Here is a 144,179-nt window from a genome sequence, read left to right as displayed (position 1 = left end):
TGAGGTAATATGTACATGTGGGTAGAGTTAAAGTGACTATGCATAAATACTTAACAGAGTAGCAGCAGCGTAAAAAGGATGGGGTGGGGGGGCAGTGCAAATAGTCTGGGTAGCCATGATTAGCTGTTCAGGAGTCTTATGGCTTGGGGGTAGAAGCTGTTGAGAAGTCTTTTGGACCTAGACTTGGCACTCCGGTACCGCTTGCCGTGCGGTAGCAGAGAGAACAGTCTATGACTAGGGTGGCTGGAGTCTTTGACAATTTTGAGGGCCTTCCTCTGACACCGCCTGGTATAGAGGTCCTGGATGGCAGGGAGCTTTGCCCCAGTGATGTACTGGGCCGTACGCACTACCCTCTGTAGTGCCTTGCGGTCAGAGGCCAAGCAGTTGCCATACCAGGCGGTGATGCAACCAGTCAGGATGCTCTCGATGGTGCAGCTGTAGAATTTTTTGAGGATCTGAGGACCCATGCCAAATCTTTTTAGTCTCCTGAGGGGGAATAGGCTTTGTCGTGCCCTCTTCACGACTGTCTTGGTGTGTTTGGACCATGATAGTTCGTTGGTGATGTGGACACCAAGGAACTTGAAGCTCTCAACCTGTTCCACTACAGCCCCGTCGATGAGAATGGGGGCGTGCTCAGTCCTCTTTTTTTTCCTGTAGTCCACAATCATCTCCTTTGTCTTGGTCACGTTGAGGGAGAGGTTGTTGTCCTGGCACCACACGGCCAGATCTCTGACCTCCTCCCTATAGGCTGTCTCATCGTTGTCGGTGATCAGGCCTACCACTGTTGTGTCGTCGGCAAACTTAATGATGGTGTTGGAGTCGTGCCTGGCCATGCAGTCATGGGTGAACAGAGAGTACAGGAGGGGACTGAGCACGCACCCCTGAGGGGCCCCCGTGTTGAGGATCAGTGTGGCAGATGTGTTGTTACCTACCCTTACCACCTGGGAGCGGCCCGTCAGGAAGTCCAGGATCCAGTTGCAGAGGGAGGTGTTTAGTCCCAGGATCCTTAGCTTAGTGATGAGCTTAGAGGGCACTATGGTGTTGAATGCTGAGCTTCACGGTTGGGATGGTGTTCTTGGGGTTGTACTCATCCTTCTTCTTCCTCCAAACACGGCGAGTGGAGTTTAGACCAAAAAGCTCTATTTTTGTCTCATCAGACCACATTACCTTCTCCCATTCCTCCTCTGGATCATCCAGATGGTCATTGGCAAACTTCAGACGGGCCTGAACATGCGCTGGCTTGAGCAGGGGGACCTTGCGTGTGCTGCAGGATTTTAATCCATGATGGCATAGTGTGTTACTAATGGTTTTCTTTGAGACTGTGGTCCCAGCTCTCTTCAGGTCATTGACCAGGTCCTGACGTGTAGTTCTGGGCTGATCCCTCACCTTCCTCATGATCATTGATGCCCCACGAGGTGAGATCTTGCATGGACCCCCAGACCGAGGTTGATTGACCGTCATCTTGAACTTCTTCCATTTTCGAATAATTGCGCCAACAGTTGTTGCCTTCTCACCAAGTAGACCTGCACAGGTCTACAATTTTATCCCTGATGTCCTTACACAGCTCTCTGTTCTTGGCCATTGTGGAGAGGTTGGAGTCTGTTTGATTGATTGAGTGTGTGGACAGGTGGACAGGTGTCTTTTATACAGGTAACGAGTTCAAACAGGTGCAGTTAATACAGGTAATGAGTGGAGAACAGGAGGGCTTCTTAAAGAAAAACGAACAGGTCTGTGAGAGACGGAATTCTTACTGGTTGGTAGGTGATGAAATACTTATGTCATGCAATAAAATGCAAATTAATTACTTTAAAATCATACAATGTGATTTTCTGGATTTTTGTTTTAGATTCCGTCTCTCACAGTTGAAGTGTACCTATGATAAAAATGACAGACCTCTACATGCTTTGTAAGTAGGAAAACCTGCAAAATCGGCAGTGTATCAAATACTTGTTCTCCCCACTGTATATAGTGTATGTGGAAACCCCTTAAATTAGCGCATTCGGCTATTTCAGCCAAACCCATCACTGACAGTTGTATAAAATTGAGCACATAGCCATGCAATCTCCATAGACAAACATTGGCAGTAGAATGGCCTTACTGAAGAGCTCAGTAACTTTCAACATGGCACCGTCATAGGATGCCACCTTTCAAATCAAATCAAATCGAATTTTATTTGCCACATGCGCTGAATACAACAGGTGTAGACATTACAGTGAAATGCTTACTTACAACAAGTCAGTTCGTAAAATTTCTGCCCTGCTAGAGCTGCCCCGGTCAACTGTAAGCACGGCCGGCCCGCTCATTAGGCAGGATTAGGAGGCCGTCTATGGCGGGAGATTAATGAGGGCGGCATGTTCTGAGCTAAACTGGCCAAGACGCACCTCCAACAACAACACATAAAACCTCACATAATTCTGCCCAAAAATTATGACAATTTCTCTCAACCAGTAGCATATGGACTTTTTAGGTGAGCGCTGATGCCGCCCTGTGATAAGCAGTGCCCACTTTGTCAAAGGCAGGGGCGCAAAATATTTTGTTTGTTCATTCCCAGTGCGCCTCTCCAGGGTGCTGTTGGAGAGACGCATCGCTGGCGCGCTCCACCAACGTTCCGTAAAAAAATAATCTAACTTAAATCATGTAGCAGATATAGGATATGGTAGAAAGAGTATATGGCCTTTTCTGTAGCCTACAGGCTGGAAATAAAATGTATGACAATGTAATGAGATGGACACTTTTTACATCATGCAGGTTTCTCCGATCAAAGAGCCTAACCTAAATGGCACTCAATTGAATCAAATAAAAAATGTGAACAAACAACATATCCTAAAAACAGGACAGGTCAAAGTAAAATTGACAATATGGAATGGACAATCACAACTACTGTCCAGGAGTTTCACCCCATAGTCAAGATCAGTGGTTTCAAGTTTTTATCCGTACATTTTTGACAAGCTGATCATAGCAAAAAAATAAAATACTTAGGCATTTCCCACTGTGTAAACACATTGCAAATAGGCTCACGATAACTCCTGATTTAAATAGGGTAGCTGAGATTCAGAACTTAAATAGCCAAAATGATTAGTCACAGGAATCAGTGGCCTGTTTTACAAACGGTGGGCCTACCACAAGGATGAGCATTCATACAATTCCATTGCAGGCCGACATGGTAGGCTACACCCCCAACGTCTTTTTTCCTGTCTTTTTTTGTATTTTACAAATGATAGGCTTACCACATAAATGAGCATTCATAAAATGCAGGCTACACCTCAGTAGGCATGGGCTGACGCCTTCTGGACGTATTTTCTGCTGCAGTCCGGATCGGCCTTGATTTTCACATCCATGGACATTGGTTTTTGGTCTGGTCCGGACCAAATCTCAAACAATCATAGACATCTATGTTTGGTTCAGATTTTGTCCGGTCTGGACCAGTCTTGATTTTGCCCAAACATAGACGTCTATAAATAACTTATTTTAAACTTTCATTAAGAACCAAAAATGAGCGTAATTTCAACATCCGGAAAATACATATTTTCAATGTCTGGAAAATCAATATTTTCAACATGACACACTGCCCGCTTAAACCGGAAGCCAGCCACACCATTGTGTCAGAGGAAACACCATACAACTGGTGACCGAAGTCAGCGTGCATGTGCCTGGCCCGCCACAGGAGTCACTAGCGCACGATGGGTCAAGGACATCCCAGCCAGCCACACCCTCCCCTAATCCGGACGACGCTGGGCCAATTGTGCGCCGTCTCATTGGTCTCCCCGGTCGCGGCCAGCTGCGACACAGCCTGGGATCGAACCCAGGTCTGTAGTGATGCCTCTATCACTGCGATGCAGTGCCTTAGACCGCTGCGCCACACAAGCTCACAGAACTGGACCGCTGAGTAATGAAGCACGTAAAAATCTGTCTGTCCTCAGTTGCAACACTCATTACCAAGTTCCAAACTTCCTCTGGAAGCAACGTCAGCACAAGAACTGTTCGTGGGGAGCTTCATGAAATGGGTTTCCATGGCCGAGCAGCCGCACACAAGCCTAAGATCACCATGCGCAATGCCAAGCGTCGGCTGGAGTGGTGTAAAGCTCGCAGCCATTGGACTCTAGAGCAGTGGAAACGCGTTCTCTGCAGTGATGAATCACGCTTCACCATCTGGCAGTCCGACGGACGAATCTGGGTTTAGCAGATGCCAGGAGAACGCTACATGCCCCAATACATAGTGCCAACTGTAAAGTTTGGTGGAGGAGGAATAATGGTCTGGGGCTGTTTTTCATGAATCGGGCTAGGCCCCTTAGTTCCAGTGAAGGGAAATCTTAACGCTACAGCATACAATGACATTCTAGACGATACTGTGCTTCCAACTTTGTGGCAACAGTTTGGGGAAGGACCTTTCCTGTTTCAGCATGACAATGCCCCTGTGCACAAAGCGAAGTCCATACAGAAATGGTTTGTCGAGATCGGTGTGGAAGAACTTGACTCGCCTGCACAGAGCCCTGATCTCAACCCCATTGAACACCGTTGGGATGAATTGGAATGCTGACTGCGAGCCAGGCCTAATCGCCCAACATCAGTGCCCGACCTCACTAATGCTCTTGTGGCTGAATGAGATGTTCGACAAGCAGGTGTCCACATACTTTTGGTCATGTAGTATTAGTCTTTCCCTACAAGCTACCCATTACCCCTTACTCTCACCCTTGCCCCTTACTCTTAAACCACTAACCCCTACGTTTCCAACTTGACCTGACGTGTGTGTGTATGTTACAGGAGGAGTTGAAGGCGGAGCATGCCTCGTACCTGCAGCAGCACCCGGTGCTCCGCGCCATGATGAGTGACTTCTTGCAGTTCCTGTTACTACAAAAACCAAGCAACGTCATCATGTTCGCCCGTGAGGATTTCTCTTTCTCTGCTCCCGCCGACCCCCGGGGGGCCCCTTCAACACCTCTTCACCTTGAGGACACACTGTGGTTGCATCTTGATAGTCTAGTAGCTTCCGCTCACAGGCACTTTAGTGAGGACAATACTATTCTGGTTAGCAGTTGTCACTAGTATGTACAGCGGCCCTCGAGATCTAGAGTATTGATCAAATATGAATGCTTTTATGGACGTTTTGTGATACTGTTTTTACTGCCTACTGCTTTTGTTTGAGCTGTATTGAAACAAATTGCAATCAACTCTGTTGATATAGCAATCGCAAGAGTTAGTTATGTCGGTTGGGATGAATGAAAGAAAATCTATTATTTCATGTCTTGTAGGTTTCCCATGCTTAACATCTGTTAACCACTTGATCCTCTAGTGAGAATTCCAGTAACTGCTACTTTGCTTTGGCTCTGATGTGATCAACCCATACATTTGTAAGAATAAAGTTATAAATGAAATTATGCTCATGCTCATCTGACTCAACAAGTAATGCTATTGCTTGTATAACTTTGCTGCCCAGATTTCCTAGGAATGTAACAGCCTTTTGAATAACACAAATTATGTGTGTATAAAATAGCAGAAAGACAAAATGGTATTTGAGAGTTATATTTGGAAGGAAACATCTCAAACTATTTGAGTTAAAATGAAAAGCAAAATGTCATCCATGTACATGTATCTACTGATGCACTGGCACTTCAATGCACTTAAGAGGCAGGGAAGGTCAACTCAGTTAGTGGGGACAGGTCAGGATGGTGAGCACACACCAGATACAGCATCATTACACTTGCACTCTACATTTTCTACATGCTTAGTTTCAGTTTAAGAGAATGTATTATGACCTAAAAAACACTAACTTGAGCCACCGGGAAGGGGACTACACCAAAGTCTGATGAACCGTTGTCTTTTTGACTTGGTGTGATCAGTCTTTAACAACAAAAAATTAAACAAAATCTAGAGGACTACAGTTCCCAGAATACACCTGATACTACCAAGGTACGGCTGCGTCAAGTCGTGGTTGTGTGATTGCGTTGTGTTAAACAGAAAATATCATACAACTGTCTCCTGAGGTGCACATATAGAGCAAGCTAAAGCACAGTCCTCTTAGTCCTAAATAATTTACTTGCAGACAACATTTTCTTCATGTTTCCAGTGGTTGTGTCAGGGTTGTGCTTCCCACCTGCAGATTTTCCCCTTCCCCACTAATCAAATTCCATGCCCCTGCTCTAGCTCGCGCTGGAATGCACGTCCCCGTTCCTGCACGCACTGGGCTCGGCTGTGCTCCAGTGCTAGTGCACATGTACTACTGGGCTCCTGACACTGGAACTAGCAAGATGTCAGCCCCCACGAATCGGCGTATGGTTCCGTGAGTAGATTACGTTGTAAACAACGGTCGGCCATCTTGGAGGCTTTCTCTAGTTATGCAGTGTTCATGTGCTAGTCGGAACTAGGAAACTCTGACATTTTCGACTTGCTAACTGGTTGTAGTTATACGTGTGCTGCTTCAACGAATCAACAAGTCGGAAATGTACTAGTTTCCTAGTTTCGACTAGCATGTGAACGCGGCATTATTATAGCTCAATGGTTGTCACCACTGAGGTATAGGTCATCATAGAGACAAGAGGTGAAGCGAGAGGGATAACCGTTCTTATTATAGCTCAGTGGGGATAATTTATAAATATAATTAATAAATTGGCAACATATCTTTAAATGGACAATTCTGTGAACTGTCTTGTGCATGTTTTAAATTGACACCTGTTAGCAAAGGCGTCAGCTAGAGATGACGTGCAGGAGCTAGCAGGGATTTGTAGTCTTGCATGATGTCTACATTGATGTTAATTGGCATTTTCGAATCTGAGAGTAAATAGAGCAGACTATATTGATAAAAGTCACCTTGTCCGAGTGAGATTTACATGGTTATCAAAACATCACACCAGGGTAAGCCTACATGAAACACAGCCCTTATTTTAAATCGTTCTAAAATTCGCAATGGGAAAAATGAATGGAACCATTTCCCTGTTTGACCGCTAGGTTTATGGGTATTATGACACCACCACTGTGGGGCTCTATGGGGTGCACACTGCCTGCCCTCCAGGACACCTACAACACCAGGTGTCCCAGGAAGGCCAAAAAGATAATCAGGGACCTCAGCCACCCGAGCCACAGCCTGTTCTCCCCGCTCAGAAGCGGGTGTCATGTAGAAATCTTCCCAGTGTGAAATAGTTCCCAATCGTTCTGATCGTGACGTCATGCTGTATAATGTCTCCCAGCGTGAAAATGTTCCCAGTTCAATAATTTCACGTGCATCTCTTTATGTGGATGGCTGAGCTCGTGTGGATGTTTCACTCACACCCTCCCTTGACCTCGGAAAACTGTTCTATGGGCATGTGCATTTGCTTCACACATCTGCCAATCAATGGTAGCCAGGAGTATTGACTCTGACCAATCTTGTTGGGGCGTGAGGTCAGCATATAAATACCCGGACACGCGCGTCAAAGTGCTGAAGGTTGATGTGAGGAGAGATGTTTTGCGATTGCAAAGACTTGGGCACTACGTTTTCGATTGACAGTGCATATATATGTTTGTTTGTCTGTTTGTTTGTTTGTTTGTTTGTTAGCTATCTATACAAACAAGTTAAAACTGTACACCTCTGGGGGGGGGGGGGGGGGGGGTCCTGCAGGGACCAATGGTATGCTCAAGGGGGGCGTTCCAGCAGGAAAACCAACGGGGTGCTCGAGGGGGGCGTTCTTGCAGAAACCAATGGTATGCTTGAGGGGGGTGTTCCTGCAAGAACCAATGGGGTGCTCGAGGGGGGCGTTCCTGCATGAACCAATGGGATGCTCGAGGGGAGGTGTTCATGAAGGAACCACTTGGATGCTCGAGGGTGGGTGTCAGGAATGCCTACATGCAGGAACGCCCCGAATTGTGGGCTGCAGTTGCACACTGTTGATTTTAGTATTAAATCTAGCTCTCTATGCCCCTAGCGGTTCAACTCTACCATTGAAATCGTGATGTAGAGTGCCTCTACGTCATCTCAAGGGAGTGGTTCAGTACGAAATACACTCCATTCTAGATGTGCTGGGTGGTACCACCTCAAGGCTTACTATAAAAGCAGGTGACAGCGTGCCTAATTTGGCAATGGTCTTGCTAAGTGGAGGCCTCCTGTAGCTCAGTTGGTAGAGCATGGCGCTTGCAACGCCAGGGTTGTGGGTTCGATTCCCACAGGGGGCCAGTATGAAAAATGTATGCACTCACTAACTGTAAGTTGCTCTGGATAAGAGCGTCTGCTAAATGACTAAAATGTAAAATGTGGAGCAGGTCCGGCGTTATGGGCGGGCCTTAGTGTGCCTGGCCCGCCCTACTTGCCCGTCCAAATAAAATATTGAAATATTGATCATTTATTTGACCAAGACGCACGCCGACAGAAAAACTCATAAATCTCAGTTAAAGCATCCGAGCTAGCAAAACAGCGCCCCTCTGTCTCAGTATGTGTAGACCATGTATCTGATGCCGTCTGGACCAAAAGAGTATGGCATATGTATAAAACGTTTCTCAAATGTCAACCAAAGCTTAACAAACTTTGCCTCATGGGTTTCACTGAAGTGTAGGGCATCAGGGCTTCAGTGGTCGACTGTCCAACTGCTTCAACTGGAGAAGATTGTTGGCTTCCATCAAGGTAGCCCTAGGAAGACAAAGAGAAAATTATCAGTGTTAGGGAAACTAAAACTAGCTTCCGGTTATTTTGTGTGCAAATGCTGATGGTGACCCCAGCAAGGAGCAATAGAGCAGGGAGGTTTCCCAGGTCTCGCCTTCCTTTCGTCCTTCTTCCAAACCAAGTCATTCGCACGGATGTCGAAGCACTTGGTCCCCTTCTTGATTCTCCTCTGGTAGCCCTCCTGTTTCTCCTGCGCCTTGTCGATGTTTAATAAATAAATGCAATTATATTTCATATTATTACAAATACATCTCTTACATATCTCTTGGAGGGACAGAAAATTAATTAACAGCAGACAATAATTTTTACCTGGTCAAAAACCTCCATATCCTTCTCAGCCCATGCCTGAATGTCACAACTTCCTCCGAGGCTGCCTCCTCTCCTTGTTTGGGCAGGCTTCGGCGTTCGTCATCACTGGCCTTCTAGCCACTGCCGCTCCTCATCTCATCATTCCATTTGTTTTGTCTTGTTTATTACACACACCTGGTTCATATCCCGTCATCAGTACTAGGGTTGCACGATATTGGAAATAACTGACATTGCGATATTTTGTTTTTCTGCGATATATATTGCGATATGAAAAAATACAGGATGTCTTCACCAGAAGACTTGAAAAGCTCTATTTGAGAATAATTAATTATTCTAGAATGATTGGGGTGATTTTGTAGGGAACTGCATCTTCATGGAAAATTTAAATTAAAAAATGAAACTGAAAATGACTTTTTATCTTTTGACTTATTTTGGGTAGTTTAATTTATTATATTAATTAATACACTGTTTAATTCACCATGGTTCTATTGTATTCATGTAATACTCTTCTATCAATTCAGGCTAAAGTCAATGATCTAACATGTTATGATATTAATAATGCGGCAGGTAGCTTAGTGGTTAAGAGCAGTTGTGCCAGTAACTGAAAGGTCGCTGGTTCTAATCCCCGAGCCGACTAGGTGAAAAATCTGTAGATGTGCCCTTGAGCAAGGCACTTAACCCTAATTGCTCATGTAAATCGCTCTGGATAAGAGCGTCTGCTAAATGACTAAAATGTAATTGTAATGCATTTTGCTTACCCTAAAATAAAAGGGGCTCATTTGTGAATGAAGAGGTGTGGCGTCTATAAGGGATCCAGGAGATTACAGGAGGCTTTATCTCATTACTCCAACCAGGTTAAAACAGAGCATTCTCTACGGAGGAAGTTTCATTATCACAATAGGGAATTAATGTGAATGAAAAAGTAATTTTACATTTTATTACATTACAAATTACTCTCATCTAGGCCCCAATCAGCTGAAGCTTCTCTCTTCCCTGTTGTGATGTTCTCGCTTGTATGATCCTCTGGGAAAAATGCAGTTTGCAAACAGCGACTTTTCAGGTGGAAGTCCTCATTAATAAAGTGTAGAGTCAGATTTATGTAGGGCTCCGTTGTCCGGCTGGACCACAAGTCCGTTGTTGCTGTATAATATTCCACTTGTGACAGCTCTGTTTCAACTTGTGCCTTGCATTTCTCGTACAACTATGGGATGGCAACTTGAGAAAAATAGTTGCGTGATGGCATTACATACCGCTTGTCAAGCGACCGGATCATGTTTTTAAAACCCTCTTTGGTAACCGTGTTAATTGGTACCATGTCTTTGGCGACGTGAAATGTTATTGAATCTGTGATTTCTCTCTGCCGTTTGGATCCTTTCTCGTATGGTGTAATACTGGCAAAGGCATCCGAAATAGATTTTTGCTTTGGAGGGCATTGAGATGCTTTGCACTCATCAAACGAAGATTTGTGGTGCCGCCTTAAATGATCGAACAAATTGGTCGTGTTGCCTCGTGTTGTGGCAACAATTGCAAGGCACTCTCGACAAAGTACCTGTTTTTGGTCAACATCATCCTGTCTGTAGCCGAAATATTTCCATTTAATTGACTATGCATTTCTTTTTGCAACCAAATTCTCAATTTCGGTCTTTTTTGCCTGTTCCTCGCTCATCATTTCGTCACGCGCAAGCATAGCCTGCATGTCAACCACGTGCAGCAAAGAACTCCCGTGTTTAAAATAATAATGATAATAATAAACTGTGTATCCAATAACCCATAAATCGGAGTAAATTACGTTATATCAGACAGATATAATGCTAGTTTAACATTTAAAATATATATATGTATTGTAGACTGATATACGTTTACCTTACTAAATCGCACGTTCTGCGATGTGACAATTGCGGATGCATACATTGCAATGTCGATGCTGAAACGATATATCGTGCAGCCCTAATCAGTACCTGTATAAGTGTTCCCTCCGCGCCCTTGTCTTTGTGTGTGATTGTATATTGTGAGATTAGTGAAACTAATATAATAATAATAATAATAATAATAATAATAATAATAATATAATATAAGGAATACCTGGAATAGTATAAAGCAATCCTTCTGTTTTACACCATCCCAGCAGGGCAAAAGACTCAGGGCTGAGACAAAATCATTCGGCGCTAATGACCCGAAAGCTCGGGTCTGGTGACGTCAATGATACCAGTAATTCTATGCATGTAAAGTCTGTTGGTGAATTATGAAACAATTACTGTATGCAGATGTAGGAAAAATGTTGATGTAGATTTCTTTTTGCCATTGCTTGATCTATTTTAAATGTAACAATATGTTGCAGATTAACTTTAATTGGTGACTATGGAAACAAATACAACTGTAATGGACAATGTTTTCAATATCCAACTTTATCCTCTGCAATACTTTGTACAGTACACTCTTAGAAAAAAAGGTGCAATCTAGAACCTAAAAAGGTTATTTGGCTGTTCCCATAGGAGAACCCTTTGAAGAAATCCCTTTTTGGTTCCACGTAGAACCATTTTAGGTTCTAACCCTTTCCACAGAGGGTTCTTCATGGTAACCAAAAGGGTTCTACGTGGAACCAAAAAGGCTTCTCCCTGGAACCAAAAAGGCTTCTCCTATGGGGACAGCCGAATAACCCTTTTGGCAGCCTTTTTTCTAAGAGTGTCGGTAATAAGCTGTAGACAGGTGGTCATTACCAGGTTATGATGTGGTCTTAACTATGACCAGTAGGCTACATAATATAGTGGTCAGAATTATGACCAGCTGGTATGGTGGTCAGGAAAATACCTCATATTCTGGCCAGTAAAAAGACGTTAAAAAACCTGTCCTTTTTCAACTAGTTTGCGGACGTCTTTTCAACCAGGTTTTGACCACTGGTCAGAAAAAGATGAATTTATTGATTTGGTTCAGTCGTCCTGATGAGCCCTTCCCAGCTAGCTAGTTTATATGCTGGGCGAAATAACTTATAGTATTGGTCACCATCTGGATGTCACCGTGACATGCCAATTAGCTAACGTAACAAGCCGGTGTGAATGACCAGTGCAACGTTGTTGTATCAAGGTGCTTTGCCAATGTGAGTTGCATCCCACTGCGCAGCAGTTGCTTCCCACTGGGCTGCTTTACGCTATCACATGTCGCGGTAGCTAACGTGGCCAATGTGTTCCCTCACACTTTATTTAATTTAGAGTAGGATTGCAGCCTAATGGCGAGAGTTTGCGCTGCAAGCCGGCAACACAACAGCATAGCCACGGGAAGTAGGGGTGCTGAAGATGCTGCAGCACCCTCTGGTAAATCAGAATTTTAAAAAAGCCAGTGTGACAGCTAAAGCACATTTATTGTAGGCAAGTGATTTTCACCGAAAATGTACAACTACGCCGTACATTAACGTCTACATTTTTGTTAAAAAAAAGAAAGAACAATTACACCGATAATATAACTGAATGATACTGAACACTCTCCCAAGTCCCAACTTTGGCAGATACGTTTCAAATTCTCGCTGGAGTTTCTAGCCACAAGCACAAACTAACTAGCGAGAAGAGCTCATCAGGACAACTGACTGAATCTAATTTGTTCCTCTCCACACTCGCTGCGTGACATACGTAATCAATTTCGCGGCCAGGTGTGTCCATATACAGTGGGGGAAAAAAGTATTTAGTCAGCCACCAATTGTGCAAGTTCTCCCACTTAAAAAGATGAGAGAGGCCTGTAATTTTCATCATAGGTACACGTCAACTATGACAGACAAAATGAAAAAAAAAAATCCAGAAAATCACATTGTAGGATTTTTTATGAATTTATTTGCAAATTATGGTGGAAAATAAGTATTTGGTCAATAACAAAAGTTTCTCAATACTTTGTTATATTCCCTTTGTTGGCAATGACACAGGTCAAACGTTTTCTGTAAGTCTTCACAAGGTTTTCACACACTGTTGCTGGTATTTTGGCCCATTCCTCCATGCAGATCTCCTCTAGAGCAGTGATGCTTTGGGGCTGTCGCTGGGCAACACAAACTTTCAACTCCCTCCAAAGATTTTCTATGGGGTTGAGATCTGGAGACTGGCTAGGCCACTCCAGGACCTTGAAATGCTTCTTACGAAGCCACTCCTTCGTTGCCCGGGCAGTGTGTTTGGGATCATTCTCATGCTGAAAGACCCAGCCACGTTTCATCTTCAATGCCCTTGCTGATGGAAGGAGGTTTTCACTCAAAATCTCACGATACATGGCCCCATTCATTCTTTCCTTTACACGGATCAGTCGTCCTGGTCCCTTTGCAGAAAAACAGCCCCAAAGCATGCAGCGTCGCTGCACAGCTATTTTCAGGTCTCTCCAGAGGTGTTAGATCGAGTTCAAGTCTGGGCTCTGGATGGGTCACTCAAGGACATTCAGAGACTTGTCGCGAAGCCACTCCTGCGTTGTCTTGGCTGTGTGCTTAGGGTTGTTGTCCTGTTGGAAGGTGAACCTTAGGTCTGAGGTCCTGAGCGCTCTGGAGCAGGTTTTCATCAAATATCTCTCTGTGCTCCGTTCATCTTTCCCTTACACCTGACTAGTCTCCCAGTCCCTGCCGCTGTAAAACATCCCCACAGCATGATGCTGCCACCACCATACTTCACCGTAGGGATGGTGTCATGTTTCCTCCAGTTGTGACGCTTGGCATTCAGGCCAAAGAGTTCAATCTTGGTTTCATCAGACCAGAGAATCTTGTTTCTCATGGAATGAGAGTCCTTTAAGTGCCTTTTGGCAAACTCCAAGTGGGCTGTCATGTGCCTTTTACTGAGGAGTGGCTTCCGTCTGGCCACTCTACCGTAAAGGCCTGATTGCTGGAATGCTCCAGAGATGTTGTCCTTCTGGAAGGTTCTCCCAGCACCACAGAGGAACTCTGGAGCTCTGTCAGAGTGACCATCAGGTTCTTGGTCACCTCCCTGACCAAGGCCCTTCTCCCCTGATTGCTCAGTTTGGCCGGGCGGCCAGCTCTAGGAAGAGTCTTGGTGGTTCCAAACTTCTTCCATTTAGGAATAATGGAGGCCACTGTGTTCTTAAGGTATCTTCAATGCTGCAGACATTTTTTGGTACCCTTCCCCAGGTCTGTGCCTCAATACAATCCTGTCTTGGAGCTCTACGGACAATTCCTTCGACCTCATGGCTTGATTTTTGCTCTGACATGCACTGTCAACTGTGGGACCTTTATATAGACAGGTGTGTGACTTTCCAAATCATGTCCAATCAATTGAGTTTACCACAGGTGGACTCCAATCAAGTTGTAGAAACATCTCAAGGATGATCAATGGAAACAGGATTCACCTGAGCTTAAATTCTTATAGCAAAGGGTCTGAATACTTAAGTAAATAAGTAAAAAAAAAAAATATATATATATATAAATATAAAATATAAATATAATATAAATATATAAATATATATATATAAAATTGCAAAAAATTCTTAAAACCTGTTTTCGCTTTGTCATTATGGGGTATTGTGTGTAGATTGATGAGGGGAAAAAATATTTCATCCATTTTAGAATAAGGCTGTAATGTAACAAAATGTAGAACAAGTAAAGGGGTCTGAATACTTTCTGAATGCACTGTATAGTGGGAGGTGACAATACAATCATGTTGTTTACACAACAGTTATTTTATACAAGCAACAGTTCTGGAACACAATGGCCCTGTGTTAGGGTGCAAATATACCAGGAGTATATGAAAGGCATAACATCACACCAACCCATAACATATCCCTTGAGAAGGTACAACAGCTCACCCCAAATTCTGATTCCCCACACAAGGCAATTCAGAGAAACCGATTGTAATTTTGGTGCGCATAGAAAGGAGCCATGAGTTCATTCAGTGCGTGTGCTCCGGCAAATGTTCTTCCCAATAAACAAACAGCCTCATTCTGTTCAGATCAACCCAGTGTATGGCACTATGTCATCTTGTAACTGTACATCAAACATAGTGATCATAAACGTTGACACTGTATATGACATGAGTTTTATGATTTGGAGATGTGAAGTGTACATTTGGACTCACTGGTGTTTGGCTTGCTTGTATGACATCAAAGCGGTATTTAATCCTCAATGTCTTATCTTTCAAAATACATCATTTTAACTTGCAGCATTTCCCTCACTCGGACAACAAAAATGTGCTAAAGTTGCCCAATTGCTGGGAGGGATGGGGGCAACTTCTTGTTGTGCGCGGTGCTCAAGTTCAGAACGTCTATCGGTCAAAACACATACAGCACTGTGAAGCGAGGAGCCAGAGCTCTGAAGTCATGAATAGCATGTTACTGTACAGCCACTAGGTTCCAATTTAGAACTTATTAGCAGTGGCGTGTCCAGAACATTTTGAATGGAGTGGCCAAGGTGGGGCACAGACCCAGTATAATTATGATGGTTCAATGCATAAAATGCTTAAGTTTAGGTTTGGTACATTTCCCTGTTCAAATAAATCATAAATAAATTCCAAAAGTCTTGTTTGTGTTTGCATTCAAGGTCAGGATTTTAAATAAGGGTATTAGCATACAGCAGTAAATTCACTTGAAAGTGCCATCCAGACTGCAAATTATACCGTGACATTTATACCGCAACATTTTTTTTCACAGGACATTGCTTGCGCCTGCATAAACATTTTTGATGGGCTTTATAGTAAAGACATTTAATTTCAGTGTAGAAATGTATTACCTGGTCCGGCACCGGTCAGCTGCTCCACACCGGAGCCAGAGCAATCCGCTCCACCGATGTCCAGTCCAGCTCCGGCCAGCGGGGCCAGACCAGACCAGGGGCGCTACGGGGGGGTAGAGAGAGAGTGGTGGTCACGCCCGGAGCCGGATCCGCCTCCGAGGCGGAATGCCCACCCGGCCCCTACCCTCTTGTGTTTGGTTGGCGCGGTCACAGTCCGCGCCTTTGGGGGGGGGGGGGGGGGGGGGGTACTGTCACGCCCTGGCTCTGGGGACTCTTAAATGTTGAGCCAGGGTGTGTAGTGTCTATGTTGTATTTTCTATGTTCATGATCTAGATCGTGTAGATCTATGTTGGCCAGGGTGGTTCCCAATCAGAGGCAGCTGATTCTCGTTGTCTCTGATTGGGGACCATACTTAGGCAGCCTGTTGGCACATGTTTATTGTGGGATCTTGTTCCGGAAGGTTTGTGTTCAACCCAGGACTTCACGTATCGTTTGTTTTGTTGTTTTGGTTCGTGTTGTGTACTGAAATAAAAGAATGTACGCATATCACGCTGCGCCTTGGTCCGCTTCATCATGTAACGATCGTGACAGGCGTACCTAAAAGTCTTTACAAATTCATGAGGTTCTTTGATTGTAATGACACTTTTGAAATGCAGTATATGTGCCCGACATGCCAGTTTTTTGGGGGCAATCAGTGTTCATGACATTGTCAATCAAAAAACAACTAGAGGAAAAGTTATTAGACCCCAAATTTTGCAAAGCATTAGATTAGAAGTATACCGGGTGAAAGAGCTGCCCAGATAGTCTGAATTACATTTATGATGGTGCCATGTACAAGTCAATAGACCCCCTTAATGATCCTGATTTGCTGAACCTTTCACTTGCATGGAATGTTGGTGTTCCTATATTTAAATCTTCTCCCTTTCACATTTGGCCCTTACAAGTTACAGTTAATGAACTGCCCCCCAACCTAAGAGCGAAGCACATCATTCTCGGAGGGCTGTGGTTTGGACCAACAAGACCAGAGATTAATTATTTCCTTCAGCCCTTTGTGGATGAGCGTGCATCACTTGAGAGTGAGGGCTTGACATGCCAGTGGAGAGGGAGACCCACAGTTGCACATGTATACAGTTTACTGTGCATGTGTGACTCTGTTGCTCATTGCACAGTGCAGAATATCAATCAATTCAATGGAAAGCATGGGTGCAATTGGTGCTACCAGAAAGGAGAAATTATAGAAAAGGGAAATGGGTTCACTAGGGCTGTGCCGGTCATGAAATTTTGTCAACTGATGATTGTCAAGCAAACAACTACCGGTCTCATGGTAATTGACCGTTAATTAACATGAACACATTTAGCATCTCCTGTCTTCCACACAGCCCACAAGCCACTGATGCAGACATTTGGAACATCTACATTTTAAAAAGTCTAAAAATCCATGTAATATAGCCTACACCATCACAATAAATCCATGATTTATTTTAGACAGGTCTAAAGAAACATGATATGAAGAAAATGTAGTCTATTTCAGAAGAACAGAGTAGCATACTCTGCATTGTCCTTATGTTAGGCCCTGATCTGGCTATGCCATATTGCTGTGGGCTACACTAGTTAATTTAGCAGACAAGATCTGTGAGGGAGTGCGCACATGAGGCTATTCTGTGTTGAGCGGTTAACAAAGAAACAAGTACACCTACAGTACCAGTCAAAAGTTTGGACACACCTACTCATTCAAGGGTTTTAATTTATTTTTACTATTTTCAACATTGTAGAATAATAGTGAAGACATCAAAACTATGAAATAACACATATGGAATCATGTAGTAACCAAAAATGTGTTAAACATATCAAAATATATTTTATATTTGAGATTCTTCAAATAGCCACCCTTTGCCTTGATGACAGCTTTGCACACTCTTGGCATTCTCTCAACCAGCTTCACCTGGAATGCTTTTCCAACAGTCTTGAAGGAGTTCCCACATATGCTTAGCACTTGTTGGCTGCTTTTCCTTCTCTGTCGTCCGACTCATCCCAAAACATCTGAATTGGGTTGAGGTCGGGGGATTGTGGAGGCCAGGTCATCTGATGCAGCACTCCATCACTCTCCTTCTTGGTAAAATAGCCCTTACACAGCCTGGAGGTGTGTTGGGTCATTGTCCTGTTGAAAAACAAATGATAGTCCCACTAAGCCCAAACCAGATGAGATGGCGTATCGCTGCAGAATGCTGTGGTAGCCATGCTGGTTAAGTGTGCCTTGAATTCTAAATAAATCACAGACAGTGTCACCAGCAAAGCACCCCCATACCACAACACATCCTCCTCCATGCTTTACGGTGGGAACTACACATGCGGAGATCATCTGTTCATCCACTCCGCGTCTCACAAAGACATGGCGGTTGTAACCAAAAATCTCCAATTTGGATTCCAGACCACCGGTCTATTGTCCATTGCTTGTGCTTCTTGGCCCAAGCAGGTCTCTTCTTCTTATTGGTGTCCTTTTTTTATTTTATATATTTTTTTAGGGGGAAGATCAGCTTTAATATTGCAGGTACAGTTGAAGTCGGAAGTTTAGGTTGGAGTCATTAAAACTCATTTTTCAACCACTCCACACATTTCTTGTTAACAAACTATAGTTTTGGCAAGTCGGTTAGGACATCTACTTTGTGCATGACACAAGTAATTATTCCAACAATTGTTTACAGACAGATTATTTCACTTATAATTAACTGTATCACACTTCCAGTGGGTCAGAAGTTTACATATGCTACGTTGACTGTACCTTTAAACAGCTTGGAAAATTCCAGAAAATGATGTCATGGCTTTAGAAGCTTCTAATAGGCTAATTGACATAATTTGAGTCAATTGGAGGTTTACCTGTGTATGTATTTCAAGGCCTACCTTCAAATTCAGTGCCTCTTTGCTTGACATCATGGGAAAATCAAAAGGAATCAGCCAAGACCTCAGAAAAAAAATTGTAGACCTCCACAAGTCTGGTTCATCCTTGGGAGCAATTTCCAAACGCCTGAAGGTACCACGTTCATCTGTACAAACAATAGTACGCAAGTATAAACACCATGGGACCACGCAGCCGCCATACCGCTCAGGAAGGAGACACGTTCTGTCTCCTAGAGATGAACGTACTTTGGTGCGAGAAGTGCAAATCAGTCCCAGAACAACAGCAAAGGACCTTGTGAAGATGATGGAGGAAACAGGTACAAAAGTATCTATATCCACAGTTAAACGAGTCCTATATCGACATAACCTGAAAGGCCGCTCAGCAAGGAAGAAGCCACTGCTCCAAAACCGCCATAAAAAAGCCAGACTACGGTTTGCAACTGCACATGGTGGCAAAGATCATACTTTTTGGAGAAATGTCCTCTGGTCTGATGAAACAAAAATAGAACTGTTTGGCCATAATGACCATCGTTATGTTTGGAGGAAAAAGGGGAAGGTTTGCAAGAATACCATCCCAACCGTGAAGCACGGGGGTGGCAGCATCATGCTGTGGGGGTGCTTTGCTGCAGGAGGGACTGGTGCACTTCACAAAACAAATGGCATCATGAGGAAGGAAAATTATGTGGATATATTGAAGCAACATCTCAAGACATCAGTCAGGAAGTTAAAGCTTGGTCACAAATGGGTCTTCCAAATGGACAACGACCCCAAGCATACTTCCAAAGTTGTGGAAAAATGGCTTAAGGACAACAAAGTCAAGGTATTGGAATGGCCATCAAACTGGGTGAAGAATAGGGCCCACCTGGCCTGGTGAGTGTTCAACCTCCTCACTGCCCCGGATGTACTCCAGGTTCCACGAGGAAAGGGTGTTTCGCCCCCTCGAGCCAGTGCCTCCACGCGGTCAGGGCTTGGACAACAGCCAACAGCTCCCGATCACCAACGTCGTAGTTCTGCTCCGCCGGGCTGAGCTTCTTGGAGAAGAAGGCACAGGAGCGGAGCTTGGGTGGCGTGCCCGAGCGTTGAGACAGGACAGCGCCTATCCCAACCTCAGACGCATCCACCTCCACTACGAACGGTAGTGATGGATTGGGGTGGGCCAGTACCGGGGCTGAGGTGAACAGGACCCTCAGGTTACCAAAGGCCCTGTCAGCCTCAGCAGACCAGCGGAGCTGGGACGGCCCACCCTTCAACAGTGATGTGATGGGAGCTGTGACCTTGCCAAAGCCCCTGATAAACCTCCAATAGTAGTTGGAAAAGCCAATAAAGTGCTGCACCTCCTTAACCGTGGTTGGAGTCGGCCAATTACGCACGGCTGAAATCTCCCTCCATCTCCACACCTGAGGTGGTAATGCGGTATCCAAGGAAGGAGACAGACTGTTGGAAAAACAGACACTTTTCTGCCTTGGCATAAAGGTCATGTTCCAACAGTCGGGCCAGCACTTTGCGAACCAGGGACACATGCTCGGCGCGCATAGCGGAATACACCAGAATGTCATCGATGTAGACCACTACACCGCGACCAAGCATGTCCCAAAACACCTCGTTCACAAAGGACTGGAAGACGGATGGAGCATTCATCAAACCGTAAGGCATCACCAGGTATTCATAATACCCCGTGGTTGTGCTGAATGCTGTCTTCCACTCATCCCCCTCTCGGACACACACCAGGTTGTACGCACTCCGGAGATCTAATTTTGTGAAGAAGCGCTCCCCATGCATTGACTCGATCACAGATGGAATGAGGGGTAGAGGATAACTATAACGTATAGTCCCCTTATTCATTGATCGGTAATCAATGCAAGGGTGCAGACCTCCGTCTTTCTTCTTCACAAAAAAATAACTTGAAGAGGCGGGTGAAGTGGAGGGACGTATGAACCCTTGGCGCAGGGACTCAGAGACGTATGTTTCCATAGCCTTTGTTTCAGCCTGCGACAGGGGATACACATGACTCCTGGGAGGCACAGTGTCTACCCTGAGGTTTATCGCGCAATCCCCCGCCAGATGAGGTGGTAATTTGGTCGCCTGCATTTTGGAAAATGCGTGCGCCAAATCGAGGTATTCGGGGGGAATACGCACGGTGGAGGTACTGTCTGGACTTTCCACCATGGTTGCACCAACGGAAACACCTAGACAATCTCGCGACCACCCCGTGAGAACCCTCTGCGGCCATGAAAAGGTGGGGTTGTGTAGTGCTAACCAGGGAAGACCTAACACAACAGGGAAATCAGGAGACTTGCTCTCGATGAGTCTCTTGCATAACCATAGTGACTGGTGCTGTAACCTCCCTAACGAACCCGGACCCTAATGGTCGACTGTCAAGTGCTCTGATGGGAAGTGGAATGGATAGGAGAACCAATGTAATGCCTAGGCTATGTAAAAATGACCTGTCCATAAAGGTGCCAGCTGCGGCTGAATCGACCAGTGCCTTACACTGGGGAACTACAATGTAATAAGGAAAGTGGATGGGTAGGGTACAGTGCGCAGCAGAGGGCTCTGAACGAGTGTGGGTGTTCGATACCTGAGGTGACGCGAGAATGCCCTGCCTGCCGCCTCCAGACCCAAATGAACGCTGAAGACATCGTGAAGGAGAGTGACACTGGCGCTGTCGTCCTCTGCTCTCCCGGATCGCCGCTCCACCGAGCTCCATCATCTCGTGATCCCGGTTGGGGGGTGGAATGGGCAGACCTCTAGAAGCCAGCAGGTTGTCCATCCGGATGGCCATGTCCACCAGTTGGTTGAAGGACAACATGGTGTCCCGGCAGGCTAGCTCCCTTCACCGGAAGTGGTCGATGAGGACCAGCTCATTCCACCCGGACCCAGCCGCTAGAGTCCGAAACTCCAGGGTGAAGTCCTGTGCGGTTCTCCTCCCCTGTCTCAGGTGGACCAGCCGCTCTCCCGCCTCTCTACCCTCGGACGGGTGGTCGAAGACTGCCCGTAAGAGGCGAGCGAACTCCCCGTAGTTGTCCAATGCAGCTCCTCCTTCACTCCAAACCGCATTGGCCCACTCCAGTGCTTTCCCCGAGACTTGGTATAATAATGACATAGTATTTGCCTCTAGGATCGATGACTTCACCATGATGGATCATATGGCATTTTGGCCTGCTGAACCAATTTCCGTGAAACTTAGTCTTCAGCATCTATAGACTATAATACTTTCCAAAAACGAAGTTGATATTAAACGTCTTGGCTGCTGTGAGCCAATGAAAATGGTTGAGAATTTTCACAACATGGTAAAACAATGATATATACAGTGGCAAGAAAAAGTATGTGAACCCTTTGGAATTACCGGGATTTCTGCATAAATTGGTCATAAAATTTGATCTGATCTTCATCTCAACAATAGACAAACACAGTCTGCTTAAACTAATAACACACAAACAATTATATGTTTTCATGTCTTTATTGAACACACCGTGTAAACATTCACAGTGCAGGCTGGGAAAAGTATGTGAACCCTTGGATTTAATAACTGGTCGACCCTCCTTTGGCAGCAATAACCTCAACCAAACATGTTCTATAGTTGTGGATCAGACCTGCACAACGGTCAGGAGGAATTTTGGACCATTCCTATTTACAAAACTGTTTAAGTTCAGCAATATTCTTGGGATGTCTGGTGTGAACCGCTCTCTTGAGGTCATGCCACAGCATCTCAATCGGGTTGAGGTCAGGACTCTGACAGGGCCAGTCCAGAAGGCATATTTTCATCTGTTGAAGCCATTCTGTTGTTGATTTACTTCTGTGTTTTGGGTCGTTGTCCTGTTTCATCACCTAACTTCTGTTGAGCTTCAATTGGCGGACAAATAGCCTTACATTCTCCTGCATAAACTTGGGAATTCATTTTTCCGTCGATGACAGCAAGCTGTCCAGGCCCTGAGGCAGCAAAGCAGCCCCAAACCATGATGCTCCCTCCACCATAGTTTACAGTTGGGATGAGGTTTTGATGTTGGTGTGCTGTGCCTTTTTTCTCCACACATAGTGTTGTGTGTTCCTTCCAAACAACTCCACTTTAGTTTCATCTGTCCACAGAATATTTTACCAGTAGCGCTGTAGAACATCCAGGTGCTCTTTTGCGAACTTCAGAGGTGCAGCAATGTTTTTCTTGGACAGCAGTGGCTTATTCCGTGGTGTCCTCCCATGAACACCATTCTTGTTTAGTGTTTTACGTATCGTAGACTCGTCAGAGATGTTAGCATGTTCCAGAGATTTCTATAAGTCTTTAGCTGACACTCTAGGATTCTTCTTAACCTCATTGAGCATTCTGCACTGTGCTCATGCAGTCATCTTTGCAGGAAGGCCACTCCTAGGGAGAGTAGCAACAGTGCTGAACTTTCTCAATTTATAGACAATTTGTCTTACCGGGGACTGATGAACATCAAGGCTTTTAGAGATACTTTTGTAACCCTTTCCAGCTGTATGCAAGTCAACAATTCTTAATCTTAGGACTTCTGAGAGGTTCACATCACGCAATGCTTCTTGTGAATAGCAAACTCAAATTTTGTGAGTGTTTTTTTATAGGGCAGGGCAGCTCTAACCAACATCTCCAATCTCGTCTCATTGATTGGACTCCAGGTTAGCTGTCTCCTGACTCCAATTAGCTTTTGGAGAAGTCATTAGCCTAGGGGTTCACATATTTTTTTCCAACCTACACTGTGAATGTTTAAATTATGTATTCTATATAGACAAGAAAAATACAATAATTTGTGTGTTATTAGTTTAAGCACACTGTTTTTGTCTATTGTTGTGACTTAGTGGCTCCCGAGTGGCGCAGCGGTCTAAGGCACTGCATCTCAGTGCTTGAGGCGTCACTACAGATCCCCTGGTTCGATTACAGGCTGTATCACATGATACAGAGTCCCATAGGGCAGTGCACAATTGGCCCAGCGTTGTCTGGGTTTGGCCGGTGTAGGCCGTCATTGTAAATAGAAATGTGTTCTAAACTGGCTTGCCTAGTTAAATAAATAAAAGATGAAGATCAGATTACATTTTATGACTAATTTTAAATTAGTCATAAAAAAAAAAAAAAATTATGACTAATTTTAAAAGTATGTGAACCCTTTGTAATTATCTGGATTTCTGCATAAATTAGTAATTTATGCAGAAATCCAGATAATTACAAAGGGTTCACATACTTTTTCTTGCCACTGTAGGAGCCTAAATGCAAAAATTCATATGATGGTAAAATAGGAGGCATATATTCTGTTGTTCATACATACGTGTCGTCGTCCATGGTTTCTGAACACTATATGTTCTATAAGGCATGCATTGTACATAGGGTTAGTGTCCTTTTCTGGTTATACATGCTGAGTTCAAATCCTGCTTTTTTCAGATTTTCACAAAACATTGTATAACAATTACATAGAGGTCACAACTGAGCCCAAATGCTAAATATTAATAAGATGGCAATATAGGAAGTATATTCTGCAATTCATACATGCATGCTCTTCCATGGTTTTTGAGCCTCAGACTTGCCTGAGGCGCTCATCTAGTAATACATACAGACCCATGGTGGGCCAGGTTTGAATCCTGCCACTGCTGCTTTCAGAAAGGGATCCTGTGACAGTGAGGGATTGTTGATGTTTTGCCTAAACCAAATTTGATGACAAAATAATAAATGGCTTAAAATAACAACGCAAAAAGGGCAAAAGGACCCTGGGTCATCACTGCTTGTAGCTTTATTTATTGTTTTTTATGTTGTTGGTAACTTTTAAATTTTTTCACAAACACTTAATTGCCTACACATAAATACGGTCACTCACTTCACGGTGGTGGGTTTGGGTGAGGGAGCTGAACTACGCAGCGACCCAGACCCTCCACAGTCGGAGACAACACACTCCTATTAATATGTTTTGTATTGTATGTTTTGTATGTGTAATTAATTTTGAGTATTTGGAAAATATATACTGTATATAATAATGTTGTTCTATAAATTGTAATGCTGTTAAAATGAAAACGAATCAACTGAAATTGCTAATCACATGGATTCTAACTGTCTATTTTGAATATATTCATTTTTTGAATATGAAGGACTGAAATCCTGCAGCGCCCGCAAGGTCCCCCTGCTCAAGAAAGCACATATACATGCCTGTCTGAAGTTTGCCAATGAACATCTGAATGATTCAGAGGAGAACTGGGTGAAAGTGTTGTGGTCAGATGAGACCAAAATGGAGCTCTTTGGCATCAACTCAACTCGCCGTGTTTGGAGGAGGAGGAATGCTGCCTATGACCCCAAGAACACCATCCCCACCGTCAAACATGGAGGTGGAAACATTATGCTTTGGGGGTGTTTTTCTGCTAAGGGGACAGGACAACTTCACCGCATCAAAGGGACGATGGACGGGGCCATGTACCGTCAAATCTTTGGTGAGAACCTCCTTTCCTCAGCCAGGGCATTGAAAATGGGTCGTGGATGGGTATTCCAGCATTACAATGACCCAAAACACACAGCCAAGGTAACAAAGGAGTGGCTCAAGAAGAAGCACATTAAGGTCCTGGAGTGGCCTAGCCAGTCTCCAGACCTTAATCCCATAGAAAATCTGTGGAGGGAGCTGAAGGTTCGAGTTGCCAAACGTCAGCCTTGAAACCTTAATGACTTGGAGAAGATCTGCAAAGAGGAGTGTGACAAAATCCCTCCTGAGATGTGTGCAAACAGGGTGGCCAACTACAAGAAACGTCTGACCTCTGTGATTGCCAACAAGGGTTTTGCCACCAAGTACTAAGTCATGTTTTGCAGAGGGGTCAAATACTTATTTCCCTCATTAAAATGCTAATCAATTTATAACATTTTTGACATGCGTTTTTCTGGATTTTTTTGTTGTTATTCTGTCTCTCACTGTTCAAATAAACCTACCATTAAAATTATAGACTGATCATGTCTTTGTCAGTGGGCAAACGTACAAAATCAGCAGGGGATCAAATACTTTACCCCCTCACTGTACGTAATGAACATCTAAAATGGGTAAATGTGTACGTGGACAATATCAAATTCAAACATAATTAAAGAGAAAAGACTAGCGTACCTTGTATCCATCTTTGATATTCTCTTCTTGGTGATGCATTATGGGTTGAAAAAACATAAAACACATTTTTGTACAGGAACTTGAAGAAATGCTACGGTAATGAGAAACATTTTGTCTAAAATATGACTAGTTTGTAATGTGAATATCCAGAAATGATAACTGTCTTTGAATATGTACCACTTTATACAATATTCTATTGGTTTTAATTAAATGTGTTGGTTATTTCTATAAATTAAATTCATGTAAAGTCCTACAAAATTGACCCGGACACATTACGGTAATGAGATTTTGAGTAAACATTTTATAAAAAAACACAAAAATAAGATTTAAGACCAAAACAAGTTAGAGAACCAGAAACCAAGCATAGCTAGCTTTAATATGATAGTAAATTATTAAAACATTTTAGAGGCTATATAGCTGAATTCATCACAGACATGGTTTCAGCTGGTTTCACGAGAAACACCCTGCTGTGCCCCAGCATCTCAGTAACCACCACCTACTGCTGCTCGTTGTTGCCATGGATACAGTGCCTTCTCTCTCTCTTTCTCTCTTTCTCTCTCTGTGGGTATGGAGGGATAGGGTGGAGGAGAGGAGAGGAAAGAAGTGACTCTGGCTGCTGCCTCTGCGTCATATTTATACCAGCAGAGAGCTAGCCTTCTCCCTCCCTCATCTCTGCGCTCCACTACATCTCCTCTCTCTTTTTGTCTCTTTTTCTGACTGTCTATTTTTCTCTGCAGTTGACCTGGTGGATGTTTTAGTGAACAGGCTCTGGTGTTTCCACAGCCAAGGACAGAGGACGGGAGGAGACAAAAGGGGGGAAAAGGTAAGCATGGATGGCGTGTGGGTGTGTGTGTGTGTCGTGAGGTGCCGAGTAGACAGACAGACAAAGAGGAGAGGTAAGCATTATTTTGTGACCTCCCCTAAGATGGACTGGGACTGGGAGATCAGGCTAGCTATGCCAGTGTAATTATTGTGTGTGTGTGTAAAATGTAATGTTCATAATGAGTGTTTGTTTACCTCCAGAGAACAACATGTTCTTCACAAGAGGTGAAGTGTGACGTTCTCATTCAGGTGTGTTTGTGTTTGTGCAAGTACCTGACTCCTCCTCTGACATTGCTGTTGCTGCGTGCCTTCTGACAGGGAAAGATAGAGCTACACCATCTTTGTTTTTGGAAAAACTGCTTCAGAGAGTGAGCACCAGTGCGAGAGACACTGCCTGTTTGTGCAGCCAGCGGTGAAGTGTATATCTCTAGCCTCAACGCCTTTCTGGCGTAGAAACAAATGCCATTTCCCCAAAGCTGGAGTGGAGACAGACACACAGACATACACAAACAGAAACAAACACACAAACACACACCTCTCTCTCTCTCTCTCTCTCTCTCTCTCTCTCTGTGGAATGACTCATATCTGCCTTTGTTCTCAGTTCACCCTTTTAAAAGCAGATTTCTACTGTCAGCTGAGATAATTCTGTTTTGGTCTGACTGGAGAGAGAGAGAGAGAGAGAGAGAGAGAGAGAGAGAGAGAGAGAGAGAGAGAGAGAGAGAGAGAGAGAGAGAGAGAGAGAGAGAGAGAGAGAGAAAGAGAGAGAGAGAGAGAAGTACAAATAGTAAAGGCCTTAGCGAGGATGTTAATAGTTCCTCAGAAATGTGTCTAACAGCATGTATGACACATTCAGCTCTGATGGCTCTGTCACCGACATGGCGCGTGATAGCATTTAGGAAATGTCGTGTCCCACTTGTTATTTTTGTAAATTGGTTGTTATGTTTCCTCAACGTATTTATCCTGACTGACGGATAACAAAGAGCTGGAGCTTGTTAAGAGAAGCCCCACTCCTACAGTGTGTTTGCGTGTGTCTGTCTGTCTGTCTGTCTGTCTGTCTGTCTGTCTGTCTGTCTGTCTGTCTGTCTGTCTGTCTGTCTGTCTGTCTGTCTGTCTGTCTGTCTGTCTGTCTGTCTGTCTGTCTGTCTGTCTGTCTGTCTGTCTGTCTGTGTGTGTGTGTGTCTGGTCTGTCTGTCTGTCTGTCTGTCTGTCTGTCTGTCTGCATGTGTGTGTGTGTTTTCATTTTTGATTTAGTAGGATCCCCATTAGCCGACATCAATGGCGACAGCTAGTCTTACTGGGGTCCGACACATAACAAAAAATACATTACAGACAAAATATCAGTTACACATACATGTCAGTCCATACACACAACAAGTAGGTCACATATGGGAGAGGCATTGTACCGTGAGGTGTTGCTTTATTTGTTTTTTGAAACCAGGTTTGCTGTTCACTTGTGCTATATAAGATGGAAGGGAGTTCCATGCACTCATGGCTCTGTATAATACTGTACGTTTCCTTGAATCTGTTCTGGTGGCATGTCTGGTGGGGTAAGTGTGTGTGTCAGTGCTGTGTGTAAGTTGACTATGCAAACATAGTATGCAAACATAGTGGTGTGGTGGACTGTAAGATTATTGAGTTAGAGAGCAGACGCTTGATGGAGAGAGGTGGAGGGGAAAGAGAGAAGAGAGCTAGGGTGAGGGACAACCAAGAAGGCTCATACTGGAGGGTGACGTGTGTGTGTGTGTGTTTCATGAGTCTCCAGTGTCCCAGCGCCCCAGGTGGGCTTTGCATTTTTAATCGATGCTGTCTGTGGTGATTAACACTGCTGTTCTACACACAGATACAAAACAGAGGGAGGACAAGGGAGAGAAAGGGAGAGAGAGGGGAAGTGTTTTGAGGTTATTCCTATTTTCACCATTTTTCAAAGTTGAACAAATGAGCATTACAAAAGGACGCTCAAATCAATGAGCTGCACATTTAGCAGTGGAGGCTCCAGAGGCTCCTCAGAGGAGGAAGGGGAGGACCATCCTCCTCAGTGAATTTCATAAAAAAAAAAATACAAATAGTGAAAGTGATATATTCATGTCACCAAATAATTGATTAAAACACACTGTTTTGCAATGAAGGTCCACATTAGCCTCAGCAGCACTCTGTAGGAAAGCACTATGGTGTAACCGGAGGACAGCTAGGTAAGCTTTTGGTTTTATGAATTAATTGCCACCAGGGCCCGCCGGTGTATCTGCTAAACTGCTTTCTGACTGTACACTGAACTACATGATTGTAGCGGGTTTACTAACGCGTTAGTTCTAGTAGCTATATTGACTATGACATTAGCTAATATGGTGACAATGATGTAGGCTGTTTGTAGCTGTTAACGGTCATAATATGAAGGTTTGGCTTGGAACGTTTTTTTTGCCTGGTCACAGACAGCTGATGTGTTGTGCACTGAAGTCCACAAGCGAAGGGAAAAGGTGATAGGAGGAGAGCGTGTAGATAGTTGCGAGAAGGAATGATATGTGCAACGAGCAAAGTGATCATGATGTTTTTATGAGGCTGCTATGAAAGTGAACTGTGTTTGCATGTGATCAGGGGTGTGTTCATTCCGCCAATTCTGTTGAAAAACGTTTCTTAAACGGAAGCAAACGGGGATAAACCTACCTGAATTTGTCCAATAGAACCTCTCATTTGCAGCTGTTGGACTAATGATTACAGCTAGATGAGCTAGATGCAGGCATGAGTGTGCAGGACGGTATTGAATGTGTCACTGTCTGACACCTTGATTACTCTAAATTCTCTTGACCTGTGCACCTACGTTGTAAACTTCCATTCATAGGCTAGGTTGTAACAACCTCATGATGGGTACAGGGAAAATTCGAGTATCATGTTATAGCCTAAACCTATCGATGTTACATTGAGCTGGATGAATGGAATATGAATGACAGTCATCCAATATAGTTTAATAGAAATAAGGCCCATAAAATAAATAATCATCCACCCTCATCTTAAACGGCACCGACTGGCACTGACATTTAGGTCACCAATTACATAGGAGAGCAGGCACTGGCTGATCAATGTTTGCAAAGCATAGCCTCTGCACATCATGCGTTTAGAAAAATGCAGAAGATTGCCCTCTCTGTTGCCCCATATAAGCATATATGTTGCCCTGTATGTGCATAATCACTGATACCTTTGCCACAATAAGCTATGGTTTGTGTCTCCTTCTTTCCCCCATCTCTCATATTTATCCCCGCCTACGAGTATTGCAATTTGCATATTAACAAACCAACCAGAGCACTCTATTTCCTACTTCCTGATTGTCAGAGAGAGCTAGAGAGAGAGAGCTCCGATCATGTTTTACTTCTCATTATATTTCCTGTTCTTCTAACCCTTTTTTCTCACTTTCCTCTGTTTCTCTCTCTCTGCATGTGTGTCCTTGCGTACGGAGGGAGGACTGAAGGCAGCTGTTTCCGGCAGAGCAGAGACCTACAACATGTGAGAAGATGTCTGTTGGAGGCTGCGCTTGCCCGGGTAAGTCTAACCATCTCTCACACTCGCTCTCTGTCTCTCTCTCTGCTCTCTCACTCTCTATTGCTCTCTCTGTCTGCTGTCTCTCTCTCTTTGCTTTTTCGTGTGTCTTTTCTGCTGTAAAGGTTTGATGGTGTTCACATGTTTGTTCAGAATGCTTTGTTAAAGAATTCCAGCTACTGGTTTACAGTGTGTTCCTCACTCAATATTCAGTGTACTTTATATCTCAGTAAGACTGCACAATGGCTACTAGCGCTCACTAGCTATTACTAGCTCACATCTCCTACACACACGGATACGTCTTTCCCCCATGTTGAATGAGACAACGTTTTCTTGCTGGGACAAGTTTGGGCCAGTGGAGTGCTCATGTGCCTTCAGAACAACGTTGTTCCTTATGGAGGTGTGTTTGTGCACGTGCGCGCACATTTGATCGTTACCGTGGTTCTCTCTGGCAGCTTCGTCTGTAAACAGGCTAGTGCAGACTAGTGCACTCACACACACAAACACACACTTGTTTAAAATCAGAATAGGTGAGAAGAAGAGCACTACAAGATGAACAACAACATAAAGCTAATATTGAATAGCTTTATGTAGTAATTAGCCAGTAAGATGTGTGGTTTAGCACTGTAGGAGAGGAAGCCTGTGGTGAGTAATACAAGCTGAGACAGCAACTGTTTGCTGTGCGTTTGACTCCATCTCAGGATTGTGTGTGTGTGTCTGTGTGGTTAAGGTTATTAGGCATGACCAGGATTGTGCCCGGCCTCAACAACCCCTGCCATCCCATAGATATAGAATCAGTAGAAGGGATACAGTAGATGTTTTTTCTCACTCATTTTATGTTGTTCTCTCATCCCCATGTCTCCCTCTTTCAGCTTCTATAACTACTGTACCTGCAATGTTTGCCCTTCTTTTGGCCTCTTTGTTGACATTTACATTTTTTTTTTTTTTTTTAGTAATTTAGCAGACGCTCTTATCCAGAGCGACTTACAGTTAGTGAGTGCATGCATTTTCATACTGGCCCCCTGTGGGAAACGAACCCACAACCCTGGCGTTGCAAGCGCCATGCTCTACCAACTGAGCTACACCATCACAACTAGTGAGCAGCTATGACAGTCCTGATGGGCTTGTGTTTTGATAACGGTTTGTTGCTAACTAAGTGGCTACTAACGGTAACTTAGTCTGAGCTTGATCGATATCTTCATCACTACCCTTCGTCTTTATTCTTTAACTTTCTCTGATCGTCACAAGAAGACACACAAAGTGCGTGTGTGTATATTTTTCGTATTTACCACCACAAACCGATGCTGGCACTAAGATTGCACTCAATGAGCTGTATAAGGCCATAATTAAACAGGAAAACGCTCATCCAGATGCAGCGCTCCTAGTGGCCGGGGACTTTAATGCAGGGAAACTTAAATCCGTTCTACCTAATTTCTACCAGCATGTTAAATGTGCACCCAGAGGGAAAAAAACTCTAGACCACCTTTACTCCACACACAGAGACGCATACAAAGCTCTCCCTCGCCCTCCATTTAGCAAATCTGACCATAACTCTATCCTCCTAATTCCTGCTTATAAGCAAAAACTAAAGCAGGAAGCACCAGTGACTCGGTTAATAAAGAAGTGGTCAGATGACGCAGATGCTAAGCTACAGGACTGTTTTGCTAGCACAGACTGGAATATGTTCCGGGATTCTTCAGATAGCATTGAGGAGTACACCACATCAGTCACTGGCTTCATCAATAAGTGCATCGATGACGTCGTCCCCACAGTGACCGTACATACCCCAACCAGAAGCCATGGATTACAGGCAACATCTGCACTGACCTAAAGGGTAGAGCTGCCACTTTTAAGGAGCGGAACTCTAACCTGGACACTTAAAATAAATCCCGCTATGCTCTCCAACGAACCATCGAACAGGCAAACATTCACAAGGCCGCAGGGCCAGACGGATTACCAGGATGTGTTCTCCGAGCATGCGCTGACCAACTGGCAAGTGTCTTCACTGACATTTTCAACATGTCCCTGACTGAGTCTGTAATACCAACATGTTTCAAGCAGACCACCATAGTCCCTGTGCACAAGAACACTAAGATAACCTGCCTAAATGACTACCGACCCATAGTGCTTTGAAAGGCTGGTCACTGCTCAAATCAACACCATTATCCCAGAAACCCTAGACCCACTCCAATGTGCATACTGCCCCAACAGATCCACAGATGATGCAATCTCTATTGCACTCCACACTGCCCTTTCCCACCTGGACAAGAGGAACACCTACGTGAGAATGCTATTCATTGACTACAGCTCAGCGTTCAACACCATAGTGCCCCCAAAGCTCATCACTAAGCTAAGGACCCTGGGACTAAACACCTCCCTCTGCAACTGGATCCTGGACTTCCTGACGGGCCGCCCCCAGGTGGTAAGGGTAGGTAACAACACATCTGCCACGTTGATCCTCAACACGGGGGCCCCTCAGGGGTGCGTGCTCAGTCCCCTCCTGTAGTCCCTGTTCACCCATGACTGCATGGCCAGGCACGACTCCAACACCATCATTAAGTTTGCCGACGACACAACAGTGGTAGGCCTGATCACCGACAACGATGAGACAGCCTAAAGGGAGGAGGTCAGAGACCTAACCGTGTGGTGCCAGGATAACAACCTCTCCCTCAACGTGATCAAGACAAAGGAGATGATTGTGGACTACAGGGAAAAAAAGAGGACTGAGCACGCCCCCATTCTCATCGACGGGCTGTAGTGGAACAGGTTGAGAGCTTCAAGTTCCTTGGTGTCCACATCACCAACAAACTATCATGGTCCAGACACACCAAGACAGTCGTGAAGAGGGCACGACAAAGCCTATTCCCCCTCAGGAGACTGAAAAGATTTGGCATGGGTCCTCAGATCCTCAAAAGGTTCTATGCATAGTCACTTTAACTCTACCCACATGTACATATTACCTCAATTACCTTGACTAACCGGTGCCCCCGCACATTGACTCTGTACTGGTACCCCCTGTATATAGCCTCGCTACTGTTATTTTACTGCTGCTCTTTAATTCTTTTTTTATTTTTATTTTTTTGTTATCCATTTTTTACTGAATACTTGTTTACTTTTTTCCCCTTAAAACTACATTGTTGGTTAAGGTCTTGTAAGTAAGCATTTCACTGTGTTGTATTCGGCGCATGTGGCAAATAACATTTGATTTGATTTGAGAAGTGTGTACATATGGCCTTTATTTGTTGAGTGAAATGGTCAGTTGGACATTTTGTACAGTTCACCTCAATCTCTTATCTCGTATCTTATCATGGTCAGTTTCCTGTGGAAATTCAAGTCTGTCCAAGTCTGAATCACTCTATTCAGAACAAGCACAATGCTTACCAGGGTTGGGGAGTCAACGTCAGTCCCTTCAGGAAGTGAATTGAAATTGAAAAATCATCTTAATTCAATTATCATTAATTGCCTAATGGAATTTGCACTAGCGCTGCTGCCTATCAAGTCAACACAGACATTGGAGGGGACAATTAGCTATGTTACAGCAGGGTCATGATCAATAGTCACCAAATGGAAGAAAGTCGACTGAAACAGAGACTACCTGAACTTAACATTAACAAATGCTAATCCCAAAAACAAATTCTAATTTCCGATTGCCATTACAAAACATTTTCCATTGTGTGCCCTACTAATGAGCATGACCCAGATCTGTGTAGATGAAAGCCTGTTGGCCAGTGAAGCACACAGCAGCATCCATCATCAGCTCTGCCTAACCTTTTACAGGAAACACTGAGAGAGCAGGGTTTGAGTGGATGGAGTGGTGTGGCTTGTTAATGAGACTATAGTGAGCCCTTTTTGAACGAGGTCTGTCTGTGTTTGAACATGGAGTTTCACTATGAATTCACCATGGGGCATTACATTTTACATTACATTTTAGTAATTCAGATGCTCTTATCTAGAGTGACTTTCAGGGGCAATTAGGGTTAAGTGCCTTGCTCAAGGGCACATTGACAGATTTTCCCTTTTTCGGCTCTGAGATTTGAACCAGTGACCTTTCAGTTACTGGTCCAACACTCTTAACCGCTAGGCTACCTGCCGCATTCAAGGATGTGAATTCCGTCAGTATTCCAGTCGAATAAAACTAAATTATGTAAAGCATTCAGATGTGACAGAGATGGTTTGATGGAGCAGAGCGAAGTTAGGAGGTATTCAGGAGGATCACAAGAGGGCACCAAATCATCTGTTTCATACTTGTCATGATTTCTAAAATGTGTGTATAGTGCCCCCTAAGGACACTGTGTCTATTGTACAGAAAACACAATGGCACAGTAGAGGGAGGGATTACTGGCTTTAACAGGCTGTGCTGGCATACTGCTGTTTCCAAGAACTCTCTCACACACACACACACATTGTCTCTATTGAGCCTGATAGCAGCAACCCCACTGTAGAGCAGCTGTGTGTGTGTGTGTGTGTGTGTGTGTGTGTGTGTGTGTGTGTGTGCATATGTCTACAGTATTCTGCTTTCTCAGCATAGTGCTGCTGAGACTAGATCTGTCCTCCTGTGACTTTTATCAAATCAAATCAAATTTTATTTGCCACATGCGCCGAATACAACAGGTGTAGACATTACAGTGAAATGCTTACTTACAAGCCAGTAACAGATCGCACTGTCAGTTATTATTATTCGGCTCCACGGACAAAAGAAAGGACAAGCTCTCCCTTTCGCTCTATCTCTCTCTCTCTCGCTCTCTTTCTCTCTCAATTTCTTACTCTACAGAAGGCAACAGTTAGATAGGCGTGACTAATCACATGCCTCTCACAGGGGACAAACATCAGGCCTGGAATTAGGCTAGTAGTGGGATTCTCATTCCTGTTTCCATTAGACAAAATGCTACATTCCGCTGCCCTTTACATCCCCCCTTCCTCTATTCCCACCTTCCATCCCTCCTAACTTTCTTCTTTCCTAGGGAATGTTTGCCATATAGTGTCTCCCATGGCTTTATTCTGTGTGTGAGGCCACTGCCAGTAGGTCAGTATATCACCTCTGCCTCTGACAACATAATGGTGATGGGGTGCACTCCAGGTCAGGAGCTCGTAGTGTAGTGATAAAGTGAGCCATGCTCATTCATAAGTAACTCCAGTACTATCAGAGGTGTTATCAGCTCATCACTCAGAGCTTGTAGTGTCTGGCCTCTACTGTACCAGTACTTTCCCTGTGTATGCCTTTAGGTTTTGTCCTAAAGGTATCACCAATGTTGACCAATTACCCAATTATTAGATGCATATGAGCTGAACCTCTTTGATCACTCAGTATGTCAAATAAGGTGCTACACTCAAACTGTTTCTCTGCATTAATTTTGTAGGCTAGGACTGACTGAATGAGAGGCAGTGAATGTTATTGTTTCAAAAGGCTAGCTAGATACTGAATGTATTATTTATTTTAATACACCTACAATGCATAGCAAATGTTCAGAGCTTTACTACATAACGTTAGCTATTAGGATGTGAATATGAGGGGGAGGGTGTTGTAAAGGCGGATTACGGTTCGATTGAACACGGTTGGGGGAGCCCATTCTGCAGCGGGAACGCTTACGCAAGAAGAGAGGAAAGACGCGAGGGCAGAGACGGGGGCCATTGTTCGCGTCTGGCTAGGAACAAAGGGTTTGGCTCAATCGCTAGCTAGTTAGATCCCCACTTTTCAACATCTGGGTTGCTTAAAAAAACGCTACTTTGTAGGTGCAAAATTAACGACACAGATGAAGTATTAATTCGCTTCACTTTTCGTTTTGTTTCGGAGAGGAAAACGGAAATAACGACTGCGCTGAAGCTGCTCCAAATTGGGACAGCTAGCATCCAAGCTAGCCTGCTAATACCGATCAGTGCTGTTGCTGTTGGAAAACACCGCGTTTCGGTGAACCATTCTGTGCAGGTATGGTGGATTCAAGTTAGCAATTAACTCTACTAGTTACTATTTTGCCTTGCTGCAATTTTCTGTAGCAATTCATTATTATTATGTACATTTCGAGTGTGGTCCGTGCAGCTAATTAACGTTATAGCTAGCTAGTTTAACACATTGGCTAACGCCATTTAGCTATTCACTGCCACACAGGTCAACAGACAATCTTGCTGTTGTTGTAGCTAGCTTGTCATCAGCATCCGTCAAACCTTTGTTCAGCTAATCTCATTCATTAGTTTTAATCAAGACAATGAATGAGGAATTCACCATTTAGTTGGCTGCTATATAGTTTCTCAGCTCTGTGACTTCCTTTGTCTTTTATGCTAACGATATGCTTATGCTGTCTTTCTGTTTCTTTTTTAATCCTCAAATCAATGGACGATTTTGGGGGATTAAATTCTCGTTCTAACCATGGTAGTCTTAGATTATGTAGTTGTGTGACACCGTCTCCATAGCAAAACATGGATGGTGTATTTCCAATGAGGTTTTACCCAAAAGGCTCAGACTTTCATGGCCGTCACCTGTGTCTCCCTGGGCCATGCAAGGCTCCGGCGGACCTGCCCAGACTTGGTGCCAAGCCCAGGTCCTGGGTACTTTTTTGTTTTCATTTACATACAATGGCTACATGTTTACTTTTACACCTTACAAAACAACTGTCTTGAATGATGCATAGGTTGTTGATTATGCTTGCCCGAAGTCCTTAGTGTCACACACCTGATGGAAACATAATTACACTTGAGCTTTAATTAACATTAAACACTCAGTGGAAAAGCACCAGGGGAGTGTTAATCCTCCATCTCCAATCATATCTGTAGGGCTAGGGAAATTGTCATGTAGGCCCAGCCTAACGTTACAGATATAGGATCAGCTCATCCTCCTCAAATCCGTTGAAGGGAACATTCAAAGCAGACCTTAGATCGGTTTCTGTAGTAGGGGTAACTTCACCCCACTCCAAGATAGCATACATATACAGGCTATCATCTGGAGAATAGGGGAGAGGTTGTCTCTCTCCCCCTCTATATATGGGCCATCTCCAGACAGAGTGTTTTGAGTGTTTTACACACTTCATACGTATATACTGTATTCTAGTCCAGGCTCATCCTATATAACTACTGCTGTACACACCTTTTCTATTCATGTACTGTCCATAATGTATATACACATCATCATCTACATACATATTCTGGACTCTGACATTGCTCTTTCTACATTTTTGGGGATTTGCATGTATTGTTATGTATTACTGCACTGTTGGAGCTAGGAACATAAACATTTAGCTACACCCGTGATAACATCTGCAAAATATGTGTACGCGATCAATAACATTTGATTTGACTCTATGCTGCATAGTCAAATCCCAGACAAAAAAAATCTTGGTCGTTCTTTCGACCAGTCGATGGGTCAATTTTTAGCTCTGTATTTTTCCAATATATAGACACCCTATGTGTCTATATATTGGCCCCCCTACCTCTGCGGAAGCACAGTTCCCGTTCAGCCCAGTCAAAACTGTTCGCTGCTCTGGCACCCCAATGGTGGAACAAGCTCCCTCACGACGCCAGGACAGCGGAGTCACTCACCACCTTCCGGAGACACTTGAAACCCCACCTCTTTAAGGAATACCTGGGATAGGATAAAAGTAATCCTTCTACCCTACCCCATCATTACACAGGTGCACCTTGTGCTGAGGACAATAAAAGGCCACTTTAAAATGTGCAGTTTTGTCACATAACACAATGCCACAGATGTCTCAGGTTTTGAGGGTGCGTGCAGTTGGCACGCTGACTGCAGGAATGTCCACCAGATCGGTTGCCAGAGAATTTAATGTTCATTTCTCTACCATAAGCTGCCTCCAACGTTGTTTTAAAGAATTTGGCAGTACGTCCAACTGGTGTCACAACCACAGACCACGTGTAACCACGCCAGCCCAGGACTTCCACATCCGGTTCTTCACCTGTGGGATCGTCTGGGTAGGGGGGCTGAGGAGTATTTCTGTCTGTAATAAAGCCCTTTTGTGGGGAAAAACACATTCTGATAGGCTGGGCCTGGCTGCGAAGTGGGTAGGCCTATGCCCACCCATGGCTGCACCCCTGCCCAGTCATGTGAAATCCATAGATTAGGGCCTAATTAATTTATTTCAATTGACTGATTTCCTTATATGAACTGTAACTCAGTAAAATCTTTGTAATTATTGCATGTTGCATTTTATATTTTTGTTCAGTGTATATGCACTGAGCTTGTCTGATGCTTTAAGCACACGGTTTGATGAAATAATAAAGACACACAAATGACTTGAGGGAGCACGATGTGTTAGAAAAATTACAGCGAGTGTGACTGCGGAATGTTCTCTCTCCCTGATGCAGCAAACAGGCACCAAAGCACAGTAAGGGTTTATCGCGCTGTCCCTGCTGAAGCTGCAACATAATTACAGCCATTTTGTTTCTTACTTGTTTCTCTGACAGAAAAGTTATGTTAACGAAATACCTTATTTGTTTAGGAAAACATTCCCTATTCCCTCTTTACATGAAGTATGTAAGCATTGCATGCACGTGACAAATGGGGCCTGATCTATAGCCTATCATAATCACATCAGTAAATTGGTTATAACAAACTCCGAACACCATAACACGTGACTGCAAAATGGATGCGAGGACGTGAAAAATAAACTCGAAACGGGGGAATGTTTGCTGGTTGCTCAGGAGGGAAAAGGGGATGTCAGATGTGTGGAAGACATTTGAGTTAGTTGTGTAAAGAGATCAAGAAAAAGGAGGGTATAGGAGCAAGCGCTTTGAGTATTGTGTGCCAAACAGGTGCTGTTAGATTACAGTATTCTTTTTTGTGACCATTTGGAACCATGTAAACGACATTAAATAAATTATAAATGTAGTCTGTTCTAATTGAAGAAGAAAAAAATATATAACGCCTTTACAGCGAAGACTAAAAACAGTTGTATGTATTCGTGAATTGCAGTTTATTTGTTGTTTAGGCTAATTATCCAAATCTCCCTTTTATTTCATTTTAAAACTAAAATGCTTGATTGCATTTCAAAGCATGAATGACTCACTCATATGCTGTGTGATGACATGAACAATGATTTATTCATTGATACAGTAGCCTATATATTGAAATATAGACCTAAGTAAGTTACGATATTAAGACTAAACAGGATGCGCTCTTAGGCCTACAGCTCAATGGTGGTTATACGAGGCTACTACTATAAGAAGCCTACTAATGACATGACTTATTATGATGATAATTATTATAATAATAACAAAGAGATCAAGAAAAAGCAGGGTATAGGAGCGTGAGCTGACAGCATGTTATGCGACACAAACAGGTGCTGTTAGATTACAATATTATTTTCTCCCCATTTGGAACAGTGTAAACAACACCTACGCTGCTGCCTCCGCAGCATTGTTCCCAACACCAATATGCTGGTTAACTTCGCTATTATGCACATAGCAACATATAAAGGCGCCAATTCAACTGCGCACTGAAGATTACGCTTCAGAACCGCGGACAGCGACTGCTATCCATCGTGGGAGAAAGAGCATTAGGGTTGCACCATTATTCTTATATAATTGACAATTTCAGTAGCACGCGCACCATGAAGAAAATGTATATATTTGCGACTGCTCGACTAAAGAAATCTCGGTCGACCAACAGCCTATCGACCAAACAAATGGGGTCAGCTCTAATGCTGCTGCCCCAGACCTCTGGAAGTTTGGGAACCGATGTCATCCATTGCCATCTGTCATATAGACAAGGACCCCCTCCTCCATTATGAGAACTATGATTAACCCCAAAGTAGGGTGAGTGGATCACAGACTTCATATCCATTCTATTCTCAACCAACACTTTAAATGAGACCAACACGTTTTTGTTCAGTATATGTGAATATGAACAACATCGGAGTTGATGCGTTTTTAGATAATTGATAGTTAATTTTTTGTATTCAACAAAAAATAACACAATTTATAAAATAGTTTGACAACCCTGTTTGTAAGCTTTTAAGTGATATCAAACTAAACCGCTTATCTTTTCCATTGATGAAGACATGGATCTCTTATTTTTATTTATTTAACCTTTATTTAACTAGGCAAGTCGGTTAAGAACAAATTCTTATTTACAATGACGGCTTACACCGGCCAAACCCGGACGACGCTGGGCCAATTGTGCGCCGCCCTATGGGACTCCCAATCACGGCCGGTTGTGATACAGCCTGGAATCGAACCAGGGGGTCTGTAGTGACGCCTCAAGCACTGAGATGCAGTGCCGTAGACCGCTGCGCCACTCGGGAGGCCATGGTATGGTGGGGTGTGCAAAATAGGTAAACTTTGAGCACCTCTATCTTTTCGACCACTTCTTCCATGGGCAAACGTATGCAAAATGTTGTTTAAATCAAAAGGGATGCTGTCAAAAAGTGATTGAATTCATATGGATTTACCCTGTATGCAGAGGTTGAAGCCAGTCTGTGTGAGGACAAGTGTTTTTTAAAAATTGATTGTAGGATGATCAATGAGTTCTGTAGTATGATGTACCTGGGTAGCCTAGAGAAAGGCTGGGTGAATAGCGGGGGATGTCTGTCAGGGCCTGATGTCTGGTGTTCTTAGGGTTGGGATTGCTGCTAGGTCAAAGGACATGCCTATAGAACTGCTGTTAATCCTGTAGAGCAGGGCCGGGGTCACCCCTGTATTGAGGGGGAGGAGAGAGTTAGCCTCTCTGGGGTGCAGTCAAACGAGGGGGGGTATGATTTGAGTGTGTTTTTGGAAGGGGCTGTGGGGGGATGAGGAGTGGTAATGTTATGCCTCCAACAATTATTTATTGGTGAGATGCAGGATTCTGCTGTAGGGGCATATCAGAGTTGTTGTGGAGACTAGTACTAGGCTATTAATTGTTTTCCCCCTTTGTGATAATGACCTGGGCTGGCTGAGTTGTGCACTAGAGCGGAAGGAGTGCATGCAGCTCAGGACAGTGTAGGCTGCATAGCCCTAGGGCCATCTCTCTCTGCCCCATCTCTCCCTCTCTAATCTCTCTCTAACCCCCTGTTGTTGACAAAGCAGGCCACAGACAATATTTCTAATATTGGGCGATTCCATGTAAAAAATAAATCAGCGCATGCCCAAATAGTCATTTCTGAATGAAATGTAAATGTATCTACTACCATGCTAGCAGTTACTATAGACTTCCAGTCCTTGCGCTAACACTAGTTAGCACTTGTGATACTGCTAGTTAGCAACTACCTTCAAATTGCAAGCAGAGACACAAAATTGTAAAGTAATTGCATGAATTTTGGCCATTACAGAGTAGGTGGCCAAGTCTCAAAGGCTTTCCAGTCAATCATATTTAATGTATTTTAGAAAGGGCTGACCAGAGCTTGTTTTTCCACTCACAGCTGCCCCCCAGTATTAGTTATGAAGATGAGATGTTAATGAAGCAATACAGACCAAATTGAAGTGTCTTCAGTTTTGTTTGAACAGTCTTGTAATGATAGCGGGGTGACTGGGACATGCAATTAACCATCCATTAAGTTTTTTAGGAAACATTTTTGTAAAACATGCATCTTACATCGGATCATCTTGAAACATTCTCTGTCTGTAAAGCTAGCTTTCATCAATGTTTTATATGGTCTATAATTGGTTTCTTTATTTTTTGTCAGTTTCCTTTTTCAGTGTTATCAGTAAAGTCAATAATAGTTGTGGATGTGATGAATATTAATGTATCATATCTTCGCTTCAAAAGCTTTTGCATTCACCACAGTTTGTTCTGACATGCATTATTCAGACTTTTACTGTAGCAATTGTTGATCATCTAGACACTTATGTTCTAGCTAAGATTCTCTTGTAAAAAAGAGGCTGAAATTCATTTCTCATACATGGCAGTACTTTATTTGTATTGTTGATAAACACTCTTCTCATCGTTCTCTGTGAATAGTCCTGGAGTGTATTTATTCAAATGAAAGCCACCCCCAAAAAATATACTGGCTTCATCCAATATCCAGAAAAGTGGATTGGCAATATAGGCACATGTGTATTGTCTCATTTGCATATTTGGTTACAATATCAACTGTTCAGAGGAGACTGCGTGAATCAGGCCTTCATGGTCGAATTGCTGCAAAGAAACCACTACTAAAGGACACCAATAAGAAGAAGAGACCTACTTGGGCCAAGAAACACGAGCAATGGACATTAGACCATTGCTCGTGGAAATGTGTCCTTTGGTCTGGAGTCCAAATTTGAGATTTTTGGTTCAAACTGCCGTGTCTTTGTGAGACGCGGTGTGGGTGAACGGATCTCTGCATGTGTGGTTCCCACCATGAAGCATGGAGGAGGTGGTGTGGGGGTGCTTCGCTGGTGACACTGTCTGTGATTTATTTAGAATTCAAGGCACACTTAACCAGCATGGCTACCACAGCATTCTGCAGCGATACGCCTTCCCATCTGGTTTGGGCTTAGTGGGACTATAATTTGTTTTTCAACAGAAGAATGAACCAACAAACCTCCAGGCTGTGTAAGGGCTATTTGACCAAGAACGAGAGTGATGGAGTGCTGCATCAGATGACCTGGCCTCCACAATCCCCCGACTTCAACCAAATTGGGATGGTTTGGGATGAGTCAGACCGCAGAGTGAAGAAAAAGCAGCCAACAAGTGCTAAGCATATGTGGGAACTCCTTCAAAACTGTTGGAAAAGCATTCCAGGTGAAGCTGGTTGAGAGAATGCCAAGTGTGCAAAGCTGTCATCAAGGCAAAGGGTGGCTATTTGAAGAATCTCAAATATATTTTGATTTGTTTAACACTTTCTGGGTTACTACATGATTCCATATGTGTTATTTCATGGTTTTGATGTCTTCACTATTATTCTACAATGTAGAAAATAGTAAAAATAAAGAGAACCCTTGAATGAGTAGGTGTTCTAAAACTTTTGACCGTTTGTGTTATATATTTATTTATTGCACACACACAGGCTTTATTCCCCACAAAGGGCTTTATTACAGACATAAATACTCCTTCTGAAACAGCACAGGAATGCCCTTGTCTGTGTGCATATGTCTAGTCTACACTTTGTATTTGCATTAATGATAACTGTCTCCTGGTAGATGTAAAGGCTTTCCCAAAAACCTTTTAAATTAAATGTTAACTGCAAAGTAGCCTATGCCTACCTGGCAAAATGATATGAGTATTTGCATCAATCCAGTGGCCATTTGTTTCACAAACTGTGCAATCACATGAGCGGTACAGAAACACCGCTAACCAACACTCTCTGGTTGGTGTGCACTTGCACTAAAGGGTAACTACACCCAAAATTCTAAATGTACTTTAAAAAAATAAAAGTGTGTAAATTAAAATATGTTTTGACCTAGGACTTAAACTCAGACTTTGCTAATATGTTCAGTCTCCCCAAAAAACATGTACATTTCATGTAACATCCATAACACTTCTTATTTGCTTTTCTCCAACATGTCAATATTTAGAAGTCTGCTTTAATGGGTATACACTCCCCCCAAGGCGAACACACATCAAATGTTTCATTTATATCTTATTTGTCCATTCTGTAAGACATTAAAGTTGTGATTTTGTTTGCAAATGTAATGTCCATAACGCTGGAATCACCCTATATTCCATCCTACAATTTTACCTTTGTTATTGAATACAGATTGAGACTAGAAGCAAGGTTCATTGTCCATAAAATGTTCATTAGACAGACTTGTGGCCTAGTTGGGGTGTTTAGTTACAGCAGTGTTTTTTAAAAATAGGCCAGAGTGTTGTTTCAGCATGCACGTATCCTCTGGGCAGGAGAGGGTTAACATCGCAGAAAGCTAGAGGGAGGGTGGGGGATGGGCAGGACACAGCACACACACACACACAACAGGACTTTGATCACATGATTTTAGGCCGCTGTATGCAAGAGGGGATCTTTCCCATAATGGGTTAGGGACAAAGAGGATCTAGGCTAGTCGATAGATGTTGCTACTTGCTAGTACAGTAGCTAACTGTAACCTAGCCAGCCCTATGATAGAGAGAAGTGTCCCATTTTTAAATTACAAATTTTCTCATCTGTACTCTGAAATATGCTGTAAATGAATATTATTTCAGTCAACCTACCTGCTAAACTAATGTAAATAAGATGATAGATCCACATGTCTAATAGCCTACATTCACAGACGGAGTGGCAAAAACAAGGATGGAAATAAATGAACTGGTCAAATCAAATTTTGTCAAATGCACCAAATACAACGGGTGTAGACTTTACCGTGAAATGCTTGCTTGCGAGCCCTTCCCAACGATGCAGAGTAAAAATAAAATAGTAACACAAGGAATAAAATACACAATTATGAAGCTATATACAGGGAGTACCAGTACCAGATCAATGTGCAGGGGTACGAGGTGTTTGAGGCAGATATGTACATAAAGGCATGGTAAAGTGACTAGGCATCAGAATTAGGGTTGAATATTTTCCTGGTATTTTACAAATGTCCCATAAATAAATCACTTTTCTCCCGGGTTACCTGGTATTTCCTGCCAAAACCAGAAGTGTAATTCAAAAGCATATAAATAGGCCTATGTCTGGATTTGATTAGAGATTTGACCGAAAATTCAAGTCTGATGCTACCTAAGCCTGATAAGCCATACATTTTATAAGCCCTACGTTAAAGACATTTTATGAGCCCAAGCCCAAAAAAGCCTAAACGATTGTGCCGTTATCCAATACATATGATATATAGGCTACCACACAACATAAAAACATAAAAGCCCATAGATGTAGCTAGCTATATGCTCTCTTGGGTAAATAAATTAAACTAGCTCCAGTAGGCTAATCTTTGAGTGTGAACTTTATTACTGTTTTTGTATTATTTAGCCTGGATTTACGCACCTCCTTCAAATCATGATAAAGTTGGGAGAGAACATGCAATTCTGGTGCAGCACATGCAGCCTACAAAGTTACAAGTATAGGCTAGCGAATTTGATTTTAATTTTGAAATATAATAGGGCCAATTTGTATAATTTAGTAGGCTAACTCATACCTTTTTCTAATACTGTATTTCCCCTAATGTTATTAGCCTACCTCCTCTTTCTCGCTCCATTAATTCTTCATTCCTTCCTCGCTTTGAAATGAAATACGTTTTGTTGTCCTGCTTCATCATTGTAATGACATGCTTGCATAATATAGGACTAGAATTAGATGCAGACGGCTTTCACTTCTCTTCACGAGTTCCCACATATGCTGAGCACTTGTTGGCTGCTTTTCCTTCACTCTTTATTTTATTTATTTTTATTTTACCTTTATTTAACTAGGCAAGTCAGTTAAGAACAAATTCTTATTTACAATGACGGCCTACACCGGCCAAACCCGGACGATGCTGGGCCAATTGTGCGCCGCCCTATGGGACTCCCAATCACGGCCGGTTGTGATACAGCCTGGAATCGAACTCTGCGGTCCAACTCATCCCAAACCCTCTCAATTGGGTTGAGGTCTGGTGATTGTGGATGCCAGGTAATCTAATGCAGCACTCCATCACTCTCCTTCTTGGTCAAATTGCCCTTACACAGGCTGGATGTGTGTTGGGTCATTGTCCTGTTGAAAAACAAATTAGTCCCACTAAGTGCAAACCAGATGGGATGGCGTATCGCTGCAGAATGCTGTGGTAGCCATGCTGGTGAAGTGTGCCTTGAATTCTAAATAAACCACACCATAACACCACCTCCATGCTTCACGGTGGGAAGCACACACGCGGAGATCATCCGTTCACTTACTCTGCGTCTCACAAAGACACAGCGGTTTGAACCAAAGATCTCCAGACCAAAGGACAGATTTCCACCGGTCTAATGTCCATTGCTTGTGTTTCTTGGCCCAAGCAAGTATCTTATTCTTATTGGTGTCCTTTAGTAGTTGTTTCTTTGCAGCATTTCAACCATGAAGGCCTGATTCATGCAGTTGATGTTGAGATGTCTGTTACTTGAACTCTGAAGCGTTTATTTGGGCTGCAATTTCTGAGGCTGGTAACTCTAATGAACTTATCCTCTTCAGCAGAGGTGACTCTGGGTCTTCCATTCCTGTGGCGTTCTTTGATTGATCATGCAGAGAGAAGGCCGTAGAGAAGCCAGATTTAGACATCGCATATAATTTAACAGTTCCATTTCACGTCATGCTGTTCATATAAATAATTTCTTATAATTTACTGGTTTCTCACAGTTATTTATCCTGGGAAAAGGGAGTGGTTTTGGTACGATAAATCTCAGGTTCCCGCCGTTCAACCCTAATCACAATAGATGATGATAATAATACGAGTAAGAATAAAGAACAGAGTAGCAGCAGCATATGATGGTTGTGTCCGTATGCGTGTGTGTCAATGTGTGTAGGGTTTGTGTGAGTGTCTGTGTATATAGTGTGTGTGTATATATAGTCTTGTGAGTGTGCATAGTCTGTGCAAGATGGGGTCAATGCAATGGAACCATTTAGTAACTATTTAGCATTCTTATGGCTTTTTAGCAGTCTTCTCTTATGGCTTGCTGGCTCTGTCTGACTCAATCGTGGGGCGTGTTGGTGTGAGGCTGCAATTCATTGGTCGACTTTGAGTAATTTTTTGCTGTGTACAGAGCCACAGGCTGTTGGCCTATCTTCCAAGTCGCTCAATCTTCTTTTTCCTCTCCGTCTCTCTCTAGGCTGTTCATCTAAGTCGTTCAAGCTGTACTCCCCCAAGGAGCCCGGCCCTAACGGCAGTGCCTTCCCCCCCTTCCACCCCGGCACCATGCTGGACAGAGACGTGGGGTAGGACACACACACACACACACCTGCCACTTAGCTCATACTGTTAGTACTGTAGGTTGGTACTATTAGTACCTATGTAATTATAATAATACATTTTGACTCTCGCCTGTCTGTCTCTGCAGGCCAACACCAATGTACCCCCCGTCATACCTAGAGCCTGGCATGGGGTGAGTACACCAACTGAGCCTCCATCACAGCATCAACCCTCACCCCTCCAAATAGTGTTGGAGCATAACTTTTAACTCTGAAAATAAAGTTGTATACTGACCCTGCTCTGTCCTGTTGCAGGAGACCCACACCATACGGCAACCAGACAGACTACAGGATATTTGAGCTCAACAAGCGGCTACAGAACTGGACAGAGGTGAGAGCCCGAAACGCACACACTCAATTATTCCTAATGGTGTGACCCTACTATGATCTTGTAAGACTCTGACAACCTGTGATGGCAGATGTATTAATTTATTGTGTGTTGTAGGACTGTGACAATCTCTGGTGGGATGCCTTCACCACAGAGTTCTTTGAGGATGATGCCATGCTCACCATCACCTTTTGTCTGGAGGACGGGCCCAAACGATACAGTAAGACGCACTTAGACTTTCAGGGAGGCTTTAAAATGGGAATGTATAGATTTCACCCTCTTACACATTATGGTTACGATCTTATTTTACAGAAGAGTATTAGGGCAAAGTGAAGAGAAAAAAATCAATGAATGGTGATGGGTGGTGGTATGTTTTTTGTGTGGAGAATATTCTAAAAAATTAATTTGGAATAAAGTAAAAATACAATTGTGAATAAAGTTGCAATATTTAGAGAATAAAGTCACGATATTTCCAGAATAAAGTATATTTTTAATATGCTACAGCAGGATATTTTTCTCAGCCATAATCGTGTGACTGCTGAGATTAGCATGGTACACAGGTGTACGGAATACATATTAGGAACTCTGACATTCCTCACCCCTCCCCTAGTGAAGTATCAACCCTGCACTAATAATATAATAATATGCCATTTAGCAGACGCATAGTTTTGATGTATTCACTATTATTCTACAATGGAAGAAAGTCAAAATAAAGAAAAACCCTTGAATGAGTAGGTGTGTCCAGACTTTTGACTGGTACTGTATAAATCATTGGTTTAACCAGGTCATCTAACTCAGGCATTTCAACGGTAGTGCACAGCAACAGGGAGGCATGCAATTAACCAAATACCCTATTTTAATCTTGAAATGCAACTTTATTCTCACAATTGAGTTTATTCTCAATGAAATTTCGAGTTCTAAATATTTTGACTTTATTATCAACATTGAGATTTTATCCATGCAAAAATACTTATTTTAAGTACCATTTCCCCCCCTCTTCGCTTGGCCCTAATACTCTTCCGTAGTATTTTATACAAAGGAATGGCATTAAATTATTACTCTCCCTAGCTATCGGCCGGACGTTGATCCCGCGGTACTTCCGGAGTATTTTTGAAGGGGGCGCCACTGAGCTGTTCTACACATTGAAGCACCCTAAAGAGTCTTTCCACAGTAACTTTGTGTCTCTAGACTGTGACCAGTGCACCATGGTTACACAGAACGGCAAGCCCATGTTCACACAGGTACGCAAATACACTTTCTGGTCCATTTGAACATACAGATACCGTTGTCCATTTGCAAATTCACATTTCATTCTCCATTTGCAAATACACATTTCATTCTCCATTTGCAAATACACATTGTATTTTCCATTTGCAAGCACACATTTAACTCTCCATTGCAAATACACATTGCATTATGCATTTCCAAATCCTCAAATATCCCATTTATAATTCCACTACTCAACAAATCCAAACACACATTTCAGTCCCCCCGCAACACACACACACAAATACTATATTTTTTCCTCTCCCGTCCTTTAGGTGTTTGACCTAACTTCTCTCCCCTCCTCTAGGTGTGTGTGGAGGGTCGTTTGTACCTAGAGTTCATGTTTGACGACATGATGAGGATCAAGACTTGGCACTTTAGCATCAGACAACACAGAGAGGTCCTGCCTCGTAGCATACTAGCGATGCACGTGAGTCACACCTTTTTAAATACTTTATTTGAATCCACAAATCACATTACAGTCCAGAAGGATTCATTTACATTTCAATGATCATTCACAATTAAAAGGTCACACACAGTTAGATTGATTGCCAGTGTTACTGACCACCATTCAGTCATTGCTTCCCTGCTCTCCTCCCCCTCTTCCAAGGTGCAGGACCCTCAGATGCTGGACCAGCTGGCCAAAAACATCACAAGATGTGGCCTGTCCAACTCCACACTCAACTACCTTAGGGTAAGTCATGCCCATTTAGTGTTTTGAAGTAGAATGAAAAAGGCGGTTGTACTCACGTTATTTTGGCCATACCGGAGTTCCTACCGAGCTGGCATTCTATTAGAGGTGCTGAAGCAGTATTGGTGGTCTGACTGTCAATGTTCTTCTCTCTCCTCTAGTTGTGTGTGATCTTGGAGCCGATGCAGGAGTTGATGTCCAGACACAAGACCTATAGTCTGAGTCCCAGAGACTGTCTCAAGACCTGTCTCTTCCAGAAGTGGCAACGCATGGTGGCCCCACCAGGTAAACACACGGTCATCACACTCTCTGTATACAGACAACACACTTATATGGTGAACCAAACTTGGGTGATGAGGAACCTGCTCAAAACCTGAAGCCTGTAACTCAGCAGCCTTACACTGTCTTGTGGCGTGTCGGTGAAATGGATTTGAACCCGGTCAGACACACACACACTGCAGATCCCAGTACCACCTCTCCTCCTGTCTTTATATCCAGCTGAGCCGGCCAGACAAGCGCCCAACAAGCGGAGGAAAAGGAAGATGTCTGGCGGCAGCAACATGAGCGCTGGAGGAGGAAACAACAACAACAACAACAGCAAGAAGAAGAGTCCTGCTAACAACTTCCCCCTCTCCACACAGGTACCTGTAAGCATCCCATCTACATGACCTTGTGGGGTGGGGAGCGGGGAGCTATAGGGGTTTGGAGGTGGGGTGGGGAGAGCGTGACAGGGAGTAGGGGTGGGGTGGGGTTGGGACAGGTAACATGGGGGAGTGTGGGGCCAGGAAAGATTGGGACGGGGGCTGGTATGATAAGGATTTGCTTTCAAGGCAGGGTTGTTGGGGATAGGGGAACGCAGGATAGGGGTTGAGATGAGGAAGGGTGGAGGTGGGGCATTTGGTCTTAATCAGATTGGGGAAAGTAGGCTACGGGTATTGGGGGATAGTAGAAGTGTATATTATGTTGCCAAAGACTCCCTGTCTGACGTGAGCCAGTGCTGGGCAGTACCTGGTCCTCTGGGGCCGCAGGCCTACGGGTCGCACACTCATTCAGTAGGTAGACATTACCCCTTACCACTGGCTCAGGATCAGATACAATATCACCCCTCTAACTATTAAAGTTAGGAGTGGAGATATGCCAATCTGATCCTAGATTGTGGTTAGGGGTAATGTCTACCTGGAGCGGGTGAGACGTGCCGCTCAATCTGCTTTATCGTCCTACAACCTTAAAAGCCGCTTCTACCACTGAGCCTATCAAAACATAGAATTCACAGGCAGCTGAGCAGCTGTTGGTTGGTTGAGTGAGCCAATGAGACCCGAGGTGGAATGAAAACCCCCATGATGCAGCACTCAAGGATTAGGGCTGCCCACCGCTGACCAACAGGGAAGGGTGATATTACCCAAATCCCTGGAACAGAGGCTGGCATTGGGCCTGTTGTAGATGTTGAATATTTGGCCTGGGTGCCTGAAACCCAGAGCTATGTCTGATTGTAAGTGGGGTGAGCATGGATGGACACAGTCACTGAATATCACAGACTCTGAAACATTAATTATTCTTATATTTTCAGAGGTCCCAATAAGCTTTATTTTAAATGTCCATATCATTTTAGGCCTTCAAGGACCCAAAGGATATGTAAAATATTAATCATAAAAACACATTATATCCCATAAGTCTCATCTAGCCCAGAACTAACCATTACGAGTAACCACGGTAGTCCCAGCCCCATCCATCCCATTTTCTAAGTCCTTTGGGATCGTCTATGCTCGGTTCTCCCCCGTGGTTGTGGGGATAATGTTCCGGCCCTTGCTGTCCCTCTCTAGGACGTGATGATGGTGGGCGAGCCCACTCTGATGGGAGGGGAGTTTGGAGACGAGGATGAGCGTCTGATCACGCGGCTGGAGAATGGCCAGTTCGACACGGCCAACGGAGGGGGGGGCCTGGAGGACGAGGACAGTTTCGGCAGCTCCCCCGCCCTGGGGGGCGCAAACTCCCCCTGGAACAACAAGACCCCCAACAGCCAGGACAGCAAGAACAACGACTCCCAGTCCTCACAGTAGAGCCACAACCATAAACCCTAACTCACCACCCAGATTCGCTACTCATTTATCTGCAGAATGAATCCCACTCACGCTCTCTTTCGCACATGCTCAGTGGTGTTCAACCCCGGCCCTCTTCTCCTCCTGGCTCACCTCGCTTATCAGCGCTAGGCCTGACTGCTCTGTTAGTGTGTGGGCGTGTGCTTACTGGTCAGAGTGTTTGAGTCAGAGCTGGATTCTGCCTTTTATGATCACAGTGCTAGCCGTGGCGGTCATTTTGCTGACGGCCATATTGGCGGGTTCTTGTTCCAACCTCGGGTCTCTGGGTGTGTTGCCTTGACAACGTACCTCTGTTTCTGTTGTGCTCACCTCACAGGGAAGGAATACCTAGCTTTATTTATTATCTCTTAGATTTTGCAGAATAAAAGTATTGTGTGCACTACAGCATAAATCCAACGTTCAGTTTTTAAAAACTAAATTATTTGTTTTGTAGGACCTGGTTGGAACAAAAACCTGTACACTGCCGGAGCTTGAGGACCGGAGTTGAGAACCACTACGCTAAACCTTAAACACACCACACACACACACAGACAGAGGTACTGGAGAGAGGTCCTACTCCCCCACCTGGACCAGAGCGCCTGGCCATACAGAAGTGGGTTTTAATTTTCTATGTTTTCAATTTGATTTCAATTTTTTATTTTTATATCAATTTCTAAAAATGAAACAGACAAGCAAAAAAAGTACAAAAAAACCCCAGAATATTCTTTGCACTTTTTTCCACTAACTTCAATCTATTTTTCTTATGAATTGATGGTGTTTTGTTCTTTTTATTATGGCTTATATGAAGAAATTGTAAAGCATCATAAACCTGTGACTGGAGAGGAGAATCAACGGTATATAACTGTATAAATATTACTGTTAGATCATTTGTATTATTGTGATTGATTACTACTTCTATGTAATATTGTGTTGTCTATGTCGGATACGGTATATAGCCCGTCAGTGTCAGACATGGTTATAACGAAGCCCAGTGATTCTGATCTGAAGGGAAAGGCCACCTCTTTAGTGTTCAAGGCTGCGTCTTTAATGGCACCTATTCCCTATATAGTGAACCCATAGGGCTATGGTCAAAAGTAGTGCACTTAGAGGATAGGATGCATCCCAAGTGGCACCCTATCCGCTGTCTCTCTACTTATCTGCTCAGGACCTTGCGTCCACACCTCAGACAGTACAGACAATGTTTGTTTCTCTCCGATTTGCTACTTGAAACATTAAGACAATTTTGACAAGGCATTGTAAGATAAGAGAAACATTTTGTATTGTTTTCCCAAAAAATGTATCACCATTTTTGAAAGCTACAGACCAAGAAGCTACTTTGCAAGATCCTTTTAAATATCGATCCCCAACATGCTATTGGGTTGTATTAAGAATCATTTTGTGGGCTTTTTTCCCCTCTTATGTTGTGTCTTTGTGATTGTATATTTAAAGGTAGTTTCTGTATAATTGTAATTCTATGTATTCTTCCTTAGATCAACACCCTAAGGCATCTCTCTAAAGTAAAGATACAAAAAACAATACTTTTTTTAGCAGTTTGGAAAATACATTCAACGGTACAACCACGATTCACGAGAGCTTGGTTATGAATTTGGGTTCAACATACAATTTATTTATTTTTCTATGTCAATGGAGTCTCTGGCTTAAGTTCACAAGCTCATGTACAATATCTATGTCTTTGCCTCCAATGTCATTTTGTAGATGTTGGTGGGCTGTCATCTAAACTATACTTTACCTTGTCAATAACTCACACCAATGTCACTATCAACATTGATGCATGAAAAGTGTAAAAAAGGCATTCATTTCACATGGTGTAGCATATGTTTCTCATAGTTACCTTCACATGATTTTCAGTCAAGTCAATACAGTGATGAATGAATCCTCTGGTTTGTTTGTACATAGTTGGTGGAGATACTTAGTTTCACCACCAGGAGTCTCTCCTGAGCTCCATGACAAGTTGAGCAGCCCACAACAAGTCCACAGGATCAACCCTCTCTTTCATAACTCCCAAACTCTCTAAATCCACCCAGACATCACCAGAATTAACTGTATAATGTTTGACTATCCAATCATGTTCTCTAACATCCCTCTCCTCTGTTCTGGTCCAGCACTTCTGCAGAGTGACAGAATAGAAACTGAGGGCACGTCTCAAAATCACACCCTTTTTCCCTAAATAGGGCACCACCACCTATTGCGCTGGTCAGAAGTGGTGTACTATATAAGGAGTAGGGTGTGATTTGAGTCTGAGTGGTGTGAAGTACCCATACCTGTTCCCGTTAGTGGCTCATATCTTAGGGGTGTGTTGATATACAGTATATTCTATTTTGACTAGTTTCTGCCATTGAAGATTTGTGTTAGGGTATCAATAAAGATGAATTTTCACTTAAGCGCAGTTGACTGAGGCTCTTCACTTGCTCTGTCTGTTATTAGGGGCAAATACTAACTTCCGCTTAAGTCACATTTTCACTTAGTCATGCATTTACATTTTAGTCATTTAGCAGACGCTCTTATCCAGAGCGACTTACATTTAGTGCATACATTTTCATACTGCCCCCCCGTGGGAATCGAACCCACAACCCTGGCGTTGCAAACGCCATGCTCTACCAACTGAGCTACACGGGACCATTGATGTCAATGGGAAGTTAGGATTTGCCCCAGAGTTACCTGCTGGCTTTTGGTGGGAGAATAGGTGTTTTTGATAGTGGCTGAGGCCTCTGAAGATAGACGGACAGACTTTGGGGAAAAAGTGTCCTCTATGTTATCATGGAATGCTCCAAGACTAGAATGCAATTTCCATTCTAAAATATCACATCTTTACCGGAAGACAGTTGATCCATTTTGGGGTTGTAGCAGCTGTGATGTGGGAGATAATGAGTAGGCTTGATAATGACGACTGACATTTCCTGATTTCCACGGATCAGAGATGGGTGTGTTTGAGTATTGGCTGAAGCTCTCCTTTGCCAAGCATATGATTCCCATTATGCTGAAACAGACTGCATAGCATCATCAAGCCTTTGGACTGTACATTTAGTACAGATGAAAAAAGATTAGGAATATAAAGCAGACGTTATCGTTGACATCTCAGCTAAAGAGAGTCTTGGGAGGCTCTTGCTGAAATGTCAAAACGTGTCATTCATACTCCCTTGTACACATGTATCTTTATCAATTTTATATTGAGTGTACAAAACATTAGGAACACCTTCCTAATATTGAGTTGCACCCCCTTTTGCCCTCAGAACAGCCTCAATTCGTCGGGGCATGGACTCTACAAGGTGTCAAATGCATTCCACAGGGATGCTGGCCCATAGACTCCAATGCTTCCCACAGTTGTGCCAAGTTGGCTGGAAGTCCTTTGAGTGGTGAGCATGAAAAACCAGCAGCGTTGCTGTTCTTGACACACTCAAACCGGTGCGCCTGGCACCTACTACCATACCCCGTTCAAAGGCACTTAAATATTTTGTCTTGCCCATTCACCCTCTGAATGGCACACATACACAATCCATGTCTCAATTGTCTCAAGGCTTGAAAATCCTTCTTTAACCTGTCTCCTCCCCTTCATCTACACTGATTGAATTGGATTTAACAGGTGACATCAATAAAGGATCATAGCTTTCACCTGGTCAGTCTGTCATGGAAAGAGCAGGTGTTCCTAATGTTTTGTACACCTGTGTTTATGCTTTTCCTCTGGTAAGATGCAGACCAGACAGTGCTGCCATCTTTCTTAAGAACAAGCCAACCCAGAGATCAGCCACGTCATACCAAATTGCATGCAATGAAACTCCTAGACATTGATCTGTCAGTTTTGGGTTTAAACCCCTAATGGTTCATGTTGGGATTGGGGGAACATACACAGATCCTGAATCTGTTCTTATGGGCAACTTTCACTTGAATTTTTTATCACAGGTGAAAGTTGCCATTGGGCAAGGGGGATTGTTTCTGGACAGGGCCTGTGTTTTGAGGCTCAGGTAGAGCGATAGGCTGATTAACAGACGCCATGGGTGGTGAACTTCAGGATGGAGGTAGTGGCTCACATCAAGAGGATAGATCAGTGTTTATCTTTGCCAGGAAGTGGTAAGCTACTCTGCTATTAAGACGTATTTAAAATAGAGCTTAAATTAAAACTAGACTTTGAGAACCAAAAACAGATCAGTGCCAGCTAACCATCTGAGGGAACATCCCAGGGATGTATAGGAGAAACACTGTCTGAGAAACATTTCAGCTCTCGATGGTAAGCTCCATTCTGTTTTCTACAGTAAGATGCCTTTCATACGCCTGAGTTTAGACATGGAAATTAGAATTATGGAAAGTATCTATTGTGCTATGCAAATGTCCAGTACCACCTCTCTCTCTGGCCCTATGAAATAATATAACAGGCAGTTGCATGTTCACTTTGGATTAGTCAATCTCACAACATGCAAAATAGGCCTGTGTGGTAGAATATTAATTTGTTCTGTCTGTCTTTGAATTAAGGGAAATGTAATGTTAAATGGCAAAAAATTATAATCTAGCATTTCTACTTGGTATGACGGAGGAAGTGTCAAACTGAATGTCTGTATTTGATGCTGCCTCCATCTTGATGGTGAGTGTGTCCTGTCATCTCTGCTTCTCTCTAGTTGTATGACTTGTACACAAACACCCTAGGGTCACCTATCCTCAGGTAAGGAAGCTCTATAAATGACACTAAACACTCATAACTGTCATGTTCTGTTTTAAAACAGTATTTTATTGCCCTGATCTACTGGTTATATGGTGGTTATAAGCTCCATTATATTACAGTATTATTGTTATTGACCCCGTTGAATGAATGGGTACCACTTTATAACTTTCACGCAAAAGTATTAATTCATTAGATAACTATTTAAGTAGGCATTCAAGCATTATAAGTCATTAGCATTTATAACATTTATAATATTTTATGAAGCATTAAGCATTTATAATGGCATATACATAGTATTTTTTTTAGGGTGTGTGTCTCAGTCACCAGATCTCAACCAAATTGAAAACCTATGGGAAATTCTGGAGTGGCACCTGAGACAGCATTTTCCACCACCATCAACAAAAGACAGAATGATGGATTTCTTGTGATGGAATGGTGTTGCATTCCTCCAAAAGGGTTCCAGACACTTGTAGAATCTATGCCAAGGCACAATGGAGCTGCTCGTGGTGGCCCAACGCCCTAATAATATACTTTATGTTGGTGTTTCTTTTATTTTAGCAGTTACCTGTTTGTTCTAATTAATGTTGCCAGCTACCTTAAAATATTAAAAATACTTTATATTTTTCTACATCCGGTAAATTACAGTGATGACTGAGTAACGTTCACATTTTCAAACTTACTCTATTTGAACTTTGTGGGACTATAGTTGACATTACCTGGCGATGTTCCATTGACCACTTGGGTTTGATCCAAGATGAGGAAAATCACTTCTGTATACTGTAGTAGCCTTTCGCTGCTAAAAAGCGACTACCCACTCCTCAAAGTATGTGTTTTGCTCCCCCACTCCCAAGTCTCTCTCTCTCATCCAGTTAAGACCCTCCCTTTCTCCTTCCCCAATCCCTTCTTCAGTGTTTCGCAGGCAGAGAGAGAGGCGGTCAACTTCATAGCAGCAGTAGTAGACCGTATCAGGTTTCTCATGGAAGGGACTAACACACTCCCTCACATCTGTGCTGTGTAGAGCAGAGACACACCTGCAAACACTTACAGTGGGGAGAACAAGTAATTGATACACTGCCGATTTTGCAGGTTTTTCTACTTACAAAGCAGGTTCTGTGTTATTGAAGAATAACATCAACTGCTAACAACAGTATGTGTTTGAGAAGAGGCGTCAGGTGTGGGAGGAGGACGTGCAGATTCACTCAGAGTTCCTGAAGGTGACATACTTTTGTATACAGTGGGGAGAACAAGTATTTGATACACTGCCGATTTTGCAGGTTTTCCTACTTACAAAGCATGTAGAGGTCTGTAATTTTTTATCATAGGTACACTTCAACTGTGAGAGACGGAATCTAAAACAAAAATCCAGAAAATCACATTGTATGATTTTTAAGTAATTAATTTGCATTTTATTGCATGACATAAGTATTTGATACATCAGAAAAGCAGAACTTAATATTTGGTACAGAAACCTTTGTTTGCAATTACAGTGATCATACGTTTCCTGTAGGTCTTGACCAGGTTTGCACACACTGCAGCAGGGATTTTGGCCCACTCCTCCATACAGACCTTCTCCAAATCCTTCAGGTTTCGGGGCTGTCGCTGGGCAATACGGACTTTCAGCTCCCTCCAAACATTTTCTATTGGGTTCAGGTCTGGAGACTGGCTAGGCCACTCCAGGATCTTGAGATGCTTCTTACAGAGCCACTCCTTAGTTGCCCTGGCTGTGTGTTTCGGGTCGTTGTCATGCTGGAAGACCCAGCCACGACCCATCTTCAATGCTCTTACTGAGGGAAGGAGGTTGATGGCCAAGATCTCGCGATACATGGCCCCATCCATCCTCCCCTCAATACGGTGCAGTCGTCCTGTCCCCTTTGCAGAAAAGCATCCCCAAAGAATGATGTTTCCACCTCCATGCTTCACGGTTGGGATGGTGTTCTTGGGGTTGTACTCATCCTTCTTCTTCCTCCAAACACGGCAAGTGGAGTTTAGACCAAAAAGCTCTATTTTAGTCTCATCAGACCACATGACCTTCTCCCATTCCTCCTCTGGATCATCCAGATGGTCATTGGCAAACTTCAGACGAGCCTGGACATGCGCTGGCTTGAGCAGGGGGACCTTGCGTGCGCTGCAGGATTTTAATCCATGACGGCGTAGTGTTTTACTAATGGTTTTCTTTGAGACTGTGGTTCCAGCTCTCTTCAGGTCATTGACCAGGTCCTGCCGTGTAGTTCTGGGCTGATCCCTCACCTTCCTCATGATAATTGATGCCCCACGAGGTGAGATCTTGCATGGAGCCCCAGACCGAGGGTGATTGACCGTCATCTTGAACTTCTTCCATTTTCTAATAATTGTGCCAACAGTTGTTGCCTTCTCACCAAGCTGCTTGCCTGTTGTCCTGTAGCCCATCCCAGCCTTGTGCAGGTCTACAATTTTATCCCTGATGTCCTTACACAGCTCTCTGGTCTTGGCCATTGTGGAGTGGTTGGAGTCTGTTTGATTGAGTGTGTGGACAGGTGTCTTTTATACAGGTAACGAGTTCAAACAGGTGCAGTTAATACAGGTAATGAGTGGAGAACAGGAGGGCTTCTTAAAGAAAAACTAACAGGTCTGTGAGAGCCGGAATTCTTACTGGTTGGTAGTTGATCAAATACTTATGTCATGCAATAAAATGCAAATTAATTACTTAAAAATCATACAATGTGATTTTCTAGATTTTTGTTTTAGATTCCGTCTCTCACAGTTGAAGTGTACCTATGATAAAAATTACAGACCTCTACATGCTTTGTAAGTAGGAAAACCTGCAAAATCGGCAGTGTATCAAATACTTGTTCTCCCCACTGTACACTAGTGGAGACCAGGGCAGAGACTGGACACACACACACACCTGTGCTTTGCAGATTGGTGACACGCCTGTCCAGGAAGCGGACACGCACTCAAACTCACCCGGAGCATATACTTCGCTCTACTGGTTCACATCTTTCCTGTCTCGACTAAAGGAACAACAGGTAAAGTCCTGTTTTCTTCCTCTTACCTCTCCGATACCTCTACTTTCTTTCCTCTTCTCTCACACTCTTCTCCCGACTCTCTCGCTCTCTCCTGTTATGTCTCCCCTACTCCTCCACACTTCCAGAGCCTCAAACAGGTACAGGGAAAATAGTCTAACAGCTCTGCAGTTAGCTTCCAGAGATACTGATGCAATAGCAGTAGTTAAGTGTTGAGTTAGCTGTAGAAGATATACAAGTCCGCTGTTGTAATTGATTAAGCCACTATGGAGCCTATTTTCTGTAGAGGAGCTTTAGAGCGGTTAAAACCAGCTGAAGCAGCAGTAGTGAGAGAATGTTGTACTCCAGGACTGGTTGACTGTGTGTTCTGCCTGTGTGTTCCAAAATGACCTTGTACAAAGGAGCCTGCTCTCTCTCTACTCTCAACAGAACTCTGTTTACACTGTGGGAAGTGAGTAAGTACTTTTTAGTCTGTACTTAAATCTCTCTTTCTTTCTTTCTCCATTGTCCTAGTATTTGCATTTCAGAGGCACATGAGTAAAGAAATATAACATACTGAAACGTATTGGACAAACAAAATGCATGTGACATTGCAATAATGTGTTGAAGCTTATGTAAGCCCAGTAAAAGCTTTTCTCTTTACTTTATATAGAGAATACCGGTATTTTTTATTTTATTTATTTAACTGTTCTGTCACACAGTCTTCTTAGTAAGCAGATCAGTGCCTGGTTTCACCCTCCCATATTTAACCTCTGTCTGTCTGGTTAAAACTAAACAAACCGTAGTGATGCAGGTAGCTGTGTATGATGAACTGTTATGTAGTAGTGAGTGTTGAATGTCAGTCTGTTTATAGAAAAACAATCAACACTCACTGTGTGGTGTTGCGTTATGGAACGTTTTTCAAGCTTTTGGTGATCTGTCTCGTGCTCTTTCTCAGGGTTTTAGATGTCATTTTTATTGATATAGGAACAGTAAATGTGAAATGACTAGATTCAAGTAATTGATTATGATAGCTGTGTTGGTGGTTGATTGATCAAAAGCTCAAGTGTGTAAAGATGTTGATAACCTTCAGTGGTAGAGCCTAAGACAGAACTATGCTCTATAGAATGATGATTTGCCAATGTTTGTAGATAAACAGGGAAGTATGATGCCAATGTTTATAGATCAACAGGGAAATACTTTACATATGAAAAAAGGTAGGACACGTTTATCAGAAGTTGATCACCACCACCCCTTCCCGTGGGCCCAAAAGCAAAGAAAGTAAAAAATATGAAAATAGCTACAGTTGAAGTCGGAAGGTTACATACACCTTAGCCAAATACATTCAAACTCAGTTTTTCACAATTCCTGACATTTAATCCTAGTAAAAATTCCCTGTCTTAGGTCAGTTAGGATCACCACTTTATTTTAAGAATGTGAAATGTCAGAATAATAGTAGTGATTTCTTTCAGCTTTTATTTCTTTCATCACATTCTCAGTGGGTCAGAACCCGCAAATATAGAAAATGCGCAAAACCGCAGAACGATTTGACAGGGGGTGCAGGATTTTTTTGGGCCTGATATAGATATGTTTCTGCTTATAATTTGTGATATTTTGGTAGGCTATTTGTTAGTGAACTTACCTATAATCAGATACATGTAGCTTCTCTTTCGTCATTATATGTTGCCTTAGAAGACTAAATAAACCCTTGCTCAACAGAAGAATATAACAGCTCGATAGAATGAATGCGTCAATCTAGTTGACATCGGTAAAGTTCTCTCTGTCATCTTTCGCACCGTAAAGACGTTTAGGGACTGGGGAGAAAATACAATAACGCAAAAAATAATAATTCCAAAATGACATCAGTTTCACCAGTTGTAAGGAAAAAAGAAAGCTATGAAAACAACCCAAGATGTTTCTGATGAGATTTCAGTTCGGCTTTGATGCATATTTTAAGTGGTTGAAATACTATCAGATTTTATGATGAAAACAGCACCTCTACAGATGGTTAACTGAGCATTGCATTCTCTCAAGATACAGAAATCAATCATATTTCTCCACTCCTGTTCCCAAGTCCAAATTTTGCCTACATTTCGTGTATACATTTTACTGCAAGAAATGCTTAATTCTGCAGGAGTTAATATTAAGGCTATGTGAGAGGTTATAGACCTACAGTCAGTGTCCAGATTTCAGTTTCAATTTAACCTATCTACAGTTCACTTGACATGCCATAGGCCTATTCGAAGTCCTGTCTTGTGACTGTCGAATTTGTATAGCGCCTCACAATCATCACACATAACATAGCCGGCACTGCTATCATCCTCTTATCACTTCACCAAATCTTTTCCAAACAGTACTTTTCTGGCCCTCCGTTCTCTTTATTTTCAACTCTCCTTTCACTGTTTTTGTCTTATTGAACTTCGACAATGTCGGGCCGCGGCGGAATCTAGTTGATTACCCCCCACCACCACCATACTATGTAAAAACAAAAAATAGAAAGAAAAGGGTATGTCCAAGAAATGCAGTCTATATAGTCCCCTGTAGCTCAGTTGGTAGAGCATGGCGCTTGCAACGCCAGGGTTGTGGGTTCGTTTCCCACGGGGGGCCAGTATGAAAATGTATGAACTCACTAACTGTAAGTCGCTCTGGATGCTAAAATGACTAAAATGTAAAATGTACATCTTCACAATAACTAATCATGGCCTGTAGGCCAAGTCCTCCCTGGGTGATAGATTCAATAGCCTGCTCGAAACGAAGGGGGCCAGCAATACAAAATTATATAATAAAATAAAAGCAATTGTATAGTACATTTTAGGCATTTAGCAGACGCTCTTACCCAGAGCGACTTACAGTTAGTGAGTGCATACATTTTCATACTGTGGATTCGTTCGAAGCAGGCAACCCATGAATTAAATTGGGTTGCCTGCTTCCACGCAAGTTTCAAATCCTATAACCCGCTTATTGAATTTACGGGAATGATTTTCAAGTGATTCCGTTTTCTCTTTTAGGAGATTGATTGCCCCTTCTAGTTTAGCTCTCGCTGTTTCCAGGTCACGGATGTGCACGCGCCGCCTTCTCCAGACTTTCCACTTTAGTTGAATAGGCATCCACTTTAGAAGTGAGCAATGCGAGTTATTCATTTACCGGTTTAATTGCAAATCGACGGCAGAGATAATCTCACGAACGATCTCTCGGGTAGTAGCGGCCAGCTCTTTCTGTTGTCTGGTGAAAGCCGCCATGTTCCCACAGGTGAATTGTGGATGGACAGATGACCTGCTGGAGCGAAATAGACCTGCTCGTTTTTTCTTGTCATACAATGAACGTTCCACACCTTAATATGGGGTTTACAATTGACATTTTTAGAGAACAATTCTGTCAATAGAAATGTTGCAAAAGAAAGCCACAATAAGGCTTTTCAATGCGTGCCACCGAAACCGGAAAACTGCTTCAATTGTCGTCACATTTATGGTTTCCCTCAATGCTAGTTTTCTTACAATTACAATACAATATGTATGCATTTACTTTACAGTGCCTGCACCCTTTCACAACAATCTCTTTACTTCTGTGTTTATCTCCGTATCTGTGTGTTTCCACTCCCACACCAGTCTCTCTGCTCTGTGTTTGCAGGCCCATCAATACAGAGATAGTGCCATGAGAAGATCGCTCCACACTCTACATTCTCCAGCATTACCCTAGCTCACCTTCGAGCCCTATCTCTAGTTGCAGTGATGGGAGCATGTAGGAGTGTTTGGAGGTTGGGGGGCTGCGCCTGGGTGGTGTTGGCCTGGATCGGGGCTCTGTTGCTGGGGTCCAGCTTGGCCCTGCCTCCCCCTGCCACCTGTCCTAAGAGAGTCTCTCCCTTGAACCTGATCCAGACCCAGTACCGGTCAATCCCAGGAGCAGACACAGGCTTCATGTCCGGGGTCGTCCAGTCCTTCCTCCACACCGTCCAGCCCAACCCCTTCCCCAAAGGTCAGTCTCGGGGTGCATCCGTCTGGTCAAAAGTAGTGTACTATATACAAAGGGAATAGGGTGCCATAGTCAAAAACTGTAGCCTAATCTGACAGCGCTCCTTTTCTACAGCAGTTTGATCATACTGAGCTCATACTGACCTAGCCAGGTGTGTGTAGCCGCTATGTAAATCCCATACAAATACCTGGGCTTCCACCCATTTGCAGAGGGAAATTGGTATAGAACTATAGCAGAATAATATTAAATTTTTTACTTCTGTTTCCCTCTGGAAATTAGTATTTTTCTCTGCTCCCAACCCTCCCCAAAGATTTAAGCATGTGTGCTTATAGGTGATGTGATAGGTGAAGCATTAGAACTAACCTGTATTCTTTAACCATAGAAACTGGTGACGAGGCTAGATAATTAATGCCTTTAGTGGGTCAGGCTGTCAATGGTTAGCAAGTCAGATAAAAGTATTTGTGGATGGTGTGTTTCCCTTTAAAGCTGCAATATGTCATTTTTTGGGCGACCCCTGACCAAATTCACATAGAAATATGGGTTATAGATCTGTCATTCTCATTGAAAGCAAGTCTAAGAAGTGGTAGATCTGTTCTATGTGTGCTATTTCTATGCTTCCCATTCTTAAGTTTTGTTTTTGCGTCTTTTACTTTTGGTTTTGTACACCAGCTTCAAATAGCTGAAAATACAATATTTTTGGTTATGGAAAATATATTTGACAGTGGTTTCATTTGTACAATGATTCTCTACACTATACTTGCTTGTTATGTCACATAAACTGAAATTAGGGGAACTATTCGAATTTTAGCAACCAGGAAAAGGCGGAGCGATTTCTGCATAGTGCATCTTTAAGTAGTGTGTGACTCATATACTTATGCTGAACCCAGAAACAACACAGTAAGTAGAGCAACACTGTAAACCTGTGGACAATATTCCACTGTAGTCCAGAATCTTTGTCACCTTTGTTATCGACCCTAAATTATTATTATTTCAGAGCTGGCTCAGTTTTTTAGAGACTGCTACCTTGTTAGGGCCAGTAGTGATTCTGATGGACAAACAACAGTGACGACCCCTTAGGTACACGCAGACACACACACACACATGCACACACATATAGTGTGTGTTAATCACCAATTGACCTTTGCCCAAGTGAAACTCATCTTAGATCAGAGAGCTCTCGAGTTGCTGAGCAGATTGCTATGCACGGATTGGATAGTGACAGTCTCTTTAATTATGGCTTCTATCCAATCAGGATTGGAGGCTGTTGTTGTAGCAACACTTGTTTGCTCATGTTTTGGTTGTATGTTTGGCTAATGACACTAATATTTGTCTGTTATTATTTACCAGGTAATGAGCAGTTATTTAAGCTTTTAAGAACTTTACTTTTCTTATTCCAACTGCAAATACTGACAGATCCATTCTGTTCAAATCCTACCCTAAGACATCCTCCTTCTTGCTCTCTCTCTCTCTCTCTCTTTAAAGGGTTTTTCTTTATTTTTACAATTTATTTTTTTACATTGTAGAATAATATTGAAGACATCAAAACTATGAAATAACACATGGAATCATGTAGTAAACAAAAAGTGTTAAACAAATCAAAAATATTGTATATTTGAGATTCTTCAAATAGCTACCCTTTACCTTGATGACAAGTAAGCACACTCTTGGCATTCTCTCAACCAGCTTCACCTGGAATGCTTTTCCAACAGTCTTGAAGGAGTTCCCACATTTGCTGAGCACTTGTTGGCTGCTTTTCCTTCACTCTGCGGTCTGACTCATCCCAAACCATCTCAACTGGGTTGAGGTCGGGGGATTGTGGAGGCCAGGTCATCTGATGCAGCACTCCATCACTCTCCTTGGTAAAATAGTCATTACACAGCCTGGAGGTGTCTTTTGGGTCATTGTCCTGTTGAAAAACAAATTATAGTCCCACTAAGCCCAAGCCAGATGGGATGGCGTATCGCTGCAGAATGTTGTGGTAGCCATGCTGTTTAAGTGTGCCTTCATAGACAGTGTCACCAGCAAGGCACCCCCACACCAGTACACCTCCTCCTCCATGCTTTACGGTGGGAAATACACATGTGGAGATAATCTGTTCACCCACACTGCGTCTCACAAAGACACAGCGGTTGGAACAAAAAATCTCAAATTTGGACTCCAGACCAAACGACACATTTCCACCGGTCTAATGTCCATTGCTCGTGTTTCTTGGCCCAAGCAGGTCTCTTCTTCTTATTGGTGTCCTTTAGTAGTGGTTTCTTTGCAGCAATTTGACCATGAAGGCCTGATTCACACAGTCCCCTCTGAAGAGTTGATGTTGAGATGTGTCTGTTACTTGAAGTTTGTGAAGCATTTATTTGGGCTGCAATTTCTGAGACTGGTAACTCAAATGAACTTATCCTCTGCAGCAGAGGTAACTCTGGGTCTTCCATTCCTGTGGCGGCCCTCATGAGAGCCAGTTTCATCATAGCGCTTGCTGGTTTTTGCGACAGCACTTGAAGAAACTAAAAAAGTTATTGAAATGTTCCGTATTGACTGACCTTCATGTCTTAAAGTAATGATGGACTGTCGTTTCTCTTTGCTTATTTGAGCTGTTCTTGCCATAATATGGACTTGGTCTTTTACCAAATAGGGCTATCTTCTGTATACCCCCCTACCTTGTCACAACACAACTGATTGGCTCAAACGCATTAAGACATAAATACATTCCACAAATTAACTTTTAAGAAGGCACACCTGTTAACTGAAATGCATTCCAGGTGACTACCTCGTGAAGCTGGTTGAGAGAATATATATATATATATATACACTGCTCAAAAAAATGAAGGGAACACGAAAATAACACATCCTAGATCTGAATGAATGAAATAATCTTATTAAATACTTTTTTCTTTACATAGTTGAATGTGCTGACAACAAAATCACACAAAAATTATCAATGGAAATCAAATTTATCAACCCATGGAGGCCTGGATTTGGAGTCACCCTCAAAATTAAAGTGGAAAACCACACTACAGGCTGATCCAACTTTGATGTAATGTCCTTAAAACAAGTCAAAATGAGGCTCAGTAGTGTGTGTGGCCTCCACGTGCCTGCATGACCTCCCTACAACACCTGGGCATGCTCCTGATGAGGTGGCGGATGGTCTCCTGAGGGATCTCCTCCCAGACCTGGACTAAAGCATCCGCCAACTCCTGGACAGTCTGTGGTGCAACGTGGCGTTGGTGGATGGAGCGAGACATGATGTCCCAGATGTGCTCAATTGGATTCAGGTCTGGGGAACGGGCGGGCCAGTCCATAGCATCAATGCTTTCCTCTTGCAGGAACTGCTGACACACTCCAGCCACATGAGGTCTAGCATTGTCTTGCATTAGGAGGAACCCAGGGCCAACCGCACCAGCATATGGTCTCACAAGGGGTCTGAGGATCTCATCTCGGTACCTAATGGCAGTCAGGCTACCTCTGGCAAGCACATGGAGGCCCCCCAAAGAAATGCCACCCCACACCATGACTGACCCACCGCCAAACCGGTCATGCTGGAGGATGTTGCAGGCAGCAGAACGTTCTCCACGGCGTCTCCAGACTCTGTCACGTCTGTCATGTGCTCAGTGTGAACCTACTTTCATCTGTGAAGAGCACAGGGCGCCAGTGGCGGATTTGCCAATCTTGGTGTTCTCTGGCAAATGCCAAACGTCCTGCACGGTGTTGGGCTGTAAGCACAACCCCCACCTGTGGACGTCGGGCCCTCATACCACCCTCATGGAGTCTGTTTCTGACATTTGAGCAGACACATGCACATTTGTGGCCTGCTGGAGGTCATTTTGCAGGGCTCTGGCAGTGCTTCTCCTGCTCCTCCTTGCACAAAGGCAGAGGTAACAGGGTTGTTGCCCTCCTACGGCCTCCTCCATGTCTCCTGATGTACTGGCCTGTCTCCTGGTAGTGCCTCCATGCTCTGGACACTACGCTGACAGACACAGCAAACCTTCTTGCCACAGCTCGCATTGATGTGCCATCCTGGATGAGCTGCACTACCTGAGCCATTTGTGTGGGTTGTAGACTCCGTCTCATGCTACCACTAGAGTGAAAGCACCGCCAGCATTCAAAAGTGACCAAAACATCAGCCAGGAAGCATAGGAACTGAGAAGTGGTCTGTGGTCACCACCTGCAAAACCAGTCCTTTATTGGGGGTGTCTTGCTAATTGCCTATAATTTCCACCGGTTGTCTATTCCAATTGCACAACAGCATGTGAAATTTATTGTCAATCAGTGTTGCTTCCTAAGTGGACAGTTTGATTTCACAGAAGTTTATTTGATACACTGCCGATTTTGCAGGTTTTCCTACTTACAAAGCATGTAGAGGTCTGTAATTATTATCATAGGTACACTTCAACTGTGAGAGACGGAATCTAAAACAAAAATCCAGAAAATCACATTGTAGGATTTTTAAGTAATTCATTTGCATTTTATTGCATGACATAAGTATTTGATACATCAGAAAAGCAGAACTTAATATTTGGTACAGAAACCTTTGTTTGCAATTACAGAGATCATACGTTTCCTGTAGGTCTTGACCAGGTTTGCACACACTGCAGCAGGGATTTTTGCCCACTCGTCCATACAGACCTTCTCCAGATCCTTCAGGTTTCGGGGCTGTCGCTGGGCAATACAGACTTTCAGCTCCCTCCAAAGATTTTCTATTGGTTTCAGGTCTGGAGACTGGCTAGGCCACTCCAGGACCTTGAGATGCTTCTTACGGAGCCACCCCTTCGTTGCCATGGCTGTGTGTTTCGGGTCGTTGTCATGATGGAAGACCCAGCCACGATCCATCTTCAATGTTCTTACTGAGGGAAGGAGGTTGTTGGCCAAGATCTCGCTATACATGGCCCCATCCATCCTCCCCTCAATACGGTGCAGTCGTCCTGTCCCCTTTGCAGAAAAGCATCCCTAAAGAATGATGTTTCCACCTCCATGCTTCACGGTTGGGATGGTGTCTTGGGGTTGTACTCATCCTTCTTCTTCCTCCAAACACGGTGAGTGGAGTTTAGACCAAAAAACTATATTTTAGTCTCATCAGACCACATGACCTTCTCCCATTCCTCCTCTGGATCATCCAGATGGTCATTGGCAAACTTCAGACGGGCCTGGATATGCGCTGGCTTGAGCTGGGGGATCTTGCGTGCGCTGCAGGATTTTAATCCATGACGGCGTAGTGTGTTACTAATGGTTTTCTTTGAGACTGTGGTCCCAGCTCTCTTCAGGTCATTGACCAGGTCCTGCCGTGTAGTTCTGGGCTGATCCCTCACCTTCCTCATGATCATTGATGCCCCACGAGGTGAGATCTTGCATGGAGCCCCAGACCGAGGGTGATTGACCGTCATCTTGAACTTCTTCCATTTTCTAATAATTGCGCCAACAGTTGTTGCTTTCTCACCAAGCCGCTTGCCTATTGTCCTGTAGCCCATCCCAGCCCTGTGCAGGTCTACAATTTTATCCCTGATGTCCTTACACAGCTCTCTGGTCTTGGCCATTGTGGAGAGGTTGGAATCTGTTTGATTGAGTGTGTGGACAGGTGTCTTTTATACAGGTAACGAGTTCAAACAGGTGCAGTTAATACAGGTAATGAGTGGAGAACAGGAGGGCTTCTTAAAGAAAAACTAACAGGTCTGTGAGAGCCGGAATTCTTACTGGTTGGTAGGTGATCAAATACTTATGTCATGCAATAAAATCCAAATGAATTACTTAAAAATCATACAATGTGATTTTCTGGATTTTTGTTTTAGATTCCGTCTCTCACAGTTGAAGTGTACCTATGATAAAAATTACAGACCTCTACATGCTTTGTAAGTAGGAAAACCTGCAAAATCGGCAGTGTATCAAATACTTGTTCTCCCCACTGTATAATCTCCAGGGCCAGGATAAAGTGACTAAGGGGGCAATTGAAATTGGAGTGTGGGCAACATTTTTGGGGGTTCTTGCTTTAGAATGATATTGATTTCTGTTTATATCACGTTATACTACTATAAACATAAAGTTAAAATGCCCAGACTCTGAGATCATTGAGTGCTTTTAAAGTGACAATCAGGCTACAGATTTCGTGACAACCTATCTCCGCTGCAATGTATCAGCACAATGGACAGTGCCCTGTGCCCTACACACTAAAGCAAGGCCGTTTTGGTAATGAATATAGGCTACAAGATAGATAGGCTGTTTGTAATAGCTGTCTTACCAAAATAATGCAAACTAAATGCTGAATAGTAGTTTAACTGCGAATGCAAACGAATGAATGCGAACAGAACAAAACAGCGGTACAAAGTAGTAGTAGGCCTAGTAAACAAAATATCAGATCGATAAAGGCATGACACTATCTATATTTAGGCTAGTTACATTAACAGTAAACAAATGCAGTAAACAAAAGGCGAATGGAGATCCAAATAACCAAAACATAGCCTACAGCATACTACAGTGGAATGCAGCCATGCACAGCTGTCTTGCCAAATAAATAGGCCTATACTGGCCCGCTTCAAACATGGAAAATCATGCCGCTCGCTCATGAGTTCAGTAACACGTTGTGATATGGCACAATACACTTCTGTAAATCAAATTCGACACACGTAACCAATTAAGCAATGCCAGCCTACCATAAACACGTTTCCAATATATACAGTTCCATTTACAAGCACGAAAACCAATAGGCTACCAAGAAAACCATAACAGAATGTATCTAGTTATATGATTAAACATACTATATGTAGCTATACCCAGGGGCATAATTTGGGTTCTTGCATTTGAATTATATTGAATTCTGCTTAAATCACGCTATACCACAATGAACATAAAAGTTCAAATGCTTTTGACCAATAAGTAACAGGTTGGCGCAAAATCTCCACTGCGCTCTATCAGCACCATGGACAGCACCCTACACACTAAAGCAAGACTAAACCAACCAGCTAGATTTTTTCTTACCTTTCAGGAACAGTTGCAGCCTCCTTGATGCTCTGTGGATCTTCCTGAGTAATCGATCATTCCATTCTCCCCGAAATCTTCTTGTAAGATCCCCCTCAAATACCAGTTGGCTTAGTTGAGCTTTCCTCAGGTGTATCATGCTTCTTCTGTGCTGACTGAACACATTTGTCAAAGTGGAAAATGAGTTCTCGCATGTAGCTTCCTCAGTGACAATCTCACTCATGAGCCCTATGATTTCATTTTGAATATCGTGTGATGTGTATGTGGCATTGTGGGGTATGGTGCTAAACACCTTGACAAGTTCCTTGTCTATTCAGAAAGTATATTCCGTCATAGACAGAAAAAGTCCACTGCCCCCCTCCCCTCTTGACTCTATCGTATCCAATGTCCCCCTCAGTGATTGCTGGTTTGAAACAAGGAACTCAATAACGTCCACAGTCGCCGAAACATACGATTTCTTAACAAGCGTTGACACCTCAGTACCCAAACTTTTTTCTTCTTCTCCACAATGCAGTGCATTTCAAATACTATTTGCTTAATGTGTGCCTAGAGAATCCTTTGGTACTATCAATAGCATGCTTCCAGTTAGAATACCCAGCTTGGGTGAAGGACTTGTTTGCGTTAGCATTGGACCCAACACAGAACTTTCGACATGGGAAACAAAATGTCGCATCTGCAGTAACTGAGTATTCCAGCCACTCTCTTCCTATGAACCAGTTGCTATTAAATAAATGTTTTGGGGCAGAAAACCTTAGGCTATGGTAGGATTCTAGGCTAACCTGGGCTGGCTCCTCTGTTCCAAGATCGTCAGGAACAGTAGAAGGTGGAGGGGGCTGTGGAGCCATTATCCTGGTGGCATTTGTGGAAGAGGGGAAAGGCTCTGCACTCAGAGCTAGCTAGAGCTCGGCAGCATCATCGCTGCTGGGCTTGGCAGCGGCCTCAGTGGTTTGATGCTGCTGCTCATCGCTCTCCGTTGGCATTGTTTGGGTACTTTGGCGAAGCCAATTTCTGTTACCCATCTTGGCAGTGGCAGATTAGCTGGTTCGAGCTAGCTAAATAGGCTAATGCTAATAACACTAAGACTTTTTACAGCTGGATAAGAAGCTAACTAAACTCTGTAGTGGTGTGGGGTGTGAGACAGAGCTTCAATGGTAAACTTGACCCCGCCCTTATAAATCAAATATTACAGGCGGAGCCGTATCACATTATACACTTAGCCTACCACAGAGATGAGAAGCGTTTTCCCACCGCTTTTACAGAAACCCAAAGGAGTAATACATAACCGCCCCAGTGGCATTCCATAGTCCCCCTACACATTGTGCTGACACTCTGTCCATTGTGCTGACACTCTGTCCATTGTGCTGACACTCTGTCCATTGTGCTGACACTCTGTCCATTGTGCTGACACTCTGTCCATTGTGCTGACACTCTGTCCATTGTGCTGACACTCTGTCCATTGTGCTGACACTCTGTCCATTGTGCTGACACTCTGTCCATTGTGCTGATACTCTGTCCATTGTGCTGACACAGTGCAGCGGAGATACAGGTTTTTCACCAACCTGTCACGCAATCATTTGGAACTTCTTTGCTATTTTTATATAGGGACGTGAAACTAAAACTGAGGGGGCACAAATTTCAACTGAGGGGGCTAAGCTCCCTTTTGCCCCCTAGTGGAGCTGGGTACGCCCTCACCCCTCCCTCTCTCTGTCTTTCTCTCTCTGTCATTCTCCCTTTCTCTCTCTCTCTCTAGCTGAATGCCTGGGTATCAGGATACAGAAGTGGATTACTATTCTGTTCACTAACTAAGGTACATGACAGCGTGCCAGTTGGGGCTTTAACACGTCTTATGGCATGCCAACTGGTGATCTGCTTTCCTGAGATGAATAAAGAAATGGTGGGGAATCTTGCAGCATCCATTAATTTCTCAAACAGCTGTAACTGTATATGCATTCGTAAATCAGGTCCTTTCTTGAGTTGGGCTCTGGGATGTAACAACCGTTGAGCATCTAATTTTATGGTTGATTGTGGAGGAAAGGGGTTGAGTGTGTTAGAGTGTGCGTGTGTGTTTATCCCACATCTGTTGCAAGGGGGGTAAGGATGTTAGGGAGAATATAGGATGAACCACAATAATTGTTTGCTAAAATAATAATTGCTTGTCAAAAATGTAATGTAATACAATGGCAATCCGGGTTATAGGTTAAAATCCTACGCATGAACTGCCGACATTATTACGCATATTAATTGATAATGATGGAAAATAAGATATGCAAGATATTTGAATAGATATATATTTTTAAATAGCTACAGTGAGGGAAAAAAGTATTTGATCCCCTGCTGATTTTGTACGTTTGCCCACTGACAAAGAAATGATCAGTCTATAATTTTAATGCTAGGTTTATTTGAACAGTGAGAGACAGAATAACAACAACAAAATCCAGAAAAACGCATGTCAAAAATGTTATAAATTGATTTGCATTTTAATGAGGGAAATAAGTATTTGACCCCCTCTCAATCAGAAAGATTTCTGGCTCCCAGGTGTCTTTTATACAGGTAACGAGCTGAGATTAGGAGCACACTCTTAAAGGGAGTGCTCCTAATCTCAGTTTGTTACCTGTATAAAAGACACCTGTCCACAGAAGCAATCAATCAATCAGATTCCAAACTCTCCACCATGGCCAAGAACAAAGAGCTCTCCAAGGATGTCAGGGACAAGATTGTAGACCTACAGTAAGGGAAAAAAGTATTTGATCCCCTGCTGATTTTGTACGTTTGCCCACTGACAAAGACATGATCACTCTATAATTTTAATGGTGACTATGGTCCCAGCTGCCTCATTGACAAAATCATTGACAAAATCCTCCCGTGTAGTTCTGGGCTGATTCCTCACCATTCTCATGATCATTGCAACTCCACGAGGTGAGATCTTGCATGGAGCCCCAGGCCGAGGGAGATTGACAGTTCTTTTGTGTTTCTTCCATTTGCGAATAATCGCACCAACTGTTGTCACCTTCTCACCAAGCTTGGCGATGGTCTTGTAGCCCATTCCAGCCTTGTGTAGGTCTACAATCTTGTCCCTGACATCCTTGGAGAGCTCTTTGGTCTTGGCCATGGTGGAGAGTTTGGAATCTGATTGATTGATTGCTTCTATGGACAGGTGTCTTTAATACAGGTAACAAACTGAGATTAGGAGCACTCCCTTTAAGAGTGTGCTCCTAATCTCAGCTCGTTACCTGTATAAAAGACACCTGGGAGCCAGAAATCTTTCTGATTGAGAGGGGGTCAAATACTTATTTCCCTCATTAAAATGCAAATCAATTTATAACATTTTTGACATGCGTTTTTCTGGATTTTGTTGTTGTTATTCTGTCTCTCACTGTTCAAATAAACCTACCATTAAAATTATAGACTGATAATTTCTTTGTCAGTGGGCAAACGTACAAAATCAGCAGGGGATCAAATACTTTTTTCCCTCACTGTATATACTGAGATCATGTGACAGATCATGTGACACTTAGATTGCACACAGGTGGACTTTATTTAACTAATTATGTGACTTCTGAAGGTATTTGTGTCTCCAGATCTTATTTAGGGGCTTCATAGCAAAGGGGGGGAATACATATGCATGCACCACTTTTCCGTTATTAGTTTTTTGAAACAAGTTATTTTTTTCATTTCACTTCACCAATTTGGACTATTTTGTGTATGTCCATTACATGAAATTTAAATTACAGGTTGTAATGCAACAACATAGGAAAAACGCCAAGGGGGATGAATACTTTTGCAAGGCACTGTAGGTTACATTTAAATAACATACAGTAGGTTTGATTTCTGCAAGTAAATGAAAAAATTATAGAGAGTAATGTTGTCAGAGAGAATGAGAGAGAAGAGAGAGGGTGAGGGTGAAACTGAGGGCACATTCATCAGTAAAAAGGTCCTCAATCAGCTTTCTGAATTGGCCTAGAGGCACCAAAACATCAAATGTAAGAACATTTTAAAGATTGTTCCACACTGTGTTCTGTTTATGTGTGTATAGAAAATAGAAAGGGAGTGGCAATACCAACTGAACATGTTTTCATATTTGCTTTCATGTACAGTATGATTTCAAAACCTTTACACTTCTACATTCATGTAGTACTTATCCAGATCCTCATCCCTTCTTTCTCTCTCTCCCTCTTTCTCCCTCTCCATTCCTCTCTCCTAGATCTGCTGGTTAAATTAGTGGAGGAAAGGGGCAATATATATGACAGCAAGATCATCAAAGAGGTAAGAAAAGATGGATGCGTGCGTGTGTGTGTGTGTGTAAAAACGATTGGTCGCTAAATCCAGAGAAATTACGGACAATGTAGAAAACTGTTAGTCACTAAATCCGTCTAGAAGGACCACGTAAAAACGGTTGGCTGGTATGCCCTCACCGTCTGAGCGGTCAGCGGTGAATGCCCTCACCCGCTATATACTTCTAACTGATTGGTTTGGTTCTGCCGTCTATAGTGCTGTCCGGTTAGAACATGATGTTGAGGCCCATCACTGTACTTTTGATAGTCACCACCACACACACACACAGACACAGCTGTTTCCATTTGAGGATGTTTATATGATTTTAGTAATCCGAATGACTTGGAATCTTATTGTTGTAATTCTATAAGACAAAGATATGCACACATGTAAATAGTATTAGTTAATGGTTATAACTATGCAATATACATATACAGCGCCTTCGGAAAGTATTCAGACCTTGACTCTTTCCACATTTTGTTACTTTACAGCCTTATTCTAAAATGGATTAAATAAAATAATTTCCTCAGCAATCTACACACAATACCCCATAATGAAAAAGCGAAAACAGGTTTTTAGAATTTTTTGCAAACTTATATGAAAGAACACCCTTATTTATATAAGTATTCAGACCCTTTGCTATGAGATTCGAAATTGAGCTCAGGTGCATCCTTTTTCCATTGATCATCCTTGAGATGTTTCTACAACTTTATTGGAGTCCACCTGTGGTTATTTCAATTGATTGGACATGATTTGTAAAGGAACACACCTGTCTATATAAGGTCCCACAGTTGACAGTGCATGTCAGACCAAAAACCAAGCCATGAGGTCGAAGGAATTGTCTGTAGAGCTCTGAGACAAGATTGTGTCGAGGCACAGATCTGGGGAAGGGTACCAAAACATTTATTCAGCATTGAAGGTCCCCAAGAACACCATGTCCTCAGTCTTAAATGGAAGGAATTTGGAGCTACCAAGACTCTTCCGCCCAGCAAAACTGAGCAATCGTGGGAGAAGGGCCTTGGTCAGGGAGGTGACCAAGAACCCGATGGTCACTCTGACAGAGCTCCAGAGTTCCTCTGTGGAGATTGGAGAACCTTCCAGAAGGACAACCATCTCTGCAGCACTCCACCAATTAGGTCTTTAAGGTAGAGTGGCCAGACGGAAGCCACTCCTCAGTAAAAGGCACGTGACAGCCCGCTTGGAGTTTGCCAAAAGGCATCTAAAGACTCTCAGACCATGAGAAACAAGATTCTCTGGTCTGATGAAACCAAGATTGAACTCTTTGGCCTGAATGCCAAGCGTCAAGTCTGGAGAAGCTCCAAGAACTGTCTGGGGTGACTCTAGAAGCTCGCCCATGGCAGCGAAATAAAACACCTTAATTAAGGCCACTATGGAAAACGCTGTGTTAGCATGTGCATGCAAAGACTATGTTTACCAATACAATAACTAAACCACTTCTGCAAAAGTACTTGTGCAACCAATGCAATAATAACACTTATGGCAGTATGGAATAATACTACATTCGATAAACAATACACAAAGCAGCATTGGCAACTCTAACATTAAAAAATACTAATAGCCATACAGTAGGACATATGGCTGAAACTTAGCAAAGTAACATGAAGTAATTAGTGGTAATTACCTATTATTACACAGCATGTAAAATCCCCAATAAACCCTCCCTGCAACTTACATTTTGATGCACGCACAACATTCAGACATTCATGTTACTGTCGACAATGAAAACACTCTGACCTGAGTGGGAGGGTGCAGTGTCCAGATGCGCATTTCCAAGCTTATTCCTCCCGTGCCTAATCCTACCCGGCAGGGCTTATGGGCCTCCCCGCGAGGGAGGTACACAGATACGCGGAGACAGTCCTGGGCAGCCCCATGGAACGCAATGTGGGTGGGGGAGGGCCCTCTAACTCAGCTGGTGCAGGGCAGCTGGGCCCCATCCTTAGACGCTGAGTGCAATGACAGAGGCTGGCCACGGCTGAAGCAGGTGGCTCGCCTACTGCGGTGTAGGAATGTGGCATGCCGGCCACAACTGTCGTTGGCAGCTCACTGGCTGCGGCTGAGGCTGGTGACTCTTTCACCACTGCTGAAAGCGATGACTCCCATGGTGGAGCATGTGGGGATCCCTGGGCGAGGATCATCAGGCATCTGGAGGCAGGGGCTGGCTGGGCCCCAGAGACGAGGTCAGGTGGTCTCCCACATGGGAAGGGCTGAGGGTCGTCCAAGGCAGGGGGCCCCCCAGAAATAGAGACAGCAGGCCCACCGGATCAGGGAACGGTGGTTCCCCCAGGTCAGGGAGCTGAGGGCCTAGCAGAGCAGGGGACTTGGAACCCACTACTAAATATGAGGACTTCAAGCCAGGTATGATGGGAGGCTGAAAACCTAGCCGAGCATGGATCGTATAGTCTAGCGCTAGTATAGGCGACTGGGTACAGGCTGAGGGCTGTGAACGGTCTAATTGCACACCTAGAGGAGGAGATAACTCTGGGTCTAGCGGGACGGGTTTGGCGTGTAGCACTGAGGGAGCTGACTGTTTGCCGACTGAGGCTGGGGGCTGCGGACCAACTGAGGGCAGATGCTGCAGACCTAATGGGGCAGAGAACCTATAGCCTGGCGGAGCAGTGGACTGAGGGCCGACTAGAGCTGGAGACCGCGAAACTAGAACGTCTGAAGGCTCGGATCCTAGTGCTGATAACTTTGGGCCTGACAGGGAAGCTGACTCTGGACCTGACAGGGAGAACAACTCTGGACCTGACAGGGAGAACGACTCTGGACCTGACAGGGAGAACGACCCTGGACCTGACAGGGAGAACGACCCTGGACCTGACAGGGAGAACGACCCTGGACCTGACAGGGAGAACGACCCTGAACCTGACAGGGAGAACGACCCTGAACCTGACAGGGAGAACGACCCTGAACCTGACAGGGAGAAAGACCCTGAACCTGACAGGGAGAAAGACCCTGAACCTGCCAGGGAGAACGAATCTGGACCTGCCAGGGAAATTGATGTTGGACCTGACAGGGAAACTGACTCTGGACCTGACAGGGAGAACAGCTCTGAACTAGGGCTGTGGCGGTCATGAAATTCTATCAGCCAGTGATTCGTCAAGCAAATAACTGCCAGTGTCACGGTAATTGACCATTCATTAACATAAACACATTTAGCATCTCCTGGCTTCCACGCATAGCCTACAAGCCACTGATGCAGACCTTTGGAACATCTGCGTTTAAAAAAGTATAATAAATCCATGTAATATAGCCTACACCATCACAATAAATCTAGACAGGTCTAAAGAAACATGATATGAAGAAAATGTAGTCTATTTCAGAAGAACAGAATAGCATACTCTGCGTTGTCCTTATGTTGGGATTTGATCTGGCTATGCCATATGGCTGTGGGCTACACTAGTTAATTTAGCAGGCAAGATTTGCTTAGAATTCCATGGCATTATTTTATAGTAGGAAGAATACAATTTAACATAGCTGAGTAAAATATAAAATATATTTTCTCCAAACGATTTGAGGGAGTGCGCACATGAGGCAATTCTGTGTTGAGCAGTTAACAAAGAAACAGGTACTCCTATACAGTGGCTTGCGAAAGTATTCACCCCCCTTGGCATTTTTCCTATTTTGTTGCCTTACAACCTGGAATTAAAATTGATTTTTGGGGGATTTGTATCATTTGATTTACACAACAAGCCTACCACTTTAAATATGCAAAATATGTTTTCTTCTGAAACAAACAAGAAATAAGAGAAAAAAACAATGCATAACTATTCACCCCCCCCCCCCCAATGTCAATACTTTGTAGAGCCACCTTTTGCAGCAATTACAGCTGAAAGTATTTTGGGCTATGTCTCTATAAGCTTGGCCCATCTAGCCACTGGGATTTTTGCCCATTCTTCAAGGCAAAACTGCTCCAGCTCCTTCAAGTTGGATGGGTTCTGCTGGTGTACAGCAATCTTTAAGTCATACCACAGATTCTCAATTGGATTGAGGTCTGGGCTTTGACTAGGCCATTCCAAGACATTTAAGTGTTTCCCCTTAAACCACTCGAGTGTTGCTTTAGCAATATGCTTAGGGTCATTGTCCTGCTGGAAGGTGAACCTCCGTCCCAGTCTCAAATCTCTGGAAGACTGAAACAGGTTTCCCTCAAGGAATTCCATGTATTTAGCGCCATCCATCATTCCTTCAATTCTGACCAGTTTCCCAGTCCCTGCCGATGGAAAAACATCCCCACAGCATGATGCTACCACCATGCTTCACTGTGGGGATGGTGTTCTCGGGGTGATGAGAAGTGTTGGGTTTGCGCCAGACATAGCATTTTCCTTGATGGCCAAAAAGCTAAATTTTAGTCTCATCTGACCAGAGTACCTTCTTCTATATGTTTGGGGAGTCTCCCACATGCCTTTTGGCGAACACCAAACGTGTTTGCTTATTTTTTTCTTTAAGCAATTAGTTTTTTCTGGACACTCTTCCGTGAAGCCCAACTCTGTGGAGTGTATGGCTTAAAGTGGTCCTATGGACAGATACTCCAATCTCCGCTGTGGAGCTTTGCAGCTCCTTCAGGGTTATCTTTGGTCTCTTTGTTGCCTCTCTGATTAATGGCCTCCTTGCCTGGTCCGTGAGTTTTGGTGGGCGGCCCTCTCTTGGCAGGTTTGTTGTGGTGCCATATTCTTTCCATTTCTTAATAATGGATTTAATGGTGCTCCGTGGGATGTTCAAAGTTTAGGATTTTTTTTTATAACCCAACCCTGATCTGTACTTCTCCAGAACTTTGTCCCTGACCTGTTTGGAGAGCTCATTGGTCTTCATGGTGCCACTTGCTTGGTGGTGCCCCTTGCTTAGTGGTGTTGCAGACTCGCGATACATGGCCCCATCCATCCTCCCCTCAATACGGTGCAGTCGTCCTGTCCCCTTTGCAGAAAAGCATCCCCAAAGAATGATGTTTCCACCTCCATGCTTCACGGTTGGGATGGTGTTCTTGGGGTTGTACTCATCCTTCTTCTTCCTCCAAACACGGCGAGTGGAGTTTAGACCAAAAAGCTCTATTTTTGTCTCATCAGACCACACGACCTTCTCCAATTCCTCCTCTGGATCATCCAGATGGTCATTGGCAAACTTCAGACGGGCCTGGACATGCGCTGGCTTGAGCAGGGGGACCTTGCGTGCGCTGCAGGATTTTAATCCATGACGGCGTAGTGTGTTACTAATGGTTTTCTTTGAGACTGTGGTTCTAGCTCTCTTCAGGTCATTGACCAGGTCCTGCCGTGTAGTTCTGGGCTGATCCCTCACCTTCCTCATGATAATTGATGCCCCACGAGGTGAGATCTTGCATGGAGCCCCAGACCGAGGGTGATTGACCGTCATCTTGAACTTCTTCCATTTTCTAATAATTGCGCCAACAGTTGTTGCCTTCTCACCAAGCTGCTTGCCTATTGTCCTGTAGCCCATCCCAGCCTCGTGCAGGCCTACAATTATATCCCTGATGTCCTTACACAGCTCTCTGGTCTTGGCCATTGTGGAGAGGTTGGAATCTGTTTGATTGAGTGTGTGGACAGGTGTCTTTTATACAGGTAACGAGTTCAAACAGGTGCAGTTAATACAGGTAATGAGTGGAGAACAGGAGGGCTTCTTAAAGAAAAACTAACAGGTCTGTGAGAGCCGGAATTCTTACTGGTTGGTAGGTGATCAAATACTTATGTCATGCAATAAAATGCAAATTAATTACTTAAAAATCATACAATGTTATTTTCTGGATTTTTGTTTTAGATTCCGTCTCTCACAGTTGAAGTGTACCTATGATAAAAATTACAGACCTCTACATGCTTTGTAAGTAGGAAAACCTGCAAAATCGGCAGTGTATCAAATACTTGTTCTCCCCACTGTATATAAAGCTGATGGGATCCTCCTCTTTTTAATAGAGGCCATCACTCTGTTTTTTCATGCAATTGCATAGCCTATAGAAATGTTGCACAACATGTGCTCATGTGCTCTCATGAAGTGTTTGATTAGATTTTCGATTACATTTGCATTGATGTCAGAGTGATTAAAGGGACAATAGAGTGCGGAGTACCAGGCAGTTAGCAAGTTTGGTAGGCTACTAATGACCATCAGCAGCATCAGAGCTTGGAGAAGCCTAATTACTGTGACTAAACAGTCACATGGAATTTGACTCCCATCATTACTCGTGACCACTGGTGTGGCGGTAATACGGTCACCGTTATAGTGCTAGCAGGTGGAGCCAGCAGGGACTCCAGGCCTGGGACCGGCAGGTCCCACCAGGCTATGACTGGAGATGTCTTTGTGGCGGAAGGTTCCAGGGTTGCAGACAGTCGAACCTCTGGCACCTGAGCGTCTGCCTCGACTAGCAGGGGATCCCCACTGGGAGGAGAGGACGACTCCGCAGCGACAACCAGAACAGGCCCCATGGCAGCTGTTGGCTGTGGCTCCACGACTGGAGCGGATCTCGTTAACTCTGGCTAGTCGAGGAGCTGGATGAGCAGGGTGCAGACCTTGGTGTCGTGGACTGTGCACTCTAGAGGACCATGTATAAATTATTGGTCGCTAAATCCAGAGAAATGACGGACCATGTAAAAAACTGTTAGTCACTAAATCCATCTAGAAGGACCACGTAAAAACGGTTGGCTGGTATGCCCTCACCCGTCTGAGCGGTCGGCTGAGAATGCCCGCACCCGCTATATACTTCTAACTGATTGGTTTGGTTCTGCCCTCTATAGTGCTGTCCGGTTAGAACATGATGTTGAGGCCCATCACTGTGCTCTTGATAGTCACCACCACACACACACAGACACAGACACAGCTGTTTCCATTTGAGGATGTTTAGATGATTTTAGTAATCCGAATGACTTGGAATCTTATTGTTGTGGTTCTATAAGACAAAGATATGCACACATGTAAATAGTATTAGTTAGTGGTTATAACTATGCAATATACATATATGTACGTGAATAAATGGCAAATTGCATTACACATACAACAGGTCTATAAAGGGCTATAAACACAGCATCTATATCAGGGGTGTCAAACGTCCGGCCCGCAAACGGGTTTAATCCGGCCCGCGAGATGATAAAAAATAATAATAATTGTAAAGTATAAAAATGCGCTGCAATTTTTCAAAAAAATAAACTGCTGTTCCAATTGCGTCCACTGGATGGCGCAATAGCAATTGTGTTAAGCAAGCAAACTGTTTATACCGGGGCAGAGCAAGTAGGTCAAGCACGTGCAGCCAATGAGCTACTTTGTTTTGCCCGCGATATTTATTACGGCTTCTACTTTTAACATTATGTGCTTTGGCACCCTCATTGCCCCAATATGTCTCTGTCAAAAAAGAGAAAAGTGGACGCAGAGTGTTCCAAGAAAAATGGTCATCCTATTTATTCACAGAATTGAATGGGAAAGCTGTATGTTTGGTGTGTTCAGAGCATGTTGCAGTGCTGAAAGAATATAACCTTTGTCGCCACTATGTGAGTCTTCATGCCAACAAATATGACAACTTTCAAGGACAGCGGAGATGAGAGAAGGTGAATGAACTGTTGGCGGGTCTGAAGAAACAGCAGTCTGTGTTTACTCACAGCCGAGACATCAGTGACGCTGCAGTGAAAGCTAGCTACCTCATTGCTAATGAAATCGCAGTGGCTTCAAAACCATTTAGTGAGGGTGAATTTGTAAAAACATGCATGATGAAGGCAGCGGAGATTGTGTGCCCTGAAAAGCGGCAGGCTTTTGCAAATATCAGCCTGACAAGAAACACAGTTGCAGACAGGATTTCCGATCTTTCAGTGGATTTGGACAGCCAGTTGAAGCAAAAAGTAAAGTCATTTATTGCGTTTTCGGTTGCAATTGATGAAAGCATGGACATTACAGATGTTGCACAACTGGCCATTTTCATCCGCGGAGTTGATGACACATTGACCGTCACCGAGGAGTTCGTGGAGTTGGTGCCGATGACAGATACAACGACAGCAGCTGATATTTTTACCGCACTCGTCGGCGCGCTGGACAGGGTCGGAGTGGACTGGTCCCGCGCTGTCAGCCTGGCTACAGATGGTGCGCCCTCAATGATCGGGAAAAAAGCAGGCGTTGTGACAAAGTTCAGAGAGAAAGTGCAATCTGCAAATGGAGGACGTGATTTTTTGACTGTTCACTGTATTTTGCACCAGGAGGCTTTGTGTTGCAAGTCATTAAAGATGGATAACGTCATGAAGGTGGTCATCCAAACTGTTAATTTCATCCGATCCAGAAGCCTGAATCACCGTCAGTTTGACAGCCTTCTCAGAGAGAAATACCACATATATGGCCTGCCATACCACACTGAGGTAAGATGGTTAAGCCGAGGTGCTGTGCTGAGGCGTTTCTTTGATTTACGAGAAGAAATTGAACAGTTCATGGAAGAAAAGGGCAAACCAGTGTTAGAATTTCATTCCGCAGAATGGATGCAGGATCTTGCATTTATGGTGGATTTTACAGAGCACCTGAATAACTTGAACAAACAGCTGCAAGGGCGCAACAAAGTTGTCACGCAATATTATGACAGCATACGTTCTTTCAAGTTGAAGCTGTCATTGTGGGAGACGCAACTTGCCGGTGGTGATGCAGCTCACTTCCCCTGTCTGAAAAATGTGTGCGCGACCCAACATGTGGCAGACATGAAGCGGTTCAAAGATAAAATAACGGGACTGTTACGGGAGTTTGAGCAACGCTTTCAGATTTATGTTTATATGTTTTTATGTTGATATGCTATTGTTTTTAATTGATTTTATTTTATTTGTATATTTAACCTATTCTTGACTCTGTGGTTCTTGCACTTGTTTGGGGAACAGGATTTCATTATTTTTATCTACATTTCTGCCTGAGAAATGACACCCTGATATATTTCTGTGATCTGTGAAACAGTTCTGTTAATCACTGAGGCATTGTGTGTTTGTGTGTTCTTTTTCTTTAGAATTTTCAAATAAACTTGACGTGTTTTATGATTAATAGTGATGTTGTGCTTGTACTATTTTGGACACACTGTCCTCAGGCTCCAGCTTTATGTTGTATGTTGATCGTATTAAAACAAAGAAAACAATCTGAAGTTGTTGTTTTTAAGTTATATATACCATGATTTTTCCGGTCCGGCCCACTTGGGAATAGATTTTCCTCCATGTGGCCCCTGAGCTAAAATGAGTTTGACACCCCTGATCTATATAATCATAAACTTAAACATTCACCTCTTGGAGAGAGAGAGAGAAATCAATTACTTGGATTGACAAAGGGTCAAGATTTATGGCACCCTCTCTCTGCAGCCTTGTGTGAGAATCTGCCAGGCTGAGACCTTATCAGATCTGCCCTGACGCCACAGGGTCGTAAATTACTCTGCGCATGAGCAAGCTCCAAGAACTGTCTGGGGTGACTAGAAGCTTGCCCATGGCAGCGCAATAAAACACCTTAATTAAGGCTAATATGGAAAATGCTGTGTTAGCATGTGCATGCAAAGACTATGTTTACCAATACAATAACTAAACCACTTCTGCAAAAGTACTTGTGCAACCAATGCAATAATAACACTTACGGCAGTACGGAATAATACTACATACGATAAACAATACGCAAAGCAGCATTGGCAACTCTAACATGAAAGAATACTAATAGCCATACAGTAGGACATATGGCTGAAACCTAGCAAAGTAACATGAAGTAATTAGTGGTAATTACCTATTATTACACAGCATGTAAAATCCCCAATAAAAAACCCTTGTTTGCAACTTACATTTTGATGCACGCATAACATTCAGACATTCGTGTTACTGTCGACAATAAAAAGTCCTCAGAAACATGCGTCCTTCTCCCTTCTCCCGGACGACGATAATACTCTGACCTGAGTGGGTGGGTGCAGTGTCCAGATGCGCATTTCCAAGTGCTCTGATTGGTTGGGAATGGCAGGGCTAAAATGGGTGAGGGATAACTTGGGTAGGCTGAGCAGCCAAACTAACAGGACTTAAGATAAACTAAAGGGACCTTGAGGGGAAGTTAGGTAGAGAGGAGAGGAGCAGGACAGCATTTTTCTACAGTGTGTGTGTGTGTGGCAGAGGTGTGTGTACTAGCCACAGACACTCCCTCCTCAGTTATCCTTTAGGCAGTAACCTGAGAGAGCTTTATGTAAGGCACCATACTAAGTGTGTGTGTTAACCTGTGTGTGTGTGTGTGTGTGTGTGTGTGTGTGTGTATGAATCTCCTCAGGTCCTTCTCTATGAAGTTGGTTTCCTAGTGTGTGCTGTTATAGGGATTGTGTACATTATCCTGATGCCCCTGGTGGGGTTCTGCCTGGCCTGCTGTCGCTGCTGTGGACACTGTGGAGGACACATGTACCAGGAACAGACTAAAGCTGTCCACTGTCACAGGAGAGGATTATACTGGGCTACACTACTCACAACACTAGTCATACTGTAAGTGTGTGCCCTGTTGAAAAACCTTTGCTGTGTTTTTGAGGTGCTTTCGTTGTGTTTTCGTGGTGATCAGCCTTCGCGGTGTTTTGCTGGTGACCAAAATATCACTTAGGGCCCCCAAAATGCTAGGGCCGGCTCTGACTGCATGTGTGGGTATACATGTGGGTAAGCAGACCCGCAAGCCACTGCAGCCCCTCATGATGAGTTCAGATTTTCTGTGGCCACCACCCCCATCAAAGTTGCCCATCCCTGAGCTAGACCATGCTGGACTCCCATAGACCAGCTTGGTCACCATCATACCACCATCACCATCATGACCTACTATCAACATCATAGCTACATTATTGTGGAACATTTTACTTACTATGACTGTGATATGTGGTTGTCCCACCTAGCTATCTTAACATGAATGCACTAACTGTAATTCACTCTGGATAAGAGCGTCTGCTAAATGACTTAAATGTGAAATGTGTCCAAAACACAGCGAAAGCTGGTCACCAGTATTCAAAACACAGCGAAGGCTGGTCACCAGAAAAACCAGCTAGACCATGTTGGTCAGATGTGCTTAACCAGCTAGACCATGCTGGTCAAAGAACCGCTTGATCAGCTAGACCATGCTGGTCAGCAGGCAAAACCAGCTAGACCATGCTGGCTAGACCAGCATCTGACCAGCACTGACCAGCATGGACCAGCTTGAAATGTATGCTAGTCTATGCAGTCTTTTTCAGCAGTGTGTGTGTGTGTTTTTGTGTGACAGAATAAGTGCACTCTCCATATGTATTTGGACAGTGAAGCATTTTTTATTTTTTTATTTGGCTCTGTACTCCAGCATTTTAGATTTGAGAGAATATTTCATGTAAAGCAGGGTATTTTTGAGGGTATTTTCATACGTATCTGTTTTACCTTTTAAAAATGAAATCACTTTATGTATCTAGACCCCCCCATTTGAATAAATCATAAGTATTTTGACAAATTCACTTATTGTGTATTAAAGTAGGGTACATTTTAGTATTTGGTCCCATATTCTTTGCACACAATGACTAAACCAAGCTTATGACTCTACAAACTTCTTGGATGCATTTGTGGTTTGTTTTGGTTGTGTTTTCGATGTTTTGTGTGCAATTTTGGAGTCACTTCTATTGTAAGTAAGAATAGAAGGTTAATGTGTTCTACATTTGTGAATATTGATGAGTGAGAAGGTTACAGAGGAACAAAGATCATACCCTCCAAAAATCCAAACCTCCCATGTTATTGGTGAGAGGTTAGCATGTTTGTTGTAGCCTCTGTAGGTTTCTCACTCATTCATGTTTTTTCTTAATTATGGCATTATCAGGATTAATTTACAAAAATCTTATCCACTCACTTAGAAAGAAAATGATTCCAGTCATCATTCACCATTCGGTTACTACTGGGCAAAACATAACTCAAAACAAACTGCAAATGCATTCAATGAGTTTGTAGAGTCACAAGTTTGATGTAGTTATTGCGTGCAAGGAATATGGGACCAAATACAAAACTTTTGACTACTTTAATACCCTATAAGTGAATTTGTCCAAATATATATGACTTCTTCACATGGGAGGACTAGATACATGAAGTACATTCATTTATAAATGGCAAAACAGATACAGTGGGGGAAAAAAGTATTTAGTCAGCCACCAATTGTGCAAGTTCTCCCACTTAAAAAGACGAGAGAGGCCTGTAATTTTCATCATAGGTACTCGTCAACTATGACAGTCAAAATGAGAAAAAAAATCCTGAAAATCACATTGTAGGATTTTTAATGAATTTATTTGCAAATTATGGTGGAAAATAAGTATTTGGTCAATAACAAAAGTTTCTCAATACTTTGTTATATACCCTTTGTTGGCAATGACACAGGTCAAACATTTTCTGTAAGTCTTCACAAGGTTTTCACACACTGTTGCAGGTATTTTGGCCCATTCCTCCATGCAGATCTCCTCTAGAGCAGTGATGTTTTGGGGCTGTCGCTGGGCAACACGGACTTTCAACTCCCTCCAAAGATTTTCTATGGGGTTGAGATCTGGAGACTGGCTAGGCCACTCCAGGACCTTGAAATGCTTCTTACGAAGCCACTCCTTCGTTGCCCGGGCGGTGTGTTTGGGATCATTGTCATGCTGAAAGACCCAGCCACGTTTCATCTTCAATGCCCTTGCTGATGGAAGGAGGTTTTCACTCAAAATCTCACGATACATGGCCCCATTCATTCTTTCCTTTACACGGATCAGTCGTCCTGGTCCCTTTGCAGAAAAACAGCCCCAAAGCATGATGTTTCCACCCCCATGCTTCACAGTAGGTATGGTGTTCTTTGGATGCAACTCAGCATTCTTTGTCCTCCAAACACGACGAGTTGAGTTTTTACCAAAATGTTATATTTTGGTTTCATCTGACCATATGACATTCTCCCAATCCTCTTCTGGATCATCCAAATGCACTCTAGCAAACTTCAGACGGGCCTGGACATGTACTGGCTTAAGCAGGGGGACACGTCTGGCACTGCAGGATTTGAGTCCCTGGCGGCGTAGTGTGTTACTGATGGTAGGCTTTGTTACTTTGGTCCCAGCTCTCTGCAGGTCATTCACTAGGTCCCCCCGTGTGGTTCTGGGATTTTTGCTCACCGTTCTTGTGATCATTTTGACCCCACGGGGTGAGATCTTGCGTGGAGCCCCAGATCGAGGGAGATTATCAGTGGTCTTGTATGTCTTCCATTTCCTAATAATTTCTCCCACAGTTGATTTCTTCAAAACAAGCTGCTTACCTATTGCAGATTCAGTCTTCCCAGCCTGGTGCAGGTCTACAATTTTGTTTCTGGTGTCCTTTGACAGCTCTTTGGTCTTGGCCATAGTGGAGTTTGGAGTGTGACTGTTTGAGGTTGTAGACAGCTGTCTTTTATACTGATAACAAGTTCAAACAGGTGCCATTAATACAGGTAACGAGTGGAGGACAGAGGAGCCTCTTAAAGAAGAAGTTACAGGTCTGTGAGAGCCAGAAATCTTGCTTGTTTGTAGGTGACCAAATACTTATTTTCCACCATAATTTGCAAATAAATTCATTACAAATCCTACAATGTTATTTTAAATAAATAAATAAAGAAAAAAATTCTCAATTTGTCTGTCATAGTTAACGTTTACCTATGATGAAAATTACAGGCCTCTCTCATCTTTTTAAGTGGGAGAACTTGCACAATTGGTGGCTGACTAAATACTTTTTACCCCACTGTATGTATGAAAATACCCACAAATAAAAGGTACATACTGTACTGTTGCTTAATATTAAACATTTGATCTGAAATCCAAAATGCTGGAGTATAGAGCCAAATAAAAAAATGTTTGCTTCACTGTCCAAATACATATGGAGGGGAGTGTATTTGGATATGAAGTGAAACAAACTAACTTTTCTGTGCATGCGTGTATTTGTGTGCGTGCATTCGTGTGTGTGTGTGTGTGTGTGTGTGTGTGTGTGTAGTGCAGGGAACATCTGCATGTTCTTCAGTAACCAGTTACTGAAAGTGAGTGTCAAGGACAGCTCTGTAGAACTCAGCAATACACTGGACAACCTCCAAACCTACCTCACCGCTGTCCCACAGGTAAGTGTTTGTGTGTGAGAGAACTTTCCTATTATTTCCAGAAGGGAAAACCAAAATAATGAATGAAGTAGAACTAAGACCAGTTTAGTTTAGTTTTTTTGTTTATAAAACGTTAGATATAGCTGAAAGTAGCAGCTGTATATGTTTGAATGGGTACACACATTTAGTAAACATATTCCATATTCTCTGCTGTTAAGTATCCTGTAATAAATTACTTGGATGGCTTGTCACTTATCTTCTGTTGACACACAACCACCTATAGATCAGTTACTGACCTAAAGCTTCTATTCACAGTTAGTACATAAACCACCCCACCTACCATCAATTTCCTCCTAGAGAGCAGCTACACACACACAAACACACACACACACACACACACACACATACACCATTAGTCTCCCATTCACCTTAATCATTAACTGGCTGTCCAGCCTGCACTGTGAACACATTTATCTGATACAACAGAGGGAGAGGGGACAGTGGGAATGAGGGAGGTAGAAAGCAGGAGAAGGGTGATGAAGGCAGGGAGGATAGAGAGGCAAAGGGGGATACCTAGTCAGTTATACAACTGAATGCATTCAATTGAAATGTGTCTTCCGCATTTAACCCAACCCCTCTGAATCTGAGAGACTCAGAGAAAGGGAGAGAGGGTGAGACGGTGGTGAGGGAGAGAAAGGGGGAGAGAGGGATAAGGTAATGGTCGGGCAGGGTTGTGTGGTAAATCACTTTGGCTTTCGGTAGTGGCTTTGATGTTTCGGTGCATAGTTTCAGTATTTGTGTTTAAATGTGTTTGAGGGAGTCTTGCAAGTTTATGTCGTCTCTCCTTTATCTAAGTGTGTTTGTCTCCTGTCTCTCATCAGCAAATTGACAGTGTGCTGATGGAGAGCAATAAGACAGTGGATGAGGTTACCAGAAACCTCAATGGTGAGTACCTGAGCTTATAGATCAGGGTTCCCAAAAAGGTGGCCCGCGGTTGATTTTATTTGGCCCCCTCAAGTTTTCTGTGCAAAAAAAACAGCTGCAAGTGATTTTAAATTTGGAAATCTGTTCCGAAGTAATCCCAAGGATAATAGAGAGACGTGATCGTATACAAATGTAAGGTTTGAAATGATTATGTTTAGTCAAATATTATATCTGTTTGGGCTTATTGCAGTCAATTTGCAGTCTACAAATTATTTGTATTTATGTTCCGGCCACCCGACCATACGCTCAAGAAAATATTGTCCCGCTGCTGAATCTAGTTGATGATCCCAGTTCTAGATAGTCACATAATGCGTGCAAAAGTTCTGCAAAGTACAAATGCACTGAAACAATTATGTCAATTGTTGTTCTGACTCAGAAGAGACTGCCATCCACCATTTGAGAAACACTGGTCAACAATTACATACAGTTGAAGTTTACATACACTTAGGTTGGAGACATTAAAACTTGTTTTTCAACCACTCCACCAATTTCTTGTTAATAAACTATAGTTTTGGCAAGTCGGTTAGGACATCTACTTTGTGCAAGACACCAAGTCATTTTTCCAACAATTGTTTACAGACAGATTTTTTCACTTATAATTCACTGTATCACAATTCCAGTGGGTCTGAAGTTTACATACACTATGTTGACTGTGCCTTTAAACAGCTTGGAAAATTCCAGAAAATGATGGCATGGCTTTAGAAGCTTCTGCACATGGGGACAAAGATCTTACTTTTTGGAGAAATGTCCTCTGGTCTGATGAAACAAAAATAGAATTGTTTGGCCATAATGACCATCGTTATGTTTGGAGGAAAAAGGGGAAGGCTTGCAAGCCGAAGAACACCATCCCAACCGTGAAGCACGGGGGTGGCAGCATCATGCTGTGGGGGTGCTTTGCTGCAGGAGGGACTGGTGCACTTCACAAAATAGATGGCATCCTGAGGAAGGAAAATTATTATATTGAAGCAACATCTCAAGACATCAGTCAGAAAGTTAAAGCTTGGTTGCAAATGGGTCTTCCAAATGGACAATGACCCCAAGCATACTTCCAAAGTTGTGGCAAAATGGCTTAAGGACAACAAAGTCAAGGTATTGGAGTGGCCATCACAAAGCTCTGACCTCAATCCTATAGAACATTTGTGGGCAGAACTGAAAAAGCGTGTGTGAGCAAGGAGGCCTACAAACCGGACTCAGTTACACCAGCTCTGTCAGGAGGAATGGGCCAAAATTCACCCAACTTATTGTGGGAAGCTTGTGGAAGGCTACCCGAAACGTTTGACCCAAGTTAAACAATTTAAAGGCAATGCTACCAAATACTAATTGAGTGTATGTAAACTTCTGACCCACAGGGAATGTGATGAAATAAATAAAAGCTGAAATAAAAGCTGAAATAAATAATTCTCTCTACTATTATTCTGACATTTCACATTCTTAAAATAAAGTGGTGATCCTAACAGACAGGGAATTTTTACTAGGATTAAATGTCAGGAATTGTGAAAAACTGAGTTTAAATGTTTTTGGCTAAGGTGTATGTAAACTTCCGACTTCAACTGTACATCTCTACCTTCTCTCTCTTGTCTCTCCCCCAGACATGGGTCCTCTGCTGGGCAGAGAGATCCAGAGACGTCTAGAGGGCCCCCTGAATCCTGCCCTGAAGTCTGTCAGAGATATGGCCAAAGGTACAACTCCATCCTGTGTGTGTGTGTTCATGTGTGTGGTCGTGTGTATTCCTCTTCTGATATGATAATCTGTGTGTTTGTGTGCGTGTGGTGTTTGTTTGTTTGTGTGTGTTTATTCCTCTTCTGAAATAGTTTCATTTTAATTCTCTACATGAATGGTTTAATAAAGAGCTTTCAAAAGTCAAAAGTCTTCTGACATTTTAATCTGTGTGTATGTTGTATCTGTATCGTAGTGATGAACCGTACCAGTGTACTGCTGGTGGGGTTGAACTCTACTCTAACCCAGCTCCAGTCTGATGTGACTGTGGTCCAGGCTAATGTTACCTCTGTCAGAGACCGCATCAACAGCACATTGAGAAACCCTGACTGTGCTGGGTGTTCTGCCTATCAGTCAGAGCTACAGAAACTAACATTTGACACAACTATCACTGTGAGTACAACCTTGTCTTGCGGTACCACTCTTTTCTCTCTCCTCTCCACTCTTTTCTCTCTCCTCTCCTCTCTTTTCTCTCTCCTCTCCTCTCTTTTTTCTCTCCACTATTTTCTCTCTTTTCTCTCTCCTCTCCTCTCTTTTCTCTCTCCTCTCCTCTCTTTTCTCTCTCCTCTCCACTCTTTTCTCTCTCCTCTCCACTCTTTTCTCTCTCCTCCTCTCTTTTCTCTCTCCTCTCTTTTCTCTCTCCTCTCCTCTCTTTTCTCTCTCCTCTCCTCTCTTTTTTCTCTCCACTATTTTCTCTCTTTTCTCTCTCCTCTCCTCTCTTTTCTCTCTCCTCTCTTTTCTCTCTCCTCTCCTCTTTTTCCTCTCCACTCTTTTCTCTCTCCCCTCTTTTCTCTCTCCTCTCTTTTCTCTCCTCTCCTCTCTTTTCTCTCTCCTCTCCTCTCTTTTCTCTCTCCTCTCCTCTCTTTTCTCTCTCCTCTCTTTTCTCTCTCCTCTCCTCTCTTTTCTCTCTCCTCTCGTTTCTCTCTCCTCTCCTCTCTTTTCTCTCTCCTCTCCACTCTTTTCTCTCTCCTCTCCTCTCTTTTCTCTCTCCTCTCCTCTCTTTTCTCTCTTCTCTCTCCTCTCCACTCTTTTCTCTCTCCTCTCCACTCTTTTCTCTCTCCTCTCCTCTCTTTTCTCTCTCCTCTCTTTTCTCTCTTCTCTCTCCTCTCCACTCTTTTCTCTCTCCTCTCCTCTCTTTTCTCTCTCCTCTCCACTCTTTTCTCTTTCCTCCCTTTTTTCTTCCCTCCCTCTCCCTTCTCATCTTTCCATCAATTCCATGGTAGCTCTGATAACCCAGTTATCTCCCTGTACGCACTGGTGTGTCTTTTGATCTTACTCTGGTTTGTTCTCGATAAAGAACGTTTCAGTCCTTTTGTTAAACACAATTGAGCTAAAACACCTGGCTTTCTCGTGTGTTCATGATACAGTGTGTGTGTGTGTGTGTGGTTGTGGACAGTGTGTGTGGTCGTGTGATTTTGTATGGTGGTGGACGGTGCATGCTGGCCTTCCACATAACTAAATGAGTTATGTGGAAATGGCTCACGCTGTTGTCTTATGATGTCAGGTTTCAGAGTGTTCCTCCTCCTCCCACTCTACTGTTGCTGACGCACGCTGAGTCTGTTTGTGGGTTAACTCTCTCCCCTCCTCTCCCCCCCCACCCCCCTTTCTCAAACAAGCTAACACAAATAGAGGCTTGGGTTTCAGGAAAATTACAGTTCATAATGCACACACACACACACACAGACAGACACACACACACACAGACACACACACAGTATCAGAAACACAAGATAAGTTCCTTATTGAGAACAAACCAGTAGGACGGAGAACAAACAGGTAAAGAAAGGACCATGGATAAGAGACCATGGTGTATGTTACTGTAATATGATTGTGGAAAATGGTGTCTTTTGTAATCATATCAATGTTGTTTTTAAAATTCAGTTTATTATATTATCACTGTTCTACTTTTATAACAAACATGAGGCAGGCAATATATGCCATAGTAAAAACGTGAATATGTCATCTGAGTGGATAGTTGTGGTTTTGCTGCCCCCTGCTGCCAAAGCATAAGAATGACACTTACTGCAGAGAAGTCATTGAAGAGCATAAGCTGTTTGTAACATAAAGTGTGTGCGTATGTTCCATAGATCCCCAGTCTGAATGAGCTGCAGTTGGCTGTTAATTTCATCACAAAGGCTGATCTCAACTCAAAGGTAAACGTAAATCTAAAAGACATAAAGAGGGAGAAACGGACAAGCCAGCTGCATAAAAAAAATAAACAGCTCTGTCTGCACTAAATAGACCCCCACCCCCCCCCCCCCCCCCCCACCCCCCTCCGAAATGGATTAGTGAAGTGTAACTGACATGCCACAGCATGGTGCTGTTTGTGAGGGAGGAATTGAGATCCATGCTTGTTACAACATTTTTCATCCATTGACTTATATGCATCATTTATGCCGGGTACTCCTTGGAGTCTGAAGTAGTTACTGAGGACGTTTCTGACTGTGTGTGTTTCAGGGAGAAGACATCTTTGCCAGTATTCCCCAGAGAGTGACCAACGACACCAGGGACGTTGTACAGAGTGAGTATTTACCTTCAAGGTCACTACTAACTGTTATAGGACTAGGACTAGTTCAGTTAAACTACTAGCTGTTATAGGACTAGGACTAGTTCAGTTAAACTACTAGCTGTTATAGGTCATTGTTATTCACAGCGACACTAACAAGAGTCTGATGTCTACTAGCCTTATAGCCACATCTTATGCTTTAACCTAAATGCCTTTGAAACTGACCTTGGATCAGTGTCTAGAGGTATATTCATCCCTTTCCTTCTCCTTCAGATGTGAAGCAACAGCTTGACGACATCAAGAGACAGATCTCTTTGGTGAAGGGAGACATCCCTGTCTCTTCCCTCAGCATGATCTCAGACACACTGGGAGAGGCTCAGAGATACATCGACATGTACTCACCCGAGGCAGAGAAGGTAGAGATGATCAGGTAATGAACACACACACATAGGCACGCACACACACTGACAGGGCTGAACAGATAAGGTAATGATCCCTCTGTGTTTTTGTTTCTCTAGTTGGAGTGTGGGTATTATCCTGAGCTGTGTAGTTCTCCTGGTCATAGTGTGTAACCTCCTGGGTCTGTTTTTGGGTCCGGTGGGACTGAGCCCTCAAGCCGACCCGAAAGAACGATCCGGCACCGCCGACTGTGGAGGAACCTTCCTAATGGCGTAAGTACTGTCACTGTGTCTGTGCCTGTCTGTGTGGGTGGGTGGGTATGAGGATGGGCAGAAGTGACATTTGGTAAAATAATTATCTCAACGTATTTGTCTGTGTGTGTAGGGGTGCAGGGCTAAGTTTCCTGTTTTCCTGGCTCCTCATGCTGGTGGTGTTACTACTGTTTATAGTGGGAGGGAATGTCTACACACTGGTCTGCCAGCCCTGGCGCAGTGGACAGCTACTACAGGTAAGAACACACACTCACGCATACACACACACACTCTCATACATGCACACTTAATTAATTGACTCACTGATTGATTGATTGTGTGTCTCCCCCCTCCACAGTTTGTTGACACTCCGGGCATGATACCTGGCTTCCATTTAAGAGAGATACTGGGCCTGAAGAGCAACCTGACTCTTACTGAAGTATACAAGTATGTAGAAACATTATAAAGGGTTATGTAAATTAAAGATCTGCTTTCTGGTTTTCTAAATGATTATTATAAGTCACTCTGGATAAGAGTGTCTGCTAAATGTAACTTTGTTTTTGTTCTGCTATTATGCAATGTAAGGATTAATGGTGCGCAGGTCAGCTGTTTGTTCACCGGCACCCGCCCGCAATTGCTAATAACCCATCTGCAACCACCTGACTATATGTGTTAAAGTGAAAATCTGAGGCCCGCACCCGGCCCTAATCCGATAATATAGAAATTGCGCTGTAGGCTACAGTCAGAGATAGCAGACTTTTTTTTTTAACCCGGGTTCAGGATTTTTTTTGCCTGATTTATAGATGTTTCTGCTTATAATTTCCGACATTTTGGTAGGCTATTTGTTAGTCAACTTGTCTATCAGTGGAGGCTGCTGAGGGGAGGACGGCTCATAATAATGGCTGGAATGGAATCAATGGAATAGTATCAAACAAACACGTGTTTGATACCATTCCATTCACTCCATTCCGGACATTATTATTAGCTGTCCTCCCCTCCACTCAGCAGCCTCCACTGTTGTCTATAATTAGATACCTGCAGCTTCTCTTCTGTCATTATATGTTGCCCCAGAAGACTAAATAAACCCTTGCTCACCAGAATAATGTCATAAATTGATAGAATGAATGCTTCTTTGCTGAGCAAAGACGTTTAGGGACCGGGTAGAAAATGCAATAACTCAACAAAAAAAACTGCAACAATTTTCTGTGCAAAATTTCCAAAGGACATCAACTTGACCGGCTGTGAAAACGACCCAATATGTTTCTGATAAGATTTCAGTTCGGCTTGGATGCATATTTTATGTGGTTGAAATACTATCAGCTTTGATGACGCTGATAAAGATAGCACCTCTACAGACGGTAGGTATCTAACTGCACATTCGCATTCTCTCAGGATGCTGAAAGAAAGAAATCATATTTTTCCACTCCAATTTTGCCTGCATTTGGTGTATCATTTTCTGCAAGAAATGCTTAATTCTGCAGGAGTTTATATTAAGGATATATGAGAGGTTACAGACCTACAGTCGGTGTCCAGAATTCAGTTTCCATTTAACCCATCTGAACAGTAGGCTACAGTTCCCTTATGTGCCATCGGCCTATTTGAAGTCCCCGTCTTGTGGCTGTCGAATTTGTATAGCGCCTCAGAATCATCACACATCTATCTATCTGCTATCATTCCCTTTTACCACTTCACCAAATCTTTCCCAAACGTTAGTTATCTGGCACTACCTTCTCTTTATTTTCAACTCTCCATTTTGCATTTCACAGCTTTTCTCATATTGAATTAAACTCGGACATTTTCCTTTTTTGCCTCCGTGGATCGACTTGAACAATAACCTTTTCTGCCCATTTCCAAAAGCATTTGGCAATAGGCGGGTAGGCTATTTGGCACGCATACAGTTAGGTCCTAAAGCTTAGGCTTATGCACTAATGCCAGATAACCTTAAATAATGAAAGGAAAACCTCAATGTAGCCTATATAAATTGCACAAGATGAATGATACATTTATGGATATTTAAGGTATTATTTTATCTTTATTTAACCCGCCCGCCACCCAGCCGCCCTTCATCCACACAATATTTCATGACCCTAAACCCGCCGCATCACGGATATAGCTGCGGGTTATGAGTCAACTTCCGCATCACTAGTAAGGATGTATTGTTGTGTGTGTGTGTTTGTAGTGAATGTGAACAGAACAGGCCTCTATGGACAACCCTCCACCTGTATGAGCTCATAGACCTCAATAGTCTACTCAACGTGTCCAAAGTAAGACTGTCACACTATGGTTTCTACTCTATCACATATGGTTTTTACTTTTTCTATCACCATACACTGTCTACTGATGATTACTGGGCATCACTTTATATGGGTGGTTATTTACCAAAATCAAGTCATGTTTCCTCTTCCTAAGTGGTGTAAAGTCCATATTTCAAACCATCTGCTATACTAGGACAATGTTTCCGCTACTCCTTCTAATTATGTGTCCACCTCTCCCCTCCCAGTACAAAGAAGAGATTCAGCAACACTTTGACAGTAATGAGATCAAACTGCCTACCATCACCCTGCTCACCCCTGAGATGTGCAAAAAGATAAACAGCTTCTCTGACATGGCCCATGATGTTGACTTAAGCTCTATCACACAGCAGGTACAAAGTGTGTGTATGTGTGTACATGTGCGCGTGCATGTCTGTGTGACCTTTGGTCTCTAATAGTTTGTAACATGTTCAATTGGAGTGTATTTTAGGACAACATGCAGCGTCACATCATTATATATTATCATAACTGTTTCTATACCTGTTTCAGATCAACAGTATTTCCAGCATTAATCTGACAGAAACAGCAGGCATGTTAGACCAACTTGCTACTGTTCAAGTGAGTAATAAAACATGTAACATTGTTACAAACATATTCCCTCCCTGTGAGCACTCTCAGGCTCTTCCATCAATGATACAATGTGAACATCAGTGTGTGCACTGGTCATATACAGTACCAGTCAAAAGTTTGGACACACCTGCTCATTCAAGGGTTTTTCTTTATTTTTTACTATTTTTTACATTGTAGAATAATAGTGAAGACATCAAAACTATGAAATAACACATATGGAGTGTTAAACAAATCAAATATATTTTATATTTGAGATTCTTCAAATAGCCACCCTTTGCCTTGATGACAGCTTTGCACACACTTGGCATTCTCTCAACCAGCTTCATGAGGTAGTCACCTGGAATGCATTTCAATTAACAGGTGTGCCTTCTTAAAAGTTAATTTGTGGAATTTCTTTCCATCTTAATGTGTTTTAGCCAATTAGTTGTGTTGTGACAAGGTAGGGGGAGGGGTGGGGGTATACAGAGGATAGCCCTATTTGGTAAAATACCAAGTCCATATTATGGCAAGAACAGCTCAAATAAGAAAGAAACAACAGTCCATCATTACTTTAAGACATGAAGGTCAGTCAATATGGAAAATGTCAAGTGCAGTCGCAAAAACCATCAAGCGCTATGATGAAACTGGCTCTCATGAGGACCGCCACAGGAATGGAAGTCCCAGAGTTACCGCTGCTGCAGAGGATAAGTTCATTAGAGTTACCAGCCTCAGAAATTGCAGCCCAAATAAATGCTTCACAGAGTTCAAGTCACAGACACATCTCAACATCAACTGTTCAGAGGGGACTGTGTGAATCAGGCCTTCATGGTCGAATTGCTGCAAAGAAACCACTACTAAAGGACACCAATAAGAAGAAGAGACCTGCTTGGTCCAAGAAACACGAGCAATGGACATTAGACCGGTGGAAATTTGTCCTTTGGTCTGGAGTCCAAATTGGAGATTTTTGGTTCCAACCGCTGTCTTTGTGAGACGCATTGTGGGTGAATGGATGATCTCTGCATGTGTAGTTCCCACCGTAAAGCATGGAGGAGGAGGTGTCTGTGATTTATTTAGAATTCAAGGCACACTTAACCAGCATGGCTACCACATCATTCTGCAGCGAAACGCCATCCCATCTGGTTTGGGCTTAGTGGGACTATAATTTGTTTTTCAACAGAACAATGACCCAACACACCTCCAGGCTGTGTAAGGGCTATTTTACCAAGAAGGAGAGTGATGGAGTGCTGCATCAGATGACCTGGCCTCCACAATCCCCCGACCTCAACCCAATTGAGATGGTTTGGGATGAGTCGGATGGCATAGTGAAGGAAAAGCAGCCAACAAGTGCTCAGTATATGTGGGAACTCCTTCAAGACTGTTGGAAAAGCATTACAGGTGAAGCTGGTTGAAAGAATGCCAAGAGTGTGCAAAGCTGTCAAGGCAAAGGGTGGCAATTTGAAGAATCTCAAATCTCAAATATATTTGATTTGTTTAACACTTTCTTGGTTACTACATGATTCCATATGTGTTATTTCATAGTTTTGATGTCTTCTCTATTATTCTGCATGTAGAAAATAGTAAAAATAAAGAAAAACCCTTGAATGAGTAGGTGTGTCCAAACCTTTGACTGGTACTGTAGATTTACATTTACATTACATTTTAGTCATTTAGCAGACGCTCTTATCCAGAGCGACTTACAGGAGCAATTAGGGTTAAGTGCCTTGCTCAAGGGCACATTTACGTCATTTAGCAGACGCTCTTATCCAGAGCGACTCACCAATTGGTGCGTTCACCCTATAGCCAGTGGGATAACCACTTTACAATTTTTGGGGGGGGGGGGGGGGGGTAGAAGGATTACTTTATCCTATCCCAGGTATTCCTTAAAGAGGTGGGGTTTCAAATGCCTCCGGAAGGTGGTGAGTGACTCCGCTGTCCTGGCGTCGTGAGGGAGCTTGTTCCACCATTGGGGTGCCAGAGCAGCGAACAGTTTTGACTGGGCTGAGCGGGAACTATGCTTCCGCAGAGGAAGGGGAGCCAGCAGGCCAGGGGTGGATGAACGCAATGCCCTCGTTTGGGTGTAGGGACTGATCAGAGCCCGAAGGTACAGAGGTGCCGTTCCCCTCACTGCTCCATAGGCAAGCACCATGGTCTTGTAGCGGATGCGAGCTTCAACTGGAAGCCAGTGGAGTGTGCGGAGGAGGGGGGTGACGTGAGAGAACTTGGGAAGGTTGAACACCAGACGGGCTGCGGCATTCTGGATGAGTTGTAGGGGTTTAATGGCACAGGCAGGGAGGCCAGCCAACAGCGAGTTGCAGTAGTCCAGACGGGAGATGACAAGTGCCTGGATTAGGACCTGTGCCGCTTCCTGTGTAAGGCAGGGTCGTACTCTCCGAATGTTGTAGAGCATGAACCTGCAGGAGCGGGTCACCGCCTTGATGTTGGCGGAGAACGACAGGGTGTTGTCCAGGGTCACGCCTAGGCTCTTCGCACTCTGGGAGGAGGACACAGCGGAGTTGTCAACCGTGATGGCGAGATCATGGAACGGGCAGTCCTTCCCCGGGAGGAAGAGCAGCTCCGTCTTGCCAGGGTTCAGCTTGAGGTGGTGATCCGTCATCCATACTGATATGTCTGCCAGACATGCAGAGATGCGATTCGCCACCTGGTTATCAGAAGGGGGAAAGGAGAAGATTAGTTGTGTATCGTCAGCGTAGCAATGATAGGAGAGGCCATGTGAGGATATGACAGAGCCAAGTGACTTGGTGTATAGGGAGAAAAGGAGAGGGCCTAGAACTGAGCCCTGGGGGACACCAGTGGTGAGAGCACGTGGTGCGGAGACAGCTTCTCGCCACGCCACTTGGTAGGAGCGACCGGTCAGGTAGGACGCAATCCAGGAGTGAGCCGCGCCGGAGATGCCCAGCTCGGAGAGGGTGGAGAGAAGGATCTGATGGTTCACAGTATCAAAGGCAGCAGACAGGTCTAGAAGGACAAGAGCAGAGGAGAGAGAGTTAGCTTTAGCAGTGCGGAGAGCCTCCGTGACACAGAGAAGAGCAGTCTCAGTTGAATGACCAGTCCTGAAACCTGACTGGTTTGGATCAAGAAGGTCATTCTGAGAGAGATAGCAAGAGAGTTGGCTAAAGACGGCACGCTCAATAGTTTTGGAAAGAAAAGAAAGAAGGGATACTGGTCTGTAGTTGTTGACATCAGTGGGATCGAGTGTTGGTTTCTTGAGAAGGGGAGCAACTCTCGCTCTCTTGAAGACGGAAGGGACATGGCCAGCGGTCAAGGATGAGTTGATCAGCGAGGTGAGGTAGGGGAGAAGGTCACCGGAGATGGTCTGGAGAAGAGAGGAGGGGATGGGGTCAAGCGGGCAGGTTGTTGGGCGGCCTGCAGTCACAAGTCGCAGGATTTTATCTGGAGAGAGAGGGGAGAAAGAAGTCAAAGCATAGGGTAGGGCAGTGTGAGTAGGACCAGCAGTGTCATTAGACTTAACAAACGAGGATCGAATGTCGTCAACCTTCTTTTCAAAGTGGTTGACGAAGTCATCCACAGAGAGAGAGGAGGGGGGGGCGGGGGGGGGGAGGATTCAGGAGGGAGGAAAATGTGGCAAAGAGCTTCCTAGGGTTAGAGGCAGATGCTTGGAATTTAGAGTGGTAGAAAGTGGCCTTAGCAGCAGAAACAGATGAAGAAAATGTAGAGAGGAGGGAGTGAAAAGATGCCAGGTCGGCAGGGAGTTTAGTTTTCTTCCATTTCCGCTCCGCTGCCCGGAGCTCTGTTCTGTGAGCTCGCAATGAGTCATCAAGCCACGGAGCTGGAGGGGAGGACCGAGCCGGCCGGGAGGATAGGGGACACAGAGAGTCAAAGGATGCAGAAAGGGAGGAGAGGAGGGTTGAGGAGGCAGAATCAGGAGATTGGAGGGAGAAGGATTGAGCAGAGGGAAGAGATGATAGGATGGAAGAGGAGAGAGTAGTGGGAGAGAGAGAGCGAAGGTTGCGGCGGCGCATTACCATCTGTGTAGGGGCAGAGTGAGTAGTGTGGGAGGAGAGCGAGAGAGAAAAGGAAACAAAGTAGTGGTCGGAGACATGGAGGGGAGTTGCAGTGAGATTAGTAGAAGAGCAGCATCTAGTAAAGATGAGGTCAAGCGTATTGCCTGCCTTGTGAGTAGGGGGGGACGGTGAGAGGGTGAGGTCAAAAGAGGAGAGAAGTGGAAAGAAGGAGGCAGAGAGAAATGAGTCAAATGTGGACATAGGGAGGTTGAAATCCCCCAAAACTGTGAGGGGTGAGCCATCCTCAGGAAAGGAACTTATCAAGGCGTCAAGCTCATTGATGAACTCTCCAAGGGAACCTGGAGGGCGATAGATGACAAGGATATTAAGCTTAAATGGGCTAGTGACTGTGACAGCATGGAATTCAAATGAGGAGATAGACAGATGGGTTAGGGGAAAAATTGAGAATGTCCACTTGGGAGAGATGAGGATTCCTGTGCCACCACCCCTCTGACCAGATGCTCTCGGGGTGTGCGAGAACACATGGTCAGATGAGGAGAGAGCAGTAGGAGTAGCAGTGTTTTCAGTGGTAATCCATGTTTCCGTCAGCGCCAGGAAGTCGAGGGACTGGAGATTAGCATAGGCTGGGATGAAGTCAGCTTTGTTGGCAGCAGAACGGCAGTTCCAGAGGCTGCCTGAGACCTGGAACTCCAGGTGTGGGGTGCGTGCAGGGACCACCAGGTTAGAGAGGCAGCAGCCACGCGGTGTGGGGCGTTTGTGTAGCCTGTGCGGAGAGGAGAGAACAGGGATAGGCAGAGGCATAGTTGACAGGCTGCAACAGATGGCTACAATAATGCAGAGGAGATCGGGATGAAATGAACTGAACATCAGGGAAAGGAGAGAGCAGGCCTTTTCACCAAAAAATAAATAAATATATAACTCTCCCAACTTCCACCTCAGAAACTATAATTGTTTCACTGAACCACCCGAATAAAACTCTCCCAACTTCCACTTTAGAAATTAGAATTGTTGTAAGCTACAGCAGACTGTTATCAGTAGCTGTAATTAAATACAGCAGCTACCAACCAGATGTAGATGTTTGTATAAAGACAGTAATGTGATGCATGTCTCTCAACAGATTGATACAGGTATCCAATCACAGCTGACACAGGAGGCTGGAGGCCTGAGAGGGATCCAGTCAGACATTGTCAGAATCATCATCCCACAACTGGTACGTCTGACTGGCCTGGTGCTGCCTGTTTCTGCTCTGGACAACTTCAGCAAATGTCACATATGTGTGTTTGTACTAAATATACAGCTATCTGAATGTCTGGATTATCTATGACTATTTTATAAATCCTTAAGAGGTCATTATCCAGAGCAGAGTCATATATGTTGTAAATAGATATATTATCTGTCAGTCTTTTGTGTTTCAGACTCAGTTGAACTCCACCATAGGTGCCCTTAGTGTCATAGTATCAGAGATCAATGTAAGTATACTGCAGAATGTTCCGAAAGCATGAGCTGCAAGTGTTCTTTCATTAAACAATGTAAATATGTAGCTATGCAATGCATGCTCATCTCTCTCTCTTTCTCCCTCCCTCCCTCTTTCACCTTTAGGGCACAGTAGGAGAGGTGTTAAATAAAGTGGGAACAGCTCAAGACTTCCTCAACACCAACACTACACAGATAGTCAAGGCAGTGAGTAACCATGCACATTTGCACGCATGCACACACACAAGCATATCTAGTCACAAAAGAAATACTTATATAGGGAATTCCACCTGATTTTTTTTGATGCAAGGCTCCACTGACTCATGACTTCTGAGTCAATAGAGAATGTATGGAATTTACACTTGTTTTTCTTTCTTTTTCTCAGGAGAGTAGGAAGTTCCTAGACTGTCAGATGGGGTACTTCATGGCATATGCTGACTGGGCTAACCTCACAGTGGGTTCACTAAGCGTTCTACTACTACTGTATCACTGCATTGTTGTACCTTGTGTGTGTGTGGTTTAATTTTAGGTTCCTATGTTTGTGTGTGTGTGTAGTTTAGCCTCAGCCTTATGTGTAAGAATGTGTGGTTGAGGTTGATGTAAAATGGCTTTATAAAATACATTTGACGAAATTTGATTGTGTGAGTTTGTGTGTATGTAGATCACTCAACAGATTGGTCTCTGTGTCCCAGTGGCAAAAGCTGTGGACTCAGCTGAGGTTATAGTCTGCTCAAATATGATGGAGTCTCTGGTGAGAAAACGATTTCATGCACGCACCCACACACAGAAAATGATACACTACGTTAATGTAATATTGTTTATTAACCTACACGTGTCTGTGTGTGTGTCCAGAATGCGTTCTGCTTCAGTCTGGGCTGGTGTATGATCTTCCTGGTCCCCAGCATCATCTTCTCCATCAAACTGGCCAAGTTCTACAGGAGGATGAAGCACAGCGATGTCTACGAGTGAGTAGCAAACATATTTACACATATACATCAGATGATTGTACTTAGGTACTGGGCGGGAAATACTCATTCAGAAATGAGACCAGGGCCCGTATATATATACACAAAAGCATCTCAGAGTACGAGTGCTGATCTAGGATCAGGTCCCCCTCCCCCCTGTCCATAATCATCTTATCTTATTATTCATTATGATCTAAAAGGCTAAATGGATCCTATGTTAGCACTCCTACTCTGAGACTTTTTGTGAATACGGGCCCAGGACACTATGACTCTGATTGAAACGTTATTGCAATAAAGGTGGTATGGGAACAATATACAGTCTCTCTTTTTGTCTCGTCTCATCTCTTTCCCCACAGAAACCACATAGCCATGAACATCCGAGACCGAGCCCGAGTCAAACCCTACTGAGCTGGGGGAAAGAGAGGACTGGCCAGGGGTGTTACTGCTCTCAGGGACTACAACCAGGACTCTGCCATCCCGCCCTGACAGAGGGACATGAATGGGTCTAACCCACCTGAATAATGATATGATATATTTGAAATACAGTATCAAATAGGTTAGGTACAAGTCTTTTTTTTTTTTTTTCTAATGAATGATATTGATTGAAATATTTGATTCTGCAATGATTCAATTTTGTACCAGACAATGAGTAGGATGTTTGTATATGTGTTACAAAGCACTTTAGTAGGTCTGTTTATATAGGAAAAACATTTGACATGCATTGTGCAAACTACTGTGATTAAAGATTTGCTACTGAAAGAGACGACTGTGTGTGTTAGCCAATTCTTTCTCAAATATATTACTGATATAGTACCTTGTAGTATAGTATGTTTCTGATAGGATAGCACTATCAGCAGTGGCCAATAGAAACGTGTTCTGCATTTGATTGATTGCGGTTTACAGGATGCAGTCTAAAAATTGTACAAATCAATCGATGCATTTAGGTTTACAGCACAGATCCACCTGATTCAGTGAACACAGCCTCTCAGCATCACGATGGAGGAGGTAGGGGAGCAAGAGGAGGGTTGGGGAGGAGGGAGGGAGGTGTGAGTATCGGGTGGAATTTGACCTCAATGACCGATCTGAAGTGTTCTGCAGTTTTCCAGCCTCTGGGAGCAGCCTTGCTCTCTCTCTCTCTCTTCATCTCTCTCACCCTCAGTCCCACTGTCTCCCTCTGCAGCAGGGTTATCTGAGACGGAGATAGTGAGTCCCCATTGTCTTCAGCCAGGTGGTGTCACTCCGGAGGATTCTTGATCAACAGTGTAGATGAAAATCTAGCGTAAGACAATAAGCGGGGCCCTCCACCACCCCGACTCCATGGTTAATGATAATTCCACCTACATGATGAGATCCTTCTCGCACACCCCTGAGGAACCTGCCTGTCTGATGTGAAACAAAAGAGACACACATACACACACACAGTTCAATAGCCATGACAATAAGTAGTGGCATTGTAGACAGGGTAAGGAAGGACATTATTTTCACACACACACACACACAACAGGCTGCACTCCCACACATTAATCCTTCGACTGGTCCACACACTAAGCTGTGTGCAGCTCTAAAGAGATTTAGGCCTAGATTCAATCAGATCAAGCGTTAACCGGCGATAGCAGACATGCACATAGTGGATGTTTTGCCGGTGTGAACACATTCCAGTGTTCAAACTTTTAAACAAGGCAGCATAGGATTTATCTTAATGCTACTCCGTGCAGCCAATGGTAATGTCTGTTTTTTAGGTATAATGCTCGGAGCCACTTGTGGATTTGACAGCTTTAACGCAGTCCCACCTCAGACACTGCCAAACTAACCGCTATGCGGATGTTGGCTAAAGCAGATCTGATTGAATCGAGCCCTTGGGTCATCATGTGTCCTGAATGGAACTAGTAAATGTAGTGTTTCTGTTTCTTTGACTATAATGGGTTTAAACATAGCCAGGTCTGTTTGTGCCATCTTGCTAACTCCTATGGGACCAGGCTAGTTTAAACAAAGGGTAACAATCAATGTTTTTGTATCTGAGTGAGTTGGCAATGTCAAGGGCCTAACAAACCAGAACAACATTTGTGTGAGCCATGCCTTATGGTGAGGATGAGGAACTATTCACAGAACAGAAACATAGGTAAAAATACTAGGGCACTTCTCACAATGACAGACATATTGGGCACTTCTCACAATGACAGACATATTGGGCACATTCTGTTCAGGCCTGTGTATAATATCAGCTCTTTACCACATCACTATGATGTAATGATCTTGTAAACTGTGCAGTCTTGCAAATAATATGGCTATCTGGAACGCACCCAATTACACTCAACTAGTTAGCCTTGGTACCTGACTGTTTCTGCTGTTAGCAATACTACATTGTTGCCTTGGCAAGACAACGACCAGTTAGCTAAATTAGAAATAGACTGGGAAAATACAACACAATACTATCAAACAGTATATTCCAAAATAGCAAACATACACAAACACCACCAAAGAGAGACCATGTAGAAGTTTTAACTTCGGGTTTAATAACACATGCATTTTGCATTCAATCATATATCCAAACATTTGATATCTGTGTGGATGAAAGTGAAACACTGCAGAAGTCTAAAGTACTCTACATAGAACAGTCATCACAGCTGATCGGAAAAGAGACAATTTGATAACAGGCAATAAAAAAGGGGAACTCCACCTGTCAAAGTGGAGCAAAAGCAAATAAACAAAGCCTTCCTTTTCTGAGCACATTCACGTGTCTGGACTGAATAGTAGGATGCTAGGCAATGGTGTTTTATGTGATTTTCTTTTTATGTTAAGGCTTTATACATCCATCCATTCCCACATACTACAGGGGTATCAAACTCAAGTCGTTGGCTGCAATCCTACTGGTTTTAGTTTCACTTATTGATCAATCAATGTCACTGATTGGCCAAAGAGAGTATACAGTCTGTGATTAAAAGTAATTAAAAAAAAACTGCCATTGTGGCCCTCCAGGACTGTAGCTGTGCACCCCTGACATACTAGGATAGTCTCATCAGTTATCATATGCACAGTGAAACACCAAACAGAACAGAATGTCATCACAAGTCACAGCATCTCATGAGCCAAACCCTGCGTCCCAATTATCAACCCTTTTCACTGGAGTGCACTCCCCCGCAGATTTAAAAGAATGGGATTGGTGTAATAACCCATGCTTACACCAGCCCTATGCTGTTTAATCTAAGTGGGGGATTTCCTTGAATCACTGGGTGGAGAATTCCGGCACAGAGTAAGTCATCTTTGGCTCTCTGAGAGCAGGCAACCAGTTTTTCCTGGCCGAGTCACATGATCAAGAAAAACTAATAACCCCATGTCACTCACACAATCCCACGGTCACCATCCCATCCCATGCTTCTGACGGCTGTATCTATAGCGGTGGTGGTGACTGCATTAGAGCAGATATGTGACACTAGGTTGTGAATGAAGAGCATTAGCACCCTGAAGGAACTCAGTCGGTCCAGTAGAATTCTGGAGTGTCACTGTGACTGTGTGCCTTAGCAGGCCGTATTTTGTGAGCGCAGCGTTCAGTCTGTTTTAACCAGGTTAGGCTGCACCAACTTCACAGAATATATCTGAATAGGACTACAGAAGTGAATAATCTCATAACAATCTATTATATTCTTTAGAGGTGGTTCCACAGCTCTGTTAGCCTGAGTCCCTAATCTGTCTGTACTGTCTTTCCAACTCATATGTCATTGGCAAGACAGCACAAACACATTTAAAGAATCAGTTTGAGTCTAATTCTAAACGCAAAAGAAGACTTTCTATAAAATAAGAATTTAGGCACTTTAAAACAATCGTCTTTATCCATAGTGCTTCATGTACGAGGTTTGATCTCCAGACTTTAACTCAGACATGACAAGTAAACAATAGTAGGATGTTCTGTAATACTGACAATGGTGAAGCTACACATAAAGTATGTAGAGAATGCTATCAGAGGAGAGAGAGAGGAAGAGAAGGAGAAACAGAGAGCAGAGGTGAAATGGAGACGGGGAATGTTAAGAGGAGAATGAGAGAATGCCAACAGTGGATAGACAGAGAGAAAATGTTAGGAAAAACAGACAGAGGGTCTAACATCCATAACGACATTACAGTCACTTGGCCCATGCAGGGAGACGTGACCTGGTGCTTAGTGTGTGTGTGCGATGTGCTTTGGTTTGGGCCTACCCCACCCCCACTAAGGACATAACAGAGTTATCCCAAATTAAATTACAGGAGCTCGAAGATGGTGAGTCACCTCTCCTCTATAGGGCAGTTTGGTAGGAATGTACTGGGTGGAACTGGAGAAAGAGAGACTGGAGTGGCCAGGGGAGAGACTGAAGAGAGGGCTGAGAAGAGAATGAAAAGAGAAAGAGAGAGAATGCGACAAGGGTTTAAAGGTGTAGAAGGATATATTCATAGATATTCATCTACCCCTGAAAGAAAATGTATACTTTTTTACTGAACATTTTCCTCCAAAAGCAGCTGTATATCTCTTAAATAATGTGTTTCACTATAGAACTTTCCCACTGCTGCTGGAAAAGGTGTCATTACGTCAATGTTATTTTCAAACAGACACGGTTCAGTAAAACATAGTTAATGTTTGAGCGTGACGGTTGACTGAATTTATGAGGAACATACCCTAAACCCAGAAGTCACATCCCAGAGACGAAACCTTTACCTCCTAGAGCCAAGGGTTCAAAATATTCTAAACAAATAAACATTCAACACAGAGGTTTGTGGGTCAGGGTCCGATAACTGTATCACTATGAGCTGACAAAGGCCTTTCGATTCTTAGTAGGTTTAAAGTACAGTAAACCACCTGGAACGATATGACACACCGAGTTGGCGAACGCAAAAAATATCCAGGTGGTGTACAGTAGGCACGAATTAGAAAATAACATTTTGAAGCACAAGAGGCACTACCTGAACATGACCAATGAGAATGTTCATTGTAGCTTTTTAAACATTTTCTGTTTGAAAACATGTTCTGTTTTGTGCCTGCTGAACACGACCCACAACAATTAATGAATATTAAGCAAGTTGATTATAAAATAAAAAGAGGACAGTTAATGGATTTCTACCATTTTACAGACAAGAATGGTAGCTCTGCGACATGCACATTTAATAATATCAATACATACTGTATATTAGGCTTAATGTTCATTCCATTAAGGCTGAGTTTATTGAATGAAAGGCAACTCTGAGCTAGCATTCTACTCTGTCTGCATTCATGCTCACACAATAACACTTAACACCACATATATACACATTTTAAAATAAGAGAGGTATGTACAATGGTAAGATTTAGTAGTAATTTAATAACCTGGAATAACTTTAAGACAATATTTTGTTCGGAAGGTAAGCTGTCAGCTATGGCCATTTATCTGCCTATGATTGACAACAGAACACAGCCTCATATGAAGCCTGCCTAAAGGAGGACATTTATTTTAGTTGACTTCGTTGTTCAGGCACAGTCCTGCTCCAGTGTAGAGGAAGCACTTAAGAGATGCTAGTTTAATGCTGTTCAATAGCAGATTAGACAAATCTCAATCTAACAACCCACTACTACCTATACCAATCAACTGACATCTCAATAATGTTATCAATATATTTTTTTGTTCTTTTTACTCTGTTAAAAAAAATGTAGTAGCCAACACTGCACATCAACTAGAGTAACATGAAGATATCGCCGCAACCAGATATCGCTGAGTCCAGTGTGTGTGTGTGTGTGTGTGTGTGTGTGTGTGTGTGTGTGTGTGTGTGTGTGTGTGTGTGCGCGTCTCAGTCGGGGTTCGGAGGTGAGGTCACCCTGCCCCCGGGGACAGTCCTGTGTTTAGATGGGTCGTGTTGATCCAAGATGGCCGCCGTGTTGCCGATGATATCATTGTGATCTAAGCCTATGCTAGGATCGGTGGTGGATCTGGGCAGTCCTTTAGCCCAGCGAGGGGGCGTGGGAGGGGGGAACGAGGGCGACTGGAGGATGTCAGCATACCGCTGGTTGGGCCTGGTCTCTCTCTGTAGAACTTTACTGAGCAACGGCTTCAACAACCCAAAGGTCAACTGCCTGGACTGGGGGTCAGCAAAGGGAGAGGAGGGAGGGATATTTGAGGAGGGGGATAAGGATGAAGATGAGGATGATGGTATATTTTTCAGCAAAATGTTGAGTATGGCCGTGACCGTGAGATCTTCAGGACACAGAGCCCAGAGGAGGTCTAGGTATGGATCCAGGTCTCGATGCTGGGCCATCTCACACAGTAAGGTAGTAAAGATCTCCTTGTTCAGTAAGGGACTCTGCCTGCAGAACCTCTGGGCCACTTGGGTGACCCTCTCCCACTGCTGTCTCCCCATCAAGATCCTCAGAGCCTGGAGGACCGCGTTGGGTCTACCACTCACCAGGAGAAGATCCACCTCCAAGTCCTGGTTTTGTTCATAATCTGGGTCTTTTTTCAGGTCTGATCCGGTGCCAGGTAGAGGCAGAGCCGAAAGTGCGCGTTTATACAGGGGTAGGCTCTCTCCGTTCTCCGCTGATCCCCTACCTCCAGAGTAGCTCCAGGTGGAGCCACCCAGGCCTAGACCCATCCCCAAGCCCGCAGAGGTCTGCTGCTGCTGGGCTAGCTCCAGGAACCTGGGCAGCCAGCTGGGCTGGAAGCAGAAGACGGAGTGGCACAGGAGCTCGAAGACAGGCAGGGTCGAGTTAGTGGCAGGGGGTCTAGGGTTGGAGCTAAGGCTGGGGCTAAGTTTAAAACTAGAGCCAGTGCTGGGGCAAGGTTTGGGTGACTTATGTTTAGACTGGCTGCTGCCATTGGTATAGGGCAGGTTTGCGGTGACAGTGGGGGCCTGTACGGGGCTGAGGACAGTCTTCCAGACCTCCGGGGGCGCTTTAGAGGAGAGAGAGCCCTCTCCATTGCAGCGTAGCTGCAGAGCGCTCTGCGTGGCCCTCCAGGCCTGACCGGGGAACTGGCTGAAGATGGAGTTGAGGTAGAGTAGAGAGTCTCGGTCGAGCTCTGACGACAAGAGGAGTCTCCCCACCTCCTGCTGCACTAGACTCTCACACACATCCTCCACATCCCTCTCCTTCACCAATCCCCCCTTCACCTCCTCTAGGGAGGCCAGCCCCTTCAGTTCAGCCTCCAGGGACCCGAGCAGCTTCTCCTGTCCTTCCCTGCCTCCTCCCTGGGGTAACTCCATTCCCCTCTCCCCCCCGCTCTGGAGGTAGTCTCTGACGATGTTGGCCAGAGAGATAGGAGCCTGGAACATCCCTCCTCTCTTTAACTTCTCCACAGTGAGCCGAGTGCTGCTGAGACTTCTCTGTTGGTAATACTTACAGGCCTCCTCGAACACGGCCTCTACCAGTAGAGCCGCGGGGCTGATGCTCTCCCCTGTACCCAGGGACGGGGCCTTCTGCTTTGGGTCGGAGTCGCGGCCCCGGGGGTCCCCCTCCCGGAGCATCACCACAAACAGGCCAGTCTCTAACAGCAGGTGTGGTGCCTGCTTCTCGGTCCCGTAGAGTAGCCCCTCTCTCTTCAGGGCTATCTTCTCCAGCTCCACGCCACACGTAGTGTCAATCAGGTATAGGGTCCATCCGATGGTCAGAGCCAGGGTGTTCTGGTACACGTTCAGGCTGTTATGGGCACCGCTGCTGGCCAGGCAGTTGTCAGCTAGTTTGTAGATCTGTCGTAACACTCCATCCTTCTGTAGTAGACTGACCCAGCCTGTGCTGAGCAGTAGTAACAGGCCTCCACTGCCAGTAGGGGAGTAGCCATAGATATCAGGGGGGCTAAGGGCTGATAGGTACCCCGTGCAGTCTGTTACCAACCTCTTAAAGTCGGATTCTTTAGTAGAAGGAGAGTCTTTTCGGAGGAGATTACCTTTACATGTGCTACTCACTCTGAATGTGTCATGCTGGGGGGACCACGTGAGAAAGAATTTGGAGAGAGCCATGGTGGATTTGTCTTTCAAATCAGGTAGTAGGTAAACATTCTCACCTGAGCTGATGACATTGTAGCGGGGGTTGTTGTGCAGAGCAATTTTCACGCCCCCTAAACTGAGAGCCATTTCCTCCACCTCATAGGTTCGTTTGCAGATGCAGTACCTGAAGTTGTGGGTCTCGTTGACAGGTGATGAGCTCTCCGACGGTGGCCTCTCCTCACACCAGAAGATGTAGTTCGGACTGGCCGAGACAGAAATGACTTTAGCCCGGGGGCTGTTGCAGAGTACCGCGGTGTGCAGGTGATGCCATCCCCCTTTGAGTTCCAGAAATTTCCAAAACTCTGCTTTTCCATTCTCGAATATGACAGCTAACAAAGGAACACCGCCGTCTCTGTTGTTGTTGTTGCCGTCAAAATATACAATATCCACAATGGGCACAGCCCGAGTCAGCACCAAATCTAGGTGCTTTTGGCTCTGGATCAGCTCTGGTCTCTGATATTTGTCAAAAGTCATGAGACCAACCTTGGGTTTGCGGAGAATGACATGAATGTGGCATCCATCTGGGCTCACGCGCACATCTGATAGATTGTTTTTGCAACTTCTGTTATTTGAATACGTCTGTTTTAGATATTCGTTTAAATCTGTACCTCTAGTAAAGTCCCCGAAATCTGTCACTTGTTCCAACATTGGTTGCATCATGTCTACAGAGCAGAGAAGGTATTCGATGCGGAGCACAAATCTCAACTCAGACTCCCGATGTTGCTAGATATAACCCGTTAGCGTTAGCGGTTAAATCAACCGATTGTCGTCTGCTTTAGTAATCCCACTTCCGTCGATGAAAACCTCTCTATCTATGTAGCTAGCTGTCGACATTTCAAAACAGTTTAAATCGTATGCTTAAAACTAGTTAGCTAGCTAACAAGCTAGTCATCTGGATGCTTAGCTACCTCCTGACATCACGAGTTTATTAATTTCCGGATACAAATATTTTTTTCCTGAAAGGGGAGGAGTAGAGGGAAAAGGGTATCAGCAAAGACCGCATCACAACAATAGAGAGAACGTTGAACTGTGCCTGTTTTTCCATCTTCAGCTTGATTTCGCATGTAAAATTTGTATTGAAACAATTTAGATTATTAAGTGACTGAATGATGAAATCGCTGAAGTTGACTATCTTTTGTTCTTAAAAAGTATTGTAATGAAACAGGCAGGGAGCAGGTCTCGAACCATCAACCTTCTAGCCCGAAGTCCAGCGCGCCATCGACTGTGCACCAAAAGCATCCTCGCATGGCAAAGTCGATATCCGCGCTTATAAACCCAGGGTCGTTACACAACTCCCTCCTTTCAAAGTGCGCGTCCTTGCGCTAGTTTACAACTCAACGTCTTACAGGAACGCGCTCAGGAGGTCGATCAAGATGGAGTTCCAGAAGAGGTAGTCCATCAGTCGGAAATCATAGTTGAGCGCCGGTCTCTTGTTCTTATAAGGATGAATCTTTGAAATAGTTTCTCAAGGAGATGTAATAGAAAGTTGGAGGGTTGAAAATGGAGTCCCTTGAGAAGGCAAGAAACAGATGTATGTCAGGAGAAGTGCAGTATTATCATAAGGAGACGTATAATTGGATGACAGAGGAGGAATGGAGGGGAAAAGAGAGGCAGAGGAGGTCTAAGAGAGGAGGGAGGAAGACTGAGAGCTTGAGTCGGTAAAAAATGGCAGGGAAAATGGAGAAGGTTTGTTAAAGAAGAATGGTAGGAAATGTAAGCAAAGTGAGCTGAAGACAGGAGGAGAAATGGAAGTGAATGAGGGTGAAGTATTGGAGGTGGTAGGTGTGGTGAAGTGCTCGGCGCCAGAGGCTTGCACAGAGGGTCAGGATAAAGATGAGTCTGTGACAGTAGGAGTGAAGTTTTTGAAAAAAGTGGACCCTTGCCTTTTGGCTGATCCATTTGTGGTTTCAAGATGGGTGAAAAAAGCGTTGGGTATAGTGGAATCGGTGAGGGTAACCAGAAGTGGTCTAGTGATAATTGTTAATTGGGGGGGTGAGAGTAGGAGATATGTATCAGTACAGAGGGATAGGCAAGCAAGTGATATATGTTTCAGTAAGATTGGATTTTTAGCGTTTATAGCAATGGTTATTAATTGTACTGCAGGGATGGAATGCAAGTCGAAGAAAATTGAGGTTGTGGTGGCAGCTGCAGAGAGATATTTGGGTGTGCGAGACTCGACATCAGAATAGTTACAGGGAGTGTTAAGTGGTGATGTCCCATCATTTCAGGTTGAGGGCATGAGGTAGTAGTGAATATATTTAAATAGTGGAGAAGGGTGGGGTTAAGTATTAGTAATAATTCTGAATTTGTGAGTGTAGTGTTAGGTGGTAGGGTATTTATTTTAATTTTATTTTTCAAGCAAAATATAAGGGAGTTGTACTCCAGTCTAGTAGGTGGCGGTAATGCAACAAATTCGATGCCAACCGCCATTAAACCTCATTGAAGAAGAAGAAGAAGGAACGCGCTCAACGGCCAAGCACACGCACGTTCGTGGATGCAAGGTCCGATCACTTCTGACACCAATGTAATGAAAAGGCAGGGAGCAGGTCTCGAACACTCAACCTTCTAGCCCGAAGTCCGGCGCCCCATCGACTGTGCCCCAAAAGCATGCTCGCGTGGCAGAGTCGATATCCGCGCATATAAACCCGGGGTCGTTACAGTATTTTATGAAGTGTTGATCTGTCAATCAAGGCGCAACTGCACGATATCTGTCAAAGGGCGGTTTCGTCTTCCCAGGCGTTGCTGACGCATGACAGATCTTACAAAGCATTTCCACATAATGCCCGGTGTACATAGCACGCGATAAATTGCCGCGTGCCGCTTCAGCCGCCCAGAGTGCCTGGCTTGTGGGTGTGCTGGCAGCATGTTCGATTGTGCGTCAAGAATTCAGCATAGCAAATTTGTTTGAAGGTCTGGTTATTCGCAGGTAAATAGTAATATGCTCTAAACCGCTCAGGTAACAACCAAACGTTGCTGCCCTGTTTCCAATCGTCCACATGGCTGGGAGAACCTATTCAAGGAAGTAAATACATTTTGAAAATGTAAAAAAAAAAAAGATCTACAGGGCATGCTTACTCAAATGAGCTGCTAACGTAGCTAGCTAGCTAGCTATCTAGCCAACTTTACATACTGTATATATAGCTAGCTAAGTGAATTAAATTTGACCAGCTACCTAACTTCATATTAGCTAGCTATCTTGATGTATTTATCACTGTAAAAAACAAACTCCAAACGCATTTGTAGGTAGATAGCTAGCAGCCATGGAGGAGGGTGAAAGGATAGAAGCCCCATCTGTCAAAGTGAGAGAGTAGGCTGTTCTGGATAGGGCAGGTCCTTTTGTGTAGTTCCAGTCCCTAGAAGTGATGATGGATATAATAGTAACATAATATTCAGTGCTGTCTAATTTGAGTATAATGCAGTCTGTTTTTTGTGAGGTTTTCTGTCCTCAGATACAGAGAGCTGTGAAAGCCTATCTGCAGATGAAAAGGTCCCAATGAAGAGCATTGGTTCTCTGTCCTGGTCCTGGGGACAGCTGATTCAAATGATGAAGTCATCATCAAGCTTCAAGTGGTATTTATGTATTAATTTGTGACGCTGTCCTTGATATGATCCTGCTATTGTCACATGCTACACATGCATCTATCTATCCAATGTTATCATGATTTGTTATAAGGGATATTAAACTTTAGTAATCCACAATGACCTGATGTAAAAGCTAATAATTACATTCTTCCATATTCCTACAGATACCTTGTAACTGGAGATTCGTTCAAAGCGATTGCCTACAGTTACCGTGTAGGGCACTGCAAGGTTGGGTGACCAGGGCCATCTGGGACTGCCTCCTGGGGGAATTCAGGCATGTGAAGGCTACCTGTGTCCTGCATAACTTCATGAGGATGGACAAGAGGACCAGGAGGGGATCTGCAGCTCGCCGCCGTGTGCCAGAGGAGAGGTCTACAGCTCTGCAGGATGTTTCAAGGATGGGGGCCAACAACGCAGCACGGGAGGCAATCCATGTGCGGGAGATCTTCACCTCCTACTTCTTCGAAGAGGGTGCTGTTCCCTGACAACACCATAGACTACACTATGCACAACCAAATGCTCTTTTAAGAGCCATCCACATTGCAATAAGAGTATTCTTCAATTTACTTAGCTATTTCAACTGCAGTTATTACATTCCCAGTTTCTCTCCTTTTCATTTCTACTTGTCAGGTGAGGGTGCTGTTCAGGTAAGGGTGATGTCTGCAGGGGCGGTGTGTTCATTAGGGCGATATGGGCGACGCACTGCCAAACGGGAAAAGGAAGGGATTTTTTTTCTAATCAATTATATCACGGCAACAGTAGTTATCAGTGTTCTAATCTAGACGTCTGATCTGCCACTAAATGTCCAATCAGGCTAAAGTCGTGCTTCAAATGGCCCCGCCCCTTCTGGGGCGATTTCAGTCAGGTTGAAAATCGCCCCAGAAGTCTGTCATAGCCTCTCATGTAAAATCTTTTTTTTTCAAATATCAGAGCTTTCAATACAATCTCTATGGGTTTCTGAGGGCTTGCACTTACGCGCTTTCGTCATACGTAACATAACCATGAACGTAACTAAGAAAAGAGCGGGTAGCAGCGTCAATCAATTCACGTACTACTATCAAAAGATGGCTAGCGTTCAGTGCAACTCGATTGTCTCTTTGAAAGAAGTTCACATCAAAGACCATTCAAAACGAGCTACTGGAGTGTATGCTAGCGGTCATGAGGGAACATATTGTGGAGGAGGTGAAGTCGGCGAACTTCGTAGCTATCCAAGCTGACGAGACCACGGACGTTTCTACACAGACACAGCTGGTGCTTGTGCTGAGGTACATAGATAGCAACCACAAAGTGCAGGAGCGCTTTTTTGAGTTCCTTCCCATCTCGGAATCAACCTCAGTCTCAATCGCCAGTGTGCTTTTGGAGAGACTGAACGGTCTTTTTGCCGACGAAGAGAAAGTCAAACTGTGGTGCACTGGCACTGTACCAGGTTCTCATGAGCTACAACCTCCAGGAGACGTTCTCTGAGACTGTGACTCTGTTGAACATCCTCATAACTACTCCCATGACAACAGCTGAAGCTGAGAGATGTTTCTCAACTTTGACACGAGTTAAGACATTCCTGCGAAATTCAATGGGCCAGGAACGTCTGAATGCACTGGCCATGCTTTCCATGGAGAGGGAACTAGTCCTCAGCATGCCTGATTTCAATGAGAAAGTCATTGACCGCTTTGCTGCATTGAAAGAGAGAAGAGAACAGTTTCAGTACAAGTAATGTAGCCTCTCTCTCTCTTTGTCCCTCCCTGTCTGTCTCTTTAACACACACACGCCCAAATCAGTTCACAGTTGATGTTGTTTAAAATAGTTATTTTTCATTTTAAAAAAAGTAAAAAAAAAAAAAATAATCTGTTCATGTTCATTTTTACAAATCTATACAATTGGCCAGAATATGGTTGTTCATATTTACAAATCTATACAATTGGCCAGAATATGGTTGTTCATTTTTACAAAGCCATACAGATAGCTGTGTTTACCTTTTCTATAAATTATTTTCAAATTCTGTTTTCAGGCAAAATGTCTATCACTGTTCATTTTCACAAATCTATACAAGAGGGCAGAATATGGAAGTCTATAAAAATTTCTTATTACCAATAACTTGCATCAATGTTTTCAGTAGCCTCTATCAAAAGCTCCTGCTTGCTTGTTGTGAATTATGCTCAGGTGCACATATTTCCAATTCAACCATGAGGCAAAAAATGTGGTAAAAGCTCTTGTTGATCCTGCAATCTGAACAAATACCAAGATGCTGTATTTTCAGCTGATATTTCATTTGTTTATGGAAATGCATATTGTTTATGCAGTGTTGAGGAATGTGAAAGAACACCCTTGATTATTTTTACTGTGATAACTTATTTTGCTTTTGTAAGCCAACACTTTTGAGATCAGTCAATAAATGCTTCTGGCATTGACTTATATGCTGCCCCTGTCTTCATGTTGTTGCTGGACATATCTTTTTTTAAATGTGTGTAGGTCACCTAAATCATCAGAAAAATTGCCCCCCCTGAGAATTTTTTCAGGAGCCGCCACTGGATGTCTGTACAAAAACAAAACAGGCTCTTTTAAGAGTCACCCATATTGAAAACATTTAGAACAATTAGACACCCTATAACCCACACCTACACACTCGTGTATCAATCTGATTGATGGATTCAACGAGTCGTACGCAAAGGATATTCTACAGACACCCGACAAGGCCCAAATGCCTGTCATTTGCATGAGAAAGAGACAGAGATATCGTGAACGTAGGTCGGGGTGCCTTGTAAGGATCCGATGGCGAGCGAGTAAACTGCATCTTCCATCAATTCTATTAGCCAAAGTTCAATCATTTGAAAATGAATTGGACAACCTAAGATCAAGGTTATCTTACCAACGGGACATTAAAAACGAATATCTTATGTTTCACCGAGTCGTGGCTGAACAACGACATGGACAACATACAGCTGGCGGGATATATGCTGCATCGGCAGGATAGAACGGATGACTCCGGTAAGACAAGGGGTGGCGGTCTGTGTATATTTGTAAACAACAGCTGGTGCATAAAATCTAATACTAAGGAAGTCTCAAGGTTTTGCTCGCCTGAGGTAGAGTATCTCATGATAAGCTGTAGACCACACTATTTACCAAGTTTTCATCTATATTTTTCGTAGCTGTCTATTTACCACCACAAACCGCTGCTGGCACTAAGATTGCACTCAATGAGCTGTATAAGGCCATAAGTAAACAGGAAAACGCTCATCCAGAGGCAGCGCTCCTAGTGGCCGGGGACTTTAATGCAGGGAAACTTAATCCGTTCTACCTAATTTCTACCAGCATGTTAAATGTGCAACCAGACGGAAAAAAACTCTAGACCACCATTACTCCACACACAGAGACGCGTACAAAGCTCTCCCTCGCCCTCCATTTGGCAAATCTGACCATAACTCTATCCTCCTGATTCCTGCTTATAAGCAAAAACTAAAGTAGGAAGCACCAGTGACTCAGTTAATAAGGAAGTGGTCAGATGACGCAGATGCTAAGCTACAGGATTGTTTTGCTAGCACAGACTGGAATATGTTCCGGGATTCTTCCGATAGCATTGAGGAGTACACCACATCAGTCACTGGCTTCATCAATAAGTGCATCGATGACGTCGTCCCCACAGTGACCGTACATACCCCAACCAGAAGCCATGGATTACAGGCAACATCCGCACTGAGCTAAAGGGTAGAGCTGCTGCTTTCAAGGAGCGGGATTCTAATCCGGACGCTTATAAGAAATCCCGCTATGCCCTCCCGACGAACCATCAAACAGGCAAAGAGTCAATACAGGACTAACATTGAATCGTATGACACCGGCTCCGACGCTCGTCGGATGTGGCAGGGCTTGAAAACTATTACAGACTACAAAGGGAAGCACAACCGCGAGGTGCCCAGTGACACAAGCCTACCAGACGAGCTAAATCACTTCTATGCTCGCTTCGAGGCAAGCAACACTGAAACATGCATGAGAGCATCAGCTGTTCCAGATGACTATGTGATCACGCTCTCCGTAGCCAATGTGAGTAAGACTTTTAAGCAGGTCAACATTCACAAGGCCGCAGGGCCAGACGGATTACCAGGACGTGTACTCCGAGCATGCGCTGACCAACTGGCAAGTGTCTTCACTGACATTTTCAACATATCCCTGACTGAGTCTGTAATACCAACATGTTTCAAGCAGACCACCATAGTCCCTGTGCCCAAGAACACTAAGATAACCTGCCTAAATGACTACCGACCCGTAGCACTCACGTCTGTAGCCATGAAGTGCATTGAAAGGCTGGTCATGGCTCACATCAACACCATTATCCCAGAAACCCTAGACCCCACTCCAATTTGCATACCACCCCAACAGATCCACAGATGATGCAATCTCTATTGCACTCCACACTGCCCTTTCCTACCTGGGCAAGAGGAACACCTACGTGAGAATGCTATTCATTGACTACAGCTCAGCATTCAACACCATACTGCCCTCAAAGCTCATTACTAAGCTAAGGACCCTGGGACTAAACACCTCTCTCTGCAACTGGATCCTGGACTTCCTGACGGGTCCCCCAGGTGGTAAGGGTAGGTAACAACACATCTGCCACACTGATTCTCAACACGAGGGCCGCTCAGGGGTGCGTGCTCAGTCCCCTCCTGTACTCCCTGTTCACCCATGACTGCATGGCCAGGCACGACTCCCAACATCATCATTAAGTTTGCCAACGACGCAACAGTGGTAGGCCTGATCACCGACAAGACAGCCTATAGGGAGGAGGTCAGAGATCTGGCCATGTGGTGCCAGGAAAACAACCTCTCCCTCAACGTGATCAAGACAAAGGAGATGATTGTGGACTACAGGGAAAAAAGAGGACTGAGCACGCCCCCATTCTCATCTACGGGGCTGTAGTGGAACAGGTTGAGAGCTTCAAGTTCCTTGGTGTCCACATCACCAACAAACTATCATGGACCAAACACACCAAGACAGTCGTGAAGAGGGCACGACAAAGCTTATTCCCCCTCAGGAGACTGAAAAGATTTGGCATGGGTCCTCAGATCCTCAAAATGTTCTACAGCTGCACCATCGAGAGCATCCTGACTGGTTGCATCACCGCCTGGTATGGCAACTGCTCGGCCTCTGACCGCAAGGCACTACAGAGGGTAGTGCGTACAGCCCAGTACATCCCTGGGGCCAAGCTTCCTGCCATCCGGGACCTCTATACCAGGCGGTGTCAGAGGAAGGCCCTAAAAATTGCCAAAGACTCTAGCCACCCTAGTCATCATAGACTGTTCTCTCTGCTACCACACGGCAAGCCGTACCGGAGCGCCAAGTCTAGGTCCAAAAGGCTTCTTAACAGTTTCTACCCCCAAGCCATAAGACTCCTGAACAGCTAATCATGGCTACCCGGACTATTTGCATTGCCCCCCCACCCCCTCTTTTACGCTGCTGCTACTCTGTTAATTATCTATGCATAGTCACTTTAACTCTACCCACATGTACATATTCCCTCTATTACCTCGACTAACCAGTGCCCCCCTCCACATTGACTCTGTACCGGTACCCCCTGTATATAGCCTCCCTGCTGTTATTTTATTTTACTGCTGCTCTTTAATTATTTGCTATTTTTATTTTTTACTTATCTATTTTTTACTTTTACTTTTTTTTGTTTACTGCATTGTTGGTTAAGGGCTTGTAAGTAAGCATTTCACTGTAAGGTCTACACCTGTTGTATTCGGCACCTCTGTACCTTCGGGCTCTGATCAGTCCCTACACCCAAACGAGGGCATTGCGTTCATCCACCTCTGGCCTGCTGGCTCCCCTTCCTCTGCGGAAGCATAGCTCCCGCTCAGCCCAGTCAAAACTGTTCGCTGCTCTGGCACCCCAATGGTGGAACAAGCTCCCTCACGACGCCAGGACAGCGGAGTCACTCACCACCTTCCGGAGACATTTGAAACCCCACCTCTTTAAGGATTACCTGGGATAGGATAAAGTAATCCTTCTACCCCCCCCCCCCCCCAAAATTGTAAAGTGGTTATCCCACTGGCTATAGGGTGAACGCACCAATTGGTGAGTCGTTCTGGATAAGAGCGTCTGCTAAATGACGTAAATGTGCCCTTGAGCAAGGCACTTAACCCTAATTGCTCCTGTAAGTCGCTCTGGATAAGAGCGTCTGCTAAATGACTAAAATGTAAAATGTAAATATTCGGCACATGAGACAAATCAAATTTGATTTGATTGTGTTGTGCAGTAAGCAGGCTCAGGTGTATAACTGTGGCTCCTTCCACATTCAAAGTATAGGCAAGAGGAACAACCATGGAGAATAGTAAGATACTTCATTATTGATATTTATATAACTACGCTATATTGTTTGTCCTCTTGTGTCTGTGCATGTTTTTCAGTATAAAGTACTCTGCAGCCACTTAGTGTGGACACCATGTGAGGCCACACACACATTCCTGTTGAACACTGTCTCTTTAACTACCTTATTTTCTCAATAACAGTCTCTCCTTCACTTCATCCCTCTTCCCCCTTCTCCTTAAATCCTCTAGGTTATATCAGCTGTGTCGGTGAACCCCTCCCGCATCTGAACTGGCTGACAGAGGGCACAGCATGATCAGAGGTGAGAGGTCACTTGGTTGGGTCAACAGGAAGTATTATAAAAGAGATGCTTTACATTGAAATGCAGAGAGATGTAGTAGTCCCAGAGTTAATGATACAAGGTCAGTTTTGCATTTCACCTCCTGATGATTATGATGACTGACAGTGTTAGCATGATTAAGCCTTGTGTTTTTTTATTCTCTCTCTCCCTCCCTCCATGTGTCTCTAGTCTGCCGGTATGTTTTGATGTGAGAGGGTGCCAAACCCCAGTCATGTCATCACCATCTCACCCGCTCTTAAGATAACCTTCGGGCCAACTGGGGACCCAAGGCTGTTAGTTGACACCGCTAGAGACACTATTATGTAATTGTGATAACCTGAGAGAATATAAAGTTAAGCAGCACTGTAATTCATGAATCATATGCTGTCTTCCCTGCTCCTCTGTTCTTACCTCTTTCCCGTTCTGTCTTTTACATTTTCTTCCTCTGTTTTTATAATGCACACCAGATGTGCATTGAAGTACAGATTTGAACTTATATTTAGAATATAATATTTATAATGCAAGTATTATGTATTTATAACACTTGGATAATTAACTTATTTCAATAAAGCGTTTCACATTCTCTACTGGTTGCAATTAAGTCTCTCATTTGATGAAATACTACACCTATCCTGTGTCCTCAGATCAATGCAGATGAAGGAAATTAGATAGTGAGATGAATGGGTTTTAGAGTATTTACATGATGCATAGGAACTGTAGTGTACTGTGTTTAAATTCTGTTTCTGTATACATGAATTACATATTAGCCTTTAACTAGTTAAATCATGTTTGTAGTCTATTGCATAGTTACAATGTGTAACCATTGATGTCCCAGGACAAGGATTGGTAAACACTGTTGAAGTGTATAATTGTAATACATACATGCAGACACAGTGTTAATTAAAAGACTGGAGTTTGATACTCCTGGTATTGGACATGACTGAAAAATAAAGTCTCACAGACATTCATACCTGAACTGCACCTTTTATTTGCCAAGGTAGAGTACATGATCAGTGAATATATTCAATGTACAGGCTACAATGTGGGGATCTCATCCATGGTAATAACTACATGTATTTACAACTTGCATCCTCGGCACAAAGTTATTATATTCTACTCAATCCATAGGCTTCATTAAGGCTCTGTCGTAGCTGGCCGTGACCGGGAGACCCATGGGGCAGCGCACAATTGGCCCAGCGTCGTCCAGGATAGGTGAGGGAATGGCCAGCAGGGATGTGGCTCAGTTGGTTGAGCATGGCGTTTGCAACGCCAGGGTTGTGGGTTCGATTCCCACGGGGGGCCAGTAAAAAAATAAAATATAAATAAAAATGATGTATGCACTCACTAACTGTAAGTCGCTCTTGAAAAGAGCGTCTGCTAAATGACTGAAATGTAAATGTAATGTCATTCAGACTGCTTTGAAGTTGATACAACCGGCTATTGATAGCTGAGGTTCATAGCTAAGCTCTGAACTAATATTTATACCAAACGTTTTAGGGTCCATACACAGACCGGCTACATAGCTAGCTACACATCCATAGGCATACAGGTATTTTTTATCCTCCACTGCACAATAAGGAAGAAAATAGTTAGCTTGCTACGTTACTTCAGCTGCATTGCATAGCAAATTTCAACAAGGCAAGCTTACAAAATTGTACATTCAATTTACAGTAAATGCTTTAGCTAGCTAGACTCTTTACATCCACTGTTTCACAAGACGACAGCCTGGTTTGCTGGTTGTTTCAGGAGTCCCTAAAACATTAAACAACCAGAATTACAATTTCACACTCATGTCACAACGCCAATAAATCTAGCTGGCTAATGTTAGCTAGTCAGCTAGCTTGCTAAATTGCGATTTTCGTAAATTAACTTAATGACAACAAAATATGCATGATCGTTTGTCTCTACATTAACTAACATATTCCTCTCAACTGTACATTTTTTGCCTGATTCGTTAGGACGTTATAATTACTTAAATTTGCTTCCATCCATGTACTCCTGAGTGGCGCAGTGGTCTAAGGCACTGCAGCGCAGTGCTAACTGTGCAACTAGAGATCCTGGTTCGAATCCAGGCTCTGTCGCAGCCGGTCGCGACCAGGAGACTCATGGGCGGCGCACAATTGGCCCAGCGTCGTCCAGGGGTAGGGGAGGGAATGGCCGGCAGTGATGTAGCTCAGTTGATAGAGCATGGCGTTTGCAACGCCAGGGTTGTGGGTTCGATTCCCACGGGTGGGCAGTATAAAAAAAATATGTATTCACTAACTGTAAGTCGCTCTGGATAAGAGTGTCTGCTACATGACTAAAATGTAAATCCTAGTATTTTTGTCAGCCATCTTCGCTGAAGAAAGTCTCCAGCGTTGGGTCAAATTCGTCACGGGAACCACTCAATATGATTGGTCATCGCCCAGCGGTTTAACTTTTTCACCGCCGCCCAAAGGTCCCCCGCCAACTCCGCTTTCCTTCAATTGAAAATGAATGGGAAGCGGTGTTTCACCGGGCATAACACGTTGGAGGAGATGAAACAAAGGAGCCCCATTCATTTTCAATGGAGGGAAGTCAGTGAAGTGGGCGGGGGACAGTTGGGCGATGCGAGCATGGGCGAGGGAGCGTGGGCAGGGTGGGACCAAAGTTGGGGACAGCTGAACTTTTTGGTAATACTCCACAACATCGCGGCACTATTGACCAATCGAAGGTCACTATAGCTTCCATCCCCTACTGGATTGGCTGTTGATACCTAGCCTGCTTGCTAGCACCCATATGGGGCGAAGCTTCCGCAGCTATCCGAATGATCGTGGTATGCGGAAATTGGGCATTACTGGCCAACAGCCATTGTCAGCCAATCCAGTAGGGGTTGGAAGTTATGGTGAGCTTCGATTGGTTACTTGCGTCCAGAGTATGTGAGCGGAACGAAAGGCTGGAGCGTCGGCCTTCTCGCCCGCTCCAGTTTCGCTCCAGTATACTCACTTCATGAGCTCAGGGCATGCCCAGCCCAGTATGCATTTGTATGCTACTTGTGTGCTGCTATAGCCCCTTGCTTTAGCTACTGTCATGGAGTTCGCTAAATATTTTCATACAAACTCTTTATGCACACAGGTGCAAAATCAAGGTGACTTAAAAAGATGAGGAGGACCAAGAGCAAGAGAGGGAGTGTGGTGATGTAGTGTCCACAACTAAAGAATCATTGTGGAATCTGAAAAGACACGTATCCCAAAAGCACAATGGTGTACTACTACTGTAAGTGCACATACTAACAGAATGGAAGGAGGTGGGTAGCTAGCTAAGTGTCATTGTAGCAAAGTATTTTTAAATCTGATCTCTTATAAGTTTCATTAATTTTTGTTATATTATCAAAACAATATGCTATCATTGATTTTGGCCCAATAGGCCTGACATATGACCTCTTTCAAGGAGCTTTCCGTTTTGATAGGGTCATTTAGCCTAAAAACTTTTAGGCCTACCTATAGAAAAAAAAGAAACTCTGCATCCCTGTCCAGCCTGGCAAGAGTGGCCCGAAGGGTGTATAGCATCCCCAGTGGCTCTGCAAGCACGGAGAGGGTGTTCTCCGCTGCTGGCCTGCTCTCCAGGCACCATCGCATGAGCCTGAAGCCACAGACTCTGGCCAAACTCGTGTTTCTAAAAGTGAATTCAAAGACACTGTAGACTGAGCCTATTAAGGTATTTAGTTTAATTTTTATTTAATTATAAGTAAGTCACAGCCTATATGCACAATTTATAGGCTATAATGATTTAATGAAACAACATTTTGTTTAAATGCTGAGCACTTAATGTTCCTGCCAGCCTAGTGTGTCGCACTTGCAAATCCTTCACAATTTATTTCTTTGTAGGCTATAGCCTTGAAATAATTCAAATTATAGGCTAATAATATAGATGTCACGCCCTGGCCTTGAGAGCCCGGTTTTCTTTAGTTGGGTTGGTCAGGGTGTGAATTTCTATGTGTATGATCTAGATATTCTAGTTCTATGTTGGCCGGGTGTGGTTCCCAATCAGAGGCAGCTGTCGATCGTTGTCTCTGATTGGGGATCATACTTAGGCAGCCATGTTGCCTACCTATTTAGGTGGATCTTGACTCTTGTTTGGGTTGTAGCCATTGTGAGCTTCACGTTACGTTGCGTTTGTTGTTTTGTCTTGTGTTAACTTCGTTAATAAACATGTACACATACCACGCTGCACCTTGGTCCAATCCTGTACTCAACGAACGTGACAATAGACTACCTGTGTCACGTCTATTCCCGCTCGCCCCCTCCTGCGCTCGACGTGACCGGTCTACTAACAACCGGTCCTGGCAACCCATCATTACACACAGCTGTGCCCCATCAGTCACACCTGGACTTCATTACTAACTTGATTGCTTACCATTTATCTAACACTCTGTTTCAGTCATTAGGTAGTATTGTTTATGTTTACTTTGTTAGACGCTGCTCTTGTTTTGTATTCGTTCATTTTCATTAAACTCACACTGCACTTGCTTCCAGACTCCCTGTGTCTACGTTACAGAATACTACCTCAAAAATATGGAAGCAGCAGAAGAGATATACAGTTGAAGTCGGAAGTTTACATACATTTAAACTAGTTTTTCACAATTCCTGAAGTTTAATCCTAGTAAAAATTCCCTGTCTTAGGTCAGTTAGGATCACCACTTTATTTCAAGAATGTGAAATGTCAGAATAATAATAGAGATAGTGATTTATTTAAGCTTTTCTTTCTTTCATCACATTCCTAGTGGGTCAGAAGTTTACATGCACTCAATTAGTATTTGGTAGCATTGCCTTTAAATTGTTTAAATCGGGTCAAACGTTTCAGGTAGCCTTCCACAAGCTTCCCACAATAAGTTGGGTGAATTTTGGCTCATTCCTCCTGACAGAGCTGGTGTAACGGAGTCAGGTTTGTAGGCCTCCTTGCTCGCACACGCTTTTTCAGTTCTGCCCACAAATCTACTATAGATTAGCATATCAGAAGCTTCTAAAGCCATGACCACATTGTGGAGGTCTACAATTTTCTTTCTGAGGTCTTGGCTGATTTCCTTTGATTTTCCCATGATGTCAAGCAAAGAGGCACTGAGTTTGAAGGTAGGCCTTGAAATACATCCACAGGTACACCTCCAATTGACTCAAATGATGTCAATTAGCCTATCAGAAGCTTCTAAAGCCATGACATCATTTTCTGGAATTTTCCAAGCTGTTTAAAGGCACAGTCAATTTAGTGTATTCTTACCCACTGGAATTGTGATACAGTGAATTATAAGTGAAATAATCTGTCTGTAAACAATTGTTGTAAAAATTACTTGTGTCATGCACAAAGTAGATGTCCTAACCGACTTGCCAAAACTATAGTTTGTTAACAAGACATTTGTGGAGTGGTTGAAAAACGAGTTTTAATGACTCCAACCTAAGTGTATGTAAACTTCCGACTTCAACTGTACATGTAGGTAGGGGTAAAGGGGGGGGGGGGTTGTTGCAAATAGTCCGGGTAGCGATTTGATTAGCTGTTCAGCAGTCTTATGGCTTGGAGGTAGAAGCTGTTAAGAAGCCTTTTGGACCTAGACTTGGCGCTCCGGTACCACTTGCCGTGCGGTAGCAGAGAGAACAGTCTATGACTAGGGTGGCTGGAGTCTTTGGCAATTTTTAGGGCCTTCCTCTGATACCACCTGGTATAGAGGTCCTGGATGGCAGGAAGCTTGGCCCCAGTGATATACTGGGCCGTACGCACTACCCTCTGTAGTGCCTTGCGGTCGGAGATTACATTTACATTTACATTTGAGTCATTTAGCAGACGCTCTTATCCAGAGCGACTTACAGGAGCAATTAGGGTTAAGTGCCTTGCTCAAGGGCACATCGACAGATTTTTCACCTAGTCGGCTCGGGGATTAGAACCAGCGACCTTTCGGTTACTGGCACAACACTCTTAACCACTAAGCCACCTGCCGCCCAAGCAGTTGCCATACCAGGCGGTGATGCAACCAGTCAGGATGCTCACGATGTGGTGCAGCTGTATAACTTTTTGAGGATCTGAGGACCCATGTCAAATCTTTTCAGCCTCCTGAGGGGGAATTGGCATTGTCGTGCCTTCCTCACGACTGTCTTGGTGTGTTTTGACCATGATAGTTTGTTGGTGATGTGGAACTTGAAGCTCTCAACCTGCTCCACTACAGCCCCGTCGATGAGAATGGGGGCATGCTCAGCCCTCCTTTTCTTGTAGTCCACGATCATCTCCTTTGTCTTGATCATGTTGAGGGAGAGGTTGTTGTCCTGGCACCACACTTCCAGGTCTCTGACCTCCTCCCTATAGGCTGTCTCAACGTTGTCGGTGATCAGGCCTAACACCGTTGTGTCGTCGGAAAACTTAATGATGGTGTTGGAGTTGTGATTGGCCACGCAGTCATGGGTGAACAGGGAGTACAGGAGGGGACTAAGTACGCACACCTGAGGGGCCCCTTGTTGAGGATCAGCGTGGCAGATGTGTTGTTGTCTACCCTTACCACCTGGGGGCGGCCCGTCAGGAAGTCCAGGATCCAGTTGCAGAAGGAGGTGTTTAGACCCAGGGTCCTTAGCTTAGTGACAAGCTTTGAGGGCACTATGGTGTTGAACGCTGAGCTGTAGTCAATGAACAACATTCTCACATAGGTGTTTCTTTTTTCCAGGTGGGAAAGGGCACTGTTGAGTGCAATAGAGATTGCGTCATCTGTGGATCTGTTGGGGCGGTATGCAAATTGAAGTGGGTCTAGTGTTTCTGGGATAATGGTGTTGATGTGAGCCATGACCAGCCTTTCAAAGCACTTCGTGGCTACAGAAGTGAGTGCTACGGGTCGGTCGTCATTTAGGCAGGTTACCTTGGTGTTCTTGGGTACAGGGACTATGGTGGTCTGCTTGAAACGTAGGTATTACAGACTCGGCCAGGGACAGGTTGAATATGTCAGTGAAGACACTTGCCAGTTGGTCAGCGCATGCTCGGAGTACACGTCCTGGTAATACGTCTGACCCTGCGGCCTTGTCAATGTTGACCTGTTTAAAGGTCTTACTCACATCGGCTACAGCGAGCGTGATCACACAGTTGTCCGGAATAGCTGGTCTCTCATGCTTGCTTCAGTGTTGCCCTCTTCTAAGCGCGCATAGAAGTCATTTAGCTCATGTGGTAGGCTTGTGCCACTGGGCACCTCACGGCTGGGCTTCCCTTTGTAGTCCACAATAGTTTGCAATCCCTGCCACATGCGACAACCGTCGGAGCCGGTGTAGTAGGATTCCATCTTAGTTCTGTATTTACGCTTTGCCTGTTTGATGGTTCGTCTGAGGGCATAGCTGGATTTCTTATAAGCATCCGGGTTAGAGTCCCACTCCTTGAAAGCGGCAGCTCTACCCTTTAGCTTAGTGCGGATGTTGCCTGTAATCCATGGCTTCTGGTTGGGGTACGTACGGGCACTGTGGGGACATCGTCATCGATGCACTTATTGATGAAGCCGGTGACTGATGTGGTGTACTCCTCAATGCCATCAGATGAGTCCCGGAACATATTCCAGTCTGTGCTAGAAAAACAGTCCTGTTGCTTAGCATCTGCGTCATCTGACCACTTCCATATTAAGCGAGTCACAGGTACTTCCTGCTTTAGTTTTTGCTTGTAAGCAGGAATAAGGAGGATATAATTATGGTCAGATTTGCCAAATGGAGGGCGAGGGAGAGCTTTGTACACGTCTCTGTGTGTGGAGTAAAGGTGGTCTAGAGGTTTTTTTCCTCTTGTTGCACATGTAACATGCTGGTAGAAATGAGGTAGAACGGATTTTAGTTTCCCTGCATTAAAGTCCCAGCCACTAGGAGCACTGCCTCTGGATGAGCATTTTCTTGTTTGCTTATGGCTTTATATAGCTCGTTGAGTGTGGTCTTAGTGCCAGCATTGGTTTGTGGTGGTAAATGGACAGCTATGAAAAATATTGATGAAAACTCTCTTGGTAAATAGTGTGGTCTACAGCTTATCATTCTACCTCAGGCAAGCAAAATCTTGAGACTTCCTTAATATTTCATTTCGCCCACCAGCTATTATTGACAAATAGACACAGACTGCCACCCCTTGTCTTACCGGAGGCAGCTGTTCTGTCTTGCTGATGCACGGAAAAACTAGCCAACTGTATATTATCCATGTCGTTGTTCAGTCACGACTTGGTGAAACATAAGATATTCGTTTTTAATGTTTATTCTCCAATGATTGCACGTTGGCCAATAGGACGGATGGTAGAGGCGAGTTACCCACTCGCCAATGAATTCTAACAAGGCACCCGGACCTGCGTCCCCTGTATCGGTGTCTTCTCTTCATGCGAATGACGGGGATTTGGGCCTAGTCTGGTATCTGGAGTAAATCCTTCGCGTCCGACTCGTTAAAGAAACAATCTTTGTCCAGTTAGAGGTGAGTAATCGCTGTTCTGATATCCAGAATCTCTTTTTGGTCATAAGAGATGGTGGCAGAAACATTGTGTACAAAATAATTTACAACTAACGCGAAAAAACACACAAAATAGCACAATTGGTTAGGAGCCCGTAAAACGGCAGCCATCTCCTCTGGCGCCATTTGACTTCGACGTGATTCATGATGATGACTGCTTGTCTAGCTTGCTAGCTAAGATTTTGAAAGTATGATGTTGACATGATCAGTCCAATCAAAGCTACGGTAGATATAATGTGATTTGACGTCATTTTATCTGTGGCTAACGACCTTGAGCCTTCTTGGATGGGCACGTCTAATGTAAATCTATGGCAGCACCCAAGGGGGCTTGAACTGCCTAGCTCTCCCAATAGATTTTGCGGTGACGTAGTGTCCCCATGATTGACAGAACACTGAACCAATCACAGCACAACTAGAGAAGATTACCAAACCCTACGCTCTGTATTTTCCGCTGGCTGCCCCTCTACCACAGAAAGCACTGAGCTAGGCTGATACACCTGCGTTTTGGAGCTGCCTTACTCAATATACAAACTGATATGAGACATGTATTAATGCCAAAATAACATGCAAAACGGGCACAAAAAAACAAAACTTTTTATTTGTAATTTGTTTTGCTAAACAGGTGGCGCTCAAAACAGGTGGGGCTCTGCCCCACCCGCCCTGAATGATGGGTCACCACTGGGCATAGGCCACTGTGAACTATTCGCTAAGTTTAAGATCAATGTAATAGCCCACAACACCACAACAATAGGCAGAGAGCTCCTTCCTTTTATGATGGCGAGAGGAGCGAGAGGGTGGGAAGAGAGACAGAGAGAGAGAAATAGGTGAGTAAGAGAGAGGGGGGAGAGAGAGAGGGGAGGGAGAAAGAATATAGAGAGACAGAGAGTGAGAGTGAGAGGGGGACATAAGGGGGGACATAGGGTTTAGAGAGAGGGGGGTGGGGGGGGGGGGGTGAAAATGGCAGAGGGAGAGAGGATTTTTGACTTTGTCCCTGAAACCCAATTTAAAATCCAGAGCAACAAGACACAAATGTAATGTTTGCTGAGATAATGCTTTTTAATTATTTGCTCATATCCTGACTGAGGCTGTTAGTATTCAGAAATACACAGTCCAATTTAGGGCCAGCTATAGTATATTTCACCACCTTTATTTATCTTATCACCAGACTCTTGTGAAATGCCGATATGATTGCCACAGAGTGACATACGGAAAAGGGCTTCCGTAAACTTTGTATATTTACGGTCAACAGTCGACATTGTCCAACTCTCCTATCGCCTCTATGATCTGTAACCATTCTAATGGTTCTTAAAGCGATAACTCAAAATTTGATTGAGGCTTGCCGATTTCTCACATAGATAGGCCTGTCGCAGCAGTAGTGTTGGTGAGATCATGTTGCGGATCTACACAACAAACATGTCTGTCTACTCTGGGTTTTGACTGTGCATTGGTGTGTTCAAGCACACAATGCAGCTATCAATAGCCCTAACAGATGTCTTCAAATCAAATTAAATGTTATTTGCTACATGCGCCGAATACAACAGGTGTAGACATTACAGTGAAATGCTTACAAGCCCTTAACCAACAATGCATAAAAAAATTATAAAAAATATTAAATATAAAGTTAAAAAAATTAAAGCAAATAACTAAAGAGCAGCAGTAAAATAAAATAACAGTAGGGTGGCTACAGTGAGGGAAAAAAGTATTTGATCCCCTGCTGATTTTGTATGTTTGCCCACTGACAAAGAAATTATCAGTCTATAATTTTAATGGTAGGTTTATTTGAACAATGAGAGACAGAATAACAACAAAAAAATCAAGAAAAACGCATGTAAAAAATAAACCTACCTAGTGAATGTCCTGCAGAGAGCTGGGACCAAAGTAACAAAGCCTACCATCAGTAACACACTACGCCGCCAGGGACTCAAATCCTGCAGTGCCAGATGTGTCCCCCTGCTTAAGCCAGTACATGTCCAGGCCCGTCTGAAGTTTGCTAGAGTGCATTTGGATGATCCAGAAGAGGATTGGGAGAATGTCATATGGTCAGATGAAACCAAAATATAACTTTTTGGTAAAAACTCAACTCGTCGTGTTTGGAGGACAAAGAATGCTGAGTTGCATCCAAAGAACACCATACCTACTGTGAAGCATGGGGGTGGAAACATCATGCTTTGGGGCTGTTTTGCTGCAAAGGGACCAGGACTGCAAAGGGACCAGGACGACAAAGGGACCAGGACGACTGATCCGTGTAAAGGAAAGAATGAATGGGGCCATGTATCGTGAGATTTTGAGTGAAAACCTCCTTCCATCAGCAAGGGCATTGAAGATGAAACGTGGCTGGGTCTTTCAGCATGACAATGATCCCAAACACACCGCCCGGGCAACGAAGGAGTGGCTTCGTAAGAAGCATTTCAAGGTCCTGGAGTGGCCTAGCCAGTCTCCAGATCTCAACCCCATAGAAAATCTTTGGAGGGAGTTGAAAGTCCGTGTTGCCCAGCGACAGCCCCAAAACATCACTGCTCTAGAGGAGATCTGCATGGAGGAATGGGCCAAAATAACAGCAAATATCATTGTCATGCTGAAAGACCCAGCCACGTTTCATCTTCAATGCCCTTGCTCGGAACATTTTTATAGAGATAAATGCCTGATAATTGCATGGATCTTTCTCTGTGGTTGATTTATGAGGGAAGGATGGAATAAATGATTGATGCTCAGTAGTACTACTGATAACTTTAAGATAACTTTATCTCAGTAGTCCTCATTTCCCTTCCTTCATCTGATTCTGCACTGATGTAAGAGAGCTGGAAAGGAAACCATATTGCTTTCACCTCTACTGTGATTTCAAATCAGTGAAGACAAAAGGAAAGGGGAAGAGAAGAGGAGAGAACAGAGACATCCCCAGGAGTATTGGGAGGTGTGTGAGTTGGTAGACTTAATATCCAGGAGGTGGCAGTATTGAATAATATCCTTCCTCCCCTATCTCTCCTCTTTGCAATAGCTATCCATACTGGACAGGAAAGGAACGGCAGGTCATGGGGATGTTTTACTTCTCTTTAATGAGATAAGAAAGGTGATAGGTCTATACGAGGCTAAAGCTATCAGGTAGGCATAAAGTTATATAATATACACTACATGACCAAAAGTATGTGGACACCTGCTCATCAAACATCTCATTCCAAAATCATGGGCATTAATATGGAGTTGGTCCCCCCTTTGCTGCTATAACAGCCTCCACTCTTCTGGGAAGGCTTTCCACTAGATGTTGGAACATTGCTGCGGGGACTTGCTTCCATTCAGCCACAAGAGCATTAGTGAGGTCGGGCGCTGATGTTGGGCAATTAGGCCTGGCTTGCAGTCGGCGTTCCAATTCATCCCAAAGGTGATCGATGGGGTTGAAGTCAGGGCTCTGTGCAGGCCAGTCAAGTTCTACACCGATCTCAACAAACCATTTCTCAAACTGTTGCCACAAAGTTGCAAGCACAGAATCGTCTAGAATGTCATTGTATGCTGTAGCGTTAAGATTTCCCTTCACTGGAACTAAGGGGCCTAGTCCAAACAATGAAAAACAGCCCCAGACCATTATTCCTCCTCTGCCAAACTTTACAGTTGTGGCACTATGCATTCGGACAGGTAGCGTTCTCCTGGCATCCGTCAAACTTAGATTTGTCCGTCGGACTGCCAGATGGTGAAGCGTGATTCATCACTCCAGTGAACGCGTTTCCACAGCTCAAGAGTCCAATGGCGGCAAGATTTACACCACTCCAGCCGACACTTGACATTGTGCATGGTGATCTTAGGCTTGTGTGTGGCTTCTCGGCCATGAAAACCCATTTCATGAAGCTCCCGACTAACAGTTTTTATGCTGACGTTGCTTCCAGAGGCAGTTTGGAACTTGGTAGTGAGTGTTACAATCGAGGATAGACTATTTCTACACGCTTCAGCACTCGGTGGTCCCGTTCTGTGAGCTTGTGTGGCCTACCACTTCACGGCTGAGCCGTTGTTGCTCCTAGACCTTTCCACTTCACAATAACAGCACTTACAGTTGACCGGAGCTGCTCTAGCAGGGCAGAAATTTGACAAACTGACTTGTTGGAAAGGTGGCATTTTATGACCGTGCCACGTTGAAAGTCACTGAGCTCTTCAGTAAGGCCATTCTACTGCCAATGTTTGTCTATGAAGATTGCATGGCTATGTGCTCGATTTTATACACCTGTCAGCAACGGGTGTGACTGAAATAGCTGAATCCACTAATTTGAAGGGGTGTCCACATACTTTTATATATATAGTGTATATTTCGAAATGCCTTTGTAATAACCTTTCCCCTGAAACGGTTTCATTTCCCCTGGAGGTAAATGGTTTTTCATCAAACGAAGGTCTCTATTCAATCTGTAATGCTGAAGCATTACAGATTCCGCTATAGAAATGTAAAGATAATTTCTGATTGAGCCCACATATGCAGCGTTTATGGTGAATGCAGTCTCCGCTAAAGCGGGAACGTCAATCATGCTGTAAATCCACGATGTGGATTGAATAGAGCCCTAGATATTTTGGTTCAGGGAACAATCTGTCTGTTTACAGGTATTACCTTGATAAATTACTCTATGCCTCGTTTAATTCAGTGATATTGTGTGTGTGTGTGTGTGTGTGTGTGTGTGTGTGTGTGTGTGTGTGTGTGTGTGTGTGTGCGTGTGCGTGTGCGTGCCTGTGTATGTGCCTGTGTGTATGTGTGTGTGTCTAACTCAGTAATATTCAGCGCTGTTTCCCCAATAATTTGAGAGGAAATAAAGTTCTAGTGGTGGAGCCCTCTTCCCACACACACACGCACGCATGCACACACGCACACGCACACACACACACACACACGCACACGCACAAAAACACACACACACTAAGCTCTCTCAACTTGGATCTATACTTGATGAACATTTCATGAAAAGGCTACTCTCATCTGTGCGAAAGTGTGTGAGAGAGAGTGTTAGGGGACGTGCGTGTGTGCGTGTGATATGTGTGTATGTATTGTGTGTGTGTGTCTCTGTGTGTGTGCCAGTGAGGGGGGGGGGGGGGGGGGGGGTTACATTAGACGTGCCCATCCAAGAAGGCTCAAGGTCATTGGCCACAGATAAAATGACGTAAAATCATCAAATCACATTATATCTACCGTAGCTTTGATTGGACTGATCATGTCAACATCATACTTTCAAAATCTTAGCTAGCAAGCTAGACAAGCAGTCATCATCATGAATCACGTCGAAGTCAAATGGCGCCAGAGGAGATGGCTGCCGTTTTACGGGCTCCTAACCAATTGTGCTATTTTGTGTGTTTTTTTCGCGTTAGTTGTAATTTATTTTGTACATAATGTTTCTGCCACCGTCTCTTATGACCAAAAAGAGCTTCTGGATATCAGAACAGCGATTACTCACCTCTAACTGGACAAAGATTGTTTATTTAACGAGTCGGATGCGAAGGATTTACTCCAGATACCAGACCAGGCCCAAATCCCCGTCATTCGCATGAAGAGAAGACACCGATTCAGGGGATGCAGGTCCGGGTGCCTTGTTAGAATTAATCGGCGAGTGGGTAACTCGCCTCTACCATCCGTCCTATTGGCCAACGTGCAATCATTGGAGAATAAATTGGATGAGCTCCGTTCAAGACTATCCTACAAACACACACACACACACACACACACACACACACACACACACACACACACACACACACACACACACACACACACACACACACACACACCCACACACACACACACACACTAAGCTCTCTCAACTTGGATCTATACTTGATGAACATTTCACGAAAAGGCTACTCTCATCTGTGCGAAAGTGTGTGAGAGAGAGTGTTAGGGGACGTGTGTGTGTGCGTGTGTGTGATATGTGTGTATGTATAGTGTGTGTGTGTGTGTGTCTCTGTGTGTGTACCAGTGAGGGGGGGTATATGGAGAGGAGTAAGCTTCTTTGGCTTCTTACTCGAAAAACAGAGAAACGCAGAGATGTAACTTTTTTTGTGTGGTTTCTAACCATCTTTACGGAAGCACTGACATAAGTGGTGTGAGGGTTATGAGCCAATATCGGGCTACTGTATCATCAGATATTGCTGTGGTTAATCTAATGGTCTGTTGGCTTGGCTCAACCTCCTCACTCAGCTTAATTGTCGTTAGTCAGCATTTAATTTTATGACTGAAGAAGAAGAAGAAGAGTTTCATCAGAGTTTACAATAACAAGTGAATGATGTTTCACTACCGCCACACTCAGACGCATGAACGCAGATTACATCGTACAAACCTATATCATTGTCCGTTCTGTCCAAAGTACAACTCAAGTCAACTATTGTCGGACAACGGATCGTTGTGCGTTTTTTATCAGACAATCATCATCCGTTATTATTCATCTGGTAACGGATGACTCCCATGGAAAAAAGATTGTCTCCATCCGAAATTCTCGGACACCAAATCTCATTGTGTAGGCACCATATGTCTAAGATTGCAGTATCTTTTTAGGCATAGGGGCTCAGGTGATGAGAATGAATGTGTTTTAGAACCTGGCATATACCTAAATGTGAGGTCAAAGTAGTGACTTTACCATTTTGATTGGTCTGCTGATAACGAAGGTCCTGCCTCATTGGCCAGCGTAGCCAGCAGGTCGTTTTCGATTGCCTGGCAGTCTCGATTTAGAGCTAATGTTTATCTCAATGATGCTTGGCTCCAGTCTGGAGCATAAATATAAATGTGTGTGTGTGTGTGTGTGTGTGTGTGCGTGTGTGTGTGTGTGTGTGTGTGTTTTCAGCAGAAATAGAATTAGCACTCACATGTTATTAATTGGATTCATGGCCAGCAGAACATAACTTGATGTGTGGTTGTTTTTGGAATCTCTCGCGCTCGCGCTCTCTCTCTCTCTGTCTGTCTCTCTCTCCCTCTCTCGTCTCTGACCTGCAGTACATTGAACAACCACAGGTGGGCAGTATATTCATTACAGATGAAGATGAGGTGAAGTTAGTTCAGGTCATTGTGTGTGTCTGCTGCACATGAGGTTGTTAGCTAATAGAAGACTACCTTGTGAGGCCCTAGCAGAGATCAAAGGACAGGATTTAGCCATGTCTGAGTGTGTCTTCCCCATCTCCTGTTAAAACAACCTCTCTGCATTACTCAGCCCTAGATTGTACCTACCGAGGTGCTCTCTTCTCTCTCACCTTTACAAATCTCTCCTCTCTCTCTCTCCCTTTCTCTCCCTCTCTTCCCTCTTTGTTTTTACTGAACCTAAACCGTCCGAAGCGATTTCAAATTTTCTCTTCAGAAATCACATCCGTTCTCCCCTCCTACCAGTGAACAGTCAGAGCTGTAACCAGGGCCTCCTTTGATCATAGAGAATATTCACCAATAGAGACAGATCTCCTTGTTGTCTCCTCTTCCTTCCCTTGGCGTAATTTTGCGTTCCATTACCCAGAAACACCTTGATGTTGTCGCTTAAAAGCCCCCCTGTGTTGATGTGGAATTCTGACTCAGGTTTGACAGAAGCTCAGAGGAGATGTGTGTGTGCGTGCGTGAGTGTGTGTTTTTTCATGGTAGTCATGGTTACTTGTCATGTCTGGTCCAGATTCCACCTGTGAGGCACATGGAAGGTAACTGCTTACATGCACGAATACATGCACACACACATAGTCCATGCCTATATATAAACAGAAACCTGATCATTATATCTAAACAGAAACCTGATCATTATCCTTTCCTTCTGTTTAGAAGATAAACTCACTTTTTTAATTGACTAGATCTGCTGATGTACAGACAGTGAGTGTGTAGACGATAAACAAACTCACCATCCTGTCTGATTCCTCTATAGTATTTGATTAATTATTACCTTGAAGTAATACATCTACTTAGATGTGTGTGTTCGTGCGTGTGCGCGTGTGACTAAACGCAGAAGTAGTGACAGCTTATTAGAACACACCAGCCGTCGTGGCTCATCAGAAAGAACAGACACGCTGAAGAATATATACACTAACGAAGCTAGTGTATTTTTCCTTCTTAGCTGAAGTACATTTATGCAGCCCATCTCCTGTCCTTAGATACCTCTCTCATTAGTCTCACAAGAGAAGACCTCGAGAAGGATAAGTGTCTAGCTGTGTCCTACTTTGGGGGAAGATCTCAATTGCATACTCCTCGCATACTCTCTCCTCTCTCCTTGTCTCCTTCTCAAAACCCATTTCAGGAGAAGGTCAGAGGGACCTCTGGCTTTCTCATCCAATCGGTTTTGAGAAGGAGATGAGGAGAGAGGACTCGAGGATTGAGATCTTCCCTGGGAGTGAAGTCTCCTTAGCAAGAGTGTTTGACTACGTGTCAGTAGTCTGAAGTGGCTTCCTCTCCTCGTCTCGTTTCCTCCATCTGCACTTTTCATCTGTCCATCCGTCCTGCATTTGCTGTCTCCTGCTGTTTTCAATTTGGCTCAAAGACTGGCATCTCTCCTTCAGAGATTAACACTGCCTCTCCTCTTCTCACACTCTCCTCTCCTCACACTCTCCTCTCCTCACACTCTACTCTCCTCTCCTCACATTCTCCTCTCCTCACACTCTCCTCTCAGACTCTTCTCTCCTCTTCTCTCCTCACACTCTTCTCCTTCTCTGCTGAGACTATATAGCCTGATATAGCTGCCACTGCCAAGCCCCAGTTCAGCTGGAAACCGCCTGAGAGAGAGAGAGAGAGAGAGAGAGAGAGAGAGAGAGAGAGAGAGAGAGAGAGAGAGAGAGAGTGAGAGCAAGCATGTGTGTGTGTGTGTGTGTGTGTGAGACCTTTGCATGATTCATTTTTTCGCCTGTTAGACATTATGCATTACATTACACATTCATTATTAGCTAACCACAAGTCCTCTGCTGGAAAATCTGTTTGTCACCGTATATATGGCTTTATATATGGATATATATATATATATATATATACTGTATATTGTGTGGGTCTGTACATTCCTGTATAAGCGATTATATATTATCAGAGGCAAAACAAGCTGTCAACCTTCCTCCAGTGTTTGGAAGCAGCTTCCAATTTGATATGAGCCTCTCATATCAAATATTGTAGGCCTGCCTGCTGAGCCTTTGGGCATTATTCACTTACACAACAAGCCATCCAGTATCTACCATCCTCTGTAGATGTGAAAGTAAGGGAAAGCTGGCCTTGAATATAATTGATTAACAGTATGAGATAACGGATTGATTTCCCCTGGATTGTAGAAACCCCTGGACTCAAGAATTCATTTACATCACAAAATCTCTGAGGCGGTTAATGTGTGTCCATGCGTGTGTGCATGTGCATCGTGTGTGTGTGTTTGTGTGTGTGTATGTATGTGTGTGTGTCTTTGTCTGTGTGAGTCTGTGTGAGTGTGTGTTTGAATGTGTGTGTGTTTATGAGACTGTGTGTGTCTGTGTGTGTGAGTCAGTGAATCCAATAAGACTGAGAAGGGGGTTGAATCCAGTGAGCTCAGCAATGTGGGAGAACTCCACACCTAATTGGTTGGAGGTGGAGCTCAGGGATTGGTTAAGAGTTTGGCTGGAGGCGTGATGATTCCCTTTGGGCTGGACCAGATCTACTCTCTTTCTCAATTCAATTCAATTCAAATTGCTTTATTGGCATGGTGTAACAACATAATGCCAAAGCGTACTTTGGGAATTAAGTGATTAATTTACAATATTAACATAATGATAATAAAATCAAATGTTATTTGTCACATACACGTGTTTAGCAGATGTTATAGCGGGTGTAGCGAAATAACAAGCAAGATTGTCAACAGGACAATCAGTAACACCCCCAGCACCCCTACTTCCCGCGGGTATGCCAATAGGTAATGTAGTTTTGTTTTGACTGTGTTGTAAGTTTGTTTATTCTGACTGATTGGATGTTCTGGTCCTGAGGCTTCAATGTGTTAGTAGAAGAACAGTTTTTTTAAAATTTTCATTATGAGTGGATATTGGTCTAATTCTGCCCTGCATGCATTGTTTGTAGTTTTCCTCTGGACATGCAGGGTATTAATGAGGTGTTTGTCCCATTTGATGAAATCTTGTTTTGCAAGTGGACTCCACACCTCGCTGCCATAAAGTGCAATTGGTTCAATGACACATTAAATTAGTTATGTGCACATTTTAATAGGTATTTCAATTTGAAATAGTTTTTTACTGGCTTATAATACCCTGCGTGCTTTCTCTCTCAGTTAATTCACTGCCTAATTTTGGTGTCCAGTTGAGCTTATTTTTAAACCTAAGTAATTGGTGTGTGCAGTACTCTATATATTTTGTACCAATTGAGAACTTTGGTCTACTTCCCTGAGATCTGTACCTTCTCTGGAAAATCATTATTTTTGTATTTTGCGGGTTTACACTCCGGATAAAATTCCACAGTTTTAATATAGCCAATTGAAACTTAGCACTAGTGAATTTGAGCATCGCATTTAGGAGACCATCAGGTCTGCATGCTTTTTTAAATTTGAGAGGCTGAAGTTTCTTATAGAGCTCCTCACTACTTCCTCTTGTTTAGCTTTTGTTAGGTTTTTCTAATTAAATGGACTCCTCAATTAGTGTCAGTTGCTTGATGTTGTACTATGCTTTTTTGATTCTAAGTGTACATTTATAGAGTTTTCATGTCTCAAAGTAATGAAATCGTAATTCACCATTATTTGGGTCTCTTAGCTTTTGGTTTGATAGTGCTCTACGTTTTTTCCTGATAATTGTACAATCTGTATCAAAACAGTTGTCGTCAGTAGTAATTTTTGGTTAGTTTTTTGTCAATTTCAGTTGTGCTTCCTTTGCTGTTTGCCTGAATACATTGTTGTTGTTTTTTACTTCTAGATTTATGCCTTCTTTACTGTGCGTGTATGTGGTCTCCCCCCCCCCCCCCTCTCTGTGGATGACTTCGTCAACCATTTTGAAAAGAAGGTTGACAACATCCGATCCTCGTTTGTTAATTCAAAGGACACTGCTGGTCCTGCTCACACTGCCCTACCCTATGCTTTGACTTCTTTCTCCCCTCTCTCTCCAGATAAAATCTTGCGACTTGTGACGGCCGGCCGCCCAACAACCTGCCCGCTTGACCCTTTCCCCTCCTCTCTTCTCCAGACCATCTCCGGTGACCTTCTCCCTTACCTCACCTCGCTGATCAACTCATCCTTGACCGCTGGCTATGTCCCTTCCGTCTTCAAGAGAGTGAGAGTTGCACCCCTTCTCAAAAAACCAACACTCGATCCCTCTGATGTCAACAACTACAGACCAGTATCCCTTCTTTCTTTTCTCTCCAAAACTATTGAGTGTGCCGTCTTTAGCCAACTCTCTTGCTATCTCTCTCAGAATGACCTTCTTGATCCAAACCAGTCAGGTTTCAAGACTGGTCATTCAACTGAGACTGCTCTTCTCTGTGTCACGGAGGCTCTCCGCACTGCTAAAGCTAACTCTCTCTCCTCTGCTCTTGTCCTTCTAGACCTGTCTGCTGCCTTTGATACTGTGAACCATCAGATCCTACTCTCCACCCTCTCCGAGCTGGGCATCTCCGGCGCGGCTCACTCTTGGATTGCGTCCTACCTGACCGGTCGCTCCTACCAAGTGGCGTGGCGAGAAGCTGTCTCCGCACCACGTGCTCTCACCACTGGTGTCCCCCAGGGCTCAGTTCTAGGCCCTCTCCTATTCTCGCTATACACCAAGTCACTTGGCTCTGTCATATCCTCACATGGCCTCTCCTATCATTGCTACGCAGACGACACACAACTAATCTTCTCCTTTCCCCCTTCTGATAACCAGGTGGCGAATCGCATCTCTGCATGTCTGGCAGACATATCAGTATGGATGACAGATCACCACCTCAAGCTGAACCTTGGCAAGACGGAGCTGCTCTTCCTCCCGGGGAAGGACTGCCCGTTCCATGATCTCGCCATCACGGTTGACAACTCCGTTGTGTCCTCCTCCCAGAGTGTGAAGAGCCTTGGCGTGACCCTGGACATCACCCTGTCGTTCTCCGCTAACATCAAGGCGGTGACCCGATCCTGTAGGTTCATGCTCTACAGCATTCGGAGAGTACGACCCTGCCTTACACAGGAAGTGGCACAGGTCCTAATCCAGGCACTTGTCATCTCCCGTCTGGATTACTGCAACTCGCTGTTGGCTGGGCTCCCTGCCTGTGCCATTAAACCCCTACAACTCATCCAGAATGCCGCAGCCCTTCTGGTGTTCAACCATCCCAAGTTCTCTCACGTCACCCCGCTCCTCCGCACACTCCACTGGCTTCCAGTTGAAGCTCGCATCTGCTACAAGACCATGGTGCTTGCCTACGGAGCTGTGAGGGGAACGGCACCTCCGTACCTTCAGGCTCTGATCAGTCCCTACACCCAAACGAGGGCATTGCGTTCATCCTCCTCTGGCCTGCTGGCTCCCCTACCTCTGCGGAAGCACAGTTCCCGCTCAGCCCAGTCAAAACTGTTCGCTGCTATGGCACCCCAATGGTGGAACAAGCTCCCTCACGACGCCAGGACAGCGGAGTCACTCACCACCTTCCGGAGACATTTGAAACCCCACCTCTTTAAGGAATACCTGGGATAGGATAAAGTAATCCTTCTAACCCCCCCCTTACCCCACCCCCCAATAAATAAATAAATAAATAAATAAATAAACATTGTAAAGTGGTTATCCCACTGGCTATAAGGTGAATGCACCAATGTGTAAGTCGCTCTTGTCACACCCTGGCTCTGGGACTCTATTTGTTGAGCCAGGGTGTGTTTATTCTATGTGTTATATTTCTATGTTGGGGGTTCTAGTTTGTCATTTTCTATGTTGGCCTGAGTGACTCCCAATCAGAGGCAACGAGTGTCAGCTGTTTGCTGGTTGTCTCTGATTGGGAGCCATATTTAAACTGTCGGTTTTCCTTTGTGTTTTGTGGGTTCTTGTTTCAAGTTGGTTGTGTTTTACCGTGTACTGTCACGTTACCGTCTTTTGTTGTTTTGATCACGTTTCGCTGAATAAATGAGTATGTTTGCCTGCAACGCTGCGCCTTGGTCTACTCCTTACCCTGACGATCGTGACAGCTCTGGATAAGAGCGTCTGCTAAATGACGTAAATGTAAAAATGGTATCCAGAAAGTTATCTAAGTGTGTTTGGTTTTTTGGTTACTGGTTGCTTTCTGGTATTCTTCTGTGCTGTTTTGGGCCCATCTGTATGAATTTCGGATGTTGTACAGCTTACTGAGCTGTGAATGTGTGCTTGTTTACATGTCTGATCTTTTCAGGAACAAGGTCATTTGGCTGTGATCAGACAGAGGTTTTAGTGGCTTGACAGTGAATGAGCTGAGAGAGAAAGGGTCAATGTCTGTAATCATATAGTCTACTGTAATGTGGCCAAGAGGTGAGTAATAGGTGCATCTTCCCAAAGAGTCCCCCCGTAACCTACCATTGACAAAGTACAGACCCAGGCTTCGACAAAGCTGCCACAGATCCCTTCTGTCTTTGTTGATGGTGCTGTCACTGTTGTTTCTATAGGGGATATTAAGACAGTTAGAAACAGTATGGCCCGTAATAAAGCTGTCCCCTCGTGTGCTCATTAGATCAGGTAGTGTTCCCGCATTTGTGTCCCCACAGATGAGCACATTTCCCTGGGCCTGGAAATGGCATGTCTCTTCCTCAAGGGATTATCACCTCTGAGAAATACGGGGATCAATTCGATTTTGTAGTTCAGATTTGTGCCAAATGATCAATCCTCCAGAGTCTCTGCCTCTATTGACAGAGCTGTGTTTCTGTGACGGCACAATTACCTCTCTGTAGCCAGTGGGACAGTGAGTGACAATGTCTGCCTTACACCATGTCTCCTGCAGAATGATGACATCAACATCTCTCTCTGTCTCCCTCTCCCTCTCCCTCTCTCATTGAGCGTATGAGAGGAAGAGAGGGCGGCTCTATCCCAAGAGACTGTGTTTCTGAGGAAAGACCTCAGAGCCACAGTCTTAGACTAGCCCGGTCTCTGATCAATTCCTGTTCTCCTCTCTCTCTTCTTCTTCTTTATCTCTTTTTCACTCTCTCTCTGGAAGTTGCCACTCTATCTTTGTGGCATCAACCCTTCTGCATGTGTACATGTTTGAATGTGTGTGTGTGCACACGTGTGTGCTTCTTGTGTGTGTGTGTGTGTGCATGTGTGTGCATGTGTTTGTGTGTGTGTGTGTCAGACAGCTGTGTAGTCTTAATTCCTTCCACCAGGTCTAAAGGTGGTGTCCCTCTCCATCTCCTCTCTCTCCTTTGCCTTTCTCTCATAATATTATTTTCTTCAGTCTATGTCTCCCCTTTGTATTTGTTACACATTCTCTTTTTTTCTGCCCTCTCTGTGTTTCTCAAAATTCAATTAAATCAAATTTTATTTGTCACATGCTTCATAAACAACAGGTGTAGACCAACAGTGAAATGCTTA

At 43.9% G+C, this 144,179-nt stretch overlaps 3 protein-coding genes across 9 annotated transcripts; 2 read left to right on the top strand and 1 right to left on the bottom strand.

Moving 5' to 3' along the window:
- Positions 1-35,591: 35,591 nt before the first annotated feature.
- LOC311136280 (LIM domain-binding protein 1-A-like) lies at positions 35,592-53,457 on the top strand. 7 transcript variants are annotated; one of them, XM_084170412.1, is made up of 11 exons: positions 35,592-35,870; positions 46,557-46,662; positions 46,785-46,829; positions 46,951-47,026; positions 47,141-47,243; positions 48,092-48,264; positions 48,597-48,719; positions 48,906-48,983; positions 49,142-49,265; positions 49,479-49,621; positions 51,510-53,457. In XM_084170412.1, the coding sequence occupies exons 2-11, from the start codon at positions 46,643-46,645 to the stop codon at positions 51,561-51,563; spliced, it is 939 nt and encodes a 312-aa protein (XP_084026538.1). In that variant the 5' UTR covers positions 35,592-35,870; positions 46,557-46,642; the 3' UTR covers positions 51,564-53,457. The 7 variants fall into 7 exon arrangements, with proteins under 7 accessions (XP_084026538.1, XP_084026537.1, XP_084026536.1 ...); XM_084170411.1 differs by lacking the exon at positions 35,592-35,870 and having other exon boundaries at positions 46,561-46,662; positions 48,900-48,983; XM_084170410.1 differs by lacking the exon at positions 35,592-35,870 and having other exon boundaries at positions 46,561-46,662; positions 48,900-48,983; positions 49,479-49,627; positions 51,510-51,658.
- Positions 53,458-58,336: 4,879 nt separating this feature from the next.
- Positions 58,337-103,883, top strand: LOC311130860 (prominin-1-A-like). Its single transcript, XM_084163668.1, has 24 exons — positions 58,337-58,732; positions 62,336-62,680; positions 73,842-73,903; positions 84,170-84,375; positions 87,862-87,982; positions 88,843-88,906; positions 90,535-90,624; positions 90,858-91,054; positions 92,749-92,814; positions 93,119-93,182; positions 93,441-93,597; positions 93,686-93,838; positions 93,951-94,074; positions 94,176-94,264; positions 95,997-96,081; positions 96,318-96,461; positions 96,619-96,687; positions 101,800-101,892; positions 102,098-102,151; positions 102,282-102,362; positions 102,541-102,609; positions 102,817-102,906; positions 103,008-103,120; positions 103,477-103,883. The coding sequence occupies exons 2-24, from the start codon at positions 62,437-62,439 to the stop codon at positions 103,526-103,528; spliced, it is 2,487 nt and encodes an 828-aa protein (XP_084019794.1). The 5' UTR covers positions 58,337-58,732; positions 62,336-62,436; the 3' UTR covers positions 103,529-103,883.
- Positions 103,884-108,843: 4,960 nt separating this feature from the next.
- LOC311130761 (BLOC-2 complex member HPS6-like) lies at positions 108,844-111,848 on the bottom strand. Its single transcript, XM_084163554.1, has one exon. It carries the CDS (start codon positions 111,749-111,751, stop codon positions 108,905-108,907), a length of 2,847 nt encoding a protein of 948 aa, XP_084019680.1. The 5' UTR covers positions 111,752-111,848; the 3' UTR covers positions 108,844-108,904.
- Positions 111,849-144,179: the final 32,331 nt, after the last annotated feature.

Source organism: Coregonus lavaretus, assembly GCF_964263955.1.
Source record: "Coregonus lavaretus genome assembly, chromosome: 1".
In the NCBI taxonomy this organism is placed as follows: Eukaryota; Metazoa; Chordata; class Actinopteri; order Salmoniformes; family Salmonidae; genus Coregonus; species Coregonus lavaretus.
This window is presented reverse-complemented; position numbering and strand designations above follow the sequence as displayed.

Coding starts and splice junctions, on each gene's coding strand:
- LOC311136280 (XM_084170407.1), top strand. CDS start 46,643: ATGCTGGACAGAGACGTGGG. Junction 46,830..46,950: donor TACCTAGAGCCTGGCATGGG/GTGAGTACACCA, acceptor GTCCTGTTGCAG/GAGACCCACACCATACGGCA. Junction 49,628..50,800: donor CCCTCTCCACACAGGTACCT/GTAAGCATCCCA, acceptor GTCCCTCTCTAG/GACGTGATGATGGTGGGCGA.
- LOC311130860 (XM_084163668.1), top strand. CDS start 62,437: ATGGGAGCATGTAGGAGTGTTTGGAGGTTGGGGGGCTGCGCCTGGGTG. Junction 94,265..95,996: donor ACTCTTACTGAAGTATACAA/GTATGTAGAAAC, acceptor GTGTGTTTGTAG/TGAATGTGAACAGAACAGGC. Junction 102,907..103,007: donor CAAATATGATGGAGTCTCTG/GTGAGAAAACGA, acceptor GTGTGTGTCCAG/AATGCGTTCTGCTTCAGTCT.
- LOC311130761 (XM_084163554.1), bottom strand. CDS start 111,751: ATGATGCAACCAATGTTGGAACAAGTGACAGATTTCGGGGACTTTACT.